This window comes from Lepidochelys olivacea (genome assembly GCF_965140295.1).
Source record: "Lepidochelys olivacea isolate rLepOli2 genome assembly, chromosome: 21".
NCBI lineage: Eukaryota > Metazoa > Chordata > Testudines > Cheloniidae > Lepidochelys > Lepidochelys olivacea.
This window is the reverse complement of record NC_140431.1, coordinates 17,275,866-17,419,082: the sequence shown is the minus strand read 5'-3', so window position 1 is coordinate 17,419,082 and position 143,217 is coordinate 17,275,866. Positions and strand designations below refer to the sequence as shown.

Genomic DNA, 143,217 nt, shown 5'->3' with positions numbered 1-143,217 from the left:
GATCTCTGAACCGGCAGGGGTTCATTCTCCTTCGCTCTAACCTATTACCAGGCAATTCTCTCCTGGGGGGGCTGGATGCCACCTTGCTGTTGGGCCTGTTATAAGAGTCCAAGTCGCATGATTCATAGCAAGGTAATGGGGACACCTGTATAGCTGCGAATTCCCCGCTGAATCAGTGCTCCAGGAAAGCGCTCACAGGCGCCGTGCTGCTGGCAGGGCCGTCTTTCAGCTGAGACACAGAGCCAGGGCTCTGTCCACCATACGTGTGATGAAAGATTCCTGGGCTCTTGTCCTAATAAATTCTATCCTGGACAACTATTTCCTAGGGATCATAGGTATTTATCTGGCCCCCATCACTACACCTCTGAGCCCCTCACACCTTTCATGGATTTCTCCTGTGCAGCCGGGCAGTTCTCAGAGGGAGAACTGAGGCACAGAGAAGCTAAGGCCTGATCTACACCTAAAACTTGGGTCACCCTAGCTGTGTTGCTCAGAGCTGTAAAAAATTTCATGCCTTGTTCATGCCATAGTTATGTCGACCTAACACGTGCTGTAGACACTAGGTCAATGGAAGAATTTTTCTCTTAATCTAGCTGCTGCCTCTTGGAGAGGTGGATGTGAAACCTTCTGGGGGTACTCAAAGCTATGAGGTACCTCGCCACCACCTGCCCTTAGTATGAGGAAGCCGTGTCTGTGCCTGCCGGGAGTCAACTTCACAGGCCACGGCCAACACGAGCCCAGCCCTCTAGGCCACACAGGTCCTACTGTCACTCCGCAGATTAGCAACAGGTACACACCAGCCCTCAAGTCCTCCAAGTGTCTACCTGGAGTGTCCCATCCCAGTGCTCGCAGAATTCACTGATCTGCTGCTTCCAAAGACAGAGAACACCCCAACGCACCAGGTCCACCGCAGGTCACCACCCTGCTGAACACAAAGTGCTTGGATTTGTTTATAGTGAAACCAAGTGTAAGTTTATTTAACAAAGCTCGGAGAGTCAAGTAGTAGCATTGGAAACAAATGGTTACAGATAAAATAAAATCATAAGTCTATGCTCTAGAATGGGTGTTAATTAACAAGATGCGCTCATGTCTAATAACATATTGCTCACCAAAAATCCTTCCAGCACTTTACAGCCAGTTGCTTTATAGCCTTCTTTCAGGAGACAGGCACGCTGGTAGTTTGCCTCCTAGGTGAAGGACTCAATGTCTCTTTGCACTCCGAGCTATACCATAACAATCCTCCTGCTTCATTCATGAGCAGAACATCCCCTGCTGTTTGGTTCTACCTGTAGATTTCCTCTCTTGTCGATTTTGCAATCTCTCACTTGGCACTGGGCTCAGTGTGCAAACAGCCATTTGGTGTGAGGCAGACGATGCACATGTGGCCGGACAGGGAGTTAGGTATCAGTTACCTCCTGCCTGAAAGGAATGTCTCCGAGCTACGTCACCTCCTGGTGACCTGCCTTAACACCAGGACCTTAACAACATAGTGTTCAGTACAGACACAATGCCTTAACTCTTCTCCACACAGACATTTCATTTGATGCCCCTGGACTACTGGCTCTCATGCCACCCTTTGGTGAACTATTAGGCAGATATCTGGCCATGGGGATCCCTGTACAATCTTATGCATCCCCTATTCCAACAGGCAGTTGCTGGGTCACAGTGGGTTACCTACATCAACAGGAAAAACACTTCCGTTTATGTGGGGAGCAGGGCCATCCTTACCCATACGCAAAGTACGCAGCTGCTTAGGGCATCAGGAAATGTGGGGCACCAAATTTCCTGGTGCCCTGTGCAGCTGCGTGCTGCTCCAGCCCCTACTCCGGCTCTTCCCTATGGCCCTGCCCCTGCTCCGCCCCAACCCCGCCTCTTCCCACGCCTGCTCTGCCCCAGCCCCACCCCCACTCCACCCCTTCCTCTGAGGACTGCAGCAGGGGTCGGGCACAACCCTGTGCTCACTGGGCAGCGGGAGGTGGAGTGACCCAGCCCTAGTCCGCTCCACTCCGCTGGCTCCCAGCCACACTGCCGGTGAGTGCTGGGGGGTGGTTTCCCCCGCAGGGAGGCCTGGGGCTAGCCCGCCGGGGAGGGGCTGTGTAGGGCAGCAAAACTGCTAGGGACGGCCCTGGGGGGAAGCACAGCTGTGCTGCCGGAGCATAGACTTACCCTAGGAAGTGATTTGGTCAAGGTCCTGGAGGGATTCTGTGCAGACCAAGGAATTGACCCTGGGTCTGCAGAGTCCCCAGGCACCATCCTAAGCTCAGGGCCATCAATCCCACTGCAATGCTAACCCTGTTTTCAAGGAGCTGCACATGCCTGTGGCATTATGTAAAAAATGAATCCAGCACTGATGTAGCATACAACAGGTAAACGTCACAAAGCAACAAAACTGGGTAATCATGGTCCTTATTAGAGACGGGGAAACTGAGGCACAGAAAGATGGACCAACTTTGCCATTGACCTGCTGCGTGACTTTGAGCGAGCCAGAAAGAAAACCACAGAGCTCAGGTCACCTGATTCTCAGCCCACTACTCTAAAATATTTCCATACAGGATTTGCTTTCCTCTCATCCTAGAGAACTGTATGGTGTTTTAATGCACCATTAAAAAACTGTCAAGTATCAGGGGGCAGCCGTGTTAGTCTGAATTCACAAAACAACAAGGTGCTACCAGACTCATTACTGTTATTAAAAACCTGACGTGCCACCAGGAGGTGGATTACAAAGGTGGATTAAATCTTCTAGATGGTTTGGTAGGGCTATCTATATCACCGAGGGTCTGGGGGTTATAGTGGATCACAACCTGAATGTGATGCAGTTGTGAAAAAGGCAAATATTCTGGGGTGTATGAACAGGAGTGTCATACGTAAGACACAAGAGGTAATTGTCCCGCTCCAGGGAGACTTCAGCTGGAGTCCTGTGTCCAGTTCTGGGAGCCACAGCTTTGAAACATGGATAAACTGGAAAGTCCAGAGGCAAGCAATCAAAATAGTAAAAGGTTTAGGAAACTGGCATATGAGGAAAGGTAAAAATCTGGGTCCATGTAGTCTTGAGAAAAGAAGATGGGAGGGGGGACCTGATAACAGTCTTCAAATACTAAGGGCTATTATAAAGAGGCTGGTAATCAATTGTTCTCTTTGTCCACTGAAGACAGGACAAATAGTAATGGACTTTATCTGCAGCCAAGGAGATTGAGGTTAGATATTAGGGAAAACTGTCTCACTCTCAGGGGAGTTAAGTGCTGGAGCAGGCTCCCAAGGGAAGCTGTGGAATCCCCATCAGTGGAAGTTTTTAAGAACAGGAAGGACACACACCTGCCAGGGACTGTCTAGGTTTACTTGGCCCTACCTCAGCACAGGGGCCTGGACTAGATGCTCTCTCAGGCCCTCCAAATCCTGATTCTATCTGTGTGCCTCAACCTCATAGGGATGCTGTCAGGCAAAGGAAATGCTTCAAATGCCCAGCAGTAAGCAGCACCCAGGAGAGGGAGGGAGGGACGGACGGACGTGCATAGGAAAGATTCTAGGTCAGTTAAACATGTGCTAATAATAAGGGTCTGTTGTGGAAACAGAAAAACAAATCCCTAGGCCGAAGCCAGAGTGAAGGGGTCTGTAAGCAAAGGGGAAGAGCGTTACAGTGAAGAGTTAAGGCAAGGGTCAGTGATTCATGTCTCTGCTTGTCCCCCTAGTTTTCACTGTCCCTCGTTTTAGGTCTCTAGTTCGCTCTGCCCCATTCATCCCGCAGCTCCTCACACTCTCTTTCGCTTTGGGGCCTGGGATCCACATCTCAGCACTGGAAGTGGGGGGTAGTGGGAAAGTGCCGGGCTTAAATTCTGCCCCTCGCTCACACCAGCCTAGCCCCACTGCAAGCATAGCACATGGCCTGTGGCACACAAGGGGCGTGCGTGCGTGTGTACACATTTGTGCAAGGCTGGGAGCATGTGAGAGTGCTTCCGCACAGCAGGAGGTCCTTTCTTAGCTACCAGTCCCGGCTGAGGGCAAAGCCGTCCAACAGAAAGGCCCCTGGGCAGCAGGCTCCCAGCCTGAAAGGAGCAGGCTGCTGGGGCCATGAGTCCAGGGCAGGCCGGCCCCCGAGGTGAAGGCAGCCCTTAGCTCCCACACCAGGCCGGGGGCTGTGCTCCAGCCTACAACTGAGCCGCTTCAGCCAAGTGCCCCAAGGAAAGGATCCTTCTGGCTGAATGAGGCTGCCCCTTGGTGTCTGTACCAACCATGGGTTGTGGGGGTGGGATCAGCCTGCACCATCCCCCTTCATTTCTCTCTCTCTCCCGCCCCCACAGTTCAACCCCTCCCTTTCTCTCCTCCTGCCCAGGCTTCTCAGCAGCTCCCCAGGGCTTCCTGTTAATCCCACAAGGGCTGAGTGAGGGGGATTGGCCAGCAGCTTTATAACTCCTGAGCTGGAGGGTGGGAGGAGGCCAGTTTCCACAGACAAGGCCCCCCCTCAGCAGCGCACCTCACCCTGCCCAGCAGGGCTCACGCGGGGAAAGGAGGTGGGGGGTTCAGTCTCTGAAGTCTGAGCCTGCCAGCCAGGGCTCTGGATGCAGCACTGGAGGGGTGGGCACCTGCCTGCCAGGAGATGGGTGCAGACACACTAATGCATTTCACTGAGGCCACCAGAAGGCAATGTCTTTCAGGCATGACTGCCCCAGGCTGCATTTGAATTACCAACCTAGCAACCAAAGCAGCCACGTCCCCCTGAGCCAGCCCCACCAGTCCCCCTTGAGACGCTTCTTTAAACCTCCCCGCATGGCTCTTCTTTAAACCTCATTCACTTGGGCCACTTCTGCTCTTGCCCCACCCCCTCTTGCACCTTTTGCCTCCCCCTCACACCCCTGTGTCTCCTCTCCAGTGCTTTAGCTGGAGCCTCCCGAAAAGCCCCTGGGATGTAGAGCAGCTGTCATGCCCGGGGGTGGATTTCAGCCCAGGGCTTAGGGACATTTCCCAGGCGATTGCTCTGCAAAGTCACCCTAATCCGTGACTAGCAAAGGGGCTATTTTTAGAAAGCCTCCAAGCAAAGGGAATTCTACACATTCGGCCTGCTGGCTCCTTCCTGCCATGCACCCACCCTTGGAGTGTTTCTAGGGGAAACCTACAAGGGGATCATTAAAGATGATCATTTTCAGGTAGCTGCAAACCTTGGGGCTATAAATAAGCCATGCAAAGTGGCCAGCTGAGCGAACATGGCACACACATCAAAGAGTGGCAGGGAGCTCAGGGCAGGGCAGAGGTGGAACATGCTGCACCATCGCCTCCCTCTCTGGGAAAGAAAGGTCACTAGTGCATGCAGTCCCCATAGAGCACCTGTGACTGCCGGTGGGGAGGGGGCAGCAATGCTGCATCGACCCCTGGGCTCAGCCATTCTGCTCCTCTCCAGATGGGCCCTGCACACACATAGCAGGCCGGTCACAGCCTGCTGTGGCCATTGTGGGATCCAGCCGGTGAAGGAGGATGACAAGATCGGTCAGGACTTACCTTGGCATGGCTGGTCTGCAGCTACTGGGGAAAGCAGAAGAGTTAATGCCCCTCTCCTCAGGCAGGATCTGGAAGTGGGGCAAGGTGCTTTTCCCTGCCTGTTTTCTCCCAGTCAGATCCCCACCCAGGCTGGGGTTCAGGGCTCCAGGCACCCAGAGTTCCAAGCACCTGCCAGCCAACCTCGAGGCATCTCCCCATGGACTCTGTGCAGAACCGCCACCCATCCTCCCCCCGCCACATCCTGACTTGAGCCGTTCAAAAACTAGTCCGTTTCCAGCCAGATTTTCACTGAGAAAAAGGCACATTCCCATGGCCTTTTGAGCAGCCACTCAGCCTGCCATGCCCCTGCTGGGCACCTGGGGCCGGTTCCCAACCCCTCTTTTGCGAAGGGAGCCCATGGGTGGGCAGCTGGCACCAAGAGGTCAGGCTAAGGGTGGGGATGAACTGGCAGTCTGCCATGCAGGGGGACCCAGCAGCTGTGTGAGGTGGGCAGGCAGCATGAATCTGTGCCCACTGGCAATGGGACCTTCTGTGGTGATAGGGCCAGGGAGGTTGGAAGGTTCTCATGGAGGAAGAGTGATCGGCAGATATTAAAGGGTTAACAGCCAGGGAAAGCAAGGGGGGAGCCTATGACTGGCTGCAGCTCCTGCTGCCAGAGCGATGGGGTCTTCTCTACCGCACGGGCTGAACTGGCCGTTACCCATGGCAGCAAATACCCAGAGGGAGAGCGAGGCCAGGAGGAGTGTTTGCCTAGGGTGGCAAAACCTTGGGATGTGTGAGGCGGCAGCTCCTCAGATGAGAGTGGGAGATGCTGAATCTGTGGGGAGGCTTCCTCTCCTAGGGTCTCTGTGCAGACCCTCACCGCTACCCCCTAACGGTGTGGCAGTCCCTCCTTATCTGCCAGCCAACCTCAATGCATCTCCCCAGGGACTCCCAACTGAGCCAGTCCCTCCTCTTGCCATCCCATGCTGGAGGTGGTGTGGGTTGCCCCAGGCCAGTCCCAGAAGGGCACATGTCCCCAGCGACCTTAGCTCAGCTTGAATGGGGTGAAGGGTCTGGTATTTTAATTGGTTACATCTATTGGCATTGCTCCATTATGGATTCCATTAGCAGCAGGTTTATTAGAAGTGTTTACAGACTTGCATGCTTCCCAGGGTGCTTGGGAATCTCTGGCTGCTCATTGCATTGTCCCTTCTAGAGTCCTTCACAACAGGGCCTTTGTTTCCTGTTTAACACACAGCAAGAGAGAGAACAAACTTCCACAACCTGGCCAGGCCCTGTCTGTGGGTGGATACCAGCTTCTTGTGAGCAGATTCACCTGCTGGATCTTAAAAAGAAGAGGAGGACTTGTGGCACCTTAGAGGCTAACAAATTTATTTGAGCATAAGCTTTCGTGAGCTACAGCTCACTTCATCGGATGCGTTTGTTAGTCTCTAAGGTGCCACAAGTCCTCCTTTTCTTTTTGCGAATACAGACTAACACAGCTGCTGCTCTGAAACCTGCTGGATCTTAGTGCTTCTAAGGCCCCCAGGTCGGGGTAGAGCTGGGTCATGGTTCCTAGCCTAGGTCTCTAAGACACACTCAAGTGTGGCTCCTGTGTCTTCCTCCTTATCTTCAGACATAGAATCATAGAATCATAGAATATCAGGGTTGGAAGGGACCCCAGAAGGTCATCTAGTCCAACCCCCTGCTCAAAGCAGGACCAATTCCCAGTTAAATCATCCCAGCCAGGGCTTTGTCAAGCCTGACCTTAAAAACCTCTAAGGAAGGAGATTCTACCACCTCCCTAGGTAACGCATTCCAGTGTTTCACCACCCTCTTAGTGAAAAAGTAAGCCCAGCTGCCTTAAACCCTCACAACCCAGCCTTCCCAAGCCCCCATGCTCTGTCAGAATCCACCTGGCTGTGGGCTCTCTGAGCTTCTCGATGAACCCCTTCAGAGACAACCTGGCAGACCATCAAGAAACAAAGGGATTAGTAAAGAAATTTTTTAACCAGTCACTTTTACTCTTAGGAAAGCACTTGAGAGTTACAGATCTTTGCCAAACAACAAACAGTATGTACACACACACACTCTTTTCACTTGTGAGGTCTGGTCAGCATCTCTGTCTAGGCAGAGTCCCTCCTGCCTCCTCCTGCTTGGTCTTCTGGCATGTGGCAGCAGACAGCTCCCTGACTCAGCATGGCCCCTCTTAGCACACTTTTCAGAGTGGTAGCCGTGTTAGTCTGTATCAGCAAAAACAGCAAGGAGTCTTTGTGGCACCTTAGAGATGCATCTGATGAAGTGGGTTCTAGCCCACGAAAGCTTATGCCCAAATAAATTTGTTAGTCTCTAAGGTGTCACAAGGACTCTTTGTTGTCTTAGCACACTCTCTTCCTTTTCCCTGCTGGGAAATTCTAGCTCCTTCCCCCAGTCAGGCTTCTGTGAAGAGAGTTCATTGTCCCTGGCAATGGGCTGGTACTTGAGAGACAATCAAAGCTGATGGCCTTACAGTGCTCCTTGATGGCTTTTCAGTCATAGTCATTCAACCAGGTGTCAAGCGCCTAATGCCACTTGGAGGTTCTAATCCAACATGGAGGTTACATTAGGAAATGAAAGTCACAGTCCAAGATGGTGGTTGCAATGCAAAATGGAGGTTACAATTTGATGTAGACATAGCTCTTGGCACCACCATGCCGGTATTCTTGTGACACCGCCCCTCAGGGACAGGGGCAATGCCCAGTCGCCGGTGAAACGAGGGGCTCACTTCAGCTCATATCCCCTTGCAGGGGAGCTGAGGGAAAGAGCTATGGGCCATAACCCAAAGCCCCTTGGCATCAATGTGTTTTGGATCATGGCTAAGGCTCCGTTTTAGTCACAGATATTTTTAGTAGAAGTCATGGACAGGTCACAGGCAGGAAACAAATATTCACAGCCAGTGATCTGTTCATGACTTTTACTATCTACCCCGACCAAATCTTCAGAGAGCCGCAGGTGCTTGTGGAGGGGCTGTGAGTGCTGGGGGCAGCCCGGGAAGCGCTGCGGGGGCGTGGGGGAGGCCGCAGGTGCTGGGGAGGGGCTGTGAGTGCTGGGGGCAGCCCGGGAAGCGCTGCGGGGGAGTGGGGGAGGCCGCAGGTGCTGGGGAGGGGCTGTGAGTGCTGGAGGCAGCCCGGGAAGCGCTGCGGGGGCGTGGGGGAGGCCGCAGGTGCTGGGGAGGGGCTGTGAGTGCTGGGGGCAGCCCGGGAAGCGCTGCGGGTGCATGGGGGAGGTCGCAGGTGCTTGTGGAGGGGCTGTGAGTGCTGGGGGCAGCCCGGGAAGCGCTGCGGGGGCGTGGGGGAGGTCGCAGGTGCTTGTGGAGGGGCTGTGAGTGCTGGGGGCAGCCCGGGAAGCGCTGCGGGGGCGTGGGGGAGGCCGCAGGTGCTGGGGAGGGGCTGTGAGTGCTGGGGGCAGCCCGGGAAGCGCTGCGGGGGAGGCCGCAGGTGCTGGGGAGGGGCTGTGAGTGCTGGGGGCAGCCCGGGAAGCGCTGCGGGGGCGTGGGGGAGGCCGCAGGTGCTGGGGAGGGGCTGTGAGTGCTGGGGGCAGCCCGGGAAGCGCTGCGGGGGCGTGGGGGAGGCCGCAGGTGCTGGGGAGGGGCTGTGAGTGCTGGGGGCAGCCCGGGAAGCGCTGCGGGGGCGTGGGGGAGGCCGCAGGTGCTGGGGAGGGGCTGTGAGTGCTGGGGGCAGCCCGGGAAGCGCTGCGGGGGCGTGGGGGAGGCCGCAGGTGCTGGGGAGGGGCTGTGAGTGCTGGGGGCAGCCCGGGAAGCGCTGCGGGTGCATGGGGGAGGTCGCAGGTGCTTGTGGAGGGGCTGTGAGTGCTGGGGGCAGCCCGGGAAGCGCTGCGGGGGCGTGGGGGAGGTCGCAGGTGCTGGGGAGGACTGGCCCGGGGGGCACCACAAGTGCTCCAGGGGGGCAACCTGGGGGGTGCCATGAGTGCTCGGGGGGTGCAGCCCAAGACCCCCGCTGGTGCTAGGGGAAGGCCGGGGGGAGTTGGTGGGTCTGGCAGGCTCCCTACCCAGCTTCTCTGAAGCGGCAACATGTCCCTCCCCACGCTCCTAGCTCCACACACTGCCAGCTCCGCAGCTCCCATTGGCCAGGAACCACAGCCAATGGGAGCTGTGTGGGTGGTGCCTGTGGGCGGAGGCAGGAGCTGAGGGAGGGACATGTAGCTGCTTCTAGGGAGGCCCCCCAAGGTAAGTGCTGCCCAGAGTCCTTACCCCCTCCTGCACCCCAACCCCCAGCCCTGAGCCCCCCACCCAAACTCCTCCTGCTGCGGCTGCCGCTGTGCTTGGGGGGCAGTTGCCCGAGACTGCCCCAGCAGCGGGTGGTGTGACTGGCCCAGGGGCTGCCAGATGATGAAGCAGAAGTCGCGAAATCCGTGATTTCCGTGACAAACTCGCAGCCTTAATCATGGCCCATAGAAGAGGTTGTTTGGGAGGCTGGGACACAGGGGAGAGGAAGATGGGCTCCAGATTTTCAGATTCCTTTCTGATAACATTGTAACAAGAAGGCAAAGGAGGCCAGTCCCTATCTCTTGAGGGAAAGGCCATGCTGACTGGGACTGGGACTTTCTCTGCTCTATCATTCCACCAACATCCAAATTGGTTCCTTCTTTCCTCGACCACGTATTCCAACAGAAGACAAAATAAAAGCTTAAGATCAGGATAGAAGTTGCAGCTCCTAGGCTGTAAAGGAGGCTGTCAAAGGACAACGCAAGCAGCATGGAAAACCTGCAAAGAGCACGACAAGCGTCACAATGCAGACATTTCAGGCATTTCTGACATCTGTTCAAGTGCTGGGGGATGGACTAGATGATCCCTTGATGTCCCTTCTAACCCTACAGTTCTGTGGTTCTATGTTCTCATCCAGAAGTGTACGATGGAAGGGCGGAGGAGTGATGCTGTATATCGAAAGTATCAAAAGATGCTGTTCAGAAATGGAGAGCATGACAATGAAATGCCCTGGACTCAGACAAGGAATAAAGAAGCAAGTATAATGGGCTTCTGCCCCAGAGCCCCAGGAATGGGGGGAAATAGCAGCAAAGTATTCCTAGGCCAGCACTAGCTACCTTACTACAGTCACAAGGGGTTAATTACCTAGCTGTCTGCTAGGTAGGAAACTTGCAAAACATGGATGATCAAAGTGGCTTCTAAGTTACATGGAAGACAACTTTATGACACAGAGTGGAGACCCTAAGCCAACACCTCAGCTCTACTTCACCCTGTTAGGATGCCTGAGTGGGAAGAATAAGGCAGGTTGGTACCTGTGACTGAGAGGTACCTGAATTTGTCACCGTACAGAACAGGCTCACCTAAGGCAGCCACAGGAGGGGGGTTTGATTTCAGGAAAGAAAACTTTCGGGAACTGAGAACTCCAGCAGTCAGACTGCACAGGGAGAAGGAGGGAAATGACTTACCCTGTGTCTTAAAGAAGCTCTTCAGTGGGAGATGGAGCTGTGGCATTGTAGGGGAAAATGTACTTTCTTTCAAGGGCCTTTGAGACCAGGTCAGGTGCATGAGGGTTTCCCATGCCCTCGCCACCAGCTGGGCCACATTAGGGTATGACGGCACAGCAGCCTGGAGGACAGGAGTCCATCCTGGCCCAGGCTCCCTTCAGGGTTGAGACTTGTAGATTCCTCGATCAACTGCAACTGAAAATCAGATTGATACTGATCAGGCAGGGACCTGAGTGGAGCTACACCTGCCTCCTGCCACTCTCCAGGGTCAGAAGAGGAAGTCTACCAGTTTCATGCTAAAGAGCTAAGAGCCAGGGTATCTACATGGGTATCCTCAGGGAAGGAGTCACTGACATCCACCAGTGTGGAAGTGTAACCCTTCTGCCAGGGGGAGCCGGCAGCAACCAGGGCCAGATTCAGTATCTAGGGTTCTTTTTCAACAATACAACACAGAACTGGCTCGAGCCCCACTCAGTAACCTCGGAAAATTACACCCCACCCTCAGGCGTCTTTGAGAGGCCATACTTCCCCATTCGCAAGCACAGAGTCTGAGTGTAGAAAAGAAACTTTTAATAAAAAGAGGGAAGTCACCCGACATTAATTAGGGAAAATGCCACAAGCAGGATTCATAATCATAAAACTGAGGATGATGCCCACCCCAGAGTGCGTGGGGCAGAGCTTCCGCCTCGTGTTCTTGAGTCCTACAACCAACAGTTCCTTTTCTGTGCCCCTCTCTGCTCCCTCACCACACCCCACCCCACTCACAGTGGTTGCCCTTGGTCAGTGATGACCCAGGGCTCAGAGGTCCAGCTGTGTGGGTTCACCTCCCACCCAAGGAAGAAAGCACCTTGCTTGCTCCACCATCTGAGCACTTGCTGTGGCTGGCTGCCCCACCAGCCATGGTTCCTTTGTGCTGGCCACCCCGCCCGCTGCGGTTCTTTCTACTGGCCACCCGCTTACCATCCCCCAGCAGCTGGCTGCTTGCCGCTCCCGCAGGTCGACTGTCAGTTACCTTAGCTGTCAACTGCCTCTCTGCTGTGACATCTGCAGGTCAATCTCTTAGTGCTTGGCAGCTTTTAGCAGGCTCAGCAGAAACACTGCCCCACCACAAGTGATTTCAGCTCTCACTCCAGCACTTAAAATAACAAAGGCTCCTAATGAAGCCTATTTAGTTCTATCTGAACAGTGGGGAGGAACAGGTTAAACCAGACCAGGGATCCTTATGGAGAGTCCACACCTCCTGGCTGGGACACTTGTCCCCCACCCCTCTTACTTTAAGATGTCTCTGGCATTCGAGCCCTGATCAGCTCTTTAGCATGAAACTGGTAGACTTCCTCTTCTGACCCTGGAGAGTGGCAGGAGGCCGGTGTAGCTCCACTCAGGTCCCTGCCTGATCAGTATCAATCTGATTTTCAGTTGCAGTTGATCGAGGAATCTACAAGTCTCAACCCTGAAGGGAGCCAGAGGCCCCATCACCCCACTGGGAGCTGAGGGTGTGCTATACTTTTTAGGATTTTACCTGCTGGATGAAGATGCAACAGACTATGAGCCCTCTGCAAAAGGAGTCAAGGAACCAGAAGCAGCCAGCACGGCATTGCCAGGGACTGATCAGCGATGGGCCATTCAATAAAACATGCTAGAAATGGAATAGATGGGAGACAATCAGCCAAGAAAACAGAGTCAGCTGAGGCTTTTGAGGGGCAGTTAAGGACTTTAGCAAATGATGAAGCAACATCAGCATTAGGAAAATGCTGATGCTGCCAGGGAAGTGAAAGGGAATAAGAAGGGCTTTTATACTTGGGGCAGGAGGGGAAGGAATACTGTAGGTAAATGAGGGAGACTAAAAATTAATAATGATCCAAAATGGCTGAGATACTGAATGCTATTTACAATCTGCCCTTAACTCTAATTTTAATTTAGGGCCCAATCCTGCAAGCGCTACCCACTTCCACTGACTTCAGCAGGGGATGCATTGTGCTTGGATCGACGTGAAGGCAGGGTGCATGACCTCAGAGAGGAAGGATGGCCCAGGGTTTAGGGCACCTGCCTGGGACTTGGGAGACGATGAAAAATGGATACACTCAGAATTGCTCGTCGCTGGTGAAAATCTTGGCCCTAATTGATTTCTTAAGGCACTATGTTGCCACTAACAAAATTAAACACACACAGATTACACAAAGGACATGGACATACGCAAGTCAGTGTTTTGCAAACTGGGAGCCCCGACCCAGAAGGGGATCAGAAGGCTATGGTAGGGACATTGCAATATTGCCACTCTCAAGGTTCCTTCCCCACTCTGAACTCTAGGGTACAGATGTGGGGACCTGCATGAAAACCTCCTAAGGTTACTTTTACCAGCTTAGGTTAAAGCATCCTCAAGGTACAAACTATTTTACCCTTTGCCCTTGGACTGTCACTGCCACCATCAAACGTTTATCTGGATTTATTTTTATTAGGAAAGCATTGTTTGGAAACGTCTTTCCCCCCCAAAATCCTCCCAACCCTTGCACCCCACTTCCTGGGGAAGGTTTGGTAAAAATCCTCACCAATTTGCATAGGTGACCAAAAACCCAAACCCTTGGATCTTAAGAACAATGAAAAAGCATTCAGTTTCTGAAAAGAAGGATTTTAATAAAGTAAAAAAGAATCACCTCTGTAAAATCAGGATGGTAAATACCTTACAGGGTAATTAGATTCAAAACAGAGAATCCCTCTAGGCAAAACCTTAAGTTACAAAAAGACACACAGACAGGAATATCTATTCTATTCAGCACAGCTTAATTTCTCAGCCATTTAAAGAAATCATAATCTAACGCATCTCTAGCTAGCTTACTTACTAAGTTTTAAGGCGCCATTCCTGTTCTGTCCCCAGCAAAAGCAGCAGACAGACAGACAGACCTAGACCCTTTGTTTCTCTCCCTCCTCCCAGCTTTTGAAAGTATCTTGTCTCCTCGTTGGTCATTTTGGTCAGGTGCCAGCGAGGTTATCCTAACTTCTTTACCCTTTACAGGTGAGAGGATTTTTCCTCTGGCCAGGAGGGATTTTAAAGGGGTTTACCCTTCCCTTTGTATTTAGGGCAGCCACCCTTATTTCTGCGCTGCCTTCAGAGCCGGGAGCCTGGAGGGCGGTGGCTGCTGGCGGGGCACCCAGCTGTGAAGGCAGCGCGGCCACCAGCAACAGTGCAGAAGTAAAGGTGGCCTAGGACGGTTTTGCCACCCTGACTTCAGCGATGCTGCTAGTGGCAGGCCTGGGTGCAACACCACAACCCCCCTACAGTAGCCTTGCCAACCCCCTTTTGGGTCAGGACCCCCAGTTTGAGAAACACTGCCCATAGCATAGGGTAAAAGCACACAAAAGACCAGATTTCACAGGAGAGTGTGGATTTCACAGTCCGCGATGCATTTTTCATGGTCATGAATTTGGTAGGGCCCTAGCAATGAGAAAGGATGGTCCAATGTGTAGGGCAGCGACTTGAGGGATCTGGAGCTTAATTCCCTGCTCTGCTCCAGACTCCTTCTGTGGCCAAGTCACTAAGGTATTTAGGCTTCTAACACCCAATGACGTCAGTGCCCATAGGCGCTGACTCCGTGGGTGCTCCAGCCCTGGAGCACCCACTATTTTTCCCCATGGGTGCTCCGTGGACCCTGCCGATAAGCTCCTTCCCCTTGCCTCCCGCCCGCTGTGGATCAGCTGCTCAGTGGCAGGCAGGAGGCGCTGGGGAGAGGGGGTGCAGCAAGGGTGGGACACGCTTGGGGGAGGGGGTGGAAGAAGGGAGGATGGGGTGGGGCCTGGGGCAGAGCGGGGGTCGAACATCCCTGGGGAAATGAGAAAGTCGGTGCCTGTCAGCGCCTTAATCCCTTTGAGGAGTTGGGCCTTAGTCTCTCTGGCTCTCAGTCCCTTGCCCCATTAAAATGGGGGTAATATCGCTGCTCTCCCCCACAGGGGACTGTGAGGCCCTCAGGTGACAGGGCCCTATAAGTACCAATGAACAGACTGAGAGCGGCCCCACTATATACAGCTTGATGTGACAACACCCGGAACACTGGGTGAATGTCTGGACATGGTAATACCAAACAGACCTGGGCATGCGGGAAGGGGTGAGGGGGGGAAAACAGAGAAGCAACAAAAACTCATCAGGAGCTGGAGGAATTAATTTATGAGGAAAGATTAAAGAGCTAAATTAGCAGATCTTGGCTAAGAAAGGTGAAGGAGCTGTGCTCGTCTGCAGATAGCCGAACGAGGTCATCAGAGGGAGAAACGGGAATGATTTCAAGAGGCACCAGGGGGTAAAACTCAGAGGAATTAGATGGAGATAAAAATGCAGAGTGAATACATTGAAAAACAGAAAAATTATTGCTGTGTCCAGCCTCTTTCAGATCTAGTCAAGGTCGCATGCGATTCCTACAGAGACATCCCTTCGGGGAGGATCTATTAATGGAGATTCTCTATGTCCTAGTAAGGAGGAGAGAACGGAAGATGATAAAATATGGGTAGGATCTGATGAGAAACAGTCAAACGAAAGAGAGTCCCATTCAATTACATCACATGATGGCAGACAGCTTGTATACCAATACTAGAAGTCTAAATACTAAGATGTGTGAACTTGACTGCTTCATATTAAATGAGGAGATTGATATAATAGGCACCACAGAAACTTGGTGGATAATAATGGGACACAGTAATACCAGGGTATAAAATATAGCAGAAGGACAGAACCAGTCGTGCTGGTGGGGGAGGGGCACTATATGTGAAAGAAAGCGTAGAATCAAATGAAGTAAAAATCTTAAATGAACCAAACTGTACCATAGAATCTCTATGGGTAGTAATTCCATGCTTGAATAATAAGAATATAGCGGTAGGGATATATTACCAACCACCTGACCAGGATGGTGATAGTGACTGTGAAATGCTCAGGGAGATTAGAGAGGCTATTAAAATTTAAAAAAAAACACCTCAATAATAATGGGGGGATTTCAACTATCCCTATATTGACTAGGTACATCACCTCAGGACGGGATGCAGAGATAACCTTAAATGACTGCTTCTTGGAGCAGCGAGTCCTCAAACCCACCAGAGGAGAGGCAATTCTTGATTTAGTCCTAAGTGGAGCACAGGATCTGGTCCAAGAGCTGACTATAGCTGGACCACTTGGTAACAGTGACCATCATATAAGTCTCTATGTAAGACAGTCTCTACGTAAAAGAATAAATGGACACAAATCAGATGTCAAGAATTAAAACATTCCTAAACCAGTCGGAGAACACTTCAATCTCTCTGGTCACGCAATTACAGACATGAAGGTCACTATCTTAAAACAAAAAAACTTCAAATCCAGACTCCAGCGAGAAACTGCTGAATTGGAATTCATTTGCAAATTGGATACTATTAATTTAGGCTTAAATAGAGACTGGGAGTGGCTAAGTCATTATGCAAGGTAGCCTATTTCCCCTTGTATGTTCCTACACCCCCCCCCCCCCCCAGACGTTCTGGTTAAACTTGGATTTATGCTGGAAATGGCCCACCTTGATTATCATACACATTGTAAGGAGAGTGGTCAGTTTGAATGAGCTATTATTACCAGCAGGAGAGTGAGTTTGTGGGGGGGGGGGGGGTGAGAAAACCTGGATTTGTGCTGGAAATGGCCCACCTTGATTATCATACACATTGTAAGGAGAGTGGTCAGTTTGAATGAGCTATTACCAGCAGGAGAGTGAGTTTGTGTGTGTGTGGGGCGGGGGGGGGGTGGGTGAGAAAACCTGGATTTGTGCTGGAAATGGCCCAACTTGATTATCATGCACATTGTAAGGAGAGTGATCACTTTAGATGAGCTATTACCAGCAGGAGAGTGGGGTGGGAGGAGATATCGTTTCATAGTCTCTGTGTATATAATGTCTTCTGCAGTTTCTACAGTATGCATCCGATGAAGTGAGCTGTAGCTCACGAAAGCTCATGCTCAAATAAATTGGTTAGTCTCTAAGGTGCCACAAGTACTCCTTTTCTTTTTGTGAATACAGACTAACACGGCTGCTACTCTGAAACCCATCATATAATTAAATTTAACATCCCTGTGGTGGGGAAAACACCACAGCAGCTCAACGCTGTAGCATTTAATTTCAGAAAGGGGAACTACACGAAGTGAGGAAGTTAGTGAAAAAGAAATTAAAAGGTACAGTCATAGGCAGCGGGTATAATAGGCCAGGGAGGCTCTGCCTCCCCCAGCGAAGCTGCTGCTGCAGGACCCCAGTTACAGGTTTGGCAGGGGAAATTTTTGCTTTTTATTATGCACCAGTCAGGTTCTGGGACTGCTGAGGAGATGGTATGTGCTATTCAGCTTCCTGGGTTCATTAGTAATCTTCCTCTTGGACTCCAGAGATTACTGAGGAACCCAGGAAGCTGAGTAGCAAATACCACCTCCTCCGCTGCCCGGAGCCTGCCTGGGGCATAGCAAAACCTCAAGTTCTTCTTCCAGAAGAGAGAAGAGAAGAGCTTTTGAATTTTCACCGAGCAGCTTGGGGTCTCTGGAGGGGAAACATGGTTGCAGGGGCTCCAGACAGCCCAGGGGTCCTCCAAGCAGGTGGTAGGGAGGCTCAGGGTTCCTGCTGGCCCAGGGCTCATCTGGCCAGGGGGGCTCAGGGCTCCAGCCATGGAGTGGGGAGGGGATCTTGGGGCTCAGGCTACAGGGAGCAAAGGGTCTTGGGGCTCTGGCCATGGGGGGTGGGGCAGAGAGTCTCAGGGCTCTGGCTGCAGAGGAGGGAGTGGGGCTTAGGCTGTGGGGGAAAGAAGGGCAGAGGGCTTGGTCCACAGCGAGAGGCAGGGAGACTCAGTCCACAGGGGGGAAGAGGGTCCGAGGCCATGGGGGGCATTTCAGGCCACAGGGGGGTGGAAGGGGGTCTCCGGCTGCAGCTGTTTGCTCCAGTATAGCAGCCCTCGAGTGCGGGGCTGTATGGCCTACTGGCCAGAATCAAGGGCCACCACCCACAGAGGTGATGGCCAGGGTAGGGGGACCTGGGCCCTCCCTGCTCCACTGGTTCTGGCCCAGGGCTCTGACAGTCGGGGGATGTTCACCACCCAGTCAGCAGGGATCCTACCACAACACACTAACTCTGTTTTGAGGGGGTACAACCCACTCCCCCTCCCCGGGCCATTTCCCACCCTGTTTCCTGAAGTCGTAGTCCATATGATATCAGGATCGCCAGGCACCTCAGCACAACTAACTCCCCTGGACTCCGATCCCAGCCAGTCAGCTGAAGGAAACAGGTCTCTGGTCTGGCCCTTGGCTTCTCTGGCTCCCACAGGCAAGGGCTGTAGCCTCCACCAACCATCCTTCCTCCTCAGCAGTCAGCCCAGACTGAGCTGAGCTGCTCTCCTTTATACTAGCACAGTATTTGGAGCATGCCCAGCAGGGTCTGAGGAGTGGGACTTCCTCCGCCCATAGTGTGGGAATAGCCCTTTCTCGCCTAGTGTGGGGTATGCATAGGCCCCGACTCCATGGGTGCTGCGGGGCTGGAGCACCCACGGGAAAAAATTAATGGGTGCTCTGCACCCACAGGCAGCCAAGCTTTCCTGCTCCTCCCCCTCCCAACGCTTCCCACCCACCGTCTAACAGCTGTTTGGCAGCGCTTAGGACTTTCCGGGAGGGAGGGGGAGGAGTGGGGATGCAGCGCGCTTCGGGGAGGAGGCAATAAAGAGGCAGAGCAGAGACTTGGGGGAATGGGGTGGGCAAGGGTGGTGATGGGGTGGGCAGGGGAGGGGGGGTCAAGCACCCATGGGGCAGAGGGGAAGTCGGCGCCTATGGGGGTATTCACACCCTGTCACAAAGGCCAAAAAAGAATTCGAAGAACAGTTAGCCAAAGACTCAAAAAGTAACAGCAATTTTTTTTTAAGTACATCAGAAGCAGGAACCCTGCTAAACAACCCATGGGGCCACTGGACGGTCGAGATGCTAAAGGAGCACTCAAGGACAATAAGGATGTTACAGAGAAACTAAATGAATTCTTTGCACCAGTCTTCATGGCAGAGGATGTGAGGGAGCTTCCCAGACCTGAGCCATTCTTTTTAGGTAACAAATCTGAGGAACTGTCCCAAATTGAGATGTATTAGAGGAGGTATTGGAACAAATTGATTAACAGTAATAAGTCACCAGGACCAGATGGGATTCACCCAAAAGTTCTGAAGGAACTCAAATGTGAAATTGCAGAACTACTAACAGTGGTCTGTAACCTATCATTGAAGTCAGCTTCTGTACCAGATGGCTGGAGGATTGCTAGTGTGATAACAATTTTTTTAAAAGGCTGCAGAGGTGATCCTGGCAATTACAGGCCAGTAAGCCTGACTTCAGTACCGGGCAAATTGATTGTGGAAAAATTGGAAAGAGTCCAGCGAAGGGCAACAAAAATGTTTAGGAGACTGGAACATATGAGTTATGAGGAGAGGCTGAGGGAACTGGGGATGTTTAGTCTACGGAAGAGAAGAATGTGGGGGGATCTGATAGCTGCTTTCAACTATCTGAAAGGGGGTTACAAAGAGGATGGAGCTAGACTGTTCTCAGTGGTAGCAGCTGACAGAACAAGTTGCAGTGGGGGAGATTTAGGTTGGATATTAGGAAAAACTTTTTCACTGGGAGGGTGGTGAAACACTGGAATGCGTTACCTAGGGAGGTGGTGGAATCTCCTTCCTTAGTAGTTTTTAAGGTCAGGCTTGACAAAGCCCTGGCTGGGATGATTTAATTGGGGATCGGTCCTGCTTTGAGCAGGGGGTTGGACTAGATGACCTCCTGAGGTCCCTTCCAACTCTGATATTCTATGATTCTATGATATGATTGAAACTCTAGTAAAGAACAGATTTATCAGACACATGGATGAACATGATTTGTTGGGAAAGAGGCAACATCGTTTTTGTAAAGGGAAATCATGCCTCACCAATCTACTAGAATTCTTTGAGGGGGTCAAAAGCATGTGGACAAGGGGGTGTAACTGTTCCTTAGTGGGTCACAACTGAGGATACCAAATTCAGGACAAACTGCTGAGAAATAGGGCAAACACAACCCAAAACTGGTGGTTGTTCTTTTATAAGATATACCGGTGACGTTGTACGCCATATGATTTTATGAAAATATGCTAATGAATGTGAATATAATGTAACTGGAATATGCTTCATGCAAAAGGTTTCTTGTAAGGTATCATAACGAAGCTTATAATCTACTGAGTGTGGTCATCCTATTTGTATAAATGCATCATTCTTGTATCTGAAATGAGAAATATGAAATATAACTCTGAGGTCCTATAGTAATTATGCAAAGTGTGGGCCATTAATGGTGGTTTGGAATCTTGATGGCTCCCATCAGCCAGGACAACTGACTGTGGATGGCTCTGTTTACTTGCAAGCCTTCCTGTGAGTCAGACGAGGAAGAATGAAGGCTTGGGGTCTCATAGGACATGTGACCATGTCATCTGGTACTGAAATCCATCTTAAACTTGGTGCTTTTCCATTTAGGAGGGGTGAGGACCCAGAGAGACAAAAGATTCTCGCTGTGTGCCCAAGCTATAAAAGGGGATGGAACAGAACAAAGGGGGCTGGAGTCATGAGAAATTCCCTAGCTACCACCTGAGCTGGAACAAGGACTGTACCAGGCGAAAGGTTGGGCCCAGACTAGGAAGGAGTCCAGTCTGTGAAAGAAACTTATTGGAAAATCTCTGAGGGTGAGATTTTATGTGTAACCAGTTTCTTAATGTATTAGGCTTAGACTTGCCAGTTTTGTTTTATTTTGCTTGGTAACTTTGTTCTGTCTATTATTACTTGAAACGACTTAAATTCTACTTATTATATTTAATAAAATCACTTTTGCTTATAAAAATTAACCCAGAGTAAGTAATTAATTCCTGGGGGAGTAAACAGCTGTGCATCTCTCTCTATCGGTGTTATAGAGGGTGAACAATTTATGAGTTCACCCTTTATAAGCTTTATACAGAGTAATACAGATTTATATGGGGTTTGGATCCCACTGGGAGTTAGGGGTCTGGGTGCTGGAGACAGGAGCACTTCTTAAGCTGTTTTCAGTTAAGTCTGCAGCTTTAGGGGACATGGTTCAGACCTGGGTCTGTGTTTGCAGCAGGCCAGTGTGTCTGGCTCAACCAGGCAGGGCACTGAAGTCCCAAGCTGACAGGGAAAACGGGCTCAGAGGTAGTCTAGGCATATCAGGTGGCAGTCCCAGGGGGTCTCTGTGACCCAACCCATCACAATACCAAACCAGCCACAAAAGTAAACTCCTGTTTCACCACACTGGCTAACAAGAAAACAAAGGCAGTTTCCTCAGGCATTCCAGTTCTTAAATCACTGGATTCAGAGATGAGTGGTTCTTTACAACCAGTCTCATCAAATAATAGGTTCTGATCCCAAAGGACCAGCCACACACCCAGGTCAATATATAGCTTAGATCTTAGCCAAAAATCACACTGATGCCAATCCTAGTATCTAAAATCTAAAGGTTTGTTTATAAAAAGAAAGAAAGAAAGGTGAGAGTTAATATGGGTTAATCAATTACATAGAGTAATGGCAAAGTTCTTGGTTCAGGCTTGTAGCAGTGATGGAATAAATTGCTGCCTTACGTCAAGTCTCGGGAGTACATCCAGTTTGGATGGGTAATTAGTCCTTTGTTCAGAGCTTCAGTTTGTAGCAAAGCTCCTCCAGAGGTAAGATGCAGGATTGAAGACCCAATGGAGGTGTTTTCAGGGCCTTTTATAGCTTTTGCCATGTGGAGGGCATCCCATTGTTCTTACTGTGGAAAAATCACAGCAACAAGATGGTGTTTGGAGTCACCTGAGCAAGTCCCATGTTCATGCATTTCACCTCAGTCATTGCAGGAAGCCATTACCTACACACCAGACAGCACTCAGTGTAGATGGGTGTCTCCCATGGTTCATTGTCAACTAGGTGTTTCTTGATGAGCACTCAATTTGAATAGTCCCTCCAAGATATGCTGGGCATTACCTTGTGCGCATTACCCCAGGAGCAAACATTTGAAATCCAGGTATAGAGCCAATACTTATAACTTTACGTACAAAAACAATACTTGCATACAGATAGCATAATCATAACCGGCAAATCATAACCTTTTCAAAGACACCTCACTCAACAACCTTTGTACAATATTTGCTGCAAATATATAACAGTGGTTGCAACAATGATGTACATCAGTGGCCTCGGGGGCGCACAAGACCATCCTTGGGGGTGCGCAGCAGGAGAAGTGCCGCCGAAGGGCCTTTGATTCTTCGGCGGCGGCTCGGCTCTCCCCGCTCCATCCTCGGCGGCCCGCTGGCAGCAGCTCTTCTTTTTTTTTTTGCTTCCCCAGAGCTGGCCCTGGGGGTGCGCGATTCAAAAAGTTTGGAGACCCCTGGTCTATATGGTCATATTTTAATCAGATAACATCACAGGGGGATCCAGTGGATGTAGTGTACTTAGATTTTCAGAAAGCCTGTGTAAAGGTCCCTCACCACAGGCTCTTAAGCAAAGTCAGCTGTCATGGGATAAGAGGGAAGGTCCTCTCATGGATGGGTAACTGGTTAAAAGATAGGAAACAAATGGTCAGTTTTCAGAATGGAGAGAGGTAAATAGTGGCGTCCCGCAGGGGTCTGTACTGCCCTGCCTCTTTGGTTTGAGGCCCTGCCCCCACTTGCTGCTCTCATCCCAACCACATGGCCTTGGGCGGGGGGGCCTAAGAGCTTGGTCAGGACCATGGAGGGCGGGGGACTGAGAGCTCGGCCCCGGCCAGGGTCAATCTCTTAGCCTGGGTTGGGACCATGAAGCTCTTGGCCCTGGCCAGAACTCCCAGCCTCGAGCCCCTCCTGCATTCTGCCCACAGCCCCTCCCATGACCCCACCCCATTCCACCTCTTCCCCTGAGGCCCTGTCCCCCACTCGCTCCTCCCGCCCCCCTGCTGCGGCCCCATGACCAGAAAAGCTCCGCAGCTGGGAGCAAGAACTCCCCCAGCCCCAAGGCTCTGGTTGAGGGAGATTTTTCCGGGGGCTGCAAATTGGCCTGGGCCCTGGGCATGGGCCCCAGGGGGTAATCTGCCATTGCCCCCCTCCTGGCGGCGAGAGGTTTGGGGAGGCTTAACCTCCCCTAGCCTGCATTATGTGCTGCCCATGCCCTGAAGCTCTGACCGTGACAGGCAGGTGGGAGGCCCCTGCAGCTCTCAGTCACTGCGGGTGGCAGGGGGACCCAGAGCTCCCAGCTTCCGGCCCCCAAGCTTTGAGTCACCACTGGGGGCCTCTGCAGCTCCAAGCCACCGTGGGTGGCAGGGGGACCCCGGAGCTCCCAGCTACAGTGGTGGTGGGTGCTGGACCCTGCCCCCCTCCTGCAACAGGGCTTGGGCTCTCATCCCACCGTCAGCCCCATTTTGTTCTGGTTATTTTCAGTAAGTCAGAGACAGGTTATTGCCTTGACGTGTCTTTTACTTTTACTAAAAATAACAGTGACAAAAATCTTAACCTGAATGGTGACAATGAGGGGGAAAAAGCAAAAGCTATATTGTTTTTTCCAGCAGCCTTCTGATTTTTAACCCTCCCAACTCCAGTCTGATCATTTCAGGGTGAAAATGGTCACACAAAAATGCAGGGCTTATCCCCTTGCTGAACCCCCGCTAGCCCCTCTGTGGGGGGGGGGGGAGCTGCCATTCTAGCTCTTTTTGCACCCCTCCCCTAGTAAGCTCCTCCCTCCCTTCCCATGACCCCACTGCCTCCCAGTCTTTCTTGGCTCCCACATTTCCCTGCTGTGCCCCCCTCAGTCTCCGTCTCTTCCATCTCCCTGGATACTGGGGGTCGGACTGATTCCAAACCCACTGAAGCCTGTGTAGAATCTTTCCATTGATTTCAATGGGCCTTGGCGAACAGTGTGTGGCTAGCGTTAGTTAAGAGCCTGCCTGCCTTCAATCCCCGTGAAAGTACTAGCAGCTGGTGGGGAGGCAGGATGGCATGCAGAAGACCTAGGTTCTATTCCCAGCTTTGCCACTGGCCTGCTGGGTGATTTTGGATGAGTTGCTTCCTTGCTCTGTGCCTCAGTTTCCCCATCTGTAAAATAGGGATAATGATACCAACCTCCTTAGTAAAGTGCTTTGAGATCTACTCCTGAAAAGCATTAGGTAAGAACAACGCATTATTAGTATTCTGGATAAGGGGAAAAGTACGCAAAGGAAAAGGAAAATGTATGGTGAGCCTCAGGAAAACATCACAGGTGCTGACAATTCTGCCAACGCTTCTGGGGAAGCTCGTTCTACTAAAACCCATGGAAAAACAGAACATTTCTGTTTGGTTTCCAATCATTAACCCTCTTCTGCTGTTTTAAACACAACTAGAGGTAAGCAAAATTGAGCATTGCCATGCCTCGGGAAATTCCAACAGCTCAACATTTGTTTTCATTCCAAATTGGGGAAAAAAAGTTGAAATTTTTCATTGGACAGAAAAAAATACAATAAAAAATTTTGTTTTGACATTTTCAATTGTAATGAAACATTCTGACATTCCAAAAATCAAAATGTTTCCTTTGGGCTTGTTGAAATCACCCAAAATACTTCATTTAATGTCTTTTCAACATTAAATAGCATTTTCCCATTGTGGCACATTTGTCTCATGGGAGTTACAGTTTGGGAGCCAGATGCCCTCATTTTCCCCTATAGGTCAGGATCCCTGGCTGGACTACAACTCCCATGATGCACCACACAGAGTTTTGTCAGAGGGAAGATCATAATGCATTATGGGAAATGTAGTCCTCTAGGGAGCTCAGCCTATAGGAGAGACTTGAGGGCTGAACTACAAATCCCATAAGGCATTGCAGTGATAGGAAAGTGAAGTTTAATGTTGTATTCAACGGATATGAAACAAAATTGTTGGGTCAGTGCAATAAAACAAAATATTCTGATTTGGGTTCAACCAATCCAAAATGAAATATTTCCATTTAAATTTCCCCTACCAAAAAATATGGAAATTTTTGGCAAAATTGAGAATTTTTCTCATGGAAAATGTTGACTTTGTGGAAACTGCATTTTCCATTGGAAAATAATTTTTGCAGAAAAGTCCCAACCAGCTCTAAAGAAAAACCTAAACTTTGGGTCGAAAGTACCGGAGTTGACAGTTTCAATATGAATGGGCTGGAATGCAAAAGGGAAATCCTGCTGTGCCAATACAGATTGACTTTATTTAGGCCCAGGTTTCCAGAAGCAATATCTGGCACCCACCATGAGACCCCCTTGAAGTGACGTGATTTGCAGAGGCTAGGTATTTGGCTGAGCACCTTAAAGGCATCTTAAACTGGGCACTAAAAATTTGAGACACTCAGCATCACTAAAAAGAAAAGGAGTACTTGTGGCACCTTAGAGACTAACCAATTTATTTGAGCATAAGCTCACGAAAGCTCATGCTCAAATAAATTGGTTAGTCTCTAAGGTGCCACAAGTACTCCTTTTCTTTTTGCGAATACAGACTAACACGGCTGTTACTCTGAAACTCAGCATCACTAGTCACTTGTGAATATCTTGGCCTTAATTACTTTTTTGGCCAAGCAAAGCATGTACATTACACACAGGAAATGCACTCCCACATGGTGATTCTAGTCAGTGTAACTCAAGAAAGGTCTGACTGAAAATAAAACAAGCTTCAAACTATTCCTTGGAATCCCCTGCTTGTGCTTTGGCAGAGCACGAGGGGCAGACAAGGTAAGATGGGCCAGTGGTTAGGGCATTAGCATAGGAGACCAAAGGACAATTCTCTGCTCTGCCACAGATGCCCTGTGTGACCTTGGGCAAGTCCCTTGCTCCCTCTGGGCCTCTGCTCCCTCTGTTCAATAGGATAACAGCCCTGCCCTGCCTCCTAGGGGTTGTGATGCTTTCTCCACCAATGACAATTTTTAACTCAGGATGGAATGTTTTTCTTAAATGTGGGCTCTATTTGGGGGCAGGTCTCTAGCCGGTGTTACAAAGGAGGTCAGACTGGATGGTCCCAGTGGTCCCAGAATAGCACGGGGGCCAGATAACTGCTAGAGATAGAAGTTGGCTCCATAGGCAGAAATCCGTGACAGAGGCTGCCCTGTCACTAGGCCTGGAGAAAGCAAGCACAATCCATTGGTCAGTGTGTTATGGGTCCCCCCTGTGTCTGAATCCCTGGGGATGTGGCTCTGATACAGCTTCAGGCTTTCAGCTCTGGCAGTCCCTGGTGCCAGCCAAGATGTTGGCTGTCATCCAACCCTAGGAACCAGTAGCAAACAATGGAGCACGAAATGGCCAGGATGGGACACAAATTTAAATTCTTCTCATGGCATCCTCTCTCCTTTTGTTCACTTCTCCCAACAGCTCCCCACGGATCTACCATCTAGCACATGCGGTTTGGAGAGACGAGGGAAAGGATCTGTCGGAGTGTCCTGCGCTAGCCTCTAGAGTGAGCCCCAGGGCTTCTAAGCTTGAGTAGCGACACTGGGGCATTGGCCAAGGTGTCAGACCAGCTCGCTAGGAGAATACCAACTTCACTGGGGAGCAGGGGCCAGGCAATAGACTGGGAATGCACCAGAGGGGAGCAGCTGGGAACTCACCAGATTAATCTGCAGCATCAGCAGGAGAAATGTGCAGAGAGCAAGTGGCTCAGGAGAGAGGATAAGAAAGATGTTGTAACACTGTGCGGGTGAGGGAGGGCAGTTTGCTGTGAGCTTTACTGGCACCCACCCGGCAGGCATCACCTAAAGGCTGGGAGCAGAGATCTCCTGATCCTTTAAGAGACAGGCCCACCAAGATGCAGGAGGGGAGGGACTTGGCTGCAGCACAGAGAGGAGGAGGAGGAGGAGGAGGATTTGGTTAGCAAAGCTAACACTTTAAAGAGCTTAAGTGGCAGGATAGAAGAGCCTGATTAATCAGCGGTAGTCCTTCTCCTGGCATCGAGGGATTAAGAGCACTCATTACCTGCCTCGTCCTTCAGAGCAGCCAGTGCCACAAGGAAGAAAACAAAAGGAGATCCAGTTCCCTTTTTCCTCACTCCCACCCCGCACTGCTGAGAGGACAGGAACCATGAGGCCAGCACTATGCTAGAGAAACCAGATCTATGAACCCTTGGCGTGCCTCCCCATTCCTGCAGAGCAGAACACTCCATGGCATCACAGCCTGACACCCGAGCCCTGCAGACCCCAGCTAGCATGGACCCAAACTTGGCTTCCTCCCTTCCCTGCCTGCACCCCGCAGCAGGCACGGGTCAGAAATCACAAAAGCCAGCGGGCTTCATCTTGCCCAACAGAAGTTGAGAGGCCAGGCTTGAGGTCAAGCAGAGAACAGGGCGCTCGCACTGGAAACTACATCCACTCTAAGCCCTGCACCTGTGGAGTGGCTCCTGGAAATGGAGCACTTCTCTCCGATGCTGGGTGAAAGCTCTGCAGGTCATAGAATATCAGGGTTGGAAGGGACCTCAGGAGGTCATCTAGTCCAACCCCCTGCTCAAAGCAGGACCAATCCCCAATTAAATCATGTGCCAAGGGCCCACAGCAAGTGGATTTCACATGGATGTGCATTGTCCTAATCCATTCAAAAGTAGCTAGTTGGGTGGGGGGAGCTCCCATCGGCTCCCTTTTGGATGGGGCAGGTTGATTAGTAGGCGAGTTCCAGGTATGGTGACCAGATGTCCCGATTTTAGAGGGACAGTCCCAATATTTGGGGCTTTTGCTTATATAGGTGCCTATTACCCCCATCCCCTGTCCCGATTTTTCATACTTGCTATCTGGTCAGCCTAGTTCCAGGCTGCCCTATTGCATGCAGTCAGACAAGCAGAGGGAGTTTCTAATTGGCCAAATAAAGCGAGGAGTACCCACAGTTCACAAGCTGTCGTCTGCACAGGGTGTCTTTTGCAGAACATATGTTTGTGTATAAATGTTCACAGAGTAACTATTCCAAAATAACTGGGTCCACATGGCTGGTTTTAGCCTACTTCCTTTGGAATCAGTGTGCCCACATAGTACTGAGTTTTTTTCAGAATAAGCGCACAGCATTCTGGGCAGGTATCCCACCATACATTGTCCTGCTCCTAGGGTCTATGAATTCTGGGATTTTTCTCACAGTGCATTTTGGGATACCCACTGGAAGCCACTGGAATTCTGGGACTTGGGGGTCAAACAAGTAAAGTCCCAGGATTCCCCTCCTGTCCCCATGATTCATTTGTCTTTCGTGAGCCAGCACCATTTTCAAACTGCTGTCAACCAGCCTGGAGGGGACTGTGCTGGACATGGTGATCCTGGCAGTTGTTAATATACAGTGTTGTACCAATAAAATAAAAACCAGCAGGATCTTATTAAAGGGAAAAAGGCAAAATACCACATTTATTGTGAATACAGAAAGAATCATAGTAAGCAGTTAGTTTTAGCTATAACATTCCATTCAATCTCATATTTATTCACACATTCATTCATTCATACAAACACACACACACACACACATACACACCCACACACACACATTCTGCAAGGTTGTTATCATAGTTACCAGCCTTAGAGTTGCTCATGCCAAGCCACTGGCCAGGTGGCCTGGACATGAGGAGGGAGCAGGGCCTTGTCAGATGCTCATCTGATGCTCCTGGAAGTTGGTTTGCAGAATCAGACCCCAAAATTCTCACTTTTTAGAGTCTATTTTTATAGGAATTTCTTCCTATGCCAGTCTATGGGAATTGCTTCATCATGCTGTTGCTGAATCAATCAGCAGATAACATCTTGGAGCCGTCAGGAATGTGCTATCTTGTTCTTTGGTTCTCCCATTCTTGAGGCTGTTGGGTGGATTCCAGTCTGCCCTCCGGGTGGGGTCCTCTGGTTATTTCCACTTGACGCCTTCTTCAGCCGATGGACACTGGATTCTTAGGCTGGCACCTCCCTGATCATTCAGTTATTATCCACACCAAGCATCCATCCACATACATCCTCTATCTCTATTTTAATCACAATGGTTAATACAACAAAAGGGCGGGGAGTCTCTGGGTGCTGTTTCTGTTGTTACAGAGTATTGCTTTGAGTCTCTCTCTCTGTGAATTGCTTTGAGAACAGACTCTGTCTTAGAATGTAGTAACGCAATTAGCAGCTTGCAAGTTTCACACATAGAGGGAGAGAAACAGCACCAAAAACCAAGAGACCTCTTCATTAGTAATACCCTGGAATTGAAACTCTGGGGAATCAAACTCATTTGTGATTTTAATACAGAACTTCTTTAATATGATCCAACAACAGCAGCTGTTGCACTTGTATTTGCAGCTGCAGAGCCAGATGGTTTGGCTTTGGCTCAGCAGCACAGCGGCGTTTCCCAGTTTGGGAAGGGGAGGAAGAGGAGGATGAAGTCAAGCAGCTACTTGTGTCTGACCTTTTCCTGGAGCAGCTTCACTCAGGGAACTGCTGTTTCTGGGCTTGGCCAACTAGCCCTGACTGCGGGATGGGACAGTGCTGCAGATCTGGGATGACCACCAAGGGCAGCAGAATTTCAGGATGGCAAAGGCTACTTTCCAAGAGATCTGTGCAGAAGCTCAAGCTGGAGTTGCACTGGTGGCAAACCAACACGAGAGCTCACCGTGGTGTGAAAAAGTGTGTGGCCATTGCCATTGGGAAGCTTGCCATCCCTGGTCAGTAGCTCACCAATTTGGGGTTAGTAGATCAACCATCAGGGTTCTTCTCACGGTTGGGCACACTGAGGTGTGTGCTGCTGAAAGAGCATGCTGATGCCTGGCTCAGACAGCTCGGCAACACACAGGAGGTTATGGGTGGATTTGCACAGCTGGGGTTCCCAAAGTTGTATTGGCACCATAGATGGGACCCACCTGTGCCCATTCTTTGAGCCCCACACAAGGCCTCAGAGTTCACCAACAGAAAGGGGGATTGCTTTAAGGCCTTGGTTGATCACCACGGCAGGTTTGCCAATATTAACATGTGGTGGTCTGGAAAGGGCCATGGTGCCTTTAACCTGTTTCCTGTAATGAGAAAGAGAACTTTGCGCCCAGGACCACTCTGGACATCAATGGTTCTGTGATTCCCCTGTCATTCTGGGAGACCAAGCTCACCCTCTGCTTCCCTGGCTGACAACCCCTTTTCCCGTGCACCTGGACAGAAGAAAAGAGCTGTCTAACTCTCTCTGGAGCAGCTGCGGCATGACAATGGTGTGTGTGTTTGGCAAGCTGAAAGGGAGACAGAGGAGTCTGCTGGCAATAGATGGAGGCTACTGAGCAGTATCTGCCTGGTGGGATGGCTGGTTGCTGTGTCTGGCACAATCTCTGTGCGAAGCCCAGTGTGGAGCTTCACCAATGGTGGAGAGGTGGAGGGGCAGAGACTTTCGGAACGTTAGGAACAGCTGGAGAAGTAGCCTCTGCCAATTACAGAAAAGTATCAGGGCCCAGGGTGAAATGGTGACATGAACGTCGATGACGCACTCTGTCAGGCTGGGCATAATGACTTTACGAAATGGACATTTGTCAGGCTTTTATTAGGCTTTGTGCATCGATTTTATGACTGTGCCATAGGTGTAGTTTTATACACATGGACTGAACCTGTGTCAATAAGAAACTTCTGTGAACTTCAAACAGTGCAGATAATAAAAATCTCTATTGGGCAGAACAGTGCAACCATAAAACCAGTGAAACATAAAACACGAGACAGTGCAAAGTGCAAGGTACATAGCAGTGCACACCTCGCACACATTTCTAAGGTGTCGAGTGCACGCATTTGTGCTGTTCAGGGCACCAACGTCTATGGGTGCAGAGCATGACCGTTGTTCTTACCTTGCAGTGCAGAATGTCAAGGGAGGAAACCAGGATCCACTGTTTTCCTTGTCATGGGGAAGGAACTGACTCTAGCTGGAACTTGGTACTAGTATTCCCAACATGCATTGCTGGTGTGGGCTCCAGGACATGACTGGGTTGAGATGCGAACTATGCACCGAAGCGTTCTCCAGCAGGACCATCTGCTTCTGTGTCAGTTCCAGGAGCTGCTCCTGCATGTCCCTGTCTCTCTCACGGCTGCCCCTTGGCAATTCTCTGTCCTTCTCTGTGAGGAGACCTTCTCTCTACATCTGTGCCTTCTTAACCCTCTTCTGAGATGCAGACACAAGGTCCCCAAACATCTCATCTCTCGTCTTCCTTTTGCTGCCCTGAAGATTTGTTGGGCAGTTAGAGGTTGAAAACGCTCCTGGCCGGTGTTCGGGGGGCATGGAGGGGCGCCAGGTGTGGGAGCTGCGAAACAGGAAAAGTAGTTATTGTACTAATTCCAGTCTCCATGGCAACAATGAGAAAACGTTGCTGTCTCACCACTCCTGTCGCCTCTCCCAGCCTGGGGCGAGCTTGGAGATGGTAAGATGTTTGCCACCTCCCCTTGCCGTCCGATAGGACCCCATACCAATCCTGGGTCGCTGGTAGGCTGTTGGGGTTGGATAGTAAGTTGGGGGTGGATAGTAAGGCTAAGGGGTTGGATAGTAAGGCTAAGGGGTGGCAGTGGGGGACAGGTTAGTAACTTCACGTGCATCTGATTCACAGATTCATAGATTCCAAGGTCAGAAGGAGCCACTGATCATCCAGCCTGACCCCTGTAGAACACAGGACAAAGAACTGCCCCAAAAGAATTCCTAGAGCCGATCTGTTAGAAGACATCCCATCTTGATTTAAAATGGTCAGTGATGGAGAATCCACCATGACCCTTGGTCAGTTGTTCCAATGGCTAATTACCCTCCCTGTTAAAAACGTATGACTTATTTCTGATCTGAATTTGTTTAGCTTCAACTTCCAGCCCTTGGGTCAGGTTAGACCAGGGGTCGCAAACACTTGACCCGCAGGCTGCATGCGGCCTGCAGAGGTCTTTCCTGCGGCCTGCCATAGCTCCCCTCACCCCACACCTCCGCAAGCGCACCGCGTCCCCGCTCCTCTGCCTACCTCCCAGTGCTTCCCGCCACCAAACAGCTGTGGCATGCTCAGGGGAGGAGGTGGAGAAGAGGCGGGGCCAGGGTGGGGATTTGGGGAAGGGGTTGGAATAGGGGCAGGGAGGGGACGGAGACTTTGGGGAAGGGGTTGGAATGGAGGCGGCGCTGGGGGCAGAGGGAGGGGCTTTTGTATCTTTGTATGAAAAAGGTGTCGGCGATACAGCCCTCGGACCAACGTACCAATCCTCACGTGGCCCTCGTGGCGATCTGAGTTTGAGATCCCTGGGTTAGACCTTTCTCTGCTAGATCAGCTGGGCAGCAGGTTACTAATTACATTTTTGAAGCCTGTCCCTACCTTGGAGGACGTTACCCTGAGGTGTGCTACCAAGAGACAGAGAAGGCACTAGGCAGGCCAGCGCGATATGCAGCGTTGCTAGTCACTAGAATGGTCCCCTGCGTAAGTTGCTACCTATGCAGGCAGCCCTGAGAAGGCTGTGTTGCCTGGTAATGAGTGCGCCAAAAAGCACTCTTTGCTTTAGCGTCTCTAACAGCTAACGACCAGCACAAAACGCACTGCAAAATAAACAGACTTCTGCAGGAATTATTCTGAACCAAGGAGTTAACAATGCAGCGAATCTGAGCTAGCCCAGTGCCCTCTCATCTCTATGAATTTTGAACTGTCTCACTTTGGGAGATATACTTCATCAAACGCTACAGTTGCGGAAAGCTCAGAGCATCGCTCAAAGTCAGAAGCAAAGGGCAGTTTTATTTCTCTCTTTCCACATTTGCTGTTTCAATAAACAAGCCTGCATTACAATGCATTAGATTTTTAACCCCAGTGGCGTGTCAGCCGGGGTGGGGAGCAGCGGCTGCACAGGTGGGAGAGGGACAGGGGATGGGGAGTGCTGGCTTGGCCAATCGAGATTTACATTTCAGAGAAACACACACTTCAGGGCTTAAATTCTCCACCATGGATCATGCCAATATGAGCAGGGGAAGGAGAGGCAGATAAAATCTGAGCAGGTTCAGGCTCCTAACTCACAACGGCCCAGAACGGTCGCAGCCGCTGGGTCCTGGAACAAAGAGTTGTTTCACCCCCTGTAAGAGCCCCCTAATTTTTCTCCCCCATGGTGGGAGTCCCTGGCCACGCCCAGTTATCTGTCTTATGTGCCGGTGCCTGTTTCTTAGTCCTTGCAAGAGGAGCCCTGCCCTTTGCGGCTCTTCTTGGGTCTCTTCCACTGAAGGAATCAAAAGGAAAATAAAAGTTCCAGCACCCCGAGAATAACTTCTTCCCAGGGCCACGTCACATGGAAAAGCCCAGCAGTGCCATCTTACTCCAGGGCTGTCTGCGTGGCACTGTTCTAGGAGTACTTCTGGCTGGGTCACTGCCCTGGGAGTTCGCTGCATTCCCCGTAGGGCTGGGGGTGAAGATCTCCTGGATGGGCATCCCCCTGTGGCTTTGGGAGTCGGGTGACCTGTCCCCTGCCCCCCGACCAGCTGACACTTAGCCAGGTCAGCAGTCAGGATGGCTTTGGCGATCAACTGTAGTACTGCGGAAACATGGTGGAGATAGCTGTCCCAAACTGGGCTATATGCGACTCGCTCTGCCAAATAAGCCACAGCGGACTGCTCATGTGGAAGGAGTACATGATCCATTCTTCTCTGAAAGGTCGCCCCTGCCCCGCCACCCAAACGGCATTGTTGGAAAATCATTGGTGCAGTGCAAAGCACGAGGCAAACATGGTCTTTTCCCTGGATCCCGAAGTCAAAGGGGATCTGCCAACCCCAGGGGGCAGGGCGTCACCCAGCCTCATTCTGACCCCAGCCCCACAGCATTTCTGCCTCATTCCCTCTCCACCCCCCAGCCCAGCTCTGCCCTCATTCCCTTTCTGCCTTCAGGCCATTCCTGGTAAAGCCAGGAGGGGAGGCAGGGGATGCAACGGGAAAAGTTGGGCACCATGGAGCTAGATAGCTCCCTAAAGTTCATGGCATCCCTCAAAGTCTCGTGCCTATGCGTTCTGCAAGCACAAACTCCACCACCCGGACCCCCCTACGGGATTCCGGCTTCAGCAGCCACCAGCAAAGATCTTCTAACTTCTGGGCTACGGTTCGCGGGCACGCACCTGGAGGTTACGCCTCCTCCCAGAACCGCCCTCAGTCTTGGGCTGCTACCAAGTCAAGTTCCCAGTAGGTGGTTTGAACCGGTCCTGACACATGGGGCACCACCAGCATGGCCCAGTGCTCCACCACCCACCCTGCGGTGATGCCAGCCGCCCAAAAGCGGGGAGAAGCGCTCGGGCCTTGTCAGCGCCCAGCTCAGCCAGCACCCCCTCGGCCGGGGGCTGGAGCGCTGGTAGCTTCTGTTGCACCAGGCTCTGTTGTTGCTCCTGTTGGCGTGTGGCTAATTCTCTTACCAGCGGCTGCACCAGGTGTTGCTGGTGCTGTGTGGCGAGTTGCTGCTGATGGTCTATGAGCCGTTTTAACGGCCGTTCTAGATCCACGCCCAGGAGGTTCCTGTAAGAACCTTTGCAGCTTCAGAGCCTCTGTACTCCTGCCTTTCTCAGCGGGGCCGACTGAACACCCACATGCTCAACCACTTGTAAATGAGCCCTCTGAGGCTTTTCTCCCTGATGGTGGGAGTCCCTGGCCCCACCCAATTACCTACACTGTGTGGCTTACGTCTAGGCCCCAGCTCCTTAGTCCTTGCAAGGGGGACCCCCATATTTTGCAGGCCTTCTTATGTCTTTTCTAATGGGGGAATCAAAAGGAAGATAAATGATCCAGCACCCCCAAGAATAACTTCTTCCCTGAGCCAAGTCAAAGAGGAAGAGCCCAGCAGTGCCATCTTACTCCAGGGCTGTCAGCATAGTGCTTTTCTAGGAGTCCTTCTGGCTGGGTCACTGCCCCAGGAGTTCACTGAACTCCCCACAGGGCTGGGGATGGAAATATCCCGGATGGTCATTCCCCACCCCCCGCGGCTTCAGGAGTCACTCCAGCCATTCAGCTCAGCTGATCTAACCCTGCTCCCCCTCCCCAGCTGGCTGCAGTTTCCTCCCTTTTAAAAGTCTTCTCCCTACCACACAGGATCAATAGACCTGCCAAACAGGGAGACTCTCTGCAGCCTTCCTCATCCATGTGGGCATCTATACACCCCATCATATATCCCCACATACAGCTGTGTTGTTATATAGGCCACAATAGGGACTGGCAGAGCTCCCCACCCCAGCACTGGCAGGCTGGGTGCCCATCTGGGTTTCAGGAGCTGTCTCTTCCTCAGGAGTTGCCTCAGGCTTTTGCCTGGGGAAGAGATCCTGGCTCTCCAGGGAAACCTCTTCCACATCAGGGTCCTGGTTGGGATCCTGGCCGGCCCGTAGTGGGTTAGTTGTCGTTTCTCCCCCTCTGGCTCAGCGGAAGGCCACTCCGCCTCACTACTCCCTGGGGCACCACCCACTCTCAGAGGATTAGCAGGTCAAGCGCCAGGGCCAGAGGCCCCTTTGGCGAGGCAGAGCAGGGCAGCAAAGTGGTTGGGGTGATTCTGACCCTCAGGCAAGGTGGAGCACCAAACAGTCTCTGGGTTTAGGCCCTGAGGCAGGGAAGAGCAACGTCCTGGCTCAGGCGTATGGCAGATAAATGCAGGTCTCTTGACCTAAGGTGGAGAGGCAGCAACCTCAGGGGTTGGGTTAGCAGCAGGGGGTAGGGAGACCCAGGCCCACCCTACTCCACCCGGTCCCAGCCCTGGGCCCAACAGTGGCAGAGGGTCAGCAGGGATCCCACGGCAACACGCTGACTCAGGTTCTGACAGCAAAACTGGACCAACATCCGGTTTCCCTGGGCTACTTCCTACTGGAGTCTGGGAGGGGGGTTCCGTAGGCATGGGGTCCTCCATCTCAGCGGGGTACTGGGCTGTCGGCATTCCCGTGCACTCCTCGCCACTCTCAGCTTCCTCCGGGGTCAGGGTGCTCCTCAGCTGGGGAGCTGGGCCCGGGGGTCTGCAGCAAGCTTGGGACATTCATCTCCTGCTCAGGCTCCACTGAGCTAGTGGCCCCATACCCACCTTTTATACTTCCTGTCCCGCCCCTTAGCTTCCAGCAGGAGGGTCAGGCCTGGCCTGGCTCCGCCCACCACGTCGCAGAGAGCAGCTCCTCCCCCTCTGGCTCCGTGGGAGGCCACCCTACCTCACGACACGGCCTCTTGGGGGCCTCCAGTGCTGTCCACAGAACAACAGGACGCCTCCGCCTGGCAAAAATCAGGTCCAGCTTGTGATAGGAGGGGCAGGGGCCGGGACCATTCCAGAGGCCTGGTTGCCCTTGCCTGTGGAGTGACCCCAGAACTTGTCCTGGGAGTGACCCCTGTCCGTCACTGGATTCGATACAGACTTGTATATCTGGGTACTCTGACGGTAGCTGCTAAGGCAGGACTAGGCCATCTCCCCAGCTCACAAGGAAATCCATGATCTCTGCACGGCTCCCTGAGGGGTGCATGTGGCATGGCTCCTGCACCACTGAGAGGGGTACGTGACTCTGGCCGTGTGTGCACTGACAGGGCACAGGTGATGGCAAGCCAGTGTTTAAACTGGGAGGGGACACCCAGTCAATGCCAGAGTAGTAGAAGGTACGGAGGTAAAAAGACAGGCCAATCCAGATGCAAAACAGTGCAGTGTGGGATAGTAGTGGGAGGACTGCCAGAGGCAGAACTGTTCATTCAAAATACAGATATGTCCACACAGACCTGTGCTGGACTAACTCATCTCAAAATGGACTCAATCCACTTGCAAAATGGATTAGCCAATTTGCAAAAAGTGGCCAGATAATTAAAAAGAAAAAGAAAAGAAAAGACAGATTGTGTCAGACGGACACTGGCCATTTTAATCCAAAACAATAGTTAATGTGTGTGTGTGGGGCGGGGGGGACGGACGGGGACCAACCTGTGTAGAGAAGCTCTTGGTGTTTGTCTGGCTGTTAGTACGTTTCCAACGTGATAACATTTGAATGCTGCATCCGACCAATTCCAGAATTTCAGGGAATGGAATTTCATGGGCAGAACAGTGTGGATTTTGGTGAAAACTCAGCAACCAGAAGGGGAAAAATAGGGAACACCTGGAACCCTTTCATCTGGTTAGCAGACCCAGCAGTTTCAACCACTTCTGCCATCATCTATAGATCAAAGAACCAGTTGGTGTTGCCACCTTCTAGCACAACCCCTGCTAGCTAGCTCAGCTCTACCCATCCTCCCAAGAAATTTTAACATGTGACCCCTTGAATTATTTATCTCCTAGATAGAAATAAGACTGGGGGACTGAAGGGGCATGGGACTGCACACAGAGCCCTTGGCTGGGGGTGGGAAATGGAGGACCCTGGTATGGGGGAGGTGGGGCACACAGAGCTACTGGCATATGTTGGAGAGCAAATGGGGGCACAGAGTCCCTGCCATGGTGGGAAAGTGGGGAATGGAGGACGTGGGAGGAAAGGGGAATGAGGGGGACACACAGAGCTGCTGGCATGGGGGAGGAGTCCCTGAAATAGGAGAATGGCACCCAAAGAACCTGTGGGGGGGAATGGAGGGGAGTCAGGAGCCTCGGGGGTGGGCAAGGAGCTCAGCTGATAGAAGCTATAAAGTGTGCAAACTACTAGTTAGCCAACGATCGATGAATTTCTAACGCACCCATCGCCGTGGTACTAGGGCCCCAGCTGCTAGGGTGCTGGCTGTTCCCCTTGGCTGCTGAACAGCCTCTTCCAGATCTGGAGCAACAGCAAGGAGAAGGCTGGTTTACCCAGCAGGCCCCGGCTGACATTTTTCATCTAGAGCTCTCCAGCTCTATAGGTCTGACCTGGGGCCCCCCAAGTCACACACCCCAGGGCCCCTGCAGCAGCGGGATTCCTTCCCTCGTGTGCTTGCAGGATGGGGGTCGCTCTCCCTTCCCCCCTTACATAATGAACCTCTCCGCCCCACCTGCAGCCTCGTCCAGTGTTCTCTGTTCCCAGGCATTAATCTTTGCCATCTTGGGCTCATTTAATTGGATTTCCCAGGTCACATGGTGAGATAAAAAGTCCCCAATCCGTAGGACAGAAAGTGGGTCATCCATGGGGAATTAAGGGAGAGGGGCAAGGTGAAGGGCTCCCAGGCTGCCTTCATAGCAGTCTCTGGCCAGCAGCTGTCCGGCGTGGAACTCCAGAGCCAGCCTGCGGCGTGCGGCCCTTCTCTGGTGCTGTGCGGGGTTAGGCAAAGAGATATATTTTTTCTCTCTCTCTCTCTCCCCACCCCGTAAAGGGTGAGTGACCTAGGGTGAAGAGCTGGAAGAGACAGAGGAGCTCGAGGAGTTAGAGGAGCTAGAGGAGGAAGACGCTGAGATGGGGAGTGGAGCGAGCGCTGAAGATAAAGAACTTGCCAAAAGGTCCAAGGAGCTGGAGAAGAAACTCCAGGAAGATGGAGACAAGGAGGCAAAGACAGTCAAGCTGCTGTTGTTAGGTAAGCATGGGAGCTGGGCAACGCTGCAGCTTGCCTGGGGCACCCTCAGCTCCTAGAGGTGGATCCAGAAATGAGCGGGCAGAGAAGTGGTTCTGTACCACTCAGAGCTGGTCTCCATGCATGTAATAAATGTGCAGTCTGCAGAGAATGGCCCAGCAGGGGATTCTGGTGATTCAGGATGAATGCAGGGTACGAGGGGGAGGTTAACCTGTAGTTCTCTGTTGGCTAAGCAGTGCCTGGGAAGAAGGCAACCCCGAGATGAGACGTAGTGATGCCAAGCTAGGGGAGGTGGGGCAAGAAAGGAGAAACTGGGGTTATTGTTGCTGGGCCTGAGGAAATCAGTTTATGTGAAGGGATTAGAAAATGGCAGTATCTGCTGGTGGTCAAGGGATGGGAGACAGAAGAAAGAGAAGAGGGAGCATGAAATGCAGCGCAGGACCAGGGCAGGAGGGCTTGGTCTGGCTGTTTCGGTCCATGGTGGGTTCAGAGATATGGTCACCCTAGGTTTTTTGTTGTTGTTTTTCTCGTTTTTTTCCAACTGAGAGGAGGATCCGTTCCTAAGTAGCACCAGATGGGCTCTCATTAGCTTGATGACTTCCTAACTGAAGCGATTAGCTGGGATACAGAGATTTCTCAGCCAATCGGATGTGACAAGAGGTCACAAACACCCTCTTGAGAGAAGCCTGGGTGAAGGGGGCAGCACCTCAGTAGGGATTAAAATCTATTTGTGATTTTCCAGAAGGGGCGGTAGGGCTGGAAATAGGAATGCTGTGGCTGGTGTCACCACTTGGTAACTACATACCTGGGTCTTTCAGCATTGGGGCGGGGGCGCTTTGGATTGATTGGGTGACTCACCGAGGGCCATGGGTGAAAAGGGAATTGATCAGAGAGTCATTGTTCTGGCCAAAAATGACAAGCAAAGGCGTACATGTCATGTTTCACTTCAGGTGAGAGAGTAGTGGCTGAAGCACAGGGCAGAGGATCAGGACACCTGGGTTCTAGCCCCCGCTCTGCTGCAGCCTCCCTGTTTGGCCCACAGATTCCCGGTCTGTGAAGCAGGGTGGGGGTATTATCCCTACCCCCCCCCGCATACTGTGGGGGAGGTGCAAGGGCTGGATCAGGCAGCAAAGCTACTCTGGTGAGCAGGGCAGGATCAAACCGCAGCTCGTTAGACGCTGATGAAGCGCTTTGAGAGCTCTAGCCTAGAGAAAGGCAGAGGGTGGTGGCGACTGGGTCTGTTACCTGCTTGTTGGTAGAAAACTTCATAAGCAGCGTGAATAGAAAGGGCTGCACTTTGTTTCTGAACACACTGATTTTACCCGATTACTAAAAGCCTCAATTTAGCCAAATATCCCAGTGGCAGAAGGGCCTGTGCTCCGAGTCTGCATTACCGAGTCACCAGCTGGAGGCTTCACAATCCTGCTGATCTCCGAGCTGCAAGCTGAAGCGAATGGGGGGATCCCACTGCTGGGCTGGGCGCCTCTCTCAGCCCTTTTACAGGCACTAGACCATGAGCGGAGTACTGCAAACAGCAGAATACTGGGGCAGGTCTCACCGTCAGCCCAGCACTGCTGAGGCAAGGGAGCCTGCTAGGAGATGCCGAGAGCACGCACGGTTTAGTCCTTCTAAAGCCGTGATGGAGCGGGATTCTCCAGCCTGCTCTTGTTCTCCTACAGCATCCCCTCTCCTTTCCCCTGGGCTCCAGCTCAGAGCACAGCTTCCTTTGGGCCTGTGCTGCCCAGTGAAGCTGCTGCTCACTCTGGCACATGGCAAAGTCTGGGGCACCCAAATCTTACAAGTGTGCACATAAAGTCAGCTAGAAGGGGCCCTGCTTGGTCACAGCAGGGGCCCAAGTGTCTTCTTCAATGCAGCTGTGGGGGAGGTGTAAGGGATGGATAGGTCCCAGGGAGGGGACACAGGAGATGCAGAAGGTAGGGAGCAGGTGCTAGGGTGAAGGTTAGGCCACTGGATGGTCATGGGTGGGGGGAAACCCCCCAGTGACAGGCTCCTCCAACCCATCTCTGCTTAGTGTCACAATCAGCGAGGGTAATTCACCACCTCCCTCTTCCAATCAAGATCAGATGTCTCCTCCTGAAAGAAAGGCTCCTGCTCACAATGAAGAGATGGGATCAATGCAGCAATGTCTGGCTGAGGTCTCTGGCCTGGGCGTGGCAGCAGCTCAGACTAGATGCACACAATGGTCTGAGGGGCCATCAGGTTGCACCATTCCACCCAGGAACTCATCACTGGGGGGTCAGTCCTGGTCTGCACCCCAGGGTGCCCTAAGCCACCCTCTGTGATTCCTATGCTCGCCCCTTGTGCCTGGAGAGAACTCCAAGCCTGCATCAGAACCGTGCCAGTGTGAAGGCAGCAGAATAAACCCTTGCTCCAGAGGGTGACTGGTGAGGGTTTAGGAAAGATGGCACCTAAGCGGAGAACTGAGATTGAGGGTAGAAGCCCCTGCTGGAAACCCAGCCTCCCACCCGGCTCCTAGAAGAAAAGTGAGGCCAGCAGGGCCGTCTCAGCCCAGAGCCACCCTTTGCAGCTCCTGGGGTGAATGCTCCCTGGAGTTCTAGGTTACAACGCGGCTGCCTTGCTGCTCGCACTGCAGGGGCAGGAAGCCTGCGCCTGACTCTGTGCAGCACCGCAAGGTTCATCCAGGTGACGGCAGGGAGGCTGGGATCAGTGTGATTAGGCCCTAATTCTAAGCAGCTTCCTGGTTTGGAATAAGCTGCTTAAAACGATAAGATGAGGCGCTGCCCGGCGCTTGCAGCCGAGAACTGAAGGGCAGGCGATGAGAATGGAGGCAGTAGAGAGGAGGGGGAGGTTAAGAAAAGCAAAGCGCGGGGCTGGGCTGATATGCCCAGGGGCTGAGGCCCTTACCATGCAGGGAATCCCAGCTCCAGGCTGAGTTCAGGCTGCCCGACATGGTCCTTTCTACCCTGCTGGGGCACAGTATGATGGTCCCAGCATGACAGACACACGGGCCTGGCTTGCTGTATAGGGTTCCACTGATGGGGGGCTTATGGAGTAACTAGGTCCCCTGACCCCATAGCAATGACAGGTCCTTTGTGCCAACAGCAGCCGGGGACATAGCTCTTGAGTGCCCCCCCCAGCGGCTAGCCTTTGAGCACTGCTCATGGGCTCTGGAGGGAGGGATCTCCAGCCTTCCTGGGCCAGGGAAATGAGTCGGGCCAGGGGGGAGCCTCTGAGGAATAAAAAGGGGGCATGAGCAAGGCACAGGGGGGTCTCCCTAGGCCTGAGAAAACTGTTCAGGCCCTGCTGACTGCAGGGGTGGATGGAGGCTGGAAGGTTCCCCTGATCCACCAGACCAGCAAGGCTCAGTACTGAGAGGAGCAGGTGGGATAGGAGCCAGAGCAGAGGGCTCAGTGACAATGCATCACATAGTCTGCAGGGGGGTTAGGTAGATGGAGGGGGACGCTTGCAGACTTAGGCAAAGGGGTGTGGAAGGATGATGGAAGCTGCAGTGTATTGCTCTGGCAGATGGATCCTGGAGGTGTGAGAGTAGTGAAGGATCTGAATACCAAGCATCCAGGCAAGAGCTGGGACAGGAGAGTTAGGGCAGCCAAGTAGTGGAGGCTAGATACCCTTATCGAACTACAGGGCTGGAAGGGACCTCAACAGGGCACCTAGTCCATCCTCCCATGCTGAGGCAGGCCCACCCCAATGGCTATAACCTATTTTCAAGCCCCCCGGCCTCCCGAGCCCACCTGTTCCAGCGCTGAACTTGCCTTGCAGGTAGAAAGTTATTCCTAAAAAATCCAACCTCAGCCTCCCTGGCTGCCAAGTAAGCGGATTGCTACTTGTCCTGCCCTCGGTGGCCATAGAAAGCAATAGATCACCGGCCCCTACGTAACCACCTTTACATATGTTATGTTCCCCCCTCAGCCTTCTCATCTCTAGACCACACCTGCCCAGTTCTTTCCTCATCCCCTACCCTGCGGGGCACCAGATGGTTTGAACCCTGGGCAGGGAGACAGGTTTGGGCTAGAAGCACCTGGCCCAGCTTCCACACAGTGAGGCCTGTGTGACTTGCAGCTGGCTGGCACGGAGCCTTCCAAGGACTGGCTCAATGCCGGGGAACAGCGGCAGTGCAGGAAGCACGGCCGTCCCACGTGCGCCTCCCCCTTCCCAGAGCCCAGCTCATCCCGCTCAGGGCAGGCATGCATCAGTGCACAGCGAGGGGAGCTTAGCAGCGCGGGGGGGGGGGGGGGCGCTGAAGGGGAGAGTCCAGCTGGTTCTGCAAAAGCAGATTCAATCCCTGGTTCCTAGACACCCATTTTGACTACTCCCTCAAAACAAGGCCTTTCCCTGGGCTGGGCTCTTGATGAGCTCTTGGGAGCCCAGGGCCCGGATCAACTGACCTGTTTGATCCACATTAATATGCCACTAAATAACCCTGCACTGGAGAAATCCTTTCGTGCTGCACTGTCCAAGGGGCCAGCCTCAGAGAAAGGTGCAGGGGGGACAGGAGTGAAGTGCAGGATAGATGCTGGATCTGAGCGCTGCGGATCCAGGTCCTTACGCTGGTCCCAGTGCCCAAGGATTTGAGTGCTTCAGAGCTGCTGTCCCCTTGAAGGCGCACGCGTCTCTCTCTTTCTGAATGCTGGCACTCAAACGTTTCCTCGGGCTCTTTTCCAGGTGCCGGGGAGTCAGGCAAGAGCACAATCGTCAAACAGATGAAGTGAGTACCATGGTAGGGCTGAGGGTCAGCTGCCCAGAACATAGCCCAAGGCAGTTTCCTTGTAGGAGCCTAATCTGAGCATGAATATAGTGTGATTAACCCCTACACTGCTGCTGGGCCAGGCTGCCTCCCATCTGGCCATAGCTTAGCAAGATTAATAAAAATGGATTAACCAACTCAAAAATAGCATCTGCAGTTATGCTGGCAAGCAGGAAAAGGTGCCCAGTTCTTCTGCTTCGAGGCACGAACTGATCAGCAGTTGGGGTCTCTTCATGTGCCATCTCAGTTACAAGTGATGGGTGGGGGTGGAAGTTTCATTCCTCCCACACACCTCAAGACAAGGAAATCGGCAGAGACAGACAGCAGATCTAGCATCTCCGCACCTGTGCCCTGTGGAACGTCCCAGGGAGTGGCTGGAGTATGGGAACATCCCATGTGAACTGTTGGCATGTGGGGTACTGGTGGCAAGTTCATAGCCAGCCATACCAAACACCAGGTTGCAAGTCTCCAGGCACAAAGGAGGAGGAAACCACCACACCCCCTTTGTGCGTTGTTCCTTGCTATGCTGTGTCACTGACGTTAGCCCCGGGAGGGGTGGGGGGCAGGGAACACAAACCATCACGGAGTTACACAGGGAGCAAGTGAGCTCTATGCATCAGCAGAGTCCAGCTGCAGAAGGTCCCATGCGATCTGACCTTCCCCTATGAATCTGAGGCTCTATCATAGGCAGAGCCATGTGTGGTCAGTCCAGGAGCCAGTGAGCTAATCCATGCCATGGGTCTCAGACCGCTTTCCTTTCAAAGCTGGTACCCTGATCTTCATGGAGCCAGCCGATGGAGGGAGTTCTCTCATTGCATCTGGGCTTGGCTGCAAGGCACCTGTGTAGATCACAACTGGCCCAATTGTGAGCTAGGCTGCATGCCAGCACAGAGGCAGATGGGGTGTAAGGAACTCCCTTTCTCCCCTGCATGGGGCAACACATTGTGAGAAACTGCTAGCAGATGCCACTCAAGCCGCTTCCCTCCCACATAGTGTTCAGCGGTGTGGTTCCTCAGCTCTGCACCAAGGGGAAAGTCAGCTATGCCAGGAAAACAGCAGGCATTCCAGCCTAGGAGTAAGCAGGGGCCAAGCTGGCACATTTCAGTCATAGAATATCAGGGTTGGAAGGGACCTCAGGAGGTCATCTAGTCCAACCCCCTGCTCAAAGCAGGACCAATTCCCAACTAAATCATCCCAGACAGGGCTTTGTCAAGCCTGACCTTAAAAACCTCAAATGAAGGAGATTTGACCACCTCCCTAGGTAATGCATTCCAGTGTTTCACCAACCTCCTAGTGGAAAAGTTTTTCCTAATATCCAACCTAAACCTCCCCCACTGCAACTTGAGACCATTACTCCTTGTCCTGTCATCAGCTACCACTGAGAACAATCTAGATCCATCCTCTTTGGAACCCCCTTTCAGGTAGTTGAAAGCAGCTATCAAATCCCCCCTCATTCTTCTCTTCTGCAGACTAAACAATCCCAGTTCCCTCAGCCTCTCCTCATAAGTCATGTGTTCCAGTCCCCTAATCATTTTTGTTGCCCTCTGCTGGTCTCTTTCCAATTTTTCCACATCCTTCTTGTAGTGTGGAGCCCAAAACTGGACACAGTACTCCAGATGAGGCCTCACCAATGTCGAATAGAGGGGAACAATCACGTCCCTCGATCTGCTGGCAATGCCCCTACTTATACATCCCAAAATGCCATTGGCCTTCTTGGCAACAAGGGCACACTGTTGTCTCATATCCAGCTTCTCGTCCACTGTAACCCCTAGGTCCTTTTCTGCAGAACTGCTGCCGAGCCATTCGGTCCCTAGTCTGTAGCGGTGCATGGGATTCTTCCATCCTAAGTGCAGGACTCAGCTCTTGTCCTTATTGAACCTCATCACATTTCTTTTGGCCCAATCCTCCAATTTGTCTAGGGCCCTCTGTATCATATCCCTACCCTCCAGCGTATCTACCTCTCCTCCCAGTTTAGTGTCATCTGCAAACTTGCTGAGGGTGCAATTCACACCATCCTCCAGATCATTTATGAAGATATTGAATAAAACCAGCCCGAGGACCGACCCTTGGGGCACTCCACTTGATACCAACTGCCAACTGGACATGGAGCCATTGATCACTACCCATTGAGCCCGACAATCTAGCCAACTTTCTATCCACCTTCCGTCCATTCATCCAGCCCATACTTCTTTAACTTGCTGGCAAGAATACTGTGGTAGACAGTGTCAAAAGCTTTGCTAAAGTCAAGGAGCAACACGTCCACTGCTTTCCCCACATCCACAGAGCCAGTTATCTCATCATAGAAGGCAATTAGATTAGTTAGGCATGACTTGCCCTTGGTGAATCCATGCTGACTGTTCCTGATCACTTTCCTCTCCTCTAAGTGCTTCAGAATTGATTCCTTGAGGACCTGCTCCATGATTTTTCCAGGGACTGGCCTGTAGTTCCCAGGATCCTCCTCCTTCCCTTTTTTAAAGATGGGCACTACATTAGCCCTTTTCCAGTCGTCCAGGACCTCCCCCGATCGCCATGAGTTTTCAAAGATAATGGCCAATGGCTCTGCAATCACATCCGCCAACTCCTTTAGCACTCTCTGATGTAGCGCATCTGGCCCCATGGACTTGTGCTCATCCAGCTTTTCTAAATAGTCCCGAACCACTTCTTTCTCCACAGTGGGCTGGTCACCTCCTCCCCATGCTGTGCTGTCCAGTGCAGTAGTCTGGGAGCTGACCTTGTTCATGAAGACAGAGGCAAAAAAAGCATTGAGTACCTTAGCTTTTTCCACAACCTCTGTCACTAGGTTGCCTCCCTCATTCAGTAAGGGGCCCATACTTTCCTTGACTTTCTTCTTGTTGCTACCATACCTGAAGAAACCCTTCTTGTTACTCTTAACATCTCTTGCTAGCTGCAACTCCAGGTGTTATTTGGTCTTCCTGATTTCACTCCTGCATGCCTGAGCAATATTTGTGTACTCTTCCCTGGTCATTTGTCCAATCTTCCACTTCTTGTAAGCTTCTTTTTTGGGTTTAAGATCAGCAAGGATTTCACTGTTAAGCCAAGCTGGTCGCCTGCCATATTTACTATTCTTTCTACACATTGGGATGGTTTGTCCCTGTAACCTCAAAAAGGATTCTTTAAAATACAGCCAGCTCTCCTGGACTCCTTTCCCCCTCATGTTATTCTCCCAGGGGATCCTGCCCATCAGTTCCCTGAGGGAGTCAAAGTCTGCTTTTCTGAAGTCCAGGGTCCGTATTCTGCTGCTCTCCTTTCTTCCCTGTGTCAGGATACTGAACTCGACCATCTCATGGTCACTGCCTCCCAGATTCCCATCCACTTTTGCTTCCCCTACTAATTCTTCCTGGTTTGTAAGCAGCAGGTCAAGAAGAGCTCTGCCCCTACTTGGTTCCTCCAGCACTTGCGCCAGGAAATTGTCCCCTACACTTTCCAAACACTTCCTGGATTGTCTGTGCACCGCTGTATTGCTCTCCCAGAAGATATCAGGGTGATTGAAGTCTCCCATGAGAACCAGGGCCTGCGATCTAGTAACTTCCATGAGTTGCCGGAAGAAAGCCTCGTCCACCTCATCCCCCTGGTCCGGTGGTCTATAGCAGACTCCCACCACGACATCACCCTTGGTCCCTGCACTGCCTCTCCTTTGGGCTGGGGGGCAAGGGGCCAATATCTGTGCTGCAGGGAGAGGACTGGCAGGGGAAGCAAGGCTGTGATCCCTGCTAACAGCTGTGTTTTATTCCCCTCCCCCCACAGGATTATCCACCAAGACGGTTACACGGAAGAAGAGTGCCTGGAATTCAAGTCCATCATCTATGGCAACGTGCTGCAGTCAATCCTGGCCATCATCCGAGCCATGTCCACGCTGGGGATAGATTATGCCGAACCAGGGCGAGGGGTCAGTACGCTGCCCCTGCCACCACTAGAAGATCTGATTGGCCCCTGGACAGGGGAAGGTGGAGGAGCGGGTGGTCCCCACGTGTTCGTCTGTTCGAATGCCTGCAGTTCCCAGTGATATGCAGGAGTCCTGGGAGAAGCTGCTGCTGAGAGGAAGTTTGTTCCTTCTGAGCCCCCGAGGGGGCGGGGACGGGACGGGACGGACGGACAAGTGGGGGTTGGTTCACTGGTGTTCGCTCAAGCTAGTGTGTGAAGAATAGCAGTGTGGATGCTCAGGCTAGCTGTGTAAGTCCAAGCCCATCTGACCCCCTGGGTCTAAGGTCGGGGGCTAGTCCGAGCCTAAACTGCAGCATCCACAGTGCTATTTTTAGCATGCTTGCTCAAGTTTGTCTACCAGGATGGGGAGGCTGTGGCGTAGACAGAGCCCGTGTGTCTCATTCACTCCTGCTAGTGCCTGCTAGAAGCCACTCGGTGGGCAAGTGGCAGTCGTCTGGTTCCACTTCCTCGCGATGTAGATCATAGAATCATAGAATATCAGGGTTGGAAGGGACCCCAGAAGGTCATCTAGTCCAACCCCCTGCTCAAAAGCAGGACCAATCCCCAATTAAATCATCCCAGCCAGGGCTTTGTCAAGCCTGACCTTAAAAACTTCTAAGGAAGGAGATTCGGAGGGGAGGAGATCGAAAAGGAAGGGCAAGACCTCCAAGTGTGGGAGAAAGGAGCTGTGGGGAAGGAGAGTCTAGAGATGAGTGTCCTGCTCCTTTCATTATTCGCAGAGGAACGAGGAGTTTGGTTTTCCGTTGTTTCAGGCACCACGCTGCTATGGTGTGTTGCCGTCTACTGGTTAAGGAAAGCATTCTGGGAGCAGCTTGAGTTCCCCACTCCTGGGCCGGTAGGATTCTGGATATGTTTCCCCACATTCTCTGGGGAAGCTGTTCTTGAAAATCAGCAGGGTTGAGTGGGGAATTTAAATTTCAAAATCCAGATTAAAATCCCACAAAACATGACCCTGTTCAGATGGGCCCAAAGCAGGTCTGCCATTCACACCCATCTCTGGCCCCAGCCTGCTCACCGGCTCTGTCTCTTACAGGATGATGGGCGGCAGCTGTGCAATTTGGCAGATTCCATCGAGGAGGGCACCATGCCCCCGGAGCTAGTAGACTGTATAAAAAAGCTGTGGAAAGATGCGGGAGTCCAGGCCTGTTTTGACAGAGCAGCTGAGTACCAGCTCAACGACTCCGCTTCCTAGTAAGTCTGTCCCTATGACCCAATCATTAGGAAAAGCACCTGCCAGACAGCGAGACCCTCCAGGGATGGGCACGCACTTATTGGGACACAGAGGGCTCATCCATCGTTGGAGCTTAGTACCTTGAATCGTCCCCTTCGCTGATGCTGAAGGGACTGATGTCTTTATGGAGCAGGTACCACCCCCCTCTACTGCCACGTAAAGCAACTTGGACTCAGCTTTTCACCAGCAGCCAAGGGGAAGGAAAGGAGAAATTCCAGGTAAAGGGGCCAATCTGCTCCCTTTGAAGCCAGTGGAAGTTTTAGCACTGAGTCCAAGGAGAGCCTTGTCCATCAAAGGAAGGGTACATGCCCCTTAAAGGGCGTTAGAAGACAAGCAAGAGAGACCAGAATGGCTTTGAAGCATCGAGTTGCATGCACGCTCATAATTCACTGTGTAACAAGTGAGGTCCTCTGTGCTCCCACTTGGCCCAGAATGCTCCGGGTGAGAGAGAGAACACAGGGGATTATCCCCCATGGCCTGGATAGTGCTACTGCGTCAGACAAAGCCCCTAAACACCACTGACATGTGACTATCACTGCCTGCCGGAGGGGGGCTGCCTGCCCCTCGTCATCACCATTACTTGACGCTGCGCAAAAACCCTGTTAAACCCAGCCAACCAAGCGATGCTGAATTCAGCCTAGTTCCTGTACCCTTAATTGATGCCACATGCCAGGGTATGTCAGGCCACCAATCTGTCTCATGCACGATACAGGCTGCACTATCTGAGGCCAATGAGCCTCAGGGCCAAATGCTGCTTCTGCTCACAGTAGCGTAAATCCACCGAAGACAGTGGTTACTAGACACAGGCTGGTGTCAACACCATTGCAACTTGTCCCGTCAGGTTAGTTAAACATAGTTCAAGGGCCCAGAGCCGTGGCCTGGCACAACGGCTGCAGAGCGGAGGCGTGGGCACATTGCAGGCAATGCTGCAGGGAACACACGTCATTTTTCACGCTGCTGATCCAAATGTGGCCACTCTCTGCCCTAATAAACCCCGGCCTGCCATGCAGCTCCCTCGCAGGCTGCGGCAGCTGCACCGTCCCATTCAACAGCAGGATGGAGGAGCAACTGTGGATGCTGGAACTTAAGGTTACGGGCTTTCCAGACCACAGCATTAACGGAGCTGCTCTATCACCTCCCCCCAGCAGGGTCCACCTGTCTGCCTCTGTCGGTTGTCCCTTGTCTCAGGGTTAGATGGTCAGTTCTTTGGATCATAGCAGACCCTGCGTGTTCAGCACCTGGCACAAGGGGGTCATGGCCCACGCTCCTAGGTGCTCCTGCAATGCAGGTGAGAAGGGATGTGCACGTTTTGACCCTGGTTAGTCATGAACTGAGATTTTCTTGCTCTACAGTTGGGCTAGAAAGAAGTCTCCTCTCCCTCAGGCTAGTAGAATTGCTTGGACCTTCCCACTGTCCTCTCCTATGATTGCTAGCTCACTGATAACCCCTTATCCCAGACCTCCTTCCCCACGCACGATAGCTATATTCCCGATCCCTTAGGGCTGCTCCCAACAGCTCTCTGCATTCCTGCCTAGCTACCTGAACCAGCTGGATCGGATCACAGCCCTGGATTACCTGCCCAATGAACAGGATGTACTACGATCTCGAGTGAAGACCACGGGGATCATAGAGACCAAGTTCGCCGTCAAAGATCTTAACTTCAGGTGAGCATAGGCGCACGTGTGACCCTCTCCCCTTTGGTGGCATCACCGACCCAGGTATCCTGGCCAAATTCCAGCTGGGATAATCTTCCTTACATCCTCTCCTAAATGGCACGTTTCTTGGCTGGTGTAAATCTGCAGAGCGCCATTGCGCTGTCAGTTGGCAGCGGCTAAGGATCTGGCTCTCTGCACTCATATACAGAGCTGCCACATCCTACCGGGCAGGGGCTGGGTTTCTGCGGTGGGTGCTGCGACTGCCTCTGTGTTCAGTGCTCTGGTTGGGAAGGGGCTATCTAACAACAGCAGAATTACTCCCTCCACAGGATGTTTGACGTGGGAGGACAGCGGTCAGAGCGCAAGAAGTGGATCCACTGCTTCGAAGGCGTGACCTGCATTATCTTCTGTGGAGCCCTCAGCGCCTACGACATGGTGCTGGTAGAGGATGATGAAGTGGTATGTTCTCTCAATCCCTAGCTGCTGATGGCACTGAGACCTCTGTCCTCTGTCACCAGAGCACAGCTGGGCAGCTGCTCTCCCCGTTTTCAGAGCACCAGGAAACGGACAAAACTCCCAGCTCAGCTGGGCGACATCTGAGAGCCACCACCCAGATTTGAAGAAAATAGCATCTCCCCAGCACAGACACTTGCTTGGTGTGAAGTGCCTGCATTGCCCGGAACACAGGGAGGTGCAGGCAGGCAACAGAGCCATGAAGAGCCTTGAACGTCAGCTCGCGGTTTACACTGTGCTGCTCTGATGCAAATCCAGGAAGCAAATAGCACTTGCCTGACATCAGATTAACTCATGTCTGAAAATAAATGCCCCTCTTCCAGCCAGTGCAGCTGGCAACTAAAACCAATTCAAGTAGCACAGTGACATCCCGTAGCTGGTTAAGACAAAGGATATTTCAGTGGGGCTGCCCAATGGCTTGCCTTCAAGAGGGCATGAGAAATCAATAGAAGGAAGATGGGCTTGTGGTTGAAGCATGAGGTATGAGAGCAGGATACTGTTCCCAGCTCTGTTCTGTGTGTGACCTTGGGCAGATCTCGGATGCCTGGATTTTCAGAAGTACCCGCACTCCTCGCCGATTTCAATAGGCGTGGCGGGTGCTCGGCCCCTCTGGAAACACACACTCAATTGTTCTGCAGCTTCCGCCTCTGTCAGTGAGAGATCATAGCCCCTACCTCTCAGGGTTAGCATAGGGCTGAATTCAATGGAACATCTGTAAAGCAAGCGGAGGGCCCCGGACAGACGGCGTGGCATTTTTATAATCAGCCCTATCGGCACATCGGTTTCAGAACCTGTAAACTAGGAAGTGAACGTGGAAAGTTCAGAGGAGAAATTGGGAAGGGCTCAGACGTGAGCCACAAGCATGGAAACCTGCTTCATAGCAAGAAACTAAAGATGCTCAGTGTGTTTAGTTTGTCCGAGAGAAGGTTAAGAGGTGACTTGATCCCAGCCCGGAAGCTCCTGAGCAAGGAGGTTTCCAATGGCAGAGGATCTTTAATCTAGCAGACAAAGGCTGACAGACCCAACGGCTAGACACATGCAGACTAGACAGAAGGTGCACATTTTTAGCAGCCAGGATGTTTAACCGTTAAGACAACCTACCTGGGCACATGCCGGCATGGGGGGCTTAGAGACGAAGTGCTGCCGTGCTTAACAGCTGCTCAGTGGAACCCTCAGCCCTGGGTCAGGAGCCCAGGCTCCCTATACGATGCATCGGGAGAGCTGGGTAAGAATGGGATTGACAGAACCCAGCAACCTGAGCAGGGAGCCACCTAAGCTGGCCAGTAGAAGAGCAGGGGCTTGGCATTGCCTCAGTGAGGTAACCCCACGGGGTTGGGATGCTATCCCCAATAGGCAGAACACTCACCTGGCATGTGGGAGATCCAGCTTTGAATCCCCACTTTAATCCGGAGCAGGAACTTGGACCCTTGTCATCCGTCTCCCAGCTATATGCCCTGAGGTGTGTTCCAGGGCAGGTCTCTCTCGACCTCTCCTGCTGAAGCTGTTCTCCTTTGTCTGAAACATTTAAATTGCCCTTGGAGCAGGGACGGGACCCTGGGTCTCCTAGGAGGGCGCACTAACCCCTGGGCTATAGTCTCTCTCTCTCTCCGGATCAGTGACTATTTCACTATTCCACATAAAGAACAGCTTCGCCAGAAGAAACGGAGACACCCACCCCAGAGTATGCCAGAGCCTGACAGTCAGGGCACTCAGCTGAGGTCGGGGAGACTCAAGTTCACGTCCCTGCTCTGAATGAAGCAGAGGGGGATTCAAACCTATGTCTTCCAGGTGAGTGCTCGAACCACTGAGTGACTGAATATAGGGTGAATCGGAACCATATGTTGTGTGGGTGAGCGTGCTCCGAGCATGACCGTAAGATTGGGCACAGCAAGCGAGGCAGGTGCGGGTAACACCTCGCTTGAGGATCGGGCCAGGCAGCTCAGCGGTCTCAGGAATTAGCGGCTTTGCACATGTCCACCAGTGGAAGCTGAGGAATTTAGGCACATGCAGGGTTAATCAGCAAGTGAGTGGGGGTTTGAGGATCTAAATTCCTTTGTGGATCTAGCCTGGAGTCTTTAAATCAAAATCTCTTCCTACAAGTTCTGCGATAGCTCAACCACAAGCTATGGGGCTGGGTGCAGGAATCCCTGGGTGGGGTTCTCTGGCCCGTGCAGGTCAGACTAGATGACCTCTTTTGTTTTTAAAAGGTATGTAGCTATGTAGGAACTAGAAAAAGGACAACAGCCAAACAGCATGGCCAAGACTGCAGCAATCCCTGGGTGGGGTTCTCTGGCCCGTGCTGTGCAGGTCAGACTAGATGACCTCTTTTGTTTTTAAAAGGTATGTAGCTATGTAGGAACTAGAAAAAGGACAACAGCCAAACAGCATGGCCAAGACTGCAGCAATCCCTGGGTGGGGTTCTCTGGCCCGTGCTGGTCAGACTAGATGACCTCTTTTGTTTTTAAAAGGTATGTAGCTATGTAGGAACTAGAAAAAGGACAACAGCCAAACAGCATGGCCAAGACTGCAGCTTTGAGAAACTCTAGGAGAATTACCACATCCTGTGTGGGGACAGAACAGGTGAAATCCTGGCCTTGCTAACGTCAATGACAAAGCTCCCATTGACTTCACAGGGCTAGGGTTCCCCTCAGTCAGTGGTTGCCCTGGTTGCTGAAGGTCAGATGTCAGTGTAGGGAGGAACTGAAGTTTGAGTGACAAACCAACCCACAGGAAGTGATGCACCTGTAACGAACGTAAGTGCATCAGAGAGTCAGCGATGGCTTGCAGAACTAGCCAGGCAGCAAGCTGCAGCTAAACAGGTGCACCCATAGCTGAAGAAATCCCTTAGAACAGTTGGCAGTTTTACCATGAAAAGCTATTCATAATTCTGCTGCTTATATGTGCAGTTACATAACTGATGGATGGAAAAATCATTGTCCATTCACCCACTGCTTGCTCACTTTGTGTAGCAATGCAGGGGAAGGCAGCCACAGATGGGCCCGATCCACCCCACCACTCTGAACCTGGCTCCCAACTGCAGCTGGAGCCCCTCTCCAAGGGGCACCCTCATTACCCTGGGAAGCAGAGACAGAAAAAGATGTGTCCACCATAAATCCCAATCCGCTTCACTTGACTCCCAGTGCAATGCTGTGGCCAGAAGGGCTAATGCCGTCCTGGGAGGCATCAACAGGGGACTCTTGAGTAGGAGCAGAGAGATGATTTTCCCTCTGTAGTTGGCACTGATGTGACCAGTGCTGGAACGTTGTGTCCAGTTCTGGAGATCACAATTCAAAGAGGATGTTGATAAATTGGAGAGGGATCAGAGAAGAGTCACAAGAATGACCAAAGGGTTAGAAAATGTGCCTTATAATGACAGACTCCAGGAGCTCTATTTAGCCTAACAAAGAGAAGGTAAAGGGGTGACTTGATTACAGTCTACAAATACCAATTTGGGGAACAAATATTTAATAACGGGCTCTTCACTCTAGCAGTGAATGGCCTACCATGAGCCAGTGGCTGGAAGTTGAAGCTTGACAAATTCAGGCTGGAACTAAGGCATACAATTTTTACAGTGCAAGTAATTAACCATTGGCACAACTGACCAAGGGTCATGGTGGATTCTCCATCACTGACCATTTGTAAATCGCCGGTGGGCTGTTTGTCTAACAGCTCCGCTCTAGGAACGATGTGGGCCAGATCTCTGGTCTGTGCACTACAGGATGTCAGACTAGACTATCACAGTGGTCCCTCCTGGCCATGGAATCGATGAGTTTGTTGCCAAGCAGTTCCTACCCTTTATTTCCTGTCTTTTAACCAGTTACTGCTCTATGAGGACCTTCCCTGTCATCTCACGACTACTTAGTTTGCTTAAGAGCCTTTGGTCAGGGACCTGGTCAAAAGGCTTTCTGAAAATCCAAGTACACTATATCCTCTAGATCACCTTTGTCCACATGCTTGTTGACTCCCTCAAAGAATTCTAAGAGATTGGGGAGGCATGATTTCCCTTTACAAAAACCTGTGACTATTCCCCAACAAATCGTGTTCAGCTGTGTTTGATAATTCTGCTCTTTACTATAGTTTCTACCACTTTGCTCAGTACTGAAGTTAGTTTTATCAGCCTGTAATTGCCAGGATTGCCTCTGGAACCTTTTTAAAATAGGTGTTACGTTAGCTATCCTCCAGTCATCTGGTACAGAGGATGATTTAAGCCCTAGGTTACATACCTCAGTTAGTACCTCTGTAGCTTCATATTCGAGCTCCTGGGTGAATCCCATGGGTGAATCCCATCTGATCCTGGTAACTTATTACTGTTTAGTTTGTGAATTTGTTCCAAATGTCCTCTATCGACACCTCACTGTGGAACAATGCCTGAGATTTGTCACTCAAACAGGGCCCAAAGAGGACTGAGGGGCATATTCTGGTTTTGGTTTATAACAGATGAAAGAACAGAGAGCCTTCCTAAATCAGACCACCACCACCCTTAGGATGATTTGTATTTCAGTAACTCCTAGCAGCCCCAACCAAGACCAGGTTACCCATGGTGCTACACACTGCATGGACCAACAGTAGCGACAGCCCCTGACCCAAAGCATTGACCATCCGAACAGACAAACAGCATGGCGGAAATAACGGATCATCCTCCCCCTTGCACAGGTTGGGGCCTAAGAACCAGGGAGATTGAGACCTGCCCATGTTCACACAGGGAGGGCATGTGGGGCAGAGCACAGAACAGAACCCACATCTCCTCAGTTGTGGTCTAGTTCCTTCACCCCAGGGTCTGATACTCCAGCTCCATCAGACACTGGTGATCTGATGCCCCCCCTGGCAGGGAGAGGGATTTATCCATCTCTGACTGCTGGGATCCCACAGAGCATCCGTCCAGGTCATCTTGCTCTGGGACTTCCTTAAAGAGAAGACAAGAGGAGAGTGAACTCTAGGATCCAGGCTTGTTCCTGCAGTGCCAGTCATTTGGTTCCTGCAGGCCAAACCGAGGGCTGGTGGACTTTCACAGCAGCTCCCCTTACATGCCACTCAGCCTCCAGCTTCCTTGACCAAGAGTCTCTCCAGAGCCCCCATTTCACGTAAAAACAGCATCAAGGGAAAAATCAGAGCAGTGCAGCCTGTGGGGAATGTTTCGGATGCTGCTAGTCAGGCAGGGCGCTGGCTCCATAGGGGCTCTCAGCCTCTCCTTCAAACACCACACAGAGGGTGAAGAGCAGAGAAAGCTGGCGACGAGGAGGCAGAAAACAGTAACAAGATGCCTCTGGTACTCTCTCCCCCTGCTATGAGCAGCCGTCTGAGGGAAGCTAGCCCATTAAACACCAGTAGCCCTCCTGCATGCAGATGGTTATCCTTCAAACAGGACACCTGCTTCTCTTCCTCCCTCAGGATGGATTCATGCAGAACGGCTCCCTGGCCCTGCAGGTTATTAAAACAAACTGCTTTGGAGGAGATTTGCAAATCAGAGAACATGGTCTACAACTTGTGGAGAGTTCTCTTTTTAGAAGACAAGAGACTATGGATGCGGGAGACTGAACTCCTCCCTCTCTTCTTCTCGGAGGTTCGACTCAGAAGGGACAAACCAGGGGGCAGCATTTTAGACTGTTTCACAAGATGCTGAAACAAGTCTACTCTGGTACCCTTCTAGACAAGCAAGGGGCACGTTCAAGCCCTTGGGAGCAAGAAGAGAAGGAGGAAGAAATGCCTAGTGACTAGGACATGGGAAACTTGGGTTCAATTCTCACCTCAGAATTCCTTGTGTGACCTTTGGCAAGTCACCTAATCTACCCTATGGCTCAGTTTCCTCCATACAGTGGGGATAGGACTTCTCTGCCTCTGGGGTGTGTTGTGATCCATTGTTTGCGGGGTGCTCATACTACCAGGGGGTAGCGTTGGAAGTGGCTTGCGATAGTGCCATAGCAGATATTTGGGCCAGCGTGTACTAGTTTTCTCAAGGAAGATCTTCCTAGCACAGCTGACTTGCAAACCCAGAGGATAAGAACAATCTTGCTTTGTGAAGGGCACTGTAGTGATCAGAGGATGATTTCTGCAGGGCTGGCCTATCCTAAAGCACCTGCAACTCCTCTTGTGGTTGCTGCAGGAAGACCCATAGGCGATGGCTCATTAGAGAGAGCACATACCCACTGCCATCTCCCACAGCACTCCAAGAACTGGCCATCATTTTAGTAATGGGGTCTCAGCTCAGTTATTTAGACAGTGACTTCTCACATCTGATTCTTTCCCACACACAGAGCCTGCCTTGCAGCAATTAGGAATCTGGCATTAGCTTTCTGACATTAGGAGAGATTTACATTGAGGGTGTAGAGTGACAGAAGTCCTTCATTCTGGACTCCCCAGTAACTGTTGTGAGAACCCATAAAAACAGCCAGCCGCCTATGGTGCGGCAATAGAAAGAAGTAGGGCTACCGAGCTACCTGGCTTTGAGGAGCAGGAATGTGAGGATTCTCAAGGCAAAAAGAATCCTCCAACATCTCTAACCAAGCAGTTCAAGACTTTCCTATCATTGGCCATTTTGATAAATATTCTCCCATAGAAACCACCCACAACTTTCTCTTTGGCAACACTTGTGCTTATTACAGCAAAAGAACAGAAGAGTTTGCAAAAGACAAAAGGTAAATCAACTTGCTGAAATGCAGTTGGTTTGGCTGCTGGCTTCCAGCTGCTGTATTTGAGTCTGTACTTTTCTCCTCGCTGCCAGGAGAACTTGAAGTTCAGCACCAGAATCTCTCAACACTTTCTTGTGTCTCAAGAGGGCTTTATTAGCAGTATTATGGTAGCAGCTGGAGGGCCTTGTGATGGACCTGGGCCCCATTGTGCTTGCACAGAACAGCCTCTGCTCTAATGAGCTAACAGTCAAGTGAATTTGTCCCCCTTGTACATTTTCAGTCATGGCATCATCTGAAAATTGAAGTCCTGTTGAAACTGCAAAAAAGCCACCATGGAAGGGTGCCAATTCGCTTTGTTTAAAATCCAGTTGGTCTAAAGCTTCTGCCTAGCCATAGAGTCCTTATCTGGGCTACGACAGACAGGAAACATCACAGCTTTATGACCAGCAAAGGCTTCACCACTGTAACAGTAGAGTGCTGCCCTCACTTTTACAGCTGCAAAATCTATGGAGATCAAAAAGCAAGTTCAATTAGCAGCAGCTCAGGCAATGGCTGTTGTAGAGCCTCAGCCTGTGTGAGGAACAAGCTTGAGTGGGAGTCGGGACTTGCACATGTTAAGCCACAGAAACTTGAGTGGGGGGAGAACTTTCAGAATGTGTTTGACCAAGCAAGGACCTGCCCGCCCCTACTTTCTGAAACCAGAATGAGCAGGGTCTTTACAACACAGCCCACCTCTGAAATTTCTTTACAAGTGATATGGTCTTTTTGTCTGTCTTCAGAACCGCATGCATGAGTCCCTGCATCTGTTCAACAGTATATGCAACCACAAGTTCTTTGCTGCCACCTCCATTATTCTGTTCCTCAACAAGAAGGACCTCTTTGAGGAAAAGATCAAGAAGGTCCACCTCAGCATTTGCTTCCCAGATTACGATGGTGAGTTGGTCTAAAAACTCTACCTCCCTCCCTCCCTCCCCCCCCCCCATTTATGGTAGTGTTTAGGCCCAAATCATCCTCACCCAAGTTTAAAAAAAATCAAACCTGAGTAATTAGTGGGAAGAAAAATCACAAAAGGCACAAATGGATAGAAAATTCTCCTCTTGGGAAAAGTCATTAGGATCAAGCTAGGTCTCTGCAGCTGGGAAAAGGAGAGGATCTGTATTAAGCATTACCACCTTTGGGTGATTTGGTAGGAACAAAGAGGTTCTGACACAAGGCTGACCCACCCCAATAAAAAGGTCTGCTTGCTCTTCACCTTTTGTGTAGAAAGCACACGTCATTGCCCAGGGCTGTCACTCCAGTTCTGTTCTTTAACATGCATTTTATTCTCTCAAAACAACATGACAAAGGATCACATTTCCTCTGCTGGCCACAGATCCATGGGCTTTGAGGAGTTTCTAATTAGGACAGTCTTCCTAATCAGCAGCACTTATCAGCAGAGTTATTTCCTTCCCCGAAATAGGTCCCAATACATTTGAAGATGCAGGAAATTACATCAAGAATCAGTTCCTTGATCTCAACATGCGAAAAGATGTGAAAGAAATCTACAGTCATATGACCTGTGCCACAGATACACAGAACGTTAAATTCGTGTTTGACGCAGTCACAGATGTCATCATCAAAGAGAACCTCAAGGACTGTGGTCTCTTCTAGAACTCCAACTTTTGCAGGTACTGTAAACTTCAAGCAGAGAACTAAAAGCCCATTGTAAGTCACAATTTAGCCACTTTTACTACCAAACGGACATTGTGAGGTGTAGGAGACAATTGGTCTGACTCCTCACCGATAGTTAGGGCCCTACCAAATTCACAGCTGTGAAAAACATGTCATGGATCATGAAATCGGATCTCCTCCATGAAATCTGGCTATTGTAGGTGCGGGACCAGATTTCACAGTGTTGGGCGGCTGGAGAGCAGTGGCTGCTGGCCAAGAGCCCAGCTTGGAAGGCAGAGCTGCCACCATCAGCAGCGCAGAAGTGACAGTGTCATGATATGGCGTTGCCACCGTTACTTCTGTGATGCTGTTGGGAGTGGCGCTGCCTTCAGAGCTGGGCCCCTGACCAGCAGCTGCCCTTCTGACACCGTGAAATTTATTATTTTTAAAATCCTATGACCGTGAAATAGACCAAAATGGACTGTGACTTTGGTAGTGATAGTGCACCGCGCGCTCTGGAAAACTCTGCTTTTTTGCCCTTGTAAGCAGCAATATTACCACTAAGCCACTGGTTCTCAGCTTTTTCCATATGGGGACATCCCTCCCCCATCTGGGCAGTATCCTCCTCCTCCTTCATAGTATGGGAACAGCAGGGTGGTTGTGAGCACTAGCCACCCTTTTGAAGAGCCCATGAAACAAACTACTTAAACCCTGCCAGCCCCTGTAGCAGTTGATTTCCCTACTCGGCGTGTAGAAGGGGGTTTTTAGCTGAATCTAGTACGCCAAAGTGGGCTAGAGGGTCCAGGAGATGAGTTATGCAGAGTGTTCTGCTTTAGACAGCCTTTTAGCTAGCCACCATGCTGTTTTTAAACAAACACTAATGTTATTTTCAGTTTCTGATGTACGTTTGTACCAACTGCCCAGAAAATCTCTGAAGCATTCTCCGTCCACCCCCTGCCTCCAAAACAACATCCAGCCAGCATCCTCCAACAGTTTCCTGGGGAGCAAAATGAGCAATCTTGGAGCTTTCACTCTCCATGCACATGAATAGGAAAGCAGGGAAATTAAAGGCAGCCAGCCAGCTTCTCTGCAGGCACAAAGTAGCTTGCAGAAGGGCAGAAGGACAAAAACCACTTTGTTTCACCTCTGCATTGTTCGCTGCAAAACAAAACAACTTTCCAATCAGAGCACACAGCAGTCTGTGAATACAGGCACACCCACTTTAAGCATAAAGGAAGATATTGTGTGATGACAGTAGCTTGGAAGGTTTATCGCTGTATTGGGGTTACAAACACCTATGAATACAGCTCTTATAGTAGTGGTTGATTAGATTGAGAATAATTGTTGTAAACTTTACTACCACCATTGTATTTTCACACTTTGTTTGCTACTGTCTGAGCCAGATTCTTATTTAGATCAAGGCATGTTTATACAGCTCTGGTGTTCACGTAAATCAGAATCTGGCCCTCAATATTGATATTCTGCAGACATTTATGCATTGCATTTTGATTATCTTAAAATTGCCTCCTAATTTTAAAGTTCTAAAGGTATTTAACTTTTTCTCTCCCCTGCCACCTCCCTCAAGAAAAGAAAATGACTTCCACTTAGCATCACTGTTCTGAGGAGCAGAGCCAGAGGACTAAGCAAAAATTACTCAGAGTCCACACTCTAAGACCGGCCCAGCACATGGCTGCACGCCTCCAAGAACAAGCCATCCAGCGAGGCTAAACTTACTGCAGCCCAGTAATTTCCAGGGTAATTTCCTCATTTTTAATAAAATTGTTTCTCTGCAGTCTGTGTGCACTTTAAAACTGCTGCTTACAAGAGATCCAATGTGATCTGAACCCAAAGAGCAAGTAGTCTTCAGGACACCAAATGGATAACTGATACTGAAGTTTCATATCTCTGCACAGCTGCATGTAAAAAATGTATTATGAACCAAAATGGAAGTGGTGAAAGCAATGCTTTGTGGAATACTAGAGAAAACCACCCCTCAACTATATTTTGTGGAAATCATCAAAAAAATCCATAAGTGGTATGGACTGAAAGGTATTGCTGAAAGCAGACAATGGAATGGAATTAATTTTAACTCAAATGTAACGAATCCTTCTTTCCTCATGTTTTAGAAACTAACCAATTTACCAGTTGTAAATAAGCCCCCAAGAATTATGTGAAATTTTCAAACCTTCCATTGGACAAATTAACATTTGCAGTTCCCTGCAACTGGTGCAATTTGTCCCTACAGCCTTAAGCAGCTGATTGACTATTTCTAGTATCCAACTTTCTCTCTGTATTAGATAGCCTGGAAGGCTGATGAGTCTAGACCTGTTCTCTCTATCCATACAGCGTAGGAGTACTGATCCCAGCTCACAGGGTACCTGTGGCTGCTGAGACTTTTGCGCATGCTGTCTCATTGATGCCTACTGTAGAAAATCACAGGACAGTAAGAGACAGTGTTGTATTTATTAGAGTTTGGCAAACATTTCACATCTAGAAGGGGGGAGGGGAGAACAGGTCAGATATGAAGAGGAAATGGTTACTTGAAAAGATTCTCATTCTGCTATTTAGAGCTGTATCTGCTCTCATTTGTAAATAAGTCTATGCTATTACTGTAGACAAGAAGGTTTCTTGTATCTTCTCAATGTTTACTGCAGAGAATCACTTACATGGCTTCAACGAAAGTGTAGTAAAACCAAAATAAAGAAATGTGCATGGAATGGCTGGCTGTCATTTGTTCTGGGCTAGCCAGTTTTAAAATGATGATTTCTCAGAGCGTAAGTTCTTGATTCTGAAAACATGAACCACAGTAGAGCTCAGAGGCCGCAGCTGATTTACGTTCTCCATACTGGCCCTTGTCTTGTAACAGCTGCGTGCGTGCGCACCCCCCCCCACACACACACCCCCCACCCTCACCCCCACCCCTACCCCTCCCACTGCAACCACCAAGAGCGCCATGTGCACACTGGCCACAGAGTCAAGCCAAGTGACAGTCTGGCCACGCTGTGGAACTTCCAGTCGCTGCTGCCTTGGCTGTAAATGGCACCCACACAACCAGCCAAGTTCCCTCCTGACCCCTCTTTACCTTTAATAGTCTGAGGCTGCAAAGTGCTGAGCACCCTTGGTCTCACTGAAAGAAAAAAGAAATAAGCATTTATAGGCACAGCCCCTTGCAGGATCAGGCCCTAACTCAACAGTTCCTTCAGGTGGCACAATGTTGGCGTACGATGTTACGGGAGGGGTCAGCATGAATGTATGTTTTAAGAATGGAGTGAGCTACTCCTGGCATCACTGTGAAGCTGTAGTGAATCCTACACGGTCTGGTTAAAAGGAAAGTATGAGATATACACTGACAGCTGAAGGGGATTTCCCCATCAAAACAAGTCATTTACAACAACTACTGAATGCTGCCACTTATTAGGGATGTTATGCAAGGCACAGAGTGTGGGGTAATGATAACTTGGACCAGCTGAGGTTCTTCCCCCAGGAGTTTCAAGTGCTAGCAGGGTAGTGGTGCCATACTTCCCAAGCAAGCATTCAAGCTGGCATGTATCCACCAACTGTTGAGTGGCGTTGGGCATTAGTTTTTCCATTGCATTCAAGTGAGGAACTAGGACTCTAGCTAGAGACTTGCCATCAACCTGTACATGGGATGAGTGACATGGGATGTCTGCTGATCTCCATCCAGGCCCAAGCTGCTGGCAGCGGAAGACAGCACTGTGCAAGACACCAGTCTGTCTAGAGTTCCTGTAGTCAAGAGTTAGTAGATCTCCGCTTAGTCCCACCCTATTCGCTACTAGCTGCGCATCTCATTCTTGCGAACAAACAGATGTGGACAGAGCACATAATACGGGACCACATTTCCAGAAATAGCTGGAATAAACAAGAGAAAAAGGCTAAACTGTTTCCTCACCATTTTAATACTGCCAACAACTACAACAGGTTGAAACCATACACATGACAAATTGGGAAAAGTCTCATAATGCAATGGTTTCAGCAAAGGAATGTACTGACTTGTTAAGAACATTACTACAGTAAAAACAAATGGCAAACAGGAATTTGGCACCACATTTACAAAGTAAAGGCATGCTGTCAATACAGTTTAGAAGTCTCTGAACATAAAAGGCCATGGTAAAATGCAGAACAAGAGGCATCTTTTACAAGGTTCACCACTGCTTTAGACCAAGAAAAAAAACAAACATACAAGGATCTAAGTGGTTGATTTAGTAGCTTTGTAGCAGCATGTATGCTCCATCCAGTTTGGAATTTAGCAATTTGTCCCTTCAGATGGGAGCATTCCTAGGTAGATTTTCACCCAAGAAGCCGTCTTTAAAGCTTACTACCCCAGTACAAATCTCAGTAATCTGGTGACCAGCATAGCCCAGGTAAACCCCAACCACAAGTTAAGACGTGTTATCCTGCTGCAGAAACCTCTACTCCCTCTTTTAAAAGCCTTATGGTATTTGTAGCAGGATGGTAACAAATTACACATCAGAAGCAGCTGAAGCTAAAGTCATAAGAATTCTATGGATCTTTTAAATAGCTGCAGAAATATTAAACTGACCATACCAAGCATTAAAAACAAAGAGTTCCTACTAAGAGGAATACTTTCTGCATGATCTGGTCACATCATGTGCATAGTTAAGTGATTTTTTGTTTTGTTTTTTTAAACAAGATTCATTGGCAAATAAAGAAATAAAATTTAGTAAAGTTATATATAGTTTTCTTGATGGAAAAACCTTAAAAACAGACTAGTGGTGGCTTGTTAATCAAAGAAAGAGAAAAGCTACACACTGAAGTTCTGGAATCCAGCACCTCAATTTCACAACAGCTGTACACATTTGAGATTATGCAATCTGACTGCTGCCTAGATGATCAAATCACACTTAACAGTTGTTCCATTTTGAGAACTTTAACTTCAACATCCCATATCAATTAAAAAGGTCCCTAATACAGAAGATTGTGCTAAGGAATGCAAGAATTTTGCATGCTGTTTTCATTCCCCTGGTCCTGTTCATGCTTGCAGCTGTCCATGAAGCAGCAAAGAAAGTTTGCTTCTCAAAACGCCACGTCTTTAAAAACTGAAAGAAGAACACCAAGTGTTAGCAAAAGCACATTGCAACCCGACATTGAGTTGTCAGTGTAAATATATTACTAGAACTCAGAGCAGTTAGATAGCTCATTGTTACCTTCCTTCTTAATAGAGTCCACATTCCTTCAGGTTGTTTTTAATGATAACATCTGTAACAGCATCAAACACAAACTGCACGTTCTTTGTGTCAGTGGCACAGGTGAAGTGGGTGTAGATCTCCTTGGTGTCTTTTCTTCGGTTCAGATCTTCAAACTGACACTGAATGTATGCAGCTGCCTCCTCGTATGTATTAGAGCCTGCAAAATAGGACACCTGACTTTACCCAGCAGCTTGCAGAAGAGAGCTTGATTCAAATCTTTCAAGCAGAAGTTAAGCTTCTTGCAACCATATGCTTTAGCAAGCTACAGTCTTACCATTAGCCCCTTCGGTACAATGGTCACTAGTACTTAATACCTGTACAGCTTCACCCACTAGATTAAACTACTAAATTGAAGTAGGGGATGAAACAAATGACAGGCATGAATGGAGGCCCCATCATTTGGGCTATGACTAGACATAACCCCAAGAAGATCACACTAGAGGGCAGATGTGGGTCTGACCTTTAAAAGACTAGGCATAGAGGGATAGATTCAGGAGAATGAACTGCCTGCACACCATTTGGAACAGGGAGGTGGCTGCAAAGGGTACTCTAGTGGAGGAAATGGGGACTTTCGTTGCTAGGGCAAATGAGTGCTTTAGCATTCACCGAGATTCCTTTTATTGTGTCTCCAGAATTTCCATTGAGCTGAAACACAGTTATCCTTACACCACCAGTGAGATGCATCGGGACCTAGCTATGAGGAGCACATGAACAGGCCAGACATCTGTTCTATCCATACCCCAAGTCATATGAAAATGTGGACAAGGGTTCCACATGGAGCCAAAGCTTCTGAGAAGAGAGAACCAGTGCTGATCATGCCCAGGTGGGCTAGCCCTTCTGACCACCTTTAAATCATTAGACATGTACTGTCCCAGCACAAGACAGAGCCCTCCCCTTGCCCGTGTATGAAGTCCAGAGGACGGGAATGACAAGGAAAGACAGGCTCAAGTGAGCTTGGATTTCCTGAGAGTTTTAACTGCCTGGCTCTGGGAGGCACCTTCACTCTAATTCTTCATTTCTGTTAGCCCAGCTCACCTGTGTACTCTGGATAGCAGATTGTTAATGGGCTCCTCTTAATCTTTTCCTCAAACAGGTCTTTCTTGTTCAGGAAGAGAATGATTGAGGTGTCTGTAAACCATTTGTTGTTACAAATGCTGTCAAACAGTTTCATACTCTCATGCATTCGGTTCTGAAAAGTAATTAAAAGAACAATGCATCATTCCAGGGGTAAATTGGGAGGAGGGTTTTTTCTTTGATGAGCTGTAGAACAAAGCTACTTGTGTTCAAAACGTGAAGAGTCACTGCTGTGCAACCACACAAACGTTAGTGGTGCTGCGTCAGACAGAGGTCAGGTAATTCTGCACTGTGCTTGACCCTGATCAGAGGTCTGTCCAGGAAAGATTGAAACTCCCCATGTCTTAATTTTCCTCAGCATTTCCCCACCCCATAATCTCTCTGACATTGTCAGGGAGGCACGGGTTCTGAAGAAAGCATGTATTTGTAGTGGTTGTCACTTCCTGCAGTGTTTATTATGTGCTCTTGTAGAGGAATAGGCTAGAGGCAGCTCTTGACAAGCCCATTCTCTGCACAGTGCTATTGCGAGATGACTTAGGGGAGAGATTGCTTTCTATCACCATCTCAAACACAGTTAATACTAACACAGAACTAGTTATGGTTAGAGTCCCATAAAACCTGGATATGAAGTCTGTAGGGCAGCTTGAAGCTAACTTCCACCTCAATCCCCTGGCTGCAGCCAGGTGTTAGTAACAACAGTGACATACCATTTCTTCATCTTCTGCAAGGACAAGGTCATAATCACTGAGGGCTACACAAAATATGATTGCTGTCACGCCTTCAAAGCAGTGGATCCATTTCTTTCGTTCTGATCGCTGGCCACCAACATCGAACATCCTGGAAGAGTGAAGGGAAAGTGGCTCAGATGTTATGCAGCACTCACCTTCCTACTCACAGGAAATGGAGAACAACAACTTTTCACAGCACTTTCAGCAAGCTGATAGCAAGGGAAATGCAGATACACAAAGCCTTACCATAAATAAGGCCAGAAACTCAAATCCTCCAATTTAGGGGATTTTAATTATTTTTTCTAATTAAAACTCAAGTTTTAATTTAAAATATGAAGATTCTATGCCTTCCAGTTGGAAATAACCCTCAAGGGCTTGTTTGCAACAGTATCTCGAATGGAAAGAATAGGGCCTGCTGCTTCACCTTGGCACTCTTCCTTGTTTGTTATCTCACATTCCCAGCAGCAGTAACCCATTGGCTTCACTGGATACAAAGCACCCGCTTTGCATAAGTCAGTTCTTCTAATTACCTGTGCTTGGTTCTCTGAGGTAACATGACCTGTACCTACTGGGATGCTGATGGAACTTTTAAGAAGTTGGGTGTTGCAGCAGTTTAATATATAATTAATGAGCTACAGGAGTTTGAAGGTTTGGGGCAAAAAATTCCTAAATTTTGCTAGAAGATTTCTGGCTAGAAAACAGAGATATGGAAGTTTATTGGAAAGTTACAATGCACTCTGAAGAAAGGCAGTATTCCCTGCTGGTTTCCGACTGACCGCAATCATTAATTAAATCGGGTCAGATACAAGTCAATATCCAAGAGGTACAAAACCAAAATCCAAGTTGACAATCATCAGAGCAAACAGGCAGTCAGACAAAGAGAGGAACTATTCAGTGTGTGCCAAAAGGAACACAATTTAATGATTCTGATCAAAAGGGCCAGAATTGTGGCTCCATGCTTTTACTCAAAACACACTGTCCCAATGGACCACACTAGGAAAGAGGGAATTTTGTATAAAGATACAGGTTAGTTAGTTTGTAAAGATCTCCATTACTTTTGCGGTTATTGCAAAGATATCTGAAAAAAGAACAGTGCCTCTCAACCCCACTTCTCCAAGCTGATCCTGAATTCACAGTCATGCCTTTAGAACATCTCAGCCCAGTAGGGAAGTGCAGTCCCAGATTCAACATTGTGACTTCATTGCAGTATGAAAGAAAGATACATTAGGTTGCAAGAGAGAAGACTGCTGCTTTGTGTTTAAAATCTATTTAAGCATTTCCCTAAGCAGGCCCATCCCTTTGAAACGAGATGCCTTGTGTCTCAGTTTCTATGGATGCCCAGTTAGCCTAAGCAGGCTTTATTAGCCCCGTATAAGCCAGTCTCCTAAAGGGACGTATGAATGCTCAGCCTTAATGATCTAATTAAAAAAGCCTATTTAGCAATATAACACCTATCTCTACTCAAACCCACATGATCTGAAATCGCCTTAGCCAAATCTTGGCTGGGCCCTTCTACCCTCATCACGTATCTACTCTCACTTCTATATCCCATTCATATGGATACAGAGAGGGATATAGCCGTGCTTGTAGGCCCCAACAGGAGGCTGGGTAAGGGTTGCAGTGCCTTAGACAACATCTGTTATCTGTTGCACAGCAGATAGCTGGAAACTTTTCCTATCTTCCCTATTCACAGAAATGTTTATTTTAACCCTGTCTTCTACGTTGAGCTCAGTGTCCCAGGAGTCAGAGCACTGCACAGCACAGCAATGTTAATCCCAGTACACAGTGATGGAAGACAAATTTCCCCCGAGCTCACCAACAGCCATAAAAATAGCTCTGATGCAAACTACGCAAGCATTTTCTGTTCACAAGTCACAGGTTAGACAGCTCAGAAGCCAAGCTGCCACTGTATCCTCAAGAAGTGTGCAATGAGTCGGATTTCATACAAAAATGTTTAGATTTTTCCTATGTCCCTTTCAAACCTGGTTACACAAAAGGATCAAAATCATAGCTGGAAAATTAATGCTTATTTAAAGACCTTATGTAACTAAAACTTGACGACAGCATTCCTGACAGGAAAGAGAACCTGGCCCATAATACAAACACAGCAGCTTCCTATGACAATGTTACACAGCACTAACATCCACCACATAGGATTCTAGCTCACGTGTCAATGAACACGCTCAGAGTCCAAAGCAAGGGTTAGCTAGAAGAGTAAGCAGGAAGCTGGGGAAGCCTGTGCTAATCCTACCTATCCCCCGTACAACAGCTTGTATGGAGGATAAAGAGGGAACTCTGATTTATCATACTTAAAGGGACACTGTCAAGGTTAGGCTCAGTATCTGTACCCCTTCAAAGGGTTTTACTTGTATTACAATAGAGGGCAAGTCCCAGCCCCTGGACTCTTGCACAATAAAGGCAGCCATTTTTGCCACACTTATGCATGCTAGGGGGCTGGAGCACATGATTTATGAGGAGAGGCTGAGGGAATTGGGATTATTTAGTTTCCAGAAGGAAAGAATGAGGTGGGATTTGATAGCTGCTTTCAGCTACCTGAAAGGGGGTTCCAAAGAGGATGGATCTAGACTGTTCTCAGTGGTAGCAGATGACAGAACAAGGAGCAATGGTCTCAAGTTGCAGCGGGGAGATTTAGGTTGGATGATAGGAAAAACTTTTTCACTAGGAGGGTGGTGAGGCACTGGAACGGGTTACCGAGGGAGGTGGTGGAATCTCCTTCCTTAGAGGTTTTCAAGGTCAGGCTTGACAAAGCCCTGGCTGGGATGATTTAGTTGGGGTTGGTCCTGCTTTGAGCAGGGGGTTGGATTAGATGACCTCCTGAAGCCCCTTCCAACCCTGATATTCTATTCTATGCCCCCTGCTCCTTTGCAGCAGGGTTAGTCAGCACTATAATATTTCGAGTTTTGCTAACAATGCCATGCAGGCCAGTCAGAGCCAAATTAATTTCAGTTCTCTTAGGAACACAGGAAAACAATGCACTGCAAATGACAGGAGACCAAGGCTATAGGGAAGGGCACTTATCAAATGAAGGGATTAAATGCAAACTAAAACCAGTAGCCAGTGTCCTTTTAGTAGTTTTTGATCCTGTAAACAAGCATTCAGTACCTGTGTTTGCGATTCCAACAGAAAAGCAGCTGAAAAGAACAAAAGAATGTAAATAAAAAAGTCAGAGGTACCCCAAGTGAGTAATTTCAGGAAGAACAGAGTAATTAATGACAAGGGAGTATAGTCACAATTTACTTGAAAGTGCTGAATAAGAACAAGGCTCCACAATATGTGCATGAGGGAAAACTGGATACCAACCATCATCAAGCACCACAGCACTCAGTAGAAGAAAGCAGTGCAATCTGCAGGGAGGAATGACATCCTGCAGCAGCCTGCACCATACTCACTTGAAGTACAGGTCCTTGAAGGTGAAGTGAGTTTCCACAATGCCTGTCGTCTTCACTCTGGTCCGCAGAACATCTTGCTGAGTTGGAATGTAGGTCTGCTGGGATATTCTATCCAAGTCATTTAGGTAACTAAACCAAAGAGACAATCCAAGACATGCTTTTTTTAGTCTGCTTCCTTGCTATGAATCTTTTATAAACCGCAGAAGAAAGTCATGGTGAAGTGCATTATTTCCATTAGCACATCCCAGACCTCCAACATATACCTGTATTCTAGAGTTTCCTATAGCCATGTACTATCCAGCCTAACACAGCAGTCAGTCAGTAACAGATGGTGCTCAGCTAGTCAAACACAAGCTGGGCTATAGAATAAGAGTGTGGAAGACAGAGCAGAAAAATGATCATAGAATTCCCTCTGTAATTAATACCTTTTGCTAAAGAAATTCACCTGGAGGCCTCCAAAGACAAACACTAACGTACCAGAAGAGAAGTGAATAAAGCCCAGGTTTCTGCTCATTGTAAAGGGTAAAAGGCAGAAAGTGGCAGAACAGTGAGCCACGTTCATAGCCCTGTCCAAAGCATGACAAATCCAGCCATCCACTCAGGCAAAAGCAAGCAGGAATCTTTTCCCTGACAACTTGGGAACCCTTACCCACCAATGTCTGGAGAACAAACTCTCAATCTCTAGCTTTTATGGGGCAAAAATACTTGTCATGTGACCTGATACACTTCTGCCTTCCTGTGCCTCCAGGCCCTCTGAGACCAGAATTCTGAACTGCCCAAGGCCCAACTCTTCGCTCCAGCACCCCGCCCATATAGCTGGGCTATGCACCTCAGAGGCTGCTGGGAGGAATCCTTTCCCCTCTGCAGCATCACAGCCACTCTGCAGCAGCATATCCACTGAGACCACCTTCAACTCCCAGCTTCAAACAAACATCCCCTTTAGAGCTCCAAGGCATGTAATGGGTGCATCTCTTCTAGTCTGGACCCACAAATCATGCTCCTGCCTTTCATCCATTTCAGAGCAAGCTCCTCTATCTTTGGCAACCTGAGAGTAATCTATAACAACTGTAGGTTTTGAACTGGCAGGCTTTAGCCTTTGCCCCCACTTCTAGCCCTGCCAGTTCTCTGACTCTTGGTAGACACATTTTATGGCTAGACCCTTCCAATGGATAATTTGTCATGGGTTGGTTCTACACAGTCCTCCTTTCCACTCACTAGCATAACAGACAAGTTGCCAACTAATTCAAAGAGTAAACTTCTCAACCGTCTACAAGAGACCCTATTCTGTGCCCTGGCATATTTTTAATGAGCTTTTAGAAAAACTATGTAACTGCATTTGGTGCAGGTAGTATTACCTGTACTAGTCTTGTGATAAAAGTATATTTCTGTTAGGAAATAAAGATCCTTGGAATTTCTAGTCCTGAGTAGCCTAACACCACAGGGAAATGTAACTGCTCTAGTCAGACACACCAGAACACAGCTAATTTAGCGACAACGCACTAATGGAAAAGCAGCTACACAAACCAGACAGCAAAGCCAAATGAATTAAGTAACAGCACTGGCAATAAGTATTAAACTCTAAACAAGCTGTGTCCTGTTGGTAGAAGAATGCAAATGCTACCTCAAGAGCTGGCACTAACAGCTTGGCTTTGATAACAAGCATGTGACTAACTAGTGAATTATTTAAACAGATGCTCGGCTTCCTCCATTAGCACACGTGTAATCTACTCACTACGTTGTCAGGATTCAGCACAAGACCTATTGAAAGCAAAACTGGTTCAGTTCTCTCATCAGCTCTTTCCACAGCAGATGGAGGAGATAAATAACTTCAGTCAATATCTACCACCAAATGAATTGAGAAATCCCACACATGCTTACAACACAAAGCTACTTTAGTCCAGTAAGCACCTTGTTTCCATTAGTGTTTGGAGTGTGACTCTTACAACAAACCTGGCCCAATTGATTGGAGAGAGAATCTACAAAATAATATAGTAAGAGTCCATGAAAGACCTTAACCAAGTCATTTGAAAAGGTGGAAATGAACAACGTTATAGGCCAATCATCATCTGACCCTCCCTGGTCAGAAGAAATACATTTTAAAATGATCATAACACTGGCAGCATCAAAAGGAACCTCCTGACACCAGGAAGTAAGCCTTCGCTCTTCAGTTTTCCCCATACGCACGTAGGCCTTGTAGATCTGCGACAAAAGCTCCCTCATCACACTTCCTTATCTGTCATGACTTGACAGATGTGGTTTGCTCTGTGTGGGAAGTGGCTGCAGCCACACCCATACAGCACTGTCCTGCAAAGAAGTGCTTTCTACATAGGGAAGCTGCAGAATCCTAATCAGTTACAAGCTGCTACTAGATCTGTGTGTGCACAGCTTCTGTACAACACGACCATGTAAAAGATGTCAGCCTGAAAAAAAAGCAGAAATGCAAGAAGAGAAAGTGGGGGACAAGAGAATGATGCAGAGACCACACTAGGAGACTTAATATTAATAATCCAGTTTTCCCATTACTATGTGGATAGCTGTTAAGACAAACTAAGAGGAGACAAATTTATCTACCATTCAAAGAACAGATGTGTTTATCCTAACATGAGAGTCTTCCTATATCCTACCTGGTTTAACAATGTTCCCTTCCTGGCTGAGTGCCGCCCAGGGTTTTCCCTCACCTTCTTAGATAATTTTTTCACTATTTTTGACACAAACATTTGCTCCCTACCCCACACCCTCTCTAGTGGAGGAAGCTTGTTTTCATGCTTCAACTATCACCTGTAAAAGTGGAAATCCTAAAATTAAGATTTCAGCTACAGAGGGGGTGACATTTTCATAATTAAGCCAAGGAGTTGGCTGACCATTGAGGTTTCCCAGGAGAACCCATAGTAGTTTTGGGGCAGCTCCCCAACGCTCGCATGTCCAGAGATTTATACCTCCAACTTGAAATCAAATAAAATCTGGCAGCTTCAGGTTACTCTGAATCCAAAACTCAGGAGGAACCTCGCAGTACAAAGCAGAACATTGATTTCTCACAGAGCTGCTCAGGAGACAGGCAGATTTTGGCAGATGTCGTCAATGAGTTGGACAGGATTCAGTTGGTGGCTACAATAGGCTCTCCCTCCTCCACATGTTCACCAGGGTGGTATTTTCCTAACAATGCAGTCATGTTTCCTTTAACTACTGGGAAGAACGGTTACTAGGCCAAACAGCTAAAAGCTCTAAAAGATTCATACAAAGCATTTATTATGGAAGAGGCTGTAGGATACTGAGTAGTCACAACCTGAGCTAAGGAAGGAGTTGTCACTAACATCTCTAGGGAAAAGTAGAGAACACAGATGACTGCCTTTTGACTCCATACTGAGGAGAGGGTATAAGAGGGCATGAAACCCCCATAACAGTATTCAGACAGTTCTGTATTTAGGACCACTGAACTACAAGCTTTCTGGAAAGGCTGTACCAAAAGGCCAACACCCATAAGATACGAGAACCAGAGAGGTACACTATCTTCTAGGGCCTGACTAGGAGTTCTCCTTCACAGGAGTCCTAGCTATTGCTCTCGTTATAGCTCCTCTGACTCTCAACCAAAGAATATCCATTCATCCCTTCCTATGCGGTTCTTGGGAGCCAGTCCTTCCTGAACTGAAGATGTTAGGGAAAACAGCCCCATGACAAAGTTCTGATGACCCAGGCATTGAGATCGGAGACCGAATTCCCGGGATGCAGAAATAGGCTGTGCCTTCCCTGCTGTGGTTAGCTGAAGTTAGGGAGGTGTCGTGGTTAGGTAAAGGTAGAAACAGATACACCAAACTGAACACAACCTCCAGCATCCCCAACGAAGGGAAGGGCGGATTTTAATTAGTTTTGTCAAACTGAATGTGTCCCTTCAGCTATCAGGCCCAGCTGGGAAGGGAGAGGAGCTGCAGGAGGGAGGAAGGGTTCCTGAAGTAGACCATGCAGCAGGGGGAAGGAAGGGAAGGTGTGTTCTTTCAGCACCAGGGGGAAAGCCCCTGGGAGCTGGGTGGAGGATCTGCTTTTGTTTCACCTACATTTTACGTATGAAGAATAAAACTGCTTGAAAAAAAGATTTGGATGTGGCAGCGAGTCCTTCCTAGGAAGGTCAGGTGCATGACTGAGGGGAAGCCGAGGCAGTGAATAGCCTGGCACCCGACCAGGTAAAGTGCTGTTGCTTCAATGGGCCTTTACACAATACAAAGTCCATTGTACATGAAGCACAACAGCACAAATGGCAAGATAGGAACGTGGAATTAGCAACCACCTCTGAAAAGTCTGGGTTAAGTGATTTGTTGAGCACCACATAGGAACTCTGGCACGGAGGGGGAGGGGGGGGATACAATCCAGTTCCCCAGGGCAGCATTCGACTGCTTTACGCAGGAGCCCATCCTTTCTCTTTCCGCAATCCCCTGCCTCATTCACTACACATCTTCCAACTTCTGCAACCACTGAAGCAGAGAGCATTAGACAACACCCATCTTTTGCTGGACAGATTCATCCTGTGAACTGAATGAGGCTGAAGTGTAGAAAATAATGGCATGTGATCACATAATTAGATTGCATCATAATGCATATGCACAATGAGACTGGATTAAGTTTGCACAGGTAATCTTAATTCCAGCGTTTCCCAATTTTGGGGTGATTAACTTTGCAACATTAGCATTCATTTCTTGTAATTTTTCTGTGTAATTTCCTAGGTTTTTTTGTTTTGTAATTTTTATGAAAACAAAAAGTCCATCATCATGTGGGATCATACGGACACCCACAGAGGTCATCAGCGGGGTTGGAACCATTAGATCCACTTCTGACACTTGATAGCTGGACTAAATTGTCATCCACTAAAATGACAAGCACTAGAAAAGGATGGAAAGCTGCCATTTAGAGGGCTTCCAGATATTTACTGATAGCAGATGAATGGTGAGACTCAGGAACCTTCGGTTCCAATCCAGGCTCAGGAGGGGAGTGTGCTCCAGTGGGCACAGACTCTTCAGCTAGTTTCCTCTCCTCCCACCCCATCCTGGCCCTGTCCTCTAGTTCTGTCTCTTCCCCACCACAGCCAATCCCACTACTCCCCACACCTCAGCTCCACAACCAATATGTCTCCCCCTTCTGGCCCCCGGCCCATCTCCCTACCCAGACTTCTTGTCTACTCCCAAAGTAGTCATCACCCTCCCAGCTCCTTGTCCCTCTCTTTGCCCAGACAATCCCAGTTGACCCCTAGCAACCTGGCTCCTCATCAGATCAGTGTCATCCCCTTTCCCCCAACACCCACACACACTTCTTCCCCGCCCTCTCAGTTCCAGTCACTTCTAATCATCACCCCTCTCTGCGACTCAATCTCAGTGTCTCCCCCGTCCCGACCCCAACATACCGACTTAGTCCCCTTGCCTTTATCATCTGTCTTTCCCTTCACTCTAATTCCAAGTCCACATCCACCCCACCTCTTTGTCCCAAACTACTTCCCTGCCGTCCCAGCCCCAAAAAATCCAGCTTTAGCCTTTAAATCAGGCAGCTTCCTCCATGGTACGCTGACCCCGAAGAGGAGGTCAATGAGAGCACAGGAGAGAGAAAGGCGCTCCCTGCTCACAGGACCAAAACATGATCCCCAGCAGCCCAAAACTGCAACTGCAGGGAAACTTCTACTCAGCATGGACAGAATCTTCAGGGAATTTGGCTGCTAAAAGGAGTCTAGTGAGCATGTGCAAACTGCAATTTTTCAAAGGCTTATAATTTGGTGGATTTTTGATGGATTTTCACAGGGCTGGCAAAAGCCACATCCCTGACACAAAGGCCAGAGCCCTGCCAAATTTCAAGTCCCTGCAAAAAGCAAGGGGGCGGTAGAGCTGTCATAACCATACAGCTAAGGGTAGCCTAGAATTCCTCCTTACCTGTAAGGGGTTAAGAAGCTCAAATAACCTGGTTGGCACCTGACCAAAAGGACCAATGGGGAAAGAAGATACTTTCAAATCTTGGGCGGGGGAAGGTTGTGTTTGTGTGTGTTCTCTTGGGAAGCAGAGAAGCATCAGGTCAGAAAACTCCTTCTCCTATAAACCATCCTAAAAGTCTCTCATATTACAAAAATTGAGAGTAAAAGCCAGGCAAGGCGTGTTAGATTATCTTTTGTTCTGCTTGTGAATTTTTCCTTTGCTGGAGGGAGGTTTATTCCTGTTTTTTGTAACTTTGAAACTAAGCCTAGAGGAAGTTCTGCTGTGTTTTTGAATCGTTTTTACCCTGTAAAGTTATTTTCCATCCTGATTTTACAGAAGTGATTTTTAAATAAAATCCTTTTAAGAACCCGACTGATTTCTCTAATGTCCTAACACCCAGGAGTTTGGGTCTGTGATCACGTTGTAACCAATTGGTTAGGATATTATTCTCAAGCCTCCCCAGAAAAGGAGGTCTAAGGGCTTGGGAGGATATTTTGGGGGAATAAGAACTCCAAGTGGTTCTTTCCCTGATTCTTTGTTAAATCACTTGGTGGTGGCAGCATACCCTCCAAGGGGAAAGAATTTGTGCCTGGGGGAAGTTTAACCTAAGCTGGTAGAAATAAGCTTAGGGGGTCTTTCATGCGGGTCCCCACATCTGTACCCTAGAGTTCAGAGTGGGGAGGGAACCCTGACAAGAGCTTTCCAAAGAAAAGGTCACCAAAAATTCCAGACACCCAGCATGGAAAACAAACCCAAACAGCTAAAGTTTGGCAAAGTTGTAAGCAACCAAAAACAGATTCTCATAACGGGAAGCATCGAGGCTGCCAGCCCGGGCTAAAATACATAACCACCATTTTTGCCTGAAATTGTTTCCCATCTGGTGCACCACCAGAAGAAACCTGGTGAAAATTACTGAAAATGAAGAACGGCAAGAAAACGGATTTTCCTATACTGGTTTTAGGACCTCACAGTTAAATGTTGTTCATTACATATTTGGTAGCTTAATTATGAGTCTAGTTTCCAGGAAATATTAATCCTTACATTAATATGAGGAGACCTCAAGTCACCTTCCAGAGAAGCTACAACTTGTCTCACTACACTGACATTTACAAACAGACAGTTACTTTTACACTGGGAAGGCAAATTGACAAGTTAATTTATTCATGACATTAGAAACACAAATAAGTTTTTCATGTGATAAGGGGAAGACCGCAATAAATTCTATAATGGAGGCAGTTGATCCCTTTCCTTTTCATTACAAGATCTACTTTGATCAGCTAAAGCATGGAGTCACAGAATCCGACACGTGGGACTGAAGAGCCCTCAATAGAGCAGGTGACTGGACTAGATGACCTGAGGCAGGATTAAGTATTTAGAGCCAATCCCCTCCTGGCTTAGGATATCCCATTTTGCCAATCTACCCAGCTTAGGTAAACACTTCCTGAAGTGTGACTTGTACTCCCATTAAACGCTTTCCGACTGTCCTTTAAAGGAGCACCTAAGCACTGGACATACCCATTGCTCTGACCACACCACAGTCGTAAGTGGTGTGCTCACTACACAAAACACTGGGGGCAGTAACGGTCTCTTACTAGGATGCAGAGTCATTAAGTTGATACTCTCTTGATCTGCTGAAGCAGGCCTGGACCCCAGCATCTCGCCATAATCGTTTAATCACTCCAGCTAGCTCAGGAGTCATCACTCCTTCCTCAGCACTTCCAGCCAACACAAACAATTGACGGGCATCGTCCTGCAGGAAGAGGGTGAAAGGAAGATTCAGTCATACTCCACAGTTAACACCACTACAAGCTAAAATGAGGCTTAAACCACCACTTAAACCACAAATGCCTGCAGTGGCACCAGTGATAGGTTCCTGACTGGCATAGCTAGATTCCCCTCCCCAGTCTATCAATATTCCTCCTTCGTCCAGAAACACACGGACCGAGCAAGAAGCAAACTGCTCAAGAGCATCTGGTGTCAGGCAAGCAGGATGCATTAATCAGAGGGAGGTGGTGGTCATCTGTGGCATACAGCACACCCATAGTACCACAAACCCTCTCTTTGTAGAGGAGGATCATAGTTCCAACTTAACAGGCAATGTTTAGCTGGTTTAATGAGGTACATAGGGCAATATGAACCTTCAGCATTATATCTTGTGCACGGCGCATCTCCTCAGAAGTGCTGCTGGCTTTCAGAATACCTGTTCTGTACAACAAGCTACTGAAGGAATTAAAGCTTTTCCTGTCTAAAACTACAATTTACAGTTTATTAGAGGCCATACTGTACAATACCCCAGCAGGGAAAAATCCAGCACCAAAAGCAAATACTGGGTGATTAAAGGTTTTAGAGCTTTGAAGAATTGCCATCTCCCATAAGGACTGTCAAAAGAAAGGGGAATTCCAATTTCCTAATGGGAACATTTTACAGGGAGGAAGGATCAGGACCACTCAGGATTCCAGTGTTTGTTTGCATTAGATTACATGAAACACTTGTCAGAAAATTTAATATAGACTCTCGCTTTTCAATAGGGAAATTATCAGCCAGATTTGCAACTGAGAAATAGGCTGACCTACTTTGAGGTTTCTGTGATGATGCAACTTGTGTCAGCTCTATTTAAGGGGTAATGTTGCAAGGCCCTTTTACTCTCCCAGCAAGTCCACCAACTTGAAGAGCCTGTCTGCTCCTGATACTTACTTTCTCCTGAAATCAGTCCTCAGAATGCTGCTGCAGGGCATGGAAATAATGAACAACCAAGGTAGCCCGTAGGGTAATGCCCAGGGTGCCACCTCTAAGGGTATGTCACTGCAGAGTTAGCCCAAATGATCAAAATGTGCCACCTTTTCAAGTGTCTCCTGGGAATTTCCCTCCTTTGGTCTTATTGCTTTCCCCACCCACAAAAATCAAGAAAGAATGAAGAAATGCCAGAAAGTTTGCTAGATAGGAGGGAGTCCGAGAGGGGAAATGTTAATGATATCACAGAGGAGGAAACCATATGATTTGGAAAGGAGAAAGTCAAAGAGTTATCCTTGTGATGCTCTTAATCATTTTTAAATTGTGAAAGAAAAACTCACTAGCATCTGATTTAGATTAAAAATGTAAAGGGGCGTAACTTTCTGAAGTACGACTGAACACTGACGCAGGAGGCCAAGTATTTTAAATTAATCCGTAACGGTCTTGTTAAAAATGTAGCAACTTGATCTGAATCCAAGTATTTTGTATTAGAAAAGTTCAAAAGCTGTCAAGGGCTCCTTTCTGTATCTAGAATAAGATACTCCAGGCCGAGTGTTACTAATACTTTACAGATTTTCAGATGTACTCCACTACTGCTATCTTGTGGCTTAAAAATATTTCCACCACATGTTCCATGGACTGAACTTCAGATCTTCATTAACATAATCTACATTATAGAAGCAAGCTAAAGGAAATGAGTGAAATACTCACTGCTCTGGCAACTTCCCCAAAGTCTATCTTTAGCCTCCCCATGGCTCTTATTATTGCAATGATGGACTGAATAGTATTGCTGTAGACAACCACTTTATACTGTTTGCATTCTTCCTCTGAATAGCCATCTTCATGGATGATCCTGGAACAAAAACAAGCCATAATCACAAGCTAAACCAGGAGGACAATGCTGATTTCTTATTCAGTCCAATACAAAAATGCAATTTATACCAATTTGAATATCTGGGCTTCTACTTACTTCATCTGCTTCACAATGGTGCTTTTACCAGACTCTCCTGCACCTGAAAAGTACAAATAAACTCATGTTAGTTTTAACTTCAAATTAAAACTAAGAGCCAAAGTGAGATGTAGCCCCACATCTAGATGTTGATTGGGACTGAAGTAAAGAACTTAATTGTGCAAACTCATCAGTTAAAGATCTCCACATCAGCTATTCCCCGCAGTGACCCGCCTCTGACAGTGGCTCCCTAGAGAGACTAGGCACCAGTACACAATGCTCAGTTTGTATTCTCAGTTTATGAATGCTGACAACCAAGTGATCATCTAATCACAGAACAAGGAAGGTTATACTTCTGAATTTCCAAAGTTCTGACTACTCATTTATTCTATCTTCCAAGCAGATAGGACTGTAAAATGGGGGGGAAGGGGCCGAAGGTACTTCAGTTTGTACACCGGCCGATCCATCACCTCTTCCTGCAATAGTACACTAATGATCTCCCAAGGCAGCGTTTCCATTACGCACATGAATCTGAAGGATACAGAGCAGTGCAAGTAACAGGCATTAACACTTTTAACTGCTAAGATACCATTCAGCCAATGATCTCAAAACACTTTTGCGACGAAGCAGGACTGCTCTTAATGTTTCCTCTGAATATTGTGGAAGTGCCTCAGTTTCCCCTAGGCAGTTCTTAAGTATCTAGGTGGTGGGATAAGGGTGTTTGATCATTGCAGAGCCCTAGAGGGCAGGTGTGTGCAGGGGTCTGGACACAGAGAATGGCCAACACCCTGTTTCCTGGCAACTGATGGCCTGGCCCTTCCCCTCTGCAAGGTGAGAGCTAAAGGGTTGGAGAACAAAGGGATCAGGTGACCTCCTGGCCCTGGAAAGGGGAAAGCCCAGAGGAGTGGGGGCTGGAGACAGTTTCAGTTTGGGGCTGGCTGGGGACGAGGAGTGAAGTGCAGAGTGAAGTGCAGACGTGGTTGTCTGGCTCACTGTCTCCCAGAATGGACCAGCTGAGGGGCCCTGTTCTCTGCACCTACAAGCTCTGTGTTAGACCATGTGCCTGTCATCTAATAAACCTCTGTTTTACTGGCTGGCTGAGAGTCCCGTCTGACTGCGAAGTTGGGGTGCAGGACCCTCTGGCTTCCCCAGGACCCTGCCTGGGCGGACTTGCTGTGGGAAGCGCATGGAGGGGCAGAGGATGCTGAATGCTCTGAGGTCAGACCCAGGAAGGTGGAAGCTGTGTGTCCTGCAGACAGTCTGCTCACAGAAAGGAGACTTCCCCAGAGTCCTGACTGGCTTCGTAGTGAGCAGTTCCAGAGCATCGCCCGGGGACTCCGTGACAACTTTATAAATAGTAAGCCGAAACAACTACCTAGAGAGGTAGATCGCTATCTTACTATTTTAAATGACGAGACAGCCGAGGACAGAGGTTAAGTAATGACCTAGGTGTCTCACCGAATTGGCAGCAGAGAATTGACTCCTAGGCTCTTGCTCTAGCCATTTAACTATTAGTCAATACTGTTCCCCAAGTGCAGATGGCACCCCAAGGAAGTTCAAAATTTTCACTACGGCAAATATACCTGCACCTTCCCATTATATACAGAACATGAGACAGCAAAGTTTGAAATGTTTGAATTCTCTTTCATTTTGCACGCCAGTCTGGGCCATATGTTTCCAGCAGCGTGATCTTCTGTGGTTCAGAAGCCAATATGAACAAGACGACTGTACTCTGACTTTACTACACTTGGTCTTGAGGATAATTCCTAGCAGTGCAGGTGGGGGAGAACAGAAAAAACCCACTGCACCAAGGGAAAGAAGATGGCAAATAGCCACAGTAATAGTCCAGCGTGCCAATTAACATTTTGTCTGATCTTAAAACCAACGCCTAGATTCCCTTTGTTTGCAAGTTCTGAATCGTCAAAATGATGGATTATAAACAAGATGTGATAGAAACCCAGCCTAGTGGCAAGTTCCAGCATCCCCATCTTCTGCCCCAGCGGCCTGTCTTCCTGGAAGTGGAAGAGTCGACTGGAGCCCTCATCCAGATTTTATTCTGCAGCAGTTTATGGAAACCTAACCTAAAATAGCAGTAACACTATGTTTGTTGTAATTATAGGATAGGACTGAACTAAAGAATTCCTTACATGTCAGATCATAATCTTGTTTTGCCTAGAGCAGTCTCAAGCAAGGAAGGCTTTTCCCCATTTTAGGGTAGCAGTCTGGGAAACTTTTAGGACAGAAGGTTCCAAAGATGAGAAGTGAAAGTTTACATCAAGATGATCTTATTGGCTAGATAGCAGGCCTCCCAGCTGTACCATTTGGTGCACACCCCTCCTCAAGAAATTGTCTTCATATGGAATCATTTTGCTGATTACAGTGGGGTGAAGCCCCACCTTGCCAGAAGTTCACAGACCCAGACCAGAGTCATCTTAACTATTTGCCTCTAGAACGCAGTACTTTTAGCCCTGGTCTACACTAGGGGGTTAGGTCAAATTTAGCCGCGTTAGGTCGATTTTAAAATGAATACATCTACACAACCAACCCTGTTCTGTTGACCTGAAGGACTCTTAAAATTGATTTCTGTATTCCTCCCCGGCAAGGGGAGTAGCACTAAAATCAACCTTGCTGGGTCGAATTTGGGGTAGTGCAGCCGCAATTCAATGGTGGCTCCTGGAGGCCAATATCCCAGAGTGCTCCAATGAGACCGCTCTGGACAGCACTTTGAACTCCGAAGTGCTAGCCAGGTACATCAGAAAAGCCCCGGGAAATTTTGAATCTCATTTCCTGTTGGTCAGTGTGGCGAGCTCAGCAACACAGGTGACCATGCAATTCCCCCAGAATCGCAAACGAGCTCCAGCATGGACCAAAAGGGAGACAGTGGATCTGATCACTGCATGGGGAGAAGAACCGGGCAGGCTGAACTCCAATCAAAAAGAAGAAATGCTAATATATATACCAAAATCGTACAGGGCATGGTGGAGACAGGCTATAACAGGGACACACAGCACTGCTGCATGAAAGTTAAGGAGCTCAGGCAAGCCTATCGAAAGACAAAGGAGGCAAACGGTCGCTCTGTGTATGAGCCCCATACAAGCTGCTTCTATGATCAGCTGCATGGCATTCTAGACCCTACCACTACCCCACCACTGTCCGTGGACACTTGCAAAGGGGGGAGTCTCACGCAACAGGGAGGAGGAAGAGGAGGAGGAGAATCTGCAGCAGGCAAGTGGTGAATCTCTTCTCCCCAGCAGCCAGGACCTTTTCATCATCTGGTCTCCCATGTTTAAGAAGGATGAATTCAAACTGAAACAGGTACAGAGAAGGGCTACTAGGATGATCCGAGGAATGGAAAACCTGTCTCATGAAGGGAGACTCAAGGAGCTTGACTTGCTTAACCTAACTAAAAGAAGGTTGAGGGGAGATATGATTGCTCTCTATAAATATATCAGAGGGATAAATACCGGAGAGGGAGAGGAATTATTTAAGCTCAGTACCAATGTGGACACAAGAACAAATGGATATAAACTGGCCATCGGGAAGTTTAGACTTGAAATTAGATGAAGGTTTCTAACCATCAGAGGAGTGAAGTTTTGGAATAGCCTTCCAAGGGAAGCAGTGGGGGCAAAAGATCTATCTGGCATTAAGATTAAACTTGATAAGTTTATGGAGGAGATAGTATGATGGGATAAGATGATTTTAGTAATTAATTGATCTTTAAATATTCATGGTAAATAGGCCTAATGGCCTGTGATGGGATGCTAGATGGGGTGGGATCTGAGTTACTACAGAAAATTCTTTCCTGGGTATCTGGCTGGTGAATCTTGCCCATATGCTCAGGGTTCAGCCGATCGTTATATTTGGGGTCGGGAAGAAATTTTCCTCCAGGGCCTCTTCCAATCTGCCCTGGAGGTTTTTCACCTCTGTAGCATGGGGCACGGGTCACTTGCTGGAGGATTCTCTGCTCCTTGAAGTCTTTAAACCACAATTTGAGGACTTCAATAGCTCAGACATAGGTGAGAAGTTTTTCACAGGCGTGGGTGGGTGAGATTCTGTGGCCTGCATTGTGCAGGAGGTCGGACTAGATGATCATAATGGTCCCTTCTGACCGTAGTATCTATGAATCACCCTGGAGCCAATACCCTCCCAAGGTGGGATCCCCAACCCTGAAGCCAGAGAAGGCACCTCTGGTGAATGCACATTTGTAACTACAGTACAGGGTTTAAAAGCAATAGCGTTTAATGTTTGATTTGCCCAGAAGAATTGGGATGCATTCGCGGACAGTACAGCTACTGGAAAAGTCTGTTAACGTGTCTGGGGATGGAGCGGGAATCCTCCAAGGACATCTCCATGAAGCTTTCCTGGAGGTAGTCTGAAAGCCTTTGCAGAAGGTTTCTGGGGAGGGCTGCCTTATTTTGTCCTCTACAGTAGGACACTTTACCACGCCAAGCCAGTAGCAAGTAGTCTGGAATCACTGCAGCACAAGCCATGGTCACCTGGTTGAAATAGGGGAATTTTTGTAAGGGAACAGTAAAAGGACCCCATTCATGCTGGGTTGTTTGTGCTTGGCTAAAAGGGACCACCCCGGGGAATAGCCACGCAGTGGGGTGGGGGAGGGGTGTGCTGCACATCCACCTGAAAACCGCAGCTCCTCCTTTTAAATGTGAAACCCAACCGGCATTGCTTGCTATGGGAAAGGATGGCGCTGCAGTTCGAAACCATTCCCACATGATATGAAGGCATAAGAAGCCAACCCTGCATACCAAAAGGCTTACCATGGCTGCCTGGAAACCGAATTCTGTTGCCCAGCTGTTTGCTATGTGTCACCATACAGGCAGACGCTCAATATAAAAGGCAAAATGCGACCTTGTACCTAAAGCACACGCGCCGTCTGCTGTGAATTACCTGATTCACTGTGAAAGTCTCCTTTTTGTTCTCAGAAAGGTATCATGTTAAATTTTACACTCCCTTTTTATCTCCCCCCAGGTGCAAATGTATCTATGCTCCCCCTATCATCTCCATCCCTGAGGTTATCGCAGATTAGAAGGCGAAAAAAACCGCACTCACGATGACATGTTTTCCGAGCTCATGTAGTCCTCCTTCACTGATAGGGCGCACCTGAATGCATGGAGGCATTCAGTGGCAGAGACCAGGAAAGCATTAAGTGAGCGCGAGGAGCGGAGACAGAGGCGATGCTGAGGCTAATGGGGGAGCAAACTGACATGATGAAGCATCTGTTGGAGTTGCAGGAAAGCCAACAAGAGCACAGACCCCCAGCTGCATCCATTGTATAACCACCTGCCCTCCTCCCCAAGTTCCATATCCTCCTCACACAGATGCCCAAGAACACACGGGGGAGGCTCCGGGCACCCAGCCACTCTACTCCAGAGGATGGCCCAAGCAACAGAAGGCTGTCATTCAAACAGTTTTGATTTGCAATGTGGCTACAATAAGCAATGTGGCCTTGTCTTTCCTTCCTCCTGCAACCCACCCCACCCAGGCTACCTTGTCAGTTATCTCGCTGCCTTTTTTTTTTTTAAATTAAGAAAGAAAAAATGCATGGTTTCAAAACAATAGTTACTTTATTTCCTTTGCCAGATGTGATCGAAGGGGGAAGGGTGGTTGGCTTACAGGGAACTAAAATCAACAAAGCGGGTGGGTTTGCAGCAAGGAGAAACACACGACTGTCACACCGTAGCCTGGCCAGTCATGAAACTGGTTTTCAAAGTCTCTCTGATGCGCACATAGCTGTGCTCTTCTAAGCGCCCTGGTGTCTGGCTGCTTAAAATCAGCTGTCAGGCGATTTGCATCAACTTCCCACCACGCCATAAATGTCTCCCCCTTACTCTCACAGATATTATGGAGCACACAGGAAGCTGCAATAACAATGGAAATGTTGGTTGCGCTGAAGTCTAACCTAGTCAGCAAACAGTGCCAGTGAGCTTTTAAAAGTCCAAAGAGACATTCTACCACCATTCTGCACTTGCTCAGCCTATAGTTGAACTGCTCCTTACTACTGTCCAGGCTGCCTGTGTATGGCTTCATGAGCCATGGGAGCAAGGGGTAGGCTGGGTCCTCAAGGATAACTATTGGCTGAAATGCCAATCCTCAACAGTAATTTTCTGGTCTGGGAAGTCAGTCCCTTCTTGCAACTGCTCGAAGAGCCCCGAGTTCCTAAAGATGCGAGCGTCATGCACCTTTCCCGGCCATCCCACGTTGATGTCAGTGAAACGTCCCTTGTGATCCACCAGTGCTTGCAGCACCACTGAAAAGTACCCCTTGCGGTTTTCGTACTGGTTGGCAAGGTTGTCCGGTGCCAAGATAGGGATATGCATGCCGTCTATCGCCCCACCACTGTTAGGAAACCCCACTGCAGCAAAGCCATCCAGTATGACCTGCACCTGCAACGCGGACACAGGTAACTAACCGCTTTCATGTTCTCTCCACAGGTACCGTTGCGGAGAGTGGACCAGATGATATGTCTGGGGGGAGAAAGCAGAACGAGACTCCGCTGGTTGGAAGGCATGAGATGCGCTGTCCTGAGATGGGGGGTTCCATGACCACCACTCCCAAGAGAAGGAGGCGGGTGGTGGTGGTTGGGGACTCTCTACTCCGGGGGACTGAGTCATCTATCTGCTGCCCTGACTGGGAAAACCGAGAAGTCTGCTGCTTGCCGGGGGCTAAGATTCACGATGTGACGGAGAGACTGCCGAGACTCATCAAGCCCTCGGATCGCTACCCCTTCCTGCTTCTCCACGTGGGCACCAATGATACTGCCAAGAATGACCTTGAGCGGATCACTGCGGACTACCTGGCTCTGGGAAGAAGGATAAAGGAGTTTGAGGCGCAAGTGGTGTTCTCGTCCATCCTCCCCGTGGAAGGGAAAGGCCTGGGTAGGGACCGTCGAATCGTGGAAGTCAACGAATGGCTACGCAGGTGGTGTCAGAGAGAAGGCTTTGGATTCTTTGACCTTGGGATGGTGTTCCATGAAGGAGGAGTGCTGGGCAGAGATAGGCTCCACCTTACGAAGAGAGGGAAGAGCATCTTTGCGAGCAGGCTGGCTAACCTAGTGAGGAGGGCTTTAAACTAGGTTCTCCGGGGGAAGGAGACCAAAGCCCTGAGGTAAGTGGGAAAGCGGGATACCGGGAGGAAGCACAGGCAGGAATGTCTGTGAGGGGAGGGCTCCTGCCTTATACTGAGAATGAGGGGCGATCAGCAGGTTATCTCAAGTGCTTATATACGAATGCACAAAGCCTTGGAAACAAGCAGGGAGAACTGGAGGCCCTGGTGATGTCAAGGAATTATGACGTGATTGGAATAACAGAGACTTGGTGGGATAACTCACATGACTGGAGTACTGTCATGGATGGTTATAAACTGTTCAGGAAGGACAGGCAGGGCAGAAAAGGTGGGGGAGTAGCACTGTATGTAAGGGAGCAGTATGACTGCTCAGAGCTCCGGTACGAAACTGCAGAAAAACCTGAGAGTGTCTGGATTAAGTTTAGAAGTGTGAGCAACAAGAGTGATGTAGTGGTGGCAGTCTGCTATAGACCACCGGACCAGGGGGATGAGGCTTTCTTCCGGCAGCTCGCGGAAGCTACTAGATCGCATGCCCTGGTTCTCATGGGTGACTTTAATTTTCCTGATATCTGCTGGGAGAGCAATACAGGGGTGCATAGACAATCCAGGAAGTTTTTGGAAAGCGTAGGGGACAATTTCCTGGTGCAAGTTGTAGAGGAGCCAACTTGGGGGGAGCTTTTCTTGACCTGCTGCTCACAAACCGGGAAGAATTAGTAGGGGAAGCAAAAGTGGATGGGAATCTGGGAGGCAGTGACTATGAGTTGGTTGAGTTCAGGATCCTGACACAGGGTCCTGACACAGGGAAGAAAGGTAAGCAGCAGGATATGGACCCTGGACTTCAGGAAAGCAGGCTGTATTTCAAGGAATCCCTGTTGAGGTTACAGGGACAAACCATCCCGATGCGTCGAAAGAATAGTAAATATGGCAGGCGACCAGCTTGGCTTAACGGTGAAATCCTAGTGGATTTTAAGCATAAAAAAGAAGCTTACAAGAAGTGGAAGGTTGGACATATGACCAGGGAAGAGTATAAAAATATTGCTCGGGCATGTAGGAATGAAATTAGGAGGGCCAAATTGCACCTGGAGCTACAGCTAGCCAGAGATGTCAAGAGGAACAAGAAGGGTTTCTTCAGGTATGTTGGCAACAAGAAGAAAGCCAAGGAAAGTGTGGGCCCCTTAATGAATGAGGGAGGCAACCTAGTGACAGAGGATGTGGAAAAAGCTAATGTGTTCAATGCTTTTTTTGCCTCTGTCTTCACGAACAAGGTCAGCTCCCAGACTGCTGCGCTGGGCATCACAACATGGGGAATAGATGGCCAGCCCTCTGTGGAGAAAGAGGTGATTAGGGACTATTTAGAAAAGCTGGACGTGCACAAGTCCATGGGGCCGGACGAGTTGCATCCGAGAGTGCTAAAGGAACTGGCGGCTGTGATTGCAGAGCCATTGGCCTTTATCTTTGAAAACTCGTGGCGAATGGGGGAAGTCCCCGATGACTGGAAAAAGGCTAATGTAGTGCCAATCTTTAAAAAAGGGAAGAAGGAGGATCCTGGGAACTACAGGCAAGTCAGCCTCACCTCAGTCCCTGGAAAAATCATGGAGCAGGTCCTCAAAGAATCAATCCTGAAGCACTTACATGAGAGGAAAGTGATCAGGAACAGTCAGCATGGATTCACCAAGGGAAGGTCATGCCTGACTAATCTAATCGCCTTCTATGATAAGATTACTGGTTCTGTGGATGAAGGGAAAGCAGTGGATGTATTGTTTCTTGACTTTAGCAAAGCTTTTGACACGGTCTCCCACAGTATTCTTGTCAGCAAGTTAAGGAAGTATGGGCTGGATGAATGCACCATAAGGTGGGTTGAAAGTTGGCTAGATTGTCGGGCTCAACGGGTAGTGATCAATGGCTCCATGTCTAGTTGGCAGCCGGTGTCAAGTGGAGTTCCCCAAGGGTTGGTCCTGGGGCCGGTTTTGTTCAATATCTTCATAAATGATCTGGAGGATGGTGTGGATTGCACTCTCAGCAAATTTGCGAATGATACTAAACTGGGAGGAGTGGTAGACACGCTGGAGGGCAGGGATAGGATACAGAGGGACTTAGACAAATTGGAGGATTGGGCCAAAAGAAATCCGATGAGGTTCAATAAGGATAAGTGCAGGGTCCTGCACTTAGGACGGAAGAACCCAATGCACAGCTACAGACTAGGGACCGAATGGCTAGGCAGCAGTTCTGCGGAAAAGGACCGAGGGGTGACAGTGGATGAGAAGCTGGATATGAGTCAGCAGTGTGCCCTTGTTGCCAAGAAGGCCAATGGCATTTTGGGATGTATAAGTAGGGGAATAGTGAGCAGATCAAGGGACGTGATTGTCCCCCTCTATTCAACATTGGTGAGGCCTCATCTGGAGTACTGTGTCCAGTTTTGGGCCCCACACTACAAGAAGGATGTGGATAAATTGGAAAGAGTCCAGCAAAGGGCAACAAAAATGATTAGGGGTCTGGAACACATGACTTATGAGGAGAGGCTGAGGGAACTGGGATTCTTTAGTCTGCAGAAGAGAAGAATGAGGGGGGATTTGATAGCTGCTTTCAACTACCTGAGAGGTGGTTCCAGAGAGGATGGTTCTAGACTATTCTCAGTGGTGGAAGAGGACAGGACAAGGAGTAATGGTCTCAAGTTGCAGTGGGGGAGGTTTAGGTTGGATATTAGGAAAAACAACTTTTTCACTAGGAGGGTGGTGAAACACTGGAATGCGTTGCCTAGGGAGGTGGTGGAATCTCCTTCCTTAGAAGTTTTTAAGGTCAGGCTTGACAAAGCCCTGGCTGGGATGATTTAATTGGGGATGGGTCCTGCTTTTGAGCAGGGGGTTGGACTAGATGACCTCCTGAGGTCCCTTCCAACCCTGATATTCTATGATTCTATGATTTCCCCGAGTCACTACCCTCGATAGCAGATCATCAGTGATTGCACTGGCTACTTGGATCACAGCAGTCCCCACAGTAGACTTCCCCACTCCAAATTGATTCCCGACTGACCGGTAGCAGTCGGGCGTTGCAAGCTTTCACAGGGCTATCAACTGTCAGGCAGCTCTCATCTTGGTATTCCTGCACTTCAGGGCGGGAGAAAGCAACTCACAAAGTTCAAGGAAAGTGGTCTTACGCATGCGAAAGTTTCGCAGCCACTGTGAATCATTCCATACCTGCAACACTATCCGGTCCCACCAGTCTGGGCTTGTTTGCCAGGCCCAGAATTGGTGTTCCACTATCAACCAGCCCCACTGCCACCATGATGTCCTAATTGCCACAGACTGTGCTTTCAGGAACGTCTGTGTCCACGTCCTCATCACAATCGTCCTCGTACTGGCGTCTTAGCCCAGTTCTGCACATACTCCAGGATAATGCGCGAGATGTTTACGATGCTCACAACAGCAGTGGTGAGCAGAGCAGGCTCCATGCTTGCTATGGTATGGTGTCTGCATGGGTAACCCAGGAAAAAAGACTTTCACGGAGGGAGGGAGGGGCGACTGACAACACGTACCCAAAACCACCCGTGACAATGTTTTTGCCCTATCAGGCATTGGAAGCTTTACCCAGAATTCCAATGGACTGCGGAAACTGTGGGATAGCTACCCACAGTGCACTGCTCGGTAAGTTGATCCTAGCCATGGTATTGAGGACAAACTCCGGGTACTTAATGCGCTTAGTGGGGTCATACACAATCGACTGTATAAAATCGATTTCTAAAAATCTACTTCTATAAAAACAACTTAATTTCATAGTGTAGACATACCCTTAGATACTTTGCTTTTCATTCTGGAGCATCCCACAGTGCTTTACAAGTAGGGTGACCAGATGTCCCAGTTTTATAGGTACAGTCCTGATATTTGGGGGTTTGTTTTATATAGGTGCCTATTACCCCCGAGCACCGACCAGATTTTTCACACTTGCTGTCTGGTCACCCTACTTACGAGTGACATACGCACCCTGCTGAAAGGCAGCCCCCTGGAAAGTGGAGGTGGTAACCAACTCTCAGAGCAAAGGGCACAGAAGTGGAGTGACAGGTATGTTTTAGACAAACACTCTGGAGCAAACACTACTCTTCAGTAAAGAGTGCCAAGGGTTCTAATATTCACTAAGAGCAAAGAGGACATCAGTTTAAGGTCTCATCTAAAAGAAGCTCTCAGTAAACGGTAGAATTTGATTATGCACAGAAGGCTGAAGAGAAGCATTCCTAGGTTTGGACTTGTGGCTCATGGGATTCTAAGTATTTTAAGACTGATGATTATATGACCCGACCTCCTGTTCACTTCTAGCATGAGTATCTGGTCTCTAGAATCTTGGTAATTATGTTAAGTGAAATCTGGGCTTTGGTATATGTTCTTGTCACTATCGATATAGCAGAAGCTTCTAATGCCTCCTCTGGGAGGCATGTTCTCCAGATTAAAGTTCCAAAAATCTTTTGCTAGATTCAAATAGAGATAAGGAGGACAGCCATTGATAGAGAAACTGCTGTATTCAAGTTTAGTTATTACATCCTTAAGATGTCAGGAAACCTGAACTCCCAGAGAGAACCACGAACAAGGTTTGAAACTCACTCTGTACATTCCGTCTGTTCATGGTCCTTGATGTCACAAGCTGCCAGAGAAACCAGGATATCTGCAGCTTGGACTTCTGAAGATTAGAGAGGTGACTTTGTTATAACAACTTCTGTATAATAGATAAAAATTACTTTGTATTGAATTTTACAGATGTGTTTCAACTTTGCTGAACTTTTTCCAGTTCCTTTATCATTCCGAACAGTTGTTTAAACCAGGATAAAACGTTGGGCTAGCATGGAAGAGAACTAAGAGTACTTCATGAGAATGTTAAGTCTCAAGATACAAATGGCGATTAGTTAGAGAGAAATGGAAAGAGCAAACATACAACTACCTGATTTTCTAAACTTACGCAATAGCCAAATACAAGCAGCTATTCATTAGTTATGGAAATATTGTGCAAACTTGAACAGGGAAAACAGCTGTCACCCTGGAAGCAGAACAAGACAATAACTATGCCAGAAATTGAATGAGACGATACCTGCAGTCTTTCTAGATGATAAAAAATAGATATATTTTTTTCTGCCATGTGTGCCCTTCGCAACAGGACAAACTGAAATTTATCCCTGGATTCAATCGCTTTATTAAAGTCTACCATAGGCAGTACAATAGCAATTCACTACAAAATTATGTTTCTCATTATCTGCCAGGGTAACTTTATACTCAAGTTTATATTTCCCAATTGTAGTTTAGATTGTTTTGGACTGAACAAGTTGTCTTAGTATTGCTTGAAAACCCTGGGTGGCTGAACACAGTAGGTACAGACCAGCTTCTTCATGCCTCAGTGTATTTGACAGTAGGTTGATTCAGTGCCTAAGGCTTCAATTAATGGTGTATAAAATTATCAAGAGAAAGAATGGCTCGAGGTTAAGGCACTGAGCTTCCAGAGATCTAGTTCAATCTGCAGCTCTGCTACACAGCTCGTGTGTCCATGGGCAAGTTTCTTCATCTCTGTGCCTCAGCTGCCCACCTGAAAAATGGGCATACCACTTCCTTTTCCCACTCTTCGGGTGACTAGTTTATCTAGATTATAAACTCCCGAGGCCCATCTATTGCTTGCACTTACAGAGTGCCTTGCACAACAGAGCCTCTAGGCACCTCTGTAATACAAAACCACGGCCTTAATCCATATGGTAGTTCAGGTACATGCGTTCTGTACAAGTTCTGCTGTTGAGCACATATGTTGATTTAATTCAGATTTACTGCCTGAGGCCATACCAAGTTAGAGTGTAAACTCCCTAAAATGCTCAGAGCTGATCAGAAGATGCTACTTGTTACAATACAGGGTTAGGTCGAATTTAGCCGCGTTAGGCTGATCTAAAATGAATACATCTACACAACCAACGCTGTTCTGTCACAGTAAAGGGCTCTTAAAATCGACTTTTTGTACTCCTCCCCAGCGAGGGGAGTGGCGTTAAAAATCAATCTTGCTGGGTCGAATTTAGGGTAGTGCAGATGCAAATAGAAAGTACTGGCCTCTGGGAGCTATCCCAGAGTGCTCCAATGAGACAAAGGAGGCAAACGGTCGCTCCGGGTACAAGCCCCATACAAACTGCTTCTGTGATCAGCTGCATAGCATTCTAGGGGGCGACCCTACAATTACCCCACCACTGTCCGTGGACACTTGCAAGCAGGGAGTCTCACACAACAGGGAGGAGGATTTTGTGCATGAGGAAGAGGAGGAGACGACTGCAGCAGGCAAGCGGTGAATCCGTTCTCCCCAGCAGCCAGGACCTTTTCATCACCCTGGAGCCAATACCCATGTTGATTTCAGTGAAACGTCCATTGAGAGGTACCCCTTGCAGTTTACGTATTGATTGGCAAGGTGATCCGGTGCAAAGATAGGGATATGTATTCCATTTATTGCCCCACCACAGTTATGGAATCCCATTGCAGCAAAGCCATCCAGTATGACCTGCACATTTCCCAGAGTCACTACCCTTGATAGCAGATCATCAGTGATTGCACTGGCTACTTGGATCACAGCAGTCCCCACAGTAGACTTCCCCACTCCAAACTGATTCCTGACTGACCAGTAGCAGCCAAGCGTTGCAAGCTTCCACAGGGCTATACCCACTCGCTTCTCAACTGTCAGGGCAGCTCTCATCTCGGTATTCCTGTGCTTCAGGGCGGGAGAAAGCAACTCACAAAGTTCAAGGAAAGTGGCCTTATGCATGTGAAAGTTTCGCAGCCACTGTGAATCATCCCATACCTGCAACACTATGCAGTCCCACCAGTCTGGGCTTGTTTGCCGGGCCCAGAATCGGTGTTCCACTGTATCAACCAGCCCCACTGCCGCCATGATGTCCCAATTGCCACAGCCTGTGCTTTAGGAACATCTGTGTCCATGTCCTCATCAATCGTCTTCGTGCTGGCGTCTCTTAGCCCGGTTCTGCACATACTCCAGGATAATGCGCGAGATGTTTACGATGCTCACAACAGCAGTGGTGAGCAGAGCAGGCTCCATGCTTGCCGTGGTATGGTGTCTGCATGGATAACCCAGGAAAAAAGGCACAAAACGATTGTCTGCCGTTGCTTTCACGGAGGGAGAGGCGACTGATGACATGTACCCAAAACCACCCGCGACAATATTTTTGCCCCATCAGGCACTGGGAGCTTAACCCAGAAATCCAATAGGCAGTGGAGACTGCAGGAACAGTGCACCACTCTGTAAGTCAATGCTAGCCACGGTATTGAGGACTTAATGCGCTTAGTGAGGACACACACAACCGACTGTATAAAATCAATTTCTAAAAATCGACTTCTATAAAATAGACCTAATTTCATCATGTAGACATACCCTGAGATGTATTTCATCAAGAGCAGCTCTGTGCTGTTGAGGCAAAGTACCAGCAATGAGTTTTCAGCTGTTCTGTCTTTGACCCAACCCAAGGCGAGAAGTAATGAAACGCAGTTCAATATTTTAAACAGTATTTCATGTGACTCAGCCTCATTCATCACTTACACATCAAATACGGAGGTACTTCCAGTTCAGTCTCAGACAGTATAGGATATCTATCTGGAGCCTGCTGCTAAGGCAAACAACAGAAACAGAAAGAGGACTTTACATCAGGTCTCAAAGCAAGTTTCTTTTCTTCAAGATTATGAGCAGACATCTGCCACAAAAGATACTCCAAGACTGAAAAGCAATGAGGCTAATGAAACACTCAAAAACTTCAGCTTTCACAGATGACTTTAGTAATGCTCTTTTAAGAATCAATGTGATTTTTTCCTTACAAAAATATCTTCCATTTAGTAAGCTAGCTCTCTGGTTCTCTTCCCTCTGTACTTCAGTTGCCAAAATGGCTGCCCATCATTTCTGAGCTGTGTGCATTTCAACAGAGATGACATCAGGAATGTCTATCACTCTGAGAACTTTGCTGTGCTCTTCTTCCACTGCTTCTCATGCTTTCAATAAAGAAAAATATTTAAGGTTAGGCCTAAGAATTTAGTGGTTCCAATATTCTGTATATTCCCTTTTGGAATTTCCACACTGGGCGCAGGGGGACACACAAATTCCTTTTATTTTGACAGTGATCCTCTAAATTCCCCTTACAAACGGAGGGGATATTTGAAGAATAGCTTCAATGTATTTTGAGCTGCATTGTATACAGTTTTGTAAAAAAAAAAAAAGACTATCCCCACCACAAAAAGCTCTGGCGGCAGGAATTCTCATGCAGACTACTTTCAGGTGCATTCTCAAATGACACATTTCCCATTGCTGTGTTTGCTATTGAAGTTTCCTCAATTTATCTTAAAGCTATCTATTTCTGCAGCACAGTCAATGCTGAATATGCGATAGCATAATTTTATGACACTTTGTCAGTGAAATAACAGGTATCAATAACTTCCAGGATAGGCTATAAGGACATTCTAATTTTAAAAAAATGTATATTTCCTTTTGTTTAAATCTTCCCCTCTCATCGCAAGTCAGCCCCCATTGTATCTCAAAAGGGGAGGGGGGGAGAAGTGGTCCTCAAACTATCAGATGAGAGCGCATCTCATTATCTGATTCCTTCTAAGAAGGTAGAAATTTAAATCGAAAAAGTAGTTAGAGAAAACATCTTAGGCCACCTGGTCCTCTCGTCGTCCTCACATTTCAATTTTCCTTCTTTTTCCAGATCACTTACAAGCGGACCCAATTCTGTACCAAGACTGTCCCAACCAACTCAATAATTTGATGTTTAATCACTATCCTTTATTTACTGCTTTCAGCCAGCTTCAGTTATTATGATGTATATTCTGTTTAAACATGACTTGAAAACTTAACCCTAAAGTACAAGACAACCACCTCTAGATTACTAAGTAGGAATTTAAATACAAACAGAAAAAACTTTTCCACTGTGATCTCTCTTGCCAAATATCAGTTTTTCGAGTAGGCTAGTGTGATTGGATAACATTACATCTGATGTTCTTGTGGGTTCTGCATGCATCCTCTTACTTAGGGATCAGAGACAGATCCCGAAAAGAGGTAAAAATTATAAAGCTTTCAAAAGCTTAGAGCTCAGAAAATAAGAGTCTGTATTTTACTGGGCTCAAAAATAATTGGAATTCAGAAGCATTATTTAGACATTTTCACGAGCAAAAATGTAAGTGAGGCTGTTCCTTTTGCTTTGATTAGAACAGCTACCCACAAGATCACATTTCAGCATGAGAAATCTAAGCTGACTCTGGTTAACCAATTTCAGAGCAGGGACATTATAATTACGTGGAGAACAGAAGTCTCAATTCCCTTCTTCAAAATTAGCAGTATGAGGACAATGAACCCCAGCGCTCTGTTTGCATACATGCAAAAGTGCAAAGAAGAGATGATTCAAAATGAGACAGAACTCAAATTACCAAGCAATGTGAAAAAAGCCACCATAGCAATAGGTTCACACCAAAGGGTAGCTTGTTTAGAACCAGAGTCCTCACTGCTAGGTTATCAGGTAATCGGGAAGCCTGTGACAGAATTGCTTTAGCTCCCTATGGAAACCAGGCCAAAATCTCAGGTGCTCCCACAGGCAGACATCCACTCCACCCCTATCCACAAAAAACCCAAGAGCCTGCATCAAGGTCTTTAAAAGGGATATTTCATGCATGGTCAACTATTAGAATTTGTATTGTAGGGCTTCTTTCACCATTATGCTGAGGGGTAGAACAGCAAGTCTATCCCTAGTTACACATTTCTGTAACAGTTATTTAAGATCCCACAGGGTATGTCTATACTGCAATTAAAAACCCATGGCTGTCCCATGCCAGCTGACTCAGGTAGGCTCACGGAGCTCAGGCTAAGAGACCGTTTAATTGCGGTGTAGATGTCCAGGTTCTTGGACCCTGTGAAGTAGGAGAGTCCCAGACCACTGGCTTCAGCCCAAGCCTGAACAGCTACACTGCAATTAAACAGGCCCACAGCTTGAGCCAGCAGGCACGGGCCAGGTGCAGGTATCTAATAGCAGCGTAGATATACCCATAGAGGCTAAACAAAAGCCCAGGCACAGAACTCTCATTGGCTTCAGTGGGGAGCACTGTACACTGCAGCTTTGTGATGAGCTCCACATTAGTAATGTCATCAGTGAGTGCATTTATGCAAAGGGGACATCATCAACCATTCACTTCCTTAAAGGAAGCCAGATGCCTTCCTGAAACGAAGAAAAATCCAAACCTCACAAGAAGTCAAAATTGATCAGTTAACTGGGAAGCGACAGCCAAACAGTAAACTGCCAAGAAACAGCTTTGGATAGCAATTAGATGATTGGGTGTTTCAATATTCTGGGTACAGAAAATTAAATGAATGCAATAGTAAAAAAAAAAATTTGAAGCCACCCCATTGTCCTGGACCAGAAATTAAATATGCCTTTTAGATACTGGCACTTTTTACCCAGTAAACATCATCATTGTTTTGGAAGCAGTGACCAATCATTAGTCTAAAGTCTTTGTTTGGGAACCAACTCAAGACTGCATTAACCTGGGCTGTGAAAGGGAGTGGGAAAAGCTGGACAGGGTTGGAAAATTTCTACAGAGAAATCTGGTCCTTGTTGAGACCACTTCCTCCTAGAAACTGCAAAGACACCTGGAATACCGAGGGGTGGAGGTGGGCACCATGACAGCCAAGCAAGGGATCTTAGGAGGTCTTTAAATTCTATAGGAGTCCGAGCACAGTTTCTACCGCAGCAACAGTCCATATTTGGTTTATAATCTCTGCAGGACTCCTGTGGCCAAACTTTGCAAAGTGCGCCAGACCATTCCAGAAAGGGGCAGACGCGGCAACCTTTGGAAAATTTGGTGAAGTTCACTGAAAGTTGACAAAATGTTCATAGGTTCCTATTTCCACCATGAATAAACTTTTGCATGAATAATCCTATGCATTCCATTTCATCAAGGGCTCCTAAATAAATCTGAAATGTCAAGGCCTAGTTGTATTGGAGTTAAGAGGTCAAGTGCTAGACTTTTTAAAAAATTCATGGCATCATTTTTCCTCTAAGGTCCATAGGTGAGAAACAGCTTATTTTATTTGCCTCAAATTTTGTCAAATTCCCCTGCTTTGGTCACAGGCCACACGCACGATCTAAAATGCACAATCTTTCTTCTGGTATGCTAAGGGAGACCAAAGTCAGCCTTATATTTCTGTAACAAGATTTCCAATAACTCTGGAGAGTAATGTGTGTCTTTCGACAGTAGCTGAAGAAAAGTTATGACTGGAGTGGGAGCGACTTAAGTCAAGTCTTCAGACCCAAAGGGATGTTATCTCCCTTTCTCATCCCTTATTTGATGTTTCTCCCCAGCAACTGAACTTGAATACTTCCCTTCACACACAGAAAGGCTTACACTTTCTAGTACACTACTTTCCAGGTTTAAGTCCCCAAAATACTTGAAGGTTTAGAAGCAGCATTCTTTTCTCTAAATCAATGACAGCGTTTAGAATCAGTGTGACTTGCTATAAACTCTTCCATGACAGAACTAGAAACCATGTGCTACTTAAGGACTCCAGCTAAAGCAGACAAGGTCGAGGGAAGAGGAAGTGAGGCCATCAGGAAGAGAGCAAAGCAGGTCAGATAGCCAGACCTACTGTCAATTAGCCCTGGCCTACAATAAGAGTGGAGATCGAATTTAGCAGCATTTAATCGATTTAACCCGCACCCATCCACACAACGAAGCCCTTTTTTTCCCCCCGACTTAAAGGGCTCTTAAAATCAATTTCCTTACTCCACCCCTGACAAGGGGATTAGCGCTGAAATCGGCCTTGCCAGGTCGAATTTGGGGTACTGTGGATGCAATTAGACGGTATTGGCCTCCAGGAGCTATCCCAGAGTGCTCCATTGTGACCGCTCTGGACAGCACTCTCAACTCAGATGCACTGGCCAGGTAGACAGGAAAAGGCCCGCGAACTTTTGAGTTTCATTTCCTGTTTGGCCAGCGTGGCAAGCTGCAGGGGAGTGAAGAGCTCATCAGCAGAGGTGACCATGACCGAGTCCCAGAATCGCAAAAGCGCTCCAGCATGGAGCCAACGGGAGGTACGGGATCTGATCGCTGTATGGGGCGAGGAATCCGTGCTATCAGAACTCCGTTCCAGTTTTCGAAATGTCAAAACATTTGTCAAAATCTCCCAGTGCATGAAGGAGAGAGGCCATAACAGGGACCTGAAGCAGTGTCGCGTGAAACTTAAGGAGCTGAGGCAAGCCTACCAGAAAACCAGAGAGGCAAACAGTCGCTCCGGGTCAGAGCCCCAAGCATGCCACTTCTATGATGAGCTGCATGCCATTCTAGGGGGTTCAGCCACCCCTACCCCAGCTATGTTGTTTGACTCCTTCAATGGAGATGGAAGCAGGTTTTGGGGACAAGGAAGATGATGACGAGGTTGTAGATAGCTCACAGTAAGCAAGTGAAGAAACTGGTTTTCCCAACAGGCAGGAACTGTTTCTCACCCTGGACCTGGAGCCAGTACCCCCCGAACCCACCCAGGGCTGCCTCCCGGACCCACCAGGCGGAGAAGGGACCTCTGGTGAGTGTACCTTTTAAAATAATATACATGGTTTAAAAGCAAGCATGTTTAATGATTAATTTGCCCTGGCATTCGCAGCTCTCCTGGATGTACTCCCAAAGCCTTTGCAAAAGGTTTCTGGGGAGGGCAGCCTTATTCCCTGGTAGGACACTTTACCACTCCAGGCCAGTAGCACGTACTCGGGAATCTTTGTAGAACAAAGCATTGCAGGGTATGTTTGCTGGCGTTCATACAACATCCGTTCTTTATCTCTCTGTTATCCTCAGGAGAGTGATATCATTCATGCTCACTTGGTTGAAATAGGGTGCTTTTCTTAAGGGGACATTCAGAGGTGCCCGTTCCTGCTGGGCTGTTTGTCTGTGGCTGAACAGAAATGTTCCCCGCTGTTAGCCATGGGGAGGGGAGAGGGGCTAGCCACATGGTGGGGGAGGTAAAATGCGACCTTGGAATGAAAGCACATGTGCTATGTATGTAATGTTAACAGCAAGGTTTACCATGAGAGAGTGTACCCATTGTTCTATAAAATGTGTCTTTTTAAATACCACTGTCCCTTTTTTTTCCCCTCCACCAATTGCATGTGTTTCAAGGACCACAGGATCCTCTCCTTCCCAGAGGCTAGTGAAGATTAGAAGGCGAAAAAAACCGCACTCGCGATGAAATGTTCTCTGAGCTCATGCAGTCCTCCCCCACTGACAGAGCACAGACGAATGTGTGGAGGCAGACAATGTCACAGTGCAGGAAAGCACAAAATGACTGGGAGGAGAGGTGGCAGGCTGAAGAGAGTAAGTAGCGGGATGAAGAGAGGGCTGAAGCTGAAAGGTGGCAGCAGCATGATGAGAGGAGGCAGGATTCAGTGCTGAGGCTTCTGGAGGATCAATATGCTCCAGCATACGGTTGCGCTGCAGGAAAGGCAGCAGGAGCACGGACCGCCGCTACAGCCCCTGTGTAACCAACCACCCTCCTCCCCAAGTTCCATAGCCTCCTCACCCAGACGCCCAAGAAAGCGGTGGGGGGCCCTCCAGCCACTCCACCCCAGAGGATTGCCCAAGCAACAGAAGGCTGGCATTCAATAAGTTTTAAACTTTTGAAGTGCTGTGTGGCCTTATCCTTTCCTCCTTCACCACCCCTCCTAGTGCTTCTCTCCTCCACCACCCCTCCCGGGCTACCATGGCAGTCATCCCCCTATTTGTGTGATGAATTAATAAAGAATGCATGAATGTGAAGCAACAATGACTTTATTGCCTCTGCAAGTGGTAATCGAAGGGAGGAGGGGAGGGTGGTTAGCTTACAGGGAAGTAGAGTGAACCAAGGGGCGGGGGGTTTCATCAAGAACAAACAAAACTTTCACACCGTAGCCTGGCCAGTCATGAAACTGGTTTTCAAAGCTTCTCTGATGCACCCCGCGCCCTCCTGTGCTCTTTTAACCACCCTGGTGTCTAGCTGCGTGTAACCAGCGGCAAGGCGATTTGCCTCAACCTCTCACCCCGCCATAAACGTCTCCCCCTTACTCTCACAGATATCGTGGAGTGCACAGCAAGCAGTAACAACAATGGGAATATTGGTTTCGCTGAGGTCTAACTGAGTCAGTAAACTGCGCCAGCGCACTTTTAAATGTCCAAATGCACATTCTACCACCATTCTGCACTTGCTCAGCCTGTAGTTGAACAGCTCCTGACTACTGTCCAGGCTGCCTGTGTACGGCTTTATGAGCCATGGAATTAAGGTGTAGGCTGGGTCCCCAAGGAGAACTATAGGCATTTCAACATCCCCAAGGGTTATTTTCTGGTCTGGGAAATAAGCTCCTTCTTGCAACTGCTCAAAGAGCCCCGCGTTCCTAAAGATGCGAGCGTCATGTACCTTTCCTAGTCATCCCACGTTGATGTTGGTGAAACATCCCTTGTGATCCACCAGTGCTTGCAGCACTACTGAAAAGTACCCCTTGCGGTTTATGTACTCGCCAATTTGGTGCTCCGGTGCCAAGATAGGGATATGGATTCCGTCTATGGCGCCACCACAGTTAGTGGATGGCTTTGCTGCAATGGGATTCCCTATGACCTGCACATTTCCCAGGGTCACTACCCTTGAAATCAGCAGATCTTTGATTGCATTGGCTACTTGCATCACAGCAGCCCCCACAGTAGATATGCCCACTCCAAATTGATTCCTGACTGACTGGTAGCTGTCTGTCGTTGCAAGCTTCCACAGGGCTATCCCCACTCGCTTCTCAACTGTGAGGGCTGCTCTCATCTTGGTATTCTTGCACCTCAGGGCAGGAGAAAACAAGTCACAAAGATCCATGAAAGTGCCCTTACGCATGTGAAAGTTTCGCAGCCACTGGGAATCGTCCCAGAACTGCAACACTATGTGGTCCCACCAGTCTGTGCTTGTTTCCCGGGCACAGAATCAGGGCTCCACCGCATGAACCTGCCCCATTAGCACCATGATGCCCACATTGCCTGGGCCCGTGCTTTGAGAGAAGTCTGTGTCCATGTCCTCATCACTCTCGTCACCGCGCTGACGTCACCTACTCGCCCAGTTTCGCTTTGCCAGGTTCTGGTACAGCATATACTGCTGGATAATGCGCATGGTGTTTAATGTGCTCCTAATTGCCAAAGTGATCTGAGCGTGCTCCATCCTTACCATGGTATGGCATCTGCACAGAAAAAAGGCGCGGAACAATTTTCTGACGGAGGGAGGGGCAACTGACGACATGGCTTACAGGGAATTAAAACAAACAAAGGGGGTGGCTTTACATCAAGGAGAAACAAAAACTGTCACACAGAATGGCCCCCTCAAAGATGGAACTCAAAAACCTGGGTTTAGCAGGCCAATGCTCAACTCACTAAGCTATCCCTCCCTCTGGTATTTCAGGCAGGACTGAATCTCCATTAAAGTTTTCAAGGTGCCCCTGACAGACCTCACCAAAACAATTGTCAGCCGTTGATTTCATGGAGGGACGGAGGTGGGAGCAAATGAATACAAAACAAATCTGGTCTATTTCTTATTTTGATCCACTCCGTCTATCCTTTAGATCTTTGGCTGGCAGCAGACGGTGCAGTAGGACTGCTAGCCATCCTCATCTCCTGCCTGCCCAGCAGGAGATGGTGCAATAGGACTGCCTGCAGGACTAAAGAGAATGACCTGGTCGAGTCACTCCTAATTTAGTCCCTGCACCCATGTCTGCCCAGGTGCTCCTGACCGACCTTACCGAGGCAGCCAGGAGCACCTCAGACATGACGACGATGGTTTTCAGGCCTATTGCACCGTCTGCTGCCACAAGGCAATGAGTTGCTACTGCTATGAAGCAATGCAATACTGCGTCTGCCAGCACCCAGGAGACATACGGTGACAGTGAGCTGAGCGGGCTCCATGGATGCCGTGGTATGGCATCTGCACAGGTAACTCAGGAAAAAAGGTGGGAAACGATTGTCTGCCGTTGCTTTCACTGAGTGATGGAGGGCCTGATAACATGTACCCAGAACCACACACGACAAAGTTTTTTGCCCCATCAGGCATTGGGATCTCAACCCAGAATTCCAATGAGCAGCGGAATCATAGAATATCAGGGTTGGAAGGGACCTCAGGAGGTCATCTAGTCCAACCCCCGGCTCAAAGCAAGACCAATCCCCAATTAAACCATCCCAGCAAGGGCTTTGTCAAGCCTGACCTTAAAATCTTCTAAGGAAGGAGATTCCACCACCTCCCTAGGTAACGCATTCCACTGTTTCACCACCCTCCTAGTGAAAAAGTTTTTCCTAATATCCAACCTAAACCTCCCCCACTGCAACTTGAGACCATTACTCCTTGTCCTGTCCTCTTCCACCACTGAGAATAGTCTAGAACCATCCTCTCTGGAACCACCTCTCAGGTAGTTGAAAGCAGCTATCAAATCCCCCCTCATTCTTCTCTTCTGCAGACTAAACAATCCCAGTTCCCTCAGCCTCTCCTCATAAGTCATGTGTTCCAGACCCCTAATCATTTTTGTTGCCCTTCACTGGGCTCTTTCCAATTTTTCCACATCCTTCTTGTAGTGTGGGGCCCAAAACTGGACACAGTACTCCAGATGAGGCCTCACCAATGCCGAATAGAGGGGGACGATCACGTCCCTCGATCTGCTCGTTATGCCCCTACTTATACATCCCAAAATGCCATTGGCCTTCTTGGCAACAAGGGCACACTGCTGACTCATATCCAGCTTCTCGTCCACTGTCACCCCTAGGTCCTTTTCCGCAGAACTGCTGCCTAGCCATTCGGTCCCTAGTCTGTAGCGGTGCATTGGGTTCTTCCATCGTAAGTGCAAGACCCTGCACTTATCCTTATTGAACCTCATCAGATTTCTTTTGGCCCAATCCTCCAATTTGTCTAGGTCCCTCTGTATCCTATCCCTGCCCTCCAGCGTATCTACCACTCCTCCTAGTTTAGTATCATCCGCAAATTTGCTGAGAGTGCAATCCACACCATCCTCCAGATCATTTATGAAGATATTGAACAAAAGCGGCCCCAGGACCGACCCCTGGGGCACTCCACTTGATACCGGCTGCCAACTAGACATGGAGCCATTGATCACTACCCGTTGAGCCTGACAATCTAGCCAACTTTCTACCCACCTTATAGTGCATTCATCCAGCCCATAGTTCTTTAACTTGCTGACAAGAATACTGTAGGAGACCGTGTCAAAAGCTTTGCTAAAGTCAAGAAACAATACATCCACTGCTTTCCCTTCATCCACAGAACCAGTAATCTCATCATAGAAGGCAATTAGATTAGTCAGGCATGACTTGCTCTTGGTGAATCCATGCTGACTGTTCCTGATCACGTTCCTCTCATGTAAGTGCTTCAGGATTGATTCTTTGAGGACCTACTCCATGATTTTTCCGGGGACTGAGGTGAGGCTGACTTGCCTGTAGTTCCCAGGATCCTCCTTCTTCCCTTTTTTAGAGATTGGTACTACATTAGCCTTTTTCCAGTCATCCGGGACTTCCCCTGTTCGTCACAAGTTTTCAAAGATAATGGCCAATGGCTCTGCAATCACAGCTGCCAGTTCCTTTAGCACTCTCGGATGCAACTCGTCCGGCCCCATGGACTTGTGCACGTCCAGCTTTTCTAAATCGTCCCTAACCACCTCTTTCTCCACAGAGGGCTGGCCATCTACTCCCCATGCTGTGATGCCCAGCGCAGCAGTCTGGGAGCTGACCTTGTTCGTGAAGACAGAGGCAAAAAAAGCATTGAGTACATTAGCTTTTTCCACATCCTCTGTCACTAGGTTGCCTCCCTCATTCATTAAGGGGCCCACACTTTCCTTGGCTTTCTTCTTGTTGCCAACATACCTGAAGAAACCCTTCTTGTTACTCTTGACATCTCTTGCTAGCTGCAGCTCCAGGTGCGATTTGGCCCTCCTGATTTCATTCCTACATGCCCGAGCAATATTTTTATACTCTTCCCTGGTCATATGTCCAACCTTCCACTTCTTGTAAGCTTCTTTTTTATGTTTAAGATCCACTAGGATTTCACCGTTAAGCCAAGCTAGTGGCCTGCCATATTTACTATTCTTTCGACACATCGGGATGGTTTGTCCCTGTAACCTCAACAGGGATTCCTTGAAATACAGCCAGCTCTCCCAGACTCCTTTCCCCTTCATGTTAGTCCCCCAGGGGATCCTACCCATCCGTTCCCCGAGGGAGTCGAAGTCTGCTTTCCTGAAGTCCAGGGTCCGTATCCTGCTGCTTACCTTTCTTCCTTGTGTCAGGATCCTGAACTCAACCAACTCATGGTCACTGCCTCCCAAATTCTCGTCCACTTTTGCTTCCCCCACTAATTCTTCCCAGTTTGTGAGCAGCAGGTCAAGAAAAGCTCCCCCCCCAGTTGGCTCCTGCGGAGATTGCAGGAACTGTGGGACAGCTACCCAAAGTGCAACATTCCGGAAGTCGATGCTAGCCTCGGTACTGTGGAAGCACTCCGCCGAGTTAGTGCACTTAATGCACTTAGAGGATTGTGTGGGGGGACACAATCGATTATATAAAAACGATATCTAAAAAACCAACTTCTATAAATTCGACCTAATTTTGTAGTGTAGACATACCCTTAGAAAAAGGGCTAATCATATGGCCACTGTGTCAAACTAACACCCATGCTGCTCCATTAAAAGCTGAGGTTGTTACGAAGGAAGGAAGTTAATCACAATATAACAGGATGCATTCATCACACCAACATATCTCTAAGTCAGATAGCCTCTTAAGTCAGAAGCCAAAGGCAAAAATATTACATCCACCTCTTGTGGGATAACAAGACACCGCCTCCTCTTCTGTAAAAGCGTTAGGTTAAAAGATGGCCCAATGCAAACAGTTTGTGCATCTCCCCTATTACTAACTATTGAAGCAGATAATCATGTGCATTTATTTCTGCAGGAAACAGATTTTTCAAAGATAGGAAATTAAATACAATAATTTAAGTTCATATAACACATTGAAAATTCACAGCAGCAAAGTAATTAGAGTTAATATTAGGCACAGAAGTTAAATATAGCAATATAGTATTAGGTCATCCAATCCATCTCAATTTTAATTGCACAAACCAGGTTATGGAACCATTATACTGTATATGTATCAAAGACATTAAAGTTAACATTCAAAATACTGTTACTTTTGGGCATTTAAAATGTTCATGGCACTGTTGTATTAACCTACTTTTTACTTAAGGGACTGAATGTGTAACAACTGCCTCAAGGCTTTTGACATTATACTTGAGAGGGTGCCCTGTAGGAAAACTGGGAAGTACTTGGCATAGTTATTGTGTATTATATTTGAGCGCAATGGTCATGCCTGCCAATCAAAAAAAACCCAAATAAACTAAATGGAACAAGAGCCAATCTGTCCAGGGCAGCATAAAAACAGGCTAGAAACTTATTTAAGAGTTCCATGTAATACTATTTCACAAATGAGGACACTTTAAGACAGGGTGGCCAATGGGAAGCAGAAAAATGCTGAATTCAAAGATATAGATAAAATTTACACTTTATACATGGTGAAAAATATTACAACTTGTGACCTTTCAAAATGTTTAAGTAAAATCCACAGAAGCCTTTCAAAAAAGGCAACAGACATATCAGGACATTACAGATTAGGAAACTTGATTTAGCAATTAGAAAATACAAGGGTGGACTAGAGAACCTACTCTCTAACTAAAGGTCAGGCAAAGAAATATTGGTATATGGAATTAACATTATAAACAGATTTTTAGATAAACTGCAGAAGAGGAAACTAATTATTTTGGGGTGGGTGGGTGTCTAAACAAGATGCATTATCCCTAATTCAAACCTAAGTCTTCTGTGGAACTGCTTTAACCAATTCTCGGAACTGGATCAGAACTGTCCATCTCCAGATTCAGCTATAAAAGCACTAAAAGTTGTAGCCTAGAGGTTTCAACATGGTTACGGGAATAAAGTAAGGTCTTAGCTCCATTACCACTTGTTGGCCATGTTGTAATGGGGTTAAGGAACAATTGTGTTGTAACCAGTTCAGCTTTACAGTTAGACAGGATCTCCGATGTAGATAGTCTTCCATGATTCTCAGAGGATCACTCTAAAGTTCTGCAACATAGTAAAGTTGCTTATTCCCTTTATAGCCTATGAGCATATCAGCAAAAACAGGATATTTGATTATGCTGGAAGGCTCTCTGCATTCAAAAACTATGTGCAATATTATTCAAATTGCAGCATTCATCACTGAAGCAGTATGAACTTGTTACTAACCATCACTAGCAACACACCATAATGATTAGGTATGGGCAGCAAGAAGATTGAATCCAACAGATAGTAGTAGAAAATAGATAAAACTTGATTTATAGCAGAATTGTTAGTTTCCACATGAATATTGACAATGGAGCACATCTTCAGCACACAAAATTAAGCCCAAACGTAAAGAATGGCCTTCACAAACCTGATAGATTGCTCAAAGCCTTATTACTCAAGTGCGTGGGATTTCAGGGCCTTATCCACACCAGGGTTTGCTCTAATTCCAGCCATCAGTGGCCAACTGGCATAAGCTCCACCAGTGCAAATACTAGCTGTATCCATCTATACTAGGGGCTTGCACGAGCACAGTTATGTCCCTGGTCGATAACAGCAAATCCATAAGCTCGCAAAATCTCAGCAGGGTCTCATTTCCTCTCCAGAGAAAGATTTTTTTAATACAACTAAAGCATTAGAGACCACTTCTACATATCTTGAACTATGCATAATACCACCATCATCCTTGCCTTTTAGTTTTGTAGTTGTTTTTGCAGCACTTCACACTACAGCCTTGGGAGCATTTAAAGCTCATTAAACCCATGTTACCAACATGGAGCACAAAACACCTATTGATAATAGTCATGAAAAGCACTAAACATATTGTTTGACAAAAGAGCGAGCAAACAAACATCTCCCAGGTAAACTGCTTTAGCTGCCTCTTTCTCACCTACACAGGTTTACATCAAGCCCTGCTGTCATACTTAAATATGCAGGAGAATGAAAGGGACTAAAATGTTGCAGCATTCCCTAGTCAATCTTTTAGTTGGAAGCACTTCAAACATCTACCCAATCATATGACTAAAGACTTCCTCTTAATGTCCTTTTACAAAGGCTTTTTTCTATTGAATGACATAAGAACTAAATTAAAAATATTCATTCTTGAAGTAACCTAAACATGCCATATGTAGTAGTCACATACACTCATACTCTGACAGCCAGATCAAATAAAGCAAAAAGAAAGGTTTCAGAGTAACAGCCTATCTAATAAAGCAGTTATTCTCAATCTTTTCAGGTTGGCAACCCCTCATTTGAGGTAAAAAAAATTCACAAGCTGTCAAGGTTCCTCCCCCACTCTGAACTCTAGGGTACAGATGTGGGGACCTGCATGAAAAACCTCCTAAGCTTATCTTTACCAGCTTAGGTCAAAACTTCCCCAACGTACAAAATATTCCACCCGTTGTCCTTGGACTGGCCGCTATACCACCACCAAACTAATACTGGTTACTGGGGAAGAGCTGTTTGGACGCGTCCTTCCCCCCAAAATACTTCCCAAAACCTTGCACCCCACTTCCTGGACAAGGTTTGGTAAAAAGCCTCACCAATTTGCCTAGGTGACTACAGACCCAGATCCTTGGATCTTAAGAACAATGAACAATCCTCCCAACACTTGCACCCCCCCTTTCCTGGGAAATGTTGGATAAAAAGCCTCACCAATTTGCATAGGTGACCACAGACCCAAACCCTTGGATCTGAGAACAATGAAAAAACATTCAGTTTTTTACAAGAAGACTTTTAATAAAAAATAGAAGTAAATAGAAATAAAGAAATCCCCCCTGTAAAATCAGGATGGTAGATATCTTACAGGGTAATTAGATTAAAAAACAGAGAACCCCTCTAGGCAAAACCTTAAGTTACAAAAAAGATACACAGACAGAAATAGTTATTCTATTCAGCACAATTCTTTTCTCAGCCATTTAAGGAAATCATAATCTAACACATACCTAGCTAGATTACTTACTAAAAGTTCTAAGACTCCATTCCTGGTCTATCCCCAGCAAAGACCCAGCATACAGACAGACACAGACCCTTTGTTTCTCTCCCTCCTCCCATCTTTTGAAAGTATCTTGTCTCCTCATTGGTCATTTTGGTCAGGTGCCAGCGAGGTTACCTTTAGCTTCTTAACCCTTTACAGGTGAGAGGAGCTTTCCCCTGGCCAGGAGGGATTTCAAAGGGGTTTACCCTTCCCTTTATATTTATGACACAAGCCCCTTATTTTTTTACTCTATTTTTATAATAAATGGCATCAAAATCATCAATGCATTGCTAAGCCTATATAATTTGTGTCTGTCATAAGAGCAGACAGAAGACTTGATCTTAAAAAGGTACTAGGGCATGGTGTGAAAAGGAGGGAGATTTTCTTTGCTTTAGGCCATGTTTACGCTAGCGCTCATGTTGGCAAAATTTTTGTCACTCAGGGGTGTGAAAAAACCATACCCCTGAGTGACCTATGTTTTGCTGGTATAAGCTCTCGTGTGCACAGCGCTATGTTGGCAGGAAAAGCTCTCCTGTGGACATAAAACCAGCTCAATGAGCGGTGGTAGCTATTATATCAACAGGAGAGCACTCTCCCATCGGCATAACATGGCTACATGAGCACTCTTACAGCATCCCAGTGTAATGGCCACAGACTAATGAAGCGTTCCGTGCTTGTGACCTTCCCCACCCGGATTATCTTTCACGAGCCAATCTGGGGGTTGTGACCAGTTTAACCACTGAAATAAGATTAGAAATCAGATGCAAACAGCAGAAAGTTATGACATTAAAAATTGAGGAAGTTGGATGCAACAGGAATGTCCCCATTGTACTACTTATGAAATGGGACATAGCAAAGTCACTATAGAACAGAATGCATACCAACTACCTGTAAATATTTAAATTGTAGACACTTTTAAAATCATTATGAGATTGCTTTTGAATCTTACATACACAAGGAATATAAAATGCTTTCTGTCAGGGGATTAACTTGGTAGCAATTTGTTTAACTTACAGAGAAGAGGACTTGTCTTTGGGGCACCCCTTTCTAGTTGAACAAAACCTGTTTGATGCTATGCCTCGAAGATTAATGGAGCAAGCATGCTCAGAAAGCTTCTGAGGGGCAGGAAATATCGATCTACCAATGGTTAAGCAGTACTTTACAAATTGTTTGTCCTCAGCTATTAATATGATGATGACCCCAGAAATGTCCATCTTAGCTCTTCCACACAAATGGTTTACAGATGACCCAAGAAGCAAGAGAGAAGACTAAAAAACACCATGGCACAAGTCTCATTCCAAAGCTCACAGATCACCACTTTTTTTATTCTTATGCCATAAAGTCTCTGACAGCAGATTTACTCTGACTGGCAGATAGCCTGATGGATCAGGGCTTTCTCCTCAACCTCAAGAGGATTAAAGCCTTTCACACTGTGATGACTGAGTAAATGTTTTGTAGGTAAATACTTCAGCTCTTTTGACGGGAGAGGGTGGAAGAGAGAATATGGAGGGGACATGACAATTCCCTGGGTCACTCAACGAAGTTCTGGAGGTGTAAGAAGAACTTTCATGAAACAGAATGCCTTAGACAAGCCTCCTCACAATCTGGGTTGAGATTTAGGTATTGTATAGAAACCCAACTTGTATTAGATGACCTTGTTACATTAGTGCACTGTAATTTCCACTGTCTGCCCTCCAGTTTTAGGCGGAGTTTGAGAATTTTGCCCTGTGAAACCCTAGACACCCTGTTTTTGAGGTACTGTCCAGAGCTGATCAGCTGTGGCACTAAAGCACTTGACTTCCTAGTTTACATGGAAGTAGTGGCAAGGCATTTTCAACGAATGGCCCTCACCCTTGGAATTCATCCTCCAGCCCTTTGGTCAGAAATAGCCCAAACTTGTTGAACTTCATGGCACAACACAAAGCCTGTTACCTTGAGCTCAGGGAAGGGCTAAGAAATAACTGGTGGCTCAGGTCCCTAGAGAAGGTGGGGGGTGTTTTGTAGGATGTCTCTTTGGTTAACTGGTTACGTAGGTCAGGGTTTTTTAGGATGGGCTTCTGTTTCAATTATTTTGTATGTGTTTTTAAATTATGTTCAAGTACCACGGAATTAGGGGGAAAAAAGACGGGTAAAATGCATGTTATGTATGAACAGTTCAAACGGGATGCGTTGGCAAAGATGCCATCTAGCAGAATGTTCCATTCAGAGAAGTGATACTGACTGGATTCAACAATGGAACTGCCTTCTACAGCCAGTAATGTATTTGTCACTTGATATTGCATGAACGCTTTTTTTCCTAAAAAAAGCAGCAATACAGTAAATTTAAAGTGTTGAAATGTACAGTATGGCATAACTTACAGCTAAGCCCCTTCATTTTCAGTATAAACCCATTTTTACTGAAAATTTCACAGGTTTTACAAAAAGTATTCAGTTTTTTCCAATCTTCACCATACTCTTGTGTCATTCAAATATAATAAACTTGTTTTATTAGGAACATAATATATTGCATGAGATATCTGTATTACGATAATATATTAGTATATGCAAAGCTGCCTGTTGAAGGAAGGCTATGTATTAGTTTAGAAGATACACACAACAAACAGGCTCACACGCAAGCTCTGAAGTGCGTGCGCATCTGAAAATACTGATGAATCTGATGTTCACCACATCCACATTTCAAGTTGTTAGCAGGTAACGATTTAAAGATCTGACACACTAAAATGGAAAGAAAACAAAAATCTGTATTGGAATAAGTTTCAGAACTCAAGGAATTATTCAAAAGTTTTAAAAACACAAAATGAGAAAAGGATGAAGTTGAGTGTATGTGCTGCAAATGGTGTGACCCAATTATTAAATGTAAATATTTATAGGCTAATACTTCTAAGTCTACAATAATAAACTATTTATTCAAATAAAAAGTTTTATTTGTGGATTAGAGATACATTGTTTTCTTAAACGCAGGTTTTGTTCTGTTTTAGTTCTGCAGCAAACCACACTGATGAATGGAATTCAAAGCATTAATCTACTGAGTACTTTCCATACACCAAAATAAACCTTGATATTTACTCCCCCAAAAATAAATAGTTTTTCACACACATTTTCACCTGTTTTTGTTGTTGTGGTAATAGACACTGATAAATTCCCAGGAAAAATTAAATAAAACAAAAACTGAAAATGAAGGGCCATACTTACAGCACATGGTAGGAGTTACACTGAGTAGGTAAAAAACATACAATTTCCATACCCTCCCACACTTTGCTGCTCATCATCACAGGAAAATCCGATAGAATTATACGGCAGCTAAATTGTATGTCTGTTCCTGCACAGTAGCATTTTCTTGGAGGAACTGGTTACAAACTAATAGAAAGGAGGGAGTGTTGTCTAGAGCAGAGGTCTGAGCAAGGACTCCTTGATTCTATTCCCTACTCTCCCACAGGTTCTCCACAGTCTCCCATATGCTAGGAGACTGATCAGCTGTCGACAATAGATGTCAACAATGTTTTCTATAATGTTGCTGAAGACTGGTGTCCACCACCAGTTAAAGCCATTTTCAGCACTGGTTCAAAAAGACCCATTAACAGTAAGTCAGCAAGAGGACAATTACCTAGTGCAGACAAGGTCTTGTGTGATCTTGGGCAAGTCACTACGCTTCTCACATTTCCTTATGTCTAAAATTGGTGTAACACATTGCTACCTAACAGGCAGGGTTGCGAAACAAGCATTATTTGTAAAGTAATTGGACACCCTTGTATGAAAGGTGCTACAGAAATGCAAATATGGTTATATAATTCAGCTGTGAAAGGGCTTAGTGAGCAAGACCAGACAACCTAGAACCCTATTTTTCTTCCAGTTCTGGGCTGCTCTCAAGAAGGGCAAAACCAAAGCAACTGCAAAAAAGAAAAGTAGAAACCCAGAAGAACAAAAAGGGCCTGTAATAACAGGATGTGTAGCTGAAAAAAGGCTAGTCCAAAAATTCTAGAATCACTCTTTTCAAAAGGGGCGGGGAAGAAGTCAAATGCATTTAGAATCCTGATATATGGTGTAACCCACATTTTGAACAATGTAGTAATTTAGAAGTGTCATAATACTGAAGATTCTGTTAAAAGACTGAGGGAGGGGAAAATGACTAGACCTTGCCTATGTGAGCTTTCCCAACCTACATAATTCTGCAGAGAAGAGCAAAACTAGGCCACTTATTTGAAGAGATGCTGGGAAGATGTATATGGAGTGTTCTCACCTTCATTCAAAGTATTTCTGAATTTTAAAAAGATGATTACAGAGTGGGTTTGGACTTTACATAAAGCAACATTTCTTCTCAACTACTCTGTAGCGGCACTGAGTGCCTTGCTCCAGTTATTAAACACTCCAAAGGTCTCTTACAATTTAATGAAATGAGCTACGTTGCTTCAACCTAGACATTTTTATATTAATTTTTTAAAGAAAAATGCTATCTCAAACTGTTTAAAATTCACATGTGATTCATCTAGCTTTCTGAAATTTTAATGAAATGACTAAAGCATGCATTTTATCCTAGCAATTGATTGATCTGTTTTAGCTGTATGTTACCAAATACATAGAGAGCAAATATCTTTGTAGAATCCTTTAATTCAGAGACCTTACTAAACTCGGATTTTTTTAAAATATGAGTTATACCGAGACATTTTTGAAAGCACAAACTGCCGTTAGGCCAATTAACAGCCACTGAAAGACAACAGAAATTAGGTGCATAACCACCATTCATGCTTTTCAAAGTCTCTTCCACTCTGTGTGAACATTGCTATGTGTTTTGATTATTTGGACAGCTTTTCTGTATATTACTTAGGGCTCTTGTGTACAGGCATAACTGCTGACATCATTGCAAATTCCTTGGTATTTCAGTGTAAGCTGTATTCCAGCACCATGGCACATAAAAAACCCCACGTACACAGTATCAAAAAGGTTTCAGAGTAACAGCCGTGTTAGTCTGTATTCGCAAAAAGAAAAGGAGTACTTGTGGCACCTTAGAGACTAACCAATTTATTTAAGCATGAGCTTTCGTGAGCTCATGCTCAAATAAATTGGTTAGTCTCTAAGGTGCCACTAGTATCAAAAAGGTTACTAATCCCATTTTGAAACTCCTACTTACTAACAAAGGAACAAACCCTCAAGGAGGAAGACTTATCACCACATACAGCCAATCAAAAAAAATGTTCTATGCACACAAAGAACCACGAACCTCAGTGCCTCACACAGTTCATACAGGTGAAAAATAAGTTAAGCAATATACATGTTGCTCTTAGGATTCCCATGGCTGCCTCCCATTAGGAAACCAGAAATCTTAGTAAAAACATAAGCCTTCGTGGGTTTATGCCCAAATAAATTTGTTAGTCTCTTAAGGGGTCACAAGTACTCCTCGTTGTTTTTGCTGATATAGTCTAACACGGCCAGCACACTAAAAAATCTTAGTGTAACATTTTCCACACAAATGAGAGAAGCTCACTTAGTACACGCTAAGTAGATCAATACACACACCAGAGCTATACCATGTCTCTAACTGGAACTGCAAACTTCACAAAGCAACTGATTATGAAATATAGAAATCAGCTAATCCACCTTCCACCCTAATAAATGCAAGGTTGTTCCTCACACTTGATTCTTTAGCTCATTTTAAATGACTCAAGAAATGGGACTGCCGCTGTGAAAAGGAGGACTTGTGGCACCTCAGAGACTAACAAATTTATTTGAGCATAAGCTTTCGTGAGCTACAGCTCACTATTCAGCAATTTTCCCCTAATAGGCAATCTTCAATTTTCATTTGCTTCCTTTCACCCCTATGCACAAGCCTCCAAAAGGGTTAATAAAAACCAGACAGAACATGGCACTTTATTTGTAGCCCCAAAATATTTATCTATTCAAAGAACTATATTGAAAAAACAGAAATCAGCGATCTCCAATAAGTAAATACTGAATGGAAGCACCTTAAAATGTTACCATCACAAAAGTGACCATATTTAAAAATAGCATCTCCTTACTCAGAGGATATGCTTCCTGCACATGTCCAGAGCGCTGACTTTGGTGACAAGAAAACATTCTACTTCACTCCTGCAAGCACTGTGGAGACCAGCTGGCCATGTCTCCACTAGGGACTTTACTGCGACACAGATGTGCCGCAGCAAGATCTCTCATGTAGCCGCTCTATGCCGGCGGGGCAGAGCTCTCCTGGCGGCATAATTAAACCATCCCCCATGAGCAGCATTAGCTGTGTCGGCAGAAGACGCTCTCCCGGCCACACCGTTGCTTTTGTTGGTGACAGTTGTGTCGGCCAGGGAGAGGGTTTTTCACGCCCCGCCTGACCAGGGTTTTGCGGACAGAAGCACGAGCGCAGACGCAGCCTTAGTCACGACAGGAGCCGGCCTCTGTTTCGGCTGATGCACCAAGCGCCAGCCACAAGGGCTGGCGACCCCACCAGCTGCCGGGCACGAGCACCTTTGCCGGGGAAAAGGAGCCGCTCGGACCCGGAGCGGGGCGCTGGCAGAGCCGCCTCCCGGAGCGGAGCCTGTTTCCCAAGCCCGCGCGCTCCACCAGCGAGCCCAGCTGCCAAGTCCGCCGCCTGCCCAGAAAGCTCGCCCCGGCCAGCCGCCCCAGCCCTGGAGCCGGGACCCCGGCCGGGAGCGGGCGGCGGGACAGCCAGCCCCGGGGGCTCGCTCGGCCGCAGGCCCAGCGCCGTGCGCGGCCCGAGAGCGCGGCGGCGGCAGCGGCGCCCCCCACCCCCGGGACCGCGCCCCTCCCCCCCCGGGACCGCGCCCCTCCCCCCCCGCCGGCCCCTCCTCACCGAGCAGCAGCAGCTTCACCTCCTTGGACGCCTTCTCGCCGTCCTCCCGCAGGTTGCGGTCGATCATCTTGCTCCGCTCCACCGCCGCCTTGTCCTCGGCGCTCAGCGTGCAGCCCATGGCGGGGCCGGGCCGGGCCGCTCCGCACCGCTCGGGGGGCTGCGGGCTGCGCCTCTCGCTCTCCTCAGCCCGGCGGCCCGAGAGCGGCGCTGTGTGAGGCGGCGCCGGATATCCGCTCCGGGGCCGCCTGCCGCGAGCCGCGGCTGGGGGCGCGGCGCACTCTGGGAAATGTAGTTCTCCATGCGCACCAGCGGCCACGGCCCACGGGTTTAGAGCGTTGCACGCTGGGATCTGTCCGGAGACGCCCCCGCCGCGTTGCATATTGGGACTTGTAGTCTTATGTGCTGCATGGGAGCATCGTTTGGCCCGGCCCACGGTCTGCACTGGGGGGCCTGTGTGCACGGCAAAGGATTGAAGCAGGGGGCTGCACGCCCCTGTGGGCTGGTGTCTCTCGTGGGACTAGGTTTCCACTGTACACTCCGGGCACCGGGAACTCACCAGTGGCTCTGTGCTGCATGCCACTCCCACTTGGAACCAGGCAGGGACAGTGGGGCCAGCACCCAGCTCCAAAAGCCCAAATCCCTGCTGCTCGCGCTAATAGCAAATTGCCCTTGATGGCTGGCAGCATGGAGCTTATGGCAAATAGTGTGGGTGCTGATTCCATCCCGCAGACGGCAATATTAAATGTAGCTCACTCCAGTACATGCACCCACCTCAGTTCATTACAATGGTTACACCACCGCTAGGGGATAGGTGTAAAACTGCACAAATAATGGGCTCTTCAATATAGCAGAGAAAAGTCTAACACCAGGAGTTCTCAAACTGGGAGTCGGGACCCCTCAGGGGGTCGTGAGGTTATTACATGGAGGGTCATGAGCTGTCAGCCTCCACCCTACACCCCACTTTGCCTCCAGCATTTATAATGGTGTTAAATATATAAAAAAGTGTTTTTAATTTATAAGGGGGGTTGCACTCAGAGGCTTGCTGTGTGAAAGGGATCGCCAGTACAAAAGTTTGAGAACTACTGTCTAATACTATCTGATGGCTGGAAGTTGAAACTAGACAATTCAGACTGGAAATAAGGTACACATTTTAATAGTGAGAGTAATTAACCAGTGGAACAATTTACCAAGGGTCATGGTCGATTCTCCATCACTGCCCATTTTTAAATTGAGATGAGCTATTTTTTTTAAAAGCTCTGCTCTAGAATTATTTGGGGGCAGTTCTCTGGCCTGTGTTATACAGGAGGTCAGATAAGACAATCACAGTTGTCCCTTCTGGCCTTGGAATGTATGAAGTCTCCAGCTACTCAGCTGGCAAGGGATGTGCATTAATCCTTTTACCTCAGGCACCTGCATACCGAGCACTGCGGCCAACATGGGCCATGGACTCAACACAAAGTAGGGCTCTGAGCTACAAAACATCATCTGCTGCTTGCTCTTTGTCTGCCCAGCTCATTGTTTCCCTTTGGAGTGTGTGACAAGGGTATACAAACCCCACACTGGTAAGGAAGGGGTTAAGCAGGTGATCTGGGCCTAGATGGCCCAGGATTAGTGCAAGCCAATTTACCAAGTGGGGGGTCAGTGCTAACGAGGCCAATCAGGGTGGATGTGGCCCATTCTCAACAGTTGACAAGAAGGTGTGAGTTGGGAATGGGCCACATCCACCCTGACTGAGTTGGCCTCGTTAGCACTGACCCCCCCCCACTCGGTAAGATAACTCCCATCTTTTCATGTGCTGTGTATTTATACCTCCCTACTGTATTTTTCACTCCATGAATCTGATGAAGTGGGTTTTAGCCCAGGAAAGCTTATGCTCAGATAAATTTGTTAGTCTTTAAGGTGCCACAAGGACTCCTCCTTGTTTTTGCTGATACAGACTAACACGGTTAACACTCGGAAACCAGTTATTTCATGGTTATTGTTTTATCATTGGGAAACGGGACTGGTGAGGAAGCGACCCAGGGAGGTAGCAGAGTAGCACTTTGGGCACAGGATTTAGCTGCCTCCCTGGACTGGAACCTGGTGAAGAGGGCTGGCATAGCCTGGGTTCCCCTACCAACCCCAAGGTGGGGGGAGTGAAGCAGACATAAACCCTCCCCATGAACAGGGAAGAATCTGGGCAAGGGAAGACCCAGAAGGCCCATCTCCTAACTTACAGTGCTACCCCATTGCAGGATTCTACATGCCCTGAAAAGGATGGACAGAAAGGAGTAATCAAGCTGGATCAGGGGGCATGAGATGGACAGACTACTGCAGGGCCAGAGCAGCTGTCACCGGGGCTGCCAATAGGCCGCTTTTTCGCTTTTGTGCTGGGCCCAGCCTCCCTACAGCACCAGGGGCTGATGGCACATTGGCTGCTATGCAGGGCCCCATTTGTGGCAATCTAGCTAAGCTCCTATAGGGTACCCCTCACAGCCAGATCCTTACCAACAGTGAAGAGGGAGCAGGCTGCAAATGCATCTGGAGGACTGGGGGTGGCGGTGGGGACCATGTGCCCAGAGAAGGTACAATTGTCTTCTCCCACTTTTAAACTTGTGGAGCGTTCAGGTAACATGCTGTAGATGTTACATCTTGGATGGACTCTTATATTTTTGGTATGAATTTAGTGCCCAGCCTGAAAGCCCCTGGCAATGGGATCCTCAATGCCCCGGCAGTTCCAGGACATGCTACTCTTCCACAGTGCCCTGTGCTCACATGTCTCAGCCCTAACCCAAGGGACGCCCTCCAAAGGAGTATTCAGTCTCTATTAAGTCCTTGGTGGCTGTGCTGAAGTTGCCACCCATTAGTGTCAAGCCTAGTGCCAACTTTTCTGATGAAGACGCCTGTCTGTGGGGAGCCAGCCTGAGACCCACCAAACTCCCCTCTCCTGGGGAAGAGAACCACCCTGCGACAGAGCGCTCTGAGTCACTGCGAATGGACGCATCCAGGCAGTGACCCTGAGGCGAACGGCTCTTCATTACCCACCCCTGAGCCACGTGCTCCCCCAAGCAAGGAGCACAATGCCCCTTGCCAACAGCTAGCACTGATGGTGTATGCCCACCAAGCTAGGATGGCAAGAACATCTAACTCCTCCCCAGTCCCGACGTATAAACCCGCCCGGCTCCGCGTTAGGGGACGGAACGCAGCCCCTGTCTCTTCCCCAGACAGGGGGACACTTGCAGCTGCTCCCAGAACAGCCGCCAAACACAGGAAATATTGTGACTGCCACTGGCCTTCCTCAATCTGTTCACCAAATAGAGCAGTCACCATAAAGGGCATTCTGCCGCCCTCTTGTGCCTGGTTTCAGAGTAACAGCCGTGTTAGTCTGTATTCGCAAAAAGAAAAGGAGGACTTGTGGCACTTTAGAGACTAACCAATTTATTTGAGCATGAGCTTTCGTGAGCTACAGCTCACTTCATTTGATGTGAGCTGTAGCTCACGAAAGCTTATGCTCAAATAAATTGGTTAGTCTCTAAGGTGCCACAAGTCCTCCTTTTCTTTTTCCTCTTGTGCCTGTTACTCTCCATAACACCCAGTGCCCTAGGAAGAAAACCCCAAGCTGGTCTCTGGATTCCATCAGAGGCGGGGCGGGGGGGGTGCCGTTTAGGGGCGCACCAACAATGGGCGTGGTGCACCCCTGGTGTAACTAGATGGGAGTCGGGAGTGCGCAGCCCCTCTGATAACCAGGCATTTGTGTAGAGGCTTAACCAAAGGCTCGCCGGTTTAGCCGTGGCCAGTAAAATTCCAGCCCAGGAGGGGTCTATTGGCTGGGGATGCGTGTGCCAGGTGGGGCGCTGCGGGAGACCTTCGGCTAAGGTAGCCAGGGAGAGAGCGGAAGGAGAGAGCCGGAGGCTGCAGGAGAGTTGGGGAGGGTGGGAGAGGGAAAGAACTTAACCTGTGTTTTCACCTTGTCAGCACAGGAAGGGTTAAGCAGTACATTCAGCAACAACCATGTGTGAAGGACTGATGGCCTACCCTGTGCTTCAGCAAAGTGGAGGTAAGTGGCCCAGGAGGCAGCCCTGACATCCCTTTTGCCCCTGCTGGCTCAGTAATGAAGTGGTTAACTCCCATTTCCTCCCTGGTTCAGAAAGCTGCCAGCAGCCCTGGTACTGGGAGGTAGGTTTCAAATGCATTTTACACCCGAGGGGGCAATGCCAGCCCTAGTTGATACCCTCTCCAGCCTCACGGAACTCAATCGGACACAGCCGGTGCGTGCTGCAGGGCTTGGGGACTGGCCATGGGCTTGTAGGCTCCAGTCCGTGGGCTAGTGAAATGTATTGGGGGGCTCAGGGACACTCCCTGTGGCACTCGGCAATCTCCATTCAGAGGGGCCCAGTCCTGGCCGGACTCCCCCTCACTCCATGGCAGGGAGGTGCTGGGGGCCAGGAGGGGTGGGGATCTTGCTCCTGCTGCTCCTGATCTAGAAATGAGCAAAACTCCAGTCCCCAAGGCAGGAACATCACATGGCGAGATGGGGATGGAGAGCGAGCGGTGGCCACGCAGGGCTCAGGCAGGCTGGCAGAGCAGCTAGGAAAGCCAGGGGAGGAGGAAAGGGGAGAGGGCCCAAACTCCACAGGCATCCTAAGAGAAGCTACTCCATCCAGATTCGAGCTGCTCCCTTGCACCTGCAGAGGCTGGTGCCGGCGTGGCTCCCGTGTCCCTTTGCCATGTTTCTCCATTACCCATAGAGCAGCTTATGACACAAGCGCTTTCTCCTAGGGCTGCTGCTCCGCCCTGGCCAGGTGTGGGAAGCGCTCTTCAGAGCAGAACGGTTGCTGGGGGCTCCAGGCTCCAAGGGACGAGCGCGTGAGCCACGTGCACAGGGAGGCTCCGAAGAGTGTGAAAGGTCAGACCTGCTGGATCCTGCAGGAGACGAGGGGGAGGCGGGGAGGACGGACTGTGCAGGAGGTGCTGGGAGCGTGTGCAGGAGATCACACGTGTATGTGAACAGTGCCTGGGCTGGTGCATCCAGAGCCACGCTCCATTCAGGAAGGACTCACTCGTATGTGGGGTGGCTCGGCCTGCAGGCCCTAGGGAGACTCCCCAGGAGGGATCCCAAGAGCAGAGCTGCCAGAACAAGGCGGTTGGGGTTCAGCTTTCTGGCTGCAAACACAGTGCTCGCTGAGTGCAATCCTGGCCAGGGGGCCTGATCCCCAAGGGGCAGAACTGAGCCAGGGGCCTCTGAGCCTGACCGTTGCGCCACGGTGCCTTGTGGCTCAGAACCTGACCCCCAGCAGGGCCAGAGGCACCTTCTACTGGAGACACCCAGCAAGGCTAGCCTGGGGAGGAGAACAAAAGGCTCCAGGGGTGTATGTGGAACACATGGGATTCAGGCCCCACAGATGGAGCCAGTCCCCTCCCACCCGCCTGTGGGAGTAAAGGATGCAGAGACTCAGACAGTAGTTGGCTTGGGGGAAAAAGCTCCTTTGCCATAGGCTGTCGGGGAACTTTGCTGCCTCTTGGTATTTCCTGGCCAGGCGCCCGGCTCCATTTGGGCAGAAAGAGAAAGCGCTCAGGGGAGCAGGAGGCCTTGGTGCCTGCTGCCCCCACCCCCATGTGAGGCCCCTGAGCAAAAATGGGCAAAGATTGGTTTTTGAAAAGGCCACTTGCCCAGGCTGCAGCCAACAACAGGAGATGAAAGCTGAGACCCTCAGACATCTTCCTCCCCTGGGATCCCCAGCTGGGCATGGAGGGCTTCTGCTGGCAGGCAGCACAGTCACAACTCAAGCCCTGCAGCTCCCTGGAGTTATTATTCGTCATACAGTGAAACCAGGAGGCCCTGAATCATCATAGAATCATCGTAGAATATCAGGGTTGGAAGGGACCTCAGGAGGTCATCTAGTCCAACCCCCTGCTCAAAAGCAGGATCCATACCCAATTAAATCATCCCAGCCAGGGCTTTGTCAAGCCTGACCTTAAAAACTTCTAAGGAAGGAGATTCCACCACCTCCCTAGGCAACGCATTCCAGTGTTTCACCACCCTCCTAGTGAAAAAGTTTTTCCTAATATCCAACCTAAACCTCCCCCACTGCAACTTGAGACCATTACTCCTTGTCCTGTCCTCTTCCACCACTGAGAATAGTCTAGAACCATCCTCTTTGGAACCCCCTTTCAGGTAGTTGAAAGCAGCTATCAAATCCCCCCTCATTCTTCTCTTCCGTAGACTAAACAATCCAAGTTCCCTCAGCCTCTCCAGATGAGGCCTCACCAATGTCGAATAGAGGGGGACGATCACGTCCCTCGATCTGCTCACTATGCCCCTACTTATACATCCCAAAATGCCATTGGCCTTCTTGGCAACAAGGGCACACTGCTGGCTCATATCCAGCTTCTTGTCCACTGTCACCCGTAGGTCCTTTTCCGCAGAACTGCTGCCTAGCCATTCGATCCCTAGTCTGTAGCTGTGCATTGGGTTCTTCCGTCCTAAGTGCAGGACCCTGCACTTATCCTTATTGAACCTCATCAGATTTCTTTTGGCCCAATCCTCCAATTTGTCTAGGTCCCCCTGTATCCTATCCCTGCCCTCCAGCGTATCTACCACTCCTCCTAGTTTAGTATCATCCGCAAATTTGCTGAGAGTGCAATCCACACCATCCTCCAGATCATTTATGAAGATATTGAACAAAACCGGCCCCGGGCACTCCACTTGACACCGGCTGCCAAATAGACATGGAGCCATTGATCACTACCCATTGAGCCCGACAATCTAGCCAACTTTCAACCCACCTTATGGTGCATTCATCCAGCCCATACTTCCTTAACTTGCTGACAAGAATACTGTGGGAGACCGTGTCAAAAGCTTTGCTAAAGTCAAGATACAATACATCCACTGCTTTCCCTTCATCCACAGAACCAGTAATCTCATCATAGAAGGTGATTAGATTAGTCAGGCATGACCTTCCCTTGGTGAATCCATGCTGACTGTTCCTGATCACTTTCCTCTCATGTAAGTGCTTCAGGATTGATTCTTTGAGGACCTGCTCCATGATTTTTCTGGGGACTGAAGTGAGGCTTACTGGCCTGTAGTTCCCAGGATCCTCCTTCTTCCCTTTTTTAAAGATTGGCACTACATTAGCCTTTTTCCAGTCATCCGGGACTTCCCCCGGTCGCCACGAGTTTTCAAAGATAATGGCCAATGGCTCTGCAATCACAGCCGCCAGTTCCTTTAGCACTCTCAGATGCAACTCATCTGGCCCCATGGACTTGTGCACGTCCAGCTTTTCTAAATAGTCCCTAACCACCTCTTTCTCCACAGAGGGCTGGCCATCTCTTCCCCATTTTGTGATGCCCAGCGCAGCAGTCTGGGAGCTGACCTTGTTCGTGAAGACAGAGGCAAAAAAAGCATTGAGTACATTAGCTTTTTCCACATTCTCCGTCACTAGGTTGCCTCCCTCATTCATTAAGGGGCCCACACTTTCCTTGGCTTTCTTCTTGTTGCCAACATACCTGAAGAAACCCTTCTTGTTACTCTTAACATCTCTCGCTAGCTGCGGCTCCAGGTGCGATTTGGCCCTCCTAATTTCATTCCTACATGCCCGAGCAATATTTTTATACTCTTCCCTGGTCATATGTCCAACCTTCCACTTCCTGTAAGCTTCTTTTTTATGCTTAAGATCTGCTAGGATTTCACCGTTAAGCCAAGCTGGTCGCCTGCCATATTTACTATTCTTTCGACACATCGGGATGGTTTGTCCCTGTAACCTCAACAGTGATTCCTTGAAATACAGCCAGCTCTCCTGGACTCCTTTCCCCTTCATGTTAGTCCCCCAGGGGATCCTACCCATCCGTTCCCTGAGGGAGTCGAAGTCTGCTTTCCTGAAGTCCAGGGTCCGTATCCTGCTGCTTACCTTTCTTCCCTGCGTCAGGATCCTGAACTCAACCAACTCATGGTCACTGCCTCCCAGATTCCCATCCACTTTTGCTTCCCCCACTAATTCTTCCCGGTTTGTGAGCAGCAGGTCAAGAAAAGCGCCCCCCCTAGTTGAACGAGGCCACAGCCCCATCATGCTGGGTGCAGCGCATACAGCCCCTGCCTCAAACAGCGTGGAGGGCGGGGGGGAAGGGAGCAGAAGAGTGAGCCAGTAGCAGACCCATGGCTAGAACACAGCTGCCCTGCATCCCCAGGCCTGAGCTGCCTCTGCCTGTGTCTCTGTCTGTCTGCACTATCCGCTGTCACAATCATTCACACCAAGGCCTGTTTCCTGGGCGTCTCACAGTACTTCACACTCGTTAGTGCCCATGTCACTCCTGGGTGCTAGACCAACTGGCTGAATTGCTCACCACTCTGGGGAGGTGTGTAAATGAGTCATAGAGCTCTTAGGGTGCTCCATGGCAGTCCAGGCCAGAGGGGACCCCCAGACCACTGTCCAAGCGCCTGTATCCCGGCCCACCAGCATCACCCAATGCCCGAAATGAGACCCAGCTATTACAGCCTAGGCCCCTGGAGGGGCACTGCCCATTGTTACAAAGACACGGAGGGCCATGACTCACCCAGAGAGACTAGGGCAGCGTTTCCCCTGCTCTAACCACTAGAGACCATTGCCTTCCCTCTTGATTATCCCTTGTGTGTGGCTACTGGACACTGGCTACCAAGCGTGCAGATGTCAGTTGCAAAACTCCCCTTCCGAAGGCAGCAAGTTTGCAGGTGATACTAAACTGGGAGGAGTGGTAGATACACTGGAGGGCAGGGATAGGATACAGAGGGACCTAGACAAATTGGAGGATTGGGCCAAAAGAAATCTGATGAGGTTCAATAAGGATAAGTGCAGGGTCCTGCACTTAGGACGGAAGAACCCAATGCACAGCTACAGACTAGGGACCGAATGGCTAGGCAGCAGTTCTGCGGAAAAGGACCTAGGGGTGACAGTGGACGAGAAGCTGGATATGAGTCAGCAGTGTGCCCTTGTTGCCAAGAAGGCCAATGGCATTTTGAGATGTATAAGTAGGGGCATTGCCAGCAGATCGAGGGACGTGATCATTCCCCTCTATTCGACACTGGTGAGGCCTCATCTGGAGTACTGTGTCCAGTTTTGGGCCCCACACTACAAGAAAGATGTGGAAAATTGGAAAGCGTCCAGCGGAGGGCAACAAAAATGATTAGGGGGCTGGAACACATGACTTATGAGGAGAGGTTGAGGGAACTGGGGTTATTTAGTCTGCAGAAGAGAAGAATGAGGGGGGATTTGATAGCTGCTTTCAACTACCTGAGAGGGGGTTCCAAAGAGGATGGCTCTAGACTGTTCTCAGTGGTAGCAGATGACAGAACAAGGAGTAATGGTCTCAAGTTGCAGTGGGGGAGGTTTAGGTTGGATATTGGGAAAAACTTTTTCACCAGGAGGGTGGTGAAGCACTGGAATGCGTTACCTAGGGAGGTGGTGGAATCTCCTTCCTTAGAAGTTTTTAAGGTCAGGCTTGAGAAAGCCCTGGCTGGGATGATTTAGTTGGGGATTGGTCCTGCTCTGAGCAGGGGGTTGGACTAGATGACTCCTGAGGTCCCTTCCAACCCTGAGATTCTATGATTCTTCCTCTGTCCTGGGGCTACAGCCCCTGGCACATTTCACTGGGGTGGTCTCAGGGGAGCCCACCAGCCTGCCAGGAAACATCACTGCATCCCACTGCTCCAGGAGGAGCCAGAGCCAGAGCTCACAGCCAATAGCAGCTCTCTGCCCCCCAGGGTCCTGTGCAGGCGGCTGGGTGAATGGATGAGGAGGCAGGACTCCTGAGTCCCATTCCCGGCTTTGCTATGAGCTCGCTGCCACGCCACCAATTCTCTGTCTTCGCTGCCCCAGCTGTAATGCAGCCGGGACTAGCACTTACCTACCTCTGTGACGGGCTTTGAGATCCCTGGAGAAAGGGCCCCAGCTGCCTGCTCCTCCCAAGGATTGCATCTGAGTTCAGACTCTGAGCCTGTGGTGAGTCAGTATCCTCATCCCTGGTACACAAAGGAGGAAACTGAGGCAAGGAGCAGTCTTGAGCCTAATTTTCTGAGGTGCTGAGCACCCAAAGCTCAAACAGGGATCAAGGGGAGGCTGGGGGCTCAGCAGCATGGGACAATCAGGCTATTTCCTTGAGTGCCTCAAAGTGGATTTGGGAGCCTAGGCTCATGCCCATTTGGGGGGCTCTTGGCCTAGTTACGGGCCCAAGGTCACATGGGGCACAGACTGCAGTTCACCTGACTCCGGATTTGTGGCCAGAGCCCTGTGCTGAAATCACTGGACCATGTCCCGTCCTGAGCTCAGCTACAGCTGATAAGGCCAGGAGAGAGAGAAACTAGTTTTCATTAGAGCAAGACCCACCTGGCCACAGCTAAAAGCCCCATCGGAGCAGGATGACATTCCTGGCATCCTGTTCTGGACCCTTTGTTCTGAGCGCCAGGGCTTGGAGCCCACCAGGTCCCATGCAGGCAGGGAGCCATGTTTCGTAATAAAGAGTTTTATTTGGTGCTCCAGGTTGAAATCATCCTAAATGAACGTCCTCGAGTCCTAGCCCTCGGAAGCAGTGACGACGGAGCTCAGACGGTGCTGCTCGGCTGGATGTACTGGCTCGCCAGCTCAGCATGCAGGACCCGCCTGGAGAGGGCGCTCCCAGCCAGGGCGAGCCCCTGCAGGCTCTGAGGTCAGGACACCCCCCAGCTGAGATTAGTGCATAATCTTATGGCAAAGGTGGCCAGGCCTCTTCTCCTGGCTATTTCCCATTCTCCATCCCAGCTGGGAAAGGCTCGCTGATTACAAGGGGCCCATCCGTCCCAGTTCTGTCCACGCCTGGGGCAGTTTTGCCAGAGATCCCGGCAGGCTGAGGCTGGTTGGCTGAGCAGATCTTTGTTCACGGGCTGAGATGTGAATGCCATTCTCCTCTCCGGCCCTCAAGAGCAGAGATGAGACAAAATCAGAACCCCTCTCCCCGCCCCATCGCCCTGCACTGAGGGGGCCGCGGGGGGTGTCAAATAAATAGGACCTGGATCAGAACCACTCCCTTGTTCGGCAAACCCAAGGCCTGACCACTGAGGTCTTGCCAGACCTAAACCCTCCACATGTTTTGGTTGACAGAGTTGGGCAGGGCCAGACCCAAGCAGACAAGGTGGTTGGATAAATGCAGCTTGGATCCCACTTGCCCCTAGCTTGGGCCATGTGATGGGTGAAGACTCAGGTTCAGCCTGGCTCTGATCAGACACGACCCCACGATCAGCTGTTCCTAAGTCTCCGCCAGTGATCAAAGATGCCATGAGGGGGCCAACCAGTGGGGATGGCTTAGCCCTGCAGCTGCCCCGCTCACGCGTCACATGGGCTCCTTGCGTTAGAGTCCCCTTTGCTACGGGCAGACAAACCAGAGGGGGCGGTTCTGGAAGGGAAAAGATGATTCATGTCAATACAAACAAATCACTGTCACTGTTCCCTTCCCCTACCCAGCACCCCGGAAAGCCTGCCCTGGAGCACTGCTTCCCATGTAGCAGTGGCTCTGTTCTCTGGGGCGAAGGCTGTATCTGATGTCTGAGCTGGGCCATGCATGGGCGGGGGCTCCCCTGGGGCTCCAGGGCAGGGGATCCAACCCCAGGCCATGAAGCAGCTTTGGGGGACAAGGCGGGAGAAGAGTGTGGGTTGAGGGGAGCATAGGGCCCAGCACTTGAGCTGCTGGGGAAGGGGGAAGAGACCCACAGTGGCTCCCAGGGCCCACCTCCCACTGGGCAGGTGTCGTCAGCCCAGCAGCACTTCGGAGGAGTTTGAGACAGAGCAAGGGGCCTGGGCCAAGCTGAGGAGGGATTGCTGGAAGACCAAGGGATAGGGAGGCAGATTGCACTGGAGCCTGTGCTAGGTTCAGGGTGTGCCCGGCGGGAGGCTGCCTTGGAGTCTGGGGGCGGGGTGGGAGGAAATGGAGCTGGATCCTAGGAAACCCCTGTCTCACGGCCTGATCAAAGGTCACTTGTTCAGCTACATTCCCTTGAACTGCTTCGCCTGAGTCTCCACCTGCTCCTTCCACAGACACGTGGCTCCGCCGTGCCTTGTCCAAGGCCTAGCTAGGAGTGTCCTGGCTCAAGCTTGTGCTCTCCCTCCTCCTCGAAGGGATCCCAGTGGGGGAAAATCAGGGAAGCGGCATGGTGGTGGGGATCCCAGCTGTCCCCCTTTTCCTATTTGGATTAGGGTGGCTAGGTGCTCAGTTTTCGACCAGAACATCCAGTCGAAAAGGGGACCTGACAGTGTCCTGTCAGATCTACTGACTGGACACCCAAACTCTGGTTACTGTGGGTGGGGAAACTGCGCCAGCCCCTACTCAGCTGGGGCCGCCTCCTACCTGTGTAGGGCGGCTGAAGCTCCCATTCCAGGCTTTGCAGGTGAGTCCCTCCTGACTCTTGGGGGGCAGGGGGAAGGTAGGAGGGGAAAACAGCGAGTGATGGGAGGGACGGAGAAAGAGAAATGAATGGGGGCAGAGGAAGGCAGGGGCAGGGTTTGGGGGGAATAGGCAGAGCAGGGGTGGGGCCTCGGGGAAGAGGAAAGGGCAGGGGAGGTTCTGGCATTCCTGCTGGAGTGTCCATTTTTTAAAATATAACCCTTCCTGGGATGTAGGTAGGTTCACACAGTTGGGGGGTAGGGATCAGATCAGAAAGGATTAAGAGGATATTGAATTAGAGACCCCCCCCCAAAATCAACGCTCTTTTCATAGACCCATAGAAACATAGAGCTAGAAGGGACCTCAAGAGATCAGCTAGTCCATCCCCCCGCACTGAATGAGGGCCTTTTGGAAACTTACAAGAGACAAATTGGAAATTCCAGGGAATTTTTAATCCAAGAGGCTGTTTCTGCTCCAAGTGGAAAAGGGAAAAATCATAGAAACGCTACGATATTGATCTTAGCCAGCCAAAATGACTCAGCCACCAGAACCAGCTGCTTGTCAGCGTGGGCGCTCAGGTGGAGAGAGGACACGTCAGTTGCCACGGTTGTGTTTATTAGGAAATCGTGCCCTGTTGACAGCTGGGTTTTGCATTATTCCACACATCAGAAAGACTAGGTTGTCAAGGGCAAAGGTCTGCTACGGCTCGGGCTTGGGTGTGGGCGCGGCCCGGATGTAGCTGTCGGAGACCGTGATGTGCTGGTCGAGGAACTCCGAGGTCTCCTCCGCAATCTGCCCAGGTATTCGGAAATCTATGCTGGGCGGCTCCCTTTTGGGAGAGGCAATGTTCCTGCTCTCTGTGTTGCAGCCTGTCCCCTGCAGGAACTGCAAGAAGTTCTCCTCGATGGAGCCTTCGCGACTGGGCAGCCGGAGGTCCTCCTCTGCCGGCTGCTTGAAGAAGCAGGTGAGGTGCCTGCTGAGCTCCCCACGGATCTGCCGGTTGAGGCACCCGTAGAAGAAAGGGTTGGACGTGAAGCAAAAGTAGCCAATCCAGGTGACCACACTCTCCACTTGCCGGCCCGGGAAAGCCTGAGAGCTCAGCGCCAAATAGAGATGGAAGGAGAAATAGGGCAGCCAGCAGAAGAGGAACTGCCCTCCGACTGCTAGGAGAATGATAGCAGCCTTCCCACCCCCAAACGTCCTCTGAGGGGTAATCCGAGGGGCACCCGAGCTGGTCACCATGGTGGACCTGCTGCTGAGGGATTCTGATCGCTGCCGCGGCGTATCCATCCAGGTGGGGAGCGGGCCATGGTGCATGGCAGCCACCCTGGCCACCTTGAACATGCTACAGTAGACCACTAGGATGATCAGGACGGGCAGGAGGAAGTAGAAGGTGGCGAAGAAAACCACGAAGAACTTGCAGTAGGAGCTCTGACTCCACTGCAGCGAGCAGCTCCGGCCACTGTAGGCTGGGGAGGCACTGACACGATCCGGAGAGAGCCAGCCCAGGACAGGGATCACGGACATGACCACCGCCTTGATCCACACCCCCACCAGGACGCAGGCCGCCAGGCCAAGGGTCATCTTGACCTCGTAGCGCATGGGATGCACCACATAGTAGTAGCGCTCCACGTTGATGGCCGAGATGGAAAGGATGCACGAGCTGGTGAAGCAGACGCTCAGGAAGAGGTAGACACGGCACACGGCCTCGCCGAAGATGGTGCTGTTGAAGAAGGCGGAGCTGGACAGCATGGCCAGAGGCATGAGGGTCAGGGCTGCCAAGAGGTCCACCAGACAGAGGTGGAAAACAAAGACAAATTTCCTCAGTGCTGGCGTCTTAATGATGACAGTCATCACGGCCACATTGCCCACGATGGCCGTCAGGTCAATCAAAAGCATGAAGAAGAGCCCGATGGATTCTGAGGCCACGTCCCTGGTCTTGGTGTCCAGGGTGGAATTGGGGTGCATGGTGCTCTGGGATGTATGGAGAAGCCTTCCCGGCCTGGAGGAATTCCATACCCACTGGGTAGGGAGTGAAGGCTCCATGGAGACTGGTGTCGACGCCCACGGCATCTCCCCTCACAGGTCCATCATCCATCCTATTTTGGGTCCCCTAGAGTAATCAGAGAGAATTAGCCAGCAGAGAGGGAGCAATCCCAGCTCACAGACTCACATTCTGGCTGGCTCCTTCACCAGCTGCCAAGCCCCAGAGGACAAGTCCATGCTCCAAGGGCATTTACACTTCCCGATGCTGCTGGATTACACTGGCCATCCTGCTGCTCAGCTGCACCGAATTTGGCACCCTTGTCTGTGTCTTGCTGGATTGTGCTTGGGTGGGTGATGCCCGCTGGTCCAGAAAAGCCATGGGATTGCAGATGGGGCTGTGCACTGGCTAAGGGTCTCCTGTCTGTTTTCAGCCCTCCTGGTATCTCATCTTGCTGCTTGCTTTTCCCTGGCAAAGCTTAGCACCTACAACGAAATGTAATTCCGCGTTAATCACTGCACTGGCTAAGCCGAGAGCCAGGGCCAAACCCTGAGCTCATGCTGATAATGGGAATTTTGCTAAAAGGGCGGACATACCAAAGCACATGCGTACACTCAAGCACGTTCGTAAGTGCTTTGCTGAATCAGGGACACAGATCTGAGTAGACACCGAGGACGGTGCTCAGGTTCTGCCCCCCAAGGTCCTAGCTGATGCTGCTAATCCATTAAACCACTTTGATTTTGGGAGGATTCCAGCCCCTCTGCTGCTCCAAGGGCTCCTCCCAACTTTGGACCTTGGTTTCCAACTCCAGGGGCATCCCCTAAGCTCCCAAAATGGACAGGGTAGAGAGACCCATCTATCATTATTAGGGATTGGGCGAGATCTTCCTGGGGGAGGGAGCAGGGGCAGGGGCAGATTGCCCCATGTCTGCCTATTACTGTGGGTTTCCTGCACCTTCCTCTGTAGCAGCTGATGCTGGTCACTGTCCCAGACAGGATCCTGGACTAGATGGTCCGTAGCTCTGATCCAGTCTGGTGGTCCCCAGATCCCTACGTTCCTTTCACCTCACCAGCGGGGCCTGCTGACCCTGCAACAAATGTCTTAGGAGTTCTGGGTTCTCTCAGGATTCTCCACCGTCCTGTCACACTGGGAGCCCCAGGGCTGCCTTGAACTAGTGAGTGGCTGCTTCATACCCCAGATCTCAGGAAAGGCAAAGGAAGGATGAGTATGCTCACCCAGAGAAAGAAACCATCCACAGAGGGCCAGGGGCATACCTGGCTCATGGTGGCTGATGCCCCATCAACCTCCTCCGGCCATCCCCACCTCCCTGCTCTCAGCGAGCCCAGAAATTGGCCAAGATCCTGGGCTGGTGTAATCAGCACCGCTCCACTGAAGGGCCATAGCTCCACATTGATCATTGAGCAAAGTGGATTTACACCAGGTCCTAGCCCTGGGCCCCCAGCTCTCACTGGCCTCTGTGCTGGCTGGGTCTGCGCCTGTGCTCACCAGATCTCATCCAAGGGGCCTGTAGGTTTCCGAGTGTTCGGGATTCCCCAGTGTATGAGCATCCAGCATATTGCCGGGTATGTTCAGTGTATTCCAGGGGATCTCCTGTTTCTTGGGCATCCGTTATATTTGAGAGGTAGCCTCATTATCGGGGGCCTGGGGTGTTCCATATGCCCTGCCTCCCATCCTCAGGGAAGCAGTGAATCTTGGGAGTCCCCCGTTATCAGAGGTCTAGCATATTTCATGGGCTCGTGTATGTCAGTGGGTTCCCATTCCTGGCCATCCCAGCATTCGGGAGTTTCCTGTCACTCAGACACTCGCTGGCGTTGTCCTCACACAGGGAGTGGAAGTGTCCCTTGTGGAGTCTCTGCCCAGTTTACAAAGTATACCAGAAAAATAACCTCCCTGAAAGGACAGGAGCTGGGACTGTCCCCCTGTCAGATGGTAAACTAGTACCTTGCAATCACACAGCACCTTCCATTCCAAGGGAATTCCAAAGCACTTCACAGGCTTTAGCTAAGCAGGAGTCACTTTGCTCACAACTGAAATGCAAACACTTCTCGAGTGGAGCACAGCAGCTGTTTAACAGCACACCACAACACTGCCGAATTGCTGAGAACAGAGAGTGAAGAACATGTCCACTTGAAACTACAAGGGGAATTTAGGCCATCCGAATGTAATTACCTAACCTGGAATATGACCAGGACATCAGGGTTCACATCCTTACCTTTGGGAGAAAGCACACTAAGATCTTCCATGCTAACAACAGAGATCAGAGCCCCACTTTCTGAGAGGTATAAAACCCCACAGGACTCAGGGGATCTGATTCTCCAGTGCCCCATACTTGATACAGTTGTTTCTACCAGTGCATCTTGCTGCCAGAGCTTCATAAACGGGCCTCAGTATCACTGAGAATCACAGTGCTGGTAGGGTGACCAGATGTCCTGATTTTATAGGGACAGTTCCAATTTTTGGATCATTTTCTTATATAAACTCCTATTACCCCTGACCCCCATCCCAATTTTTCACTACAGTCATGAGAGGGGCTCGCCAGCCACAGTAGGAATCCACCTCCCCGAGAGGCGAGAGCAGATGAATTCTTCTGTTGCCCTAGTGCTGTCTACACTGGGGGTCAGGTCAGCTGACTACATCACTCAAGGGGGTGGATTTTTCACACCGCTGGGTGATGTAGCTGGGTCGACTTAACTTTTTAGTGTAGACCAGGCCTTGAAGAGCCATCTCACCCTGTGACACCAGCATCAGGGTTTGTCTACACTATGGAGGCCAGACCACCATAATCCCATAGCATAGCTGCAGCCTATGCCGCCGGAAGGGGATTTCTGTCACTTAGGAATGCCACCTCCCCGAATGAAGTTAGCTATGTCAACGGATGTCCTCTTCCACTGATGGAGCTGTGTCTGCGCTGGGGGTTTAGTTGGCATAGCTACCATGCTCGGGGGAGGATTTTTCACATCCCTGACCAATGTAGTGATGCAATACAACCTGTCAGCGTGCACCCAGCCTAAGATAGTGCACCAGACGCATGCCGCTTGATGAAATTAGCCAAAATGGAAAAAAAAAACCCCAAACATCAATGCCTGATCTAAACTTAACACCGATTGACATATTTCAGAGGAGCAGCCGTGTTAGTCTGTATTCGCAAAAGGAAAAGGAGGCCTTGTGGCACCTTAGAGACTAACCAATTTATTTGAGCATGAGCTTTCGTGAGCTACAGCTCACTTCATCGGATGCATTTGTTAGTCTCTAAGGTGCCACAAGTCCTCCTTTTCTTTTTACTGATTGACATAGCGACTTCCCTCAGGGGTGTGGAAAATCCACACACCGAATGCTCTAGCTGAGCAGACCCAGCCCTCCAGTCTAGATGCAGCTAGGTCGGCAGGAGAATGCTTCCATCCAGGTAGCTACCACCGCTTGGAAAGGTGAATTCTTTACAGTGATGGGAAAACCCCTTCTCTTGCCATAGGAACCATCTACATCACGGTGCTACAGCGCCATAGCTATGTCACTGCAGCGCCCGTAGTGTAGACATGGCCTAAACCTCAAGCACTGTATAAAGGCAGGAACTTACTGCCACCAGCTGTGGAAACGCATGTGACTCCAAAGGGTCTGGGCAGAGCCAGTCGAAGGAACTTTGATGGAACCATATTCCCTGGGAAAATGTAGTTCCACTGAAATCGAAACACTCTGTGAAACTGGTCGATTTTGTTCCAATTTTATTGGGGAGAGGAGGGAAGTTGCAGCAATGTTGCAATGTCCCATTTTGACATTTTCAGAACAAAACATTTCAATATTTTGTTTTTAAACAACTTTTCATTTCCGCTGGTTTTGGTTGGTACAATATTCTAACATCACACAAAGATAAAAAAAAAATCAAAGCACAAGGGACTGGACATTAATTTCTTTTCAGAATTTTCCTGAGTGGAGAATTTCAAAATGTTCAGTTTTCCCTCTGATTCGGAATGAAGCCAGATTTTGAAATCTCAAAAAGCTTTGCAGCACAGAACTCCCATTCTCCTCGCAGATCTAGTTCTGGGTGCTGAGATGCCAGCTCCAGCAGAACTATGTATCCTGAATCTCATGGCGTGGGACAGCTCAGACACACCAGATCCTCAGCTGGTGATCACTGGCCTTGCTCCATGGACTCCAATGGAACTAAGGCTGAAGATCTGGCCCTAAATTTTGATTCCTAAACACAGAATTGCTCTGATGGAAAACTCCCCCACAGGTGAAACAGTGGTGAATGTATCTGCTGGAAGCAGCACCTGGGGAGGAGGGCACCTACAGGGAAAGAACAGACAGGGCAACATTTCAACAAACAGTAACAACATTTGCAGCCGTCTGAATAGTTAGATATTGACCACTGATGGGATTCAGCACTGCAGCTGTTACCAGCTCAGGAATCTGCTGAACGGCCAAGCATCCCGAAATGGGGAACCAGCAGCGCACGGCCTGGCTTGCACCATAGCACTGACCTGGAAAAGAGGGTGGTTGGGTTCTGTACAATTAATGTTACTGCCGATTAAAAATGCCAGGCCTAGCTCTCAGCAAGATAAGGCTTCTCTGTACTCAGCTGGTAGTGGGAAGGGACCTGAAACTGGGAGTAATTTACGCCAACTGCAATATAAAGGGGCTAGAGCATAAATGAGAAGTGGGGCTCAGCACCCGCTAACAGTAGGCTGGGGAACTAGGGTAAGCCCTGACTCAGAGGGAAGAGCGCCCCCTACTGACTCACCCACAGCAGCACGCAACACCTAGCACCATACTGTGGCTTTGGGGTCAGCACTGACTCCACACATAATGCTCCTTACTGCCCAGTGCCCCCAAGGGCCATGCTGGAGCCGTGGAGTCAGCCCCCTATTGAATGACTCACCTGGCCCCGCCGTGCTTAGTGCACAACAGTGAATGGGATCTCAGCACAAATGGGCCACTGCAGTTTCCTACTGGCGCTGCGGGCGCCCAGTGCTGGCATTTGCAGGCTGTAGCTGGCACAAAGCGGGGAGCAAGGGGAAATGCATGCAGTCCAGATCACAAAGACTGTGAGGCAGTTCTGCCTTTGTGTGATCCACACCGGCAACTTCTCCCCCAGTCCATGTAGCCACCCATGACAACGGAGGACGTCCACCAGCCCCCAGGAGCCCGTTCCCCCCAGAGGAGCAGCGTGGTAGCAAATGGGCGACTCTGTCATCAAGCACCTTTCCTAGCAGAGGAAACCTGTTCAAATTCAGCACATCCTTCCCCTGCCCGCCCCCCTGACACTGGTGGATGTTCCTGAGGCGAAGCGCTGTGGGACAGGAAAGGCAAAGGCACTGGGATAGGAACACTGGGGAATGCTCACGGAGTCACACCCACTGGCCCTATGGCTGCAGTGGTACTGATTGGGATCAGGGGTCTGTCCGTTCTTATGCTTCAGGGCGCCGGCTGATCGCCAGCTGGGGGTCAGGAAGAACCCCCTTTTGGGGGAATGGTATAAACCAGTTAGGTATACTACACGGGGTGCACTACCCTTCATCTGTAGCCTCTGGTGTTGGGCACCATGAGAAGCAGGGCACAGGGCGAGATGGCTGGCTGCTGTGTTCTGTGTTCTCTTTCCCCTGCCCATCCCCAGCTCCCTCCGCTCTCCCCAGCAACGCGCCCTCCCCACTGCTCCGATCTTGGGCCTGATCAGCCCCTCAACACAGGATGCTTTGCTCGCCCAGGCCCCTAGGCAGGCTGCCCTCTACCCTGTGGACGCCCACCATGGTGTTGTGCCCAGCTCACATGAGCCAACCTGAAGAATCTGAGGGTGACCCTCCTCCCCTGTTCCTGCCCAGGCTGCCCCCACAGCCTCCCATTGGGCCCTTCACTTCTATCCACTCGCCCTTCCCTTTGCAGGGGCAGGATTCTTACCCTGGGCTTTCCACCTGCGCAGCGAGCCCCAGCATCCTGCCAGCAGGCCCCGGCCAGGGGTGGAAGGGAAGAGAGCCAGACTAGGAGAGCAGAGCGGCATCCAGCCTGGCCCTGCTCATTCCTTCGCCCTGGTGCTGCTGAACTGGCTTCCAGCGGGACCCTCTGAAGGGCTGCCTCCACCCAGCTCAGGTCCTCGCCCCTCCATTAAAACTGATCCTAGAGTCCCTGGTGGCCAGAGCTCGGGTGCCCAGCTCCGGTTCCACACCAGCTCCTTGAGGTTTCAGTCAGGAGACTGGACTTGGCTCTGTGCATTTCTCCCATTGACCGAGACACTCCAGATACCTGGGGATGCAGAGAGAAATGCTGCAGCCTAGCCAGCCCCAGCCCTCTCCTCCTGTCCCCAATCCAGGCATCAGCTCCTACCTTTCCCTGTGCAGCCTGCCAGAGTACTGGGGACCTCTCAGCTGATGCTCCTCCACGGAAGATGATGCACAGAGTCACTGCAGCGAAGGGTGAGAGGCAGCCAGCAGCTTGGAGATCATCAAGGTTTCTGGGTCCTAAAGGCCTCCTGGTTTGCAGTTTGGTATAGCTGGTCCTGCCCGGTCCACGGCTCACACCAGGGATAAGGAGTGCAGGTCAAGGCCTTGCAAAGCATCCAACCGCCTTCTAATGCCAGGCCAGACCCACAGCGTTCCCATGAGAGTCAGAACCATTGCCTTTAGCAGCTTCCTCCAGGCTACGTCCGGCTTCTGCCAGCAGGGCCTGCACCGGGAACAGCATGTCCTAGCATGGGGCTTGCTGCCCAGCGCTCTCTAATGCCATTGCAGAGATGGGACTTGCTCAGCTGATGGAGGACAGCACTTCCAGGAGCAGATGCCCCTGCTACCACATTGGGCAACGGAACGTGCCCAGACCATGAAGGTCAGAAACTCCAGCAGCACAGCACCCCCTATCCCTGGGATTGGAAGGTAGAGGAGGGTCAGCATATGAAGGCCCCATCTCCACTACCTTCCAACGAGCCTGCAGCCCGGCTTCCCAGCCTACCCCCATAATTCTAAGTAGAGCTACCCTGGGCCAAAGCGTGCAGAGAGGGGTGAGTCTCCCCTAAAGGAGAACAGCTGGGGGTTTGCACCCAGGCATAGTCCATGATAGGTCACCATGAACTCAGCCGTCCTCTTCCCATCGTGTCACCAGGTCACTCTGGATGGACGAGAGGATTTGGTTGTGGCCCATCCCCTGTGTTTAGCTAACTCCTCTGAACCCAGACCACACACAAATGATTTAAAAATGGCAATAGCATGATCCAGCAGGGAGGGCATAGGCCTGGGAGTCAGGACTACTGGGTTCTGTCCTGGCTGGGCCACATATACCCTGCAAATTGCATCCCCCACTCACTCTCTCTCTGTGCCTCAGTTTTTCCCATGTAATAAAGGAGCAATGATACTTACTCTCCTTCATAAAGTTGATTGCTAGAGAAGACAGGTGTGTTGTTACCTCTCCTGTGTAAGGGACAGGACCACAGGTGAGGTGCCATGGGGATTACACAGCCCTGGCGGCCCAGCCCAGGGGCAGACACAATGTAGCTGGGGTAGGTGAAGCTTTAGTGGGCGAGAGAGGCACTTCCCTCAGGAAGCTGTAGTCGTGTAGGGACAGCCTGGAAGAAGGCACAAAGCCCAGGGTGGGGGCGGGGGGAAGGACACAAGGGAATCAGAAAAGAAGGGTTAGGGCTTAAACAATGGGCAGGGGCAGGGGCAACCTCTTCAAGGAGAGGGGGAAGATGGGTGGTGACCCCCCAAGGAGTGGGGGATGGGGGCAGCAGAAAGGGCCCCGTCTGGAGTAGAGTGGAGGAGGCAGAGAGGGGAGTGGGGAAGGCCAGTGCGGCAGAGCAGGGTTGAGTTGAGAATGGGAGCGGTCTGATATCTCAGCAGCAGCATTGGGGAGTGAGGGAGGGACAAGGAGGAACCTGGGGCTGGGGGCTAGATGTTAACAGGGAAAGGAGGAGAGTGTTTGGGGGCAAGGCACTGTGTAGGAGTCTATCCCTTGAAGGCCAGGGGCCCTGGTTTCCAGCCAGGGAACACCCAGCTTGGGCAACAGCTGTGGGCTAGTGGACTAAGCACAGGGCTGGGGGCCAGGACTCCTGGGTTATTGTTAGTAGTATTGTCACAGCCATGCCATGCCTAGGGCTCCAGCATGCCAGGCGCTGCCCAGACACCTGGAGTAGGAGACAGTCCTACTCTGAAGAGCTCACAAGCTGAGAGAAAGGAATCAGCCCCATGTTACAGAGGGGGAATTAAACGTGGGGAGCAGAAGGCCTAGGTTCCCAAAGGGATTTTAGGTAGCACAGCACCTAACTCCTAGATGCCCTGCTGTTCAGGGGAACCTACCCACAGCCCCACGTCCAGCACATGGGGAGAGCCAAGTGCCTCGGAAAGGCATGCAGAAGCCAGCCAGGGTGAAATGCTGACGGCGTGGGGCTTAAAGCCTCCATTCGCACAGGAGCCTAGTGCCTAACTCCCTTTGGTCTGGGCCTTAGGTACCCTAGGGACAGGGTGGTGCCTGCCTCCACTCAGGCTTCCCAGGCCTGACCCCTCTCCTGGTCCTGACCCAAAGTCTCCTGGGGAACCTGTGGTGGAGGCAGGAATTGAACCGAGCTCTCCTGAGTCCCAAGCTGCTGGGACCATCCAACCTCTGCTCCCAGCTCAGCTACTGCCTCTCTGGGCACCCTGGGTAGGTCATGTCCCCACTTTGCCTCAGTTTTCCCTTGGATTGCCAACCCTCCAGGACTGTCCTGGAGTCTCCAGGAATTAAAGATGAATCTGCAGTTAAAGACTATGTCATGCGCTGAAACCTCCAAGCGTACGTCCAACCAAAACCGGCAACCTTCTCTGTAGCACGGAGCCAACAATGCACAGGATTAGCAGCAGCTCTGGGAATGGCACATGGAAATGGAGAAACGACGCAGATTAAACCATTCAGAGAATAAACTCTCTGGTCCCTCCAACCTCTCCCAGGACACCCTGGCAGCTGGGCAGGGCCACCCAGGGCAGGTGCGTTTCCTTCTGCCCGGAGCTGGGCAGGGCCACCCAGGGCAGGTGCGTTTCCTTCTGCCCGGAGCTGGGCAGGGCCACCCAGGGCAGGTGCGTTTCCTTCTGCCCGGAGCTGGGCAGGGCCACCCAGGGCAGGTGCGTTTCCTTCTGCCCGGAGCTGGGCAGGGCCACCCAGGGCAGGTGCGTTTCCTTCTGCCCAGAGCTGCAGCCCGGGGCTGGTCCTGGGGGGCACAGCGTCGGGTCCTGGTTAGCTTCCTACCTGGCACGAGCGTGGCTTTTTTTAGCATCTGCTTCTCCCCTGGGAAAGTGTAGGCTGCACTGCGGCATCTCCCCCAACACAGCCAGCTGCATGGCCCCAGCCAGGAGGCTGGTCGTCATTTCAGCCTGGCCTTTTATTCATTTAGTCAGTTTGGGGGCTTATGCTGCTGCTTTTCATCTGTTCCCTCTTTGCCACTGCACAGGGCTAGCACCAGTGAGACTACAGCTGTGAGCTCCCTCATAGCAGGGCCCTGGCAAGGCCAGCCAGGACCCCAGGGCTGTGATCTTCCTCCCAGCAGTGTCCTCAGCTCTGCCAGTGCTCAACCATCTCCCTTGCAGCAGTGGCCCTGACTAGCCACTAGCAGCCACTGTCAGAACAAGAGAGAAGGCGGAGCTCAGCAAACCCTTTGTAGTTGCCTGCGTTGGCTGCACGGGCTCCTCGGCTGCTGAGTAGCAGCTTGGAGAAGGTAATGCATATTCAGGCTGCAGCCACCGCTGGTCACGTGCACCTATTGCTAGGTTACAAGAACCCAAAAATAAATCCTTCCAAACTAGATTAGAAACAGAGGGACCTCAAATGACCTGTGTTCCCAGCACTGTAGTAGGGGAGCAGGGATATTAGTGAGTGGCAGAGGGGGAGACACGGGGAAGATCCCTGATAGGAAAGGAGGGCCGTCCTTCCCAGCCCTCCCTGGACAAAACAAGGGGGCTACTCCCCCCTAGGCAGCTGCTGACCTTCAGCCCCAAGTCTTCATGCACAGCTGAGGATGCTGGGCTGCTTTCATCAGGGCTGGCCAGCTGGGGCATAAAGGACCAGCACTAACTGGGCTCACAACTGGGAAACCATCTTCGGCTGCGAATCAGTCAAGGACCCTTCTAGAGAGCATCTGCCTGCCCCACTCCAGACTGAGAGACTCAGGCAGCCCCATACATAGCCCACCCAGCACAGCACGGCCCTGCAGGTGACCTGAATGCACTTGATGTGTTAGTGGACCAGATCCCCAGCTGGGGTAAATCGGCATAACTCCATTGGCATCAGTGGGCCAAATCCCCCACTGATGTAAATAGCTGCATTGGAGTCAGTGGGCCAGACTCCCCTCTGGTGCCAAGCCCCGTGTCTGCACTGGGTCAGTGCTGCTATTCTGATGTGCATGGCTGAGGGTCTGACAGGCAAATGACACAAGGTCATGGACGCAGGCCACTTCACTGCTCGGTTAAGGCGTGAGGACATGTAATTGTGCTGTTCTGTCCTGGGTCATTGGCCAGTAAATCCGGGAAGTCAGCCTGCGGGATGCTTTAACCAAGTTAGCCGAACTTTTTAAACATGGGTTCAGGTTACGACTGAATTAATAGGGGGCTTGAATCCCCCCTCACTCACCTCGGTGTAAATCCAGAGTGACCCCACTGGGCCTAATTTCCCCCCCTCACTCACGCCAGTGTCAGTCAGGAGTCACCCCACTGGACCCGATTCTCCTCTCACTCCGGTTTGAATCAGGAGTCAGTAAGTGAAGTCAGAAGCAGGTCAATACAGAACTGTATAAGCTGCACCAGAAATACCTAGGGTATTTGGGATACTGTATAAATGAGCAATGCAGGACCCTGAATTTGGGAGTACAAGCCGTGGAACAAAGAACATCTCCTGAATCCATTCCAGAACGGAGATGAACCTAGGCAGCAATCCATCCATCCGGCTGGCTCAAGTCACTGCACCTTCTCAGAGTGATCTTCTGCAGAGCGGGCATGCCTCGACCTGGAGAGCCCCAGCAGACCAGGTACTGCGAAGAGTGAGACGGCACCACGAGTGAGACAGCGTCTCTGTGATGCAGGGACACTGACTATTGTAGGCTGGGATACCAGTAACACTCATTGTGGAGCATCTTTGTAAGGGCCTGATAGTCTGATAAAGCCCCAGGACACTGTGTGATATTGAGGCTTGCTATGTTTGCTTCAAGCAAGACGCTTTTGCTTCCATTTGGGCGTGGAGATCATTAGAACTGAGCCATATGTAGGGACAAGAGGTTCCTTTAACCACAAGCCACTGGTGCCCCCGGATAAGCAGCCGGGGACTGCAGGGCAGTGAGATGTCAGACTCCGTCTGCACACGACAAGAGACAATACGGAGGTAGTGTCTGTGCCCAGCAAGGCCTGGCTCATGTAACCCATCTCGGCACCCAGGGGATGTCATGGCTGTGGTTTTCGGGGGGGGGAGGGATAGCTCAGTGGTTTGAGCATTGGCCTGCTAAACCCAGGGTTGTGAGTTCAATCCTTGAGGGGGCCATTTAGGGAACTGGGGCAAAAATTGGGGATTGGTCCTGCTTTGAGCAGGGGGTTGGACTAGATGACTCCTGAGGTCCAACCCTGATATTCTCTGATTCTATGATGCAGGAATGCTGCAGATAGTTGAGAAAACTGAAGCAGCCAAAGGAATCAGGCCAGGCTTTGGAGCAGCTCTTCCCAGAGGGGCTCAGCCTGGGAGGCTGTTGTGGCATTAGCTAGCAAAAGCACAGTGGAGTCCATTGTGGGTATCAGAGCATGGCAACAAGCAGGGATGTCCACCTGATGGCCCAGGATTGGGAAAGGCCTCCGGGGCCAGAACCTCCGCTGGTGGGTCAGGCCCACAAATGTTATGGACGCCCTAGCAATCCCCAAGCTACTGGAAGGGTAGAGAGGACAATGCAAACCCAGAGAGACGCTGCAACACAGGTGTCAGGGTTCCTTCCCCACTTTGAACTCTGGGGTACAGATGTGAGGACCCACATGAAAGATCCCCTAAGCTTATTCTTACCAGCTTAGTTTAAAACTTCCCCAAGGCACAGATTCCTTTCTTGTCTTGGGATCGCTGCCACCACCAAGTGATTTAACAAACAATCAGGGAAAGGACCACTTGGAGTCCTATTCTCCCAAAATATTCCCCCAAGCCTACACCCCCTTTCCTGGGGAAGGCTTGAGCATATATCCTCACCAATTGGTTACAAAGGGACAACAGATCCAAACCCCTGGGTCTTAGAACAAGGGAAAAATCAGTCAGGTTCTTAAAAAGAAGTTTTTTATTTAAAGAGAAAAGGTAAAAGAATCACCTCTGTAAACTTGGGCTGGTAGTTAACCTACAGAGTAGCAGAAGATTCAAAGAGCCCAGAGGAACCCCTCTAGCCTTAGTTTCAAAGTTACAACAAAACAGGGATAAACCTCCCTCCAGCAAAGGGAAAATTCACAAGTTGAGAAAACAAAGATAAACTCATACGCCTTGCCTGGCTGTTACTTACAAGTTGAAATAAGTGAGACTTGTTCAGAAAGATTTGGAAAACGTGGACTGATGTCCGGTCCCTCTTAGTCCCAAGAGCGAACGGCCACAGAAAACAAAGAACCCCAAACAAAACCTCTCCCCACACCCAGATTTGAAAGTATCTTTTGTCCCCATTGGTTCCTTTGGTCAGATGCCAACCAGGTTACTTAGTTTCTCAACCCCTTACAGGTAAGGAGGAATTTAGGCTACCCCTATGGTTATGACAGCAGGCATCCTTTCCTAGCTCGACTCACCCACAGAGCAACATAAATAAATAGAGCAAGAGCCACCCAGCACAGCTGAGGAGGCAGCTGCTCTCAAGGATGAGCTGTGTCCTTCAGTGGCCACGTCTCACACAAGTGCCGCAGGCTGACACAGGAGGAGCTGGGCGGCATCTCACCCGAAGGGAGCCGCACGGGCTCGAATGAGAACGCACCTTGCTGACGATGAAGGGGGGAGCAGACCCAGGCAGGGTGCAACTCTTCAGGAGAGCCAGGGGCTCCTCAACTGGTGTAAATCAGCTTAACTCTATTGATGCGATGGGGCCATCTTCATTTACATCAGCTGTGATTCTGGCCCATACTGCCCCTTCCTGGCCAAGCCTGGCACTGCCAACATTCCTTGCCTCAGCTCCCTTCCCCAAGATGGGTCTTCTTGGGTCTCCCTACACTGGTCAGGGTTGGGCATGTGGCTTAGCTGTCCAGCTAAGGCACCAACAAACTCCACCTCTTCTGGGGTCACCCACATCCATACTAAGAGTCCCAACAAATGAAAAAGTTCTTCTGCCCTTTGGGGGCAGCCCTTCAGCCCGTCCTCTGGGCCTTGTTCTCACCCCCTTTCTGGGCTCTCTTTGAGAGGCTTTTTCTGCTCTAGTATCAAGCACCAGGCTGGTTCCCCTGGAGTGCCTGGCCTCCCGCAGACCTTGGCTGAGAGTCTGCCACAGGAGCGAGCCAGCCATCCAGCCATTCAACACCCCACACTGATGTCTCCCCTCCCTTTTATACTGCCCAGGTGACCATGCAGTTAGTCCCTGACCCCCTTAGTCCCACCCCATCAGGCTGGGAAGCAAAAGTGTCATTTCAGAACAATTCAGGGAGGCGGGAAGTTGTGTCAGTGCATAGAATATGCTATGGGATTAGCACAATCAATTTCAAACATCTAGAGAATAAGAAGATAAGAAGGTGATAGGTAACAGCATGGATTTATCAAGAACAAACCACGTCAAACCAACCTGATAGCTTTCTTTGACAGTGTAACAAGCCTTGTGGATGGGGGGTAAGTGATAGATGTGGTATATCTTGACTTTAGTAAGGCTTTTGGTACTATCTCGCATGACCTTCTCATAAACAAATTAAGGAAATACTAGACGGAGCTAATATAAGATGGGTGCATAGTTGGCTGGAAAACCATTCCCAGAGAAAGAAAAGGAGTACTTGTGGCACCTTAGAGACTAACCAATTTATTAGAGCATAAGCTTTCGTGAGCTACAGCTCACTTCATCAGATGCATATCGTGGAAACTGCAGCAGACTTTATATATACACAGAGAATATGAACCAATACCTCCTCCCACCCCACTGTCCTGCTGGTAATAGCTTATCTAAAGTGATCAT

The 143,217-nt window shown here is 49.4% G+C and overlaps 3 protein-coding genes across 3 annotated transcripts; 1 reads left to right on the top strand and 2 right to left on the bottom strand.

Moving 5' to 3' along the window:
- Window positions 1-38,199: 38,199 nt before the first annotated feature.
- Window positions 38,200-59,061, top strand: GNAT2 (G protein subunit alpha transducin 2; the record flags this gene model as incomplete). The annotated part of the gene is made up of 8 exons (XM_084611598.1): window positions 38,200-38,317; window positions 42,980-43,022; window positions 46,827-46,968; window positions 48,058-48,215; window positions 49,791-49,919; window positions 50,240-50,369; window positions 57,829-57,982; window positions 58,509-59,061. 8 exons carry the CDS (start codon window positions 38,200-38,202, stop codon window positions 58,697-58,699), a joined length of 1,065 nt encoding a protein of 354 aa, XP_084467724.1. The 3' UTR covers window positions 58,700-59,061.
- Window positions 59,062-62,598: 3,537 nt separating this feature from the next.
- On the bottom strand, window positions 62,599-114,998 carry GNAI3 (G protein subunit alpha i3). The gene is made up of 9 exons (XM_084610967.1): window positions 114,761-114,998; window positions 78,782-78,824; window positions 78,523-78,664; window positions 76,674-76,831; window positions 69,140-69,268; window positions 65,709-65,838; window positions 64,963-65,116; window positions 63,886-64,084; window positions 62,599-63,777 (listed from the first exon to the last, which is right to left on the bottom strand). The coding sequence occupies exons 1-8, from the start codon at window positions 114,876-114,878 to the stop codon at window positions 63,894-63,896; spliced, it is 1,065 nt and encodes a 354-aa protein (XP_084467093.1). The 5' UTR covers window positions 114,879-114,998; the 3' UTR covers window positions 62,599-63,777; window positions 63,886-63,893.
- Window positions 114,999-125,244: 10,246 nt separating this feature from the next.
- GPR61 (G protein-coupled receptor 61) lies at window positions 125,245-135,515 on the bottom strand. The gene is made up of 3 exons (XM_084611365.1): window positions 135,441-135,515; window positions 127,541-129,589; window positions 125,245-126,136 (listed from the first exon to the last, which is right to left on the bottom strand). Exon 2 carries the CDS (start codon window positions 129,191-129,193, stop codon window positions 127,820-127,822), a length of 1,374 nt encoding a protein of 457 aa, XP_084467491.1. The 5' UTR covers window positions 129,194-129,589; window positions 135,441-135,515; the 3' UTR covers window positions 125,245-126,136; window positions 127,541-127,819.
- Between the last annotated feature and the right edge of the window lie 7,702 nt (window positions 135,516-143,217).

What these genes read in the sequence shown, in the direction of transcription:
- GNAI3 (XM_084610967.1), bottom strand. Translation starts at nt 114,878, where the DNA reads ATGGGCTGCACGCTGAGCGCCGAGGACAAGGCGGCGGTGGAGCGGAGC. An exon ending in ACCATTGTGAAGCAGATGAA is followed by an intron (nt 78,665 to 78,781) that starts GTAAGTAGAAGC and finishes TTTTTGTTCCAG; the next exon opens with GATCATCCATGAAGATGGCT. An exon ending in CTGCTATCCAGAGTACACAG is followed by an intron (nt 64,085 to 64,962) that starts GTGAGCTGGGCT and finishes CCTATTTTGCAG; the next exon opens with GCTCTAATACATACGAGGAG.
- GPR61 (XM_084611365.1), bottom strand. Translation starts at nt 129,193, where the DNA reads ATGCCGTGGGCGTCGACACCAGTCTCCATGGAGCCTTCACTCCCTACC.